General features: G+C 49.2%; 8 protein-coding genes across 20 annotated transcripts in view; 4 read left to right on the forward strand and 4 right to left on the reverse strand.

Annotated features, from left to right (window-relative positions):
- Positions 1-1,389: 1,389 nt before the first annotated feature.
- CTSW (cathepsin W) lies at positions 1,390-28,443 on the reverse strand. Of its 7 annotated transcripts, none has more exons than XM_083417107.1 (12): positions 28,192-28,443; positions 26,287-26,398; positions 13,136-13,202; positions 12,295-12,408; positions 10,910-11,061; positions 9,142-9,241; positions 8,705-8,782; positions 7,340-7,459; positions 5,970-6,034; positions 5,395-5,485; positions 4,005-4,081; positions 1,390-2,106 (listed from the first exon to the last, which is right to left on the reverse strand). In XM_083417107.1, exons 3-12 carry the CDS (start codon positions 13,185-13,187, stop codon positions 1,996-1,998), a joined length of 960 nt encoding a protein of 319 aa, XP_083273233.1. In that variant the 5' UTR covers positions 13,188-13,202; positions 26,287-26,398; positions 28,192-28,443; the 3' UTR covers positions 1,390-1,995. The 7 variants fall into 7 exon arrangements, with proteins under 7 accessions (XP_083273233.1, XP_083273232.1, XP_083273234.1 ...); XM_083417106.1 differs by having other exon boundaries at positions 28,012-28,443; XM_083417108.1 differs by lacking the exon at positions 28,192-28,443 and adding an exon at positions 27,208-27,230.
- Positions 19,264-31,468, forward strand: LOC310666391 (uncharacterized protein). Its single transcript, XM_083417125.1, has 6 exons — positions 19,264-20,653; positions 25,261-25,418; positions 27,223-27,297; positions 28,439-28,602; positions 29,514-30,847; positions 31,191-31,468. The coding sequence occupies exons 1-5, from the start codon at positions 20,523-20,525 to the stop codon at positions 29,625-29,627; spliced, it is 642 nt and encodes a 213-aa protein (XP_083273251.1). The 5' UTR covers positions 19,264-20,522; the 3' UTR covers positions 29,628-30,847; positions 31,191-31,468.
- Positions 31,469-33,446: 1,978 nt separating this feature from the next.
- On the reverse strand, positions 33,447-42,933 carry LOC310666392 (transmembrane emp24 domain-containing protein 10-like). The gene is made up of 5 exons (XM_083417126.1): positions 42,383-42,933; positions 41,778-41,898; positions 38,680-38,753; positions 37,663-37,789; positions 33,447-34,020 (listed from the first exon to the last, which is right to left on the reverse strand). The coding sequence occupies exons 1-5, from the start codon at positions 42,572-42,574 to the stop codon at positions 33,899-33,901; spliced, it is 636 nt and encodes a 211-aa protein (XP_083273252.1). The 5' UTR covers positions 42,575-42,933; the 3' UTR covers positions 33,447-33,898.
- Positions 42,934-53,149: 10,216 nt separating this feature from the next.
- Positions 53,150-72,522, forward strand: FOSL1 (FOS like 1, AP-1 transcription factor subunit). 4 transcript variants are annotated; one of them, XM_083417111.1, is made up of 4 exons: positions 53,150-53,423; positions 63,734-63,982; positions 68,325-68,432; positions 69,853-72,522. In XM_083417111.1, exons 1-4 carry the CDS (start codon positions 53,343-53,345, stop codon positions 70,339-70,341), a joined length of 927 nt encoding a protein of 308 aa, XP_083273237.1. In that variant the 5' UTR covers positions 53,150-53,342; the 3' UTR covers positions 70,342-72,522. The 4 variants fall into 4 exon arrangements, with proteins under 4 accessions (XP_083273237.1, XP_083273236.1, XP_083273239.1 ...); XM_083417110.1 differs by having other exon boundaries at positions 53,153-53,423; positions 63,731-63,982; XM_083417113.1 differs by lacking the exon at positions 53,150-53,423 and adding an exon at positions 54,344-54,537.
- Positions 72,523-76,972: 4,450 nt separating this feature from the next.
- On the reverse strand, positions 76,973-83,109 carry CCDC85B (coiled-coil domain containing 85B). Its single transcript, XM_083417124.1, has one exon. It carries the CDS (start codon positions 79,660-79,662, stop codon positions 78,982-78,984), a length of 681 nt encoding a protein of 226 aa, XP_083273250.1. The 5' UTR covers positions 79,663-83,109; the 3' UTR covers positions 76,973-78,981.
- A 2,287-nt stretch (positions 83,110-85,396) lies between these two features.
- Positions 85,397-93,877, forward strand: FIBP (FGF1 intracellular binding protein). The gene is made up of 11 exons (XM_083417102.1): positions 85,397-85,562; positions 86,796-86,963; positions 87,898-88,096; positions 89,383-89,509; positions 89,816-89,916; positions 90,298-90,431; positions 91,104-91,212; positions 91,555-91,618; positions 91,883-91,969; positions 92,370-92,467; positions 93,544-93,877. Exons 2-11 carry the CDS (start codon positions 86,879-86,881, stop codon positions 93,611-93,613), a joined length of 1,074 nt encoding a protein of 357 aa, XP_083273228.1. The 5' UTR covers positions 85,397-85,562; positions 86,796-86,878; the 3' UTR covers positions 93,614-93,877.
- A 2,095-nt stretch (positions 93,878-95,972) lies between these two features.
- On the forward strand, positions 95,973-121,389 carry EFEMP2 (EGF containing fibulin extracellular matrix protein 2). Of its 4 annotated transcripts, none has more exons than XM_083417085.1 (12): positions 95,973-95,997; positions 104,378-104,465; positions 106,918-106,966; positions 108,611-108,844; positions 111,226-111,348; positions 112,060-112,176; positions 114,027-114,146; positions 115,973-116,092; positions 116,387-116,513; positions 118,379-118,574; positions 119,954-120,158; positions 120,982-121,389. In XM_083417085.1, exons 2-11 carry the CDS (start codon positions 104,382-104,384, stop codon positions 120,113-120,115), a joined length of 1,332 nt encoding a protein of 443 aa, XP_083273211.1. In that variant the 5' UTR covers positions 95,973-95,997; positions 104,378-104,381; the 3' UTR covers positions 120,116-120,158; positions 120,982-121,389. The 4 variants fall into 4 exon arrangements, with proteins under 4 accessions (XP_083273211.1, XP_083273208.1, XP_083273209.1 ...); XM_083417082.1 differs by lacking the exon at positions 95,973-95,997 and adding an exon at positions 97,233-97,857 and having other exon boundaries at positions 104,374-104,465; XM_083417083.1 differs by lacking the exon at positions 95,973-95,997 and adding an exon at positions 97,697-97,857.
- Positions 121,390-125,230: 3,841 nt separating this feature from the next.
- Positions 125,231-127,745, reverse strand: part of MUS81 (MUS81 structure-specific endonuclease subunit) — a 16,236-nt gene continuing 13,721 nt past the window's right edge. Inside the window, exons 13-14 of the mRNA XM_083418863.1 lie at positions 126,219-126,427; positions 125,231-125,869 (exon numbers count right to left, since the gene is read on the reverse strand). Coding sequence (XP_083274989.1) covers positions 125,803-125,869; positions 126,219-126,427 — 276 coding nt within the window. The 3' untranslated portion in view covers positions 125,231-125,802. The remainder of the gene's footprint in view (positions 125,870-126,218; positions 126,428-127,745) is intronic.

Raw genomic sequence — 127,745 nt, forward strand, 5'->3', positions numbered from 1 at the left:
CTAGGAATGCAGGAGAAATTCAGCTCTGTTTGCATTTGAACAAGAAAACAACCTGATTTGCACCTTCAAAACATCATGCCAAAGGGAATCCTTCAGTCTAGAGTTTTCTGAAATGTCAACCAATGTCTACCAAATTGCTTATAACAAAGTAGGAATGCATCCGGTGGGGGGGCGGGAAACATAATGCCAGGCATCATAGAGGACAATTGCTTGCAAAGGGGGAAATATATTGGGACGAATTCTGACTAATTTAACAAGTTCTTTTTCATGTCAAATCATTGCAGAAATGTGGAGAGCTAAATTAAGTTTGAAAAAAATCAGAAACAGAGAAACCCAAAATATCCCTCCCCAGTCCCAACATTTCAGCCACCCTACTGGGTCTTGGCCCCCAATTCTTCAGTATATATTTGTCCTCTTAGGGCAAATTAACCTCATTTCAAATGCCATCTGCAAGCAATCTGTTCAGAGACATCTGTGAAGAGCAGCCTGTTCTCCCCCCACTAGAGGTCAGCAAGAGAGAGAAGCAGTTTGGTCCTATCCCATTTTGGCTCTCACCCGGGCCATGACTCACAAAGGCTATAAATTGAGGCAATAGATGTACCTTTCCCTGTTTATCTGTTTGCTTTGTAACACACACACAAAAAAACTTTAATAAACATGAATACTATGAAACTAATGAAGCGTAAGCTTTGGGGCCCCGAATCCCAGAGGGGCCCCAGAAGCGACTTTCGTTCACATTGCTTTAAACAATTGCTTTAAGAAGGGCATTCTGTATGCATATAACATTTTCCTAATTTCCCCTCATTTTCATCCCTGCAATAACTCACAAACAATAAGGCATAGCAATTTTTTTATTCACACCAGTGATTTTGATAGGTGAGATAATCCAGTACAAGAATTTTAATCAAAATCTGAGATGTAGTAGCAAATTTTGTTTATATTAAAATGTGCTGATCTGTCATGGAACAACCCCATTGAAGAAGATAACAGCAAGGATGCTTCTTGCCCAGAGATAGAAAGAAGAAGAAGTACCACCCAGAGAAGAGTGTCAGACCAAGCTGATGAAATATGCAGAAATGGCAAGAGTGATGGGAAAGGCCAGAAATCAGGAAGACCAAGTACAGTGGTACCTCGCAAGACGAATGCCTCGGAAGACGAGAAACTCGCAAGACGAAAGAGTTTTTCGTTTTCAGAGTTGCTTCGCAAGACGGATTTCCCTATGGGCTTGCTTCGCAAGATGAAAAGTCTTGCGCCTTTTTTTTAAAACCGCCAATGCATTCCTATGGGAAACAGTCAATACACAGTGGTGCTTCGCAAGACGAAAAAACTCGCATAACGAAAAAACTCGCAGAACAAATTAATTTCGTCTTGCGAGGCACCACTGTATTTTTAAAAGACTGGAATAACTTCCTCACCTATCTGAGAGATCACTGTAAACAGCTGAAATCATTGGCAGGAATACAATAACACTTGTAATGCAACATGGATTTTGGATACTATGATTATATAAAAGGTGGATTACAGTAGAAGATGCAGGAATAGAATTGGAACCCATGAAGGGAAGGATGGAGGTCTCAAGGTTTGAAAGAACCCCTTTTTTAATGTGTGAAAATGTTATGTTTTTGGTGTAAAACCTTTATGTAAAACTAATAAAAAGTTTGAAGAAGAAGAAAGCAGTGGTTACCTAGACCTCATTGCTGGTTGCGCAACAAGGGCCCCCAGAAATATAGGTCCCCCACTGCTGGCTTCAACCCTGCCCCATTGCTGGCATGCAGTCCACAACAAAAAAATTGGGGGTCTGCACTGTTCATTGACATAATGCTGTAGAAAAATATGGCTGGGGTATGACAGCTTGTGGCATTAGAAGCTGTGCAAGGGAGAAACAACAATGGCAGGCCTGATTCGAGCCAAAAAGAGGTGATGCGTTGTAGGAGTCAGCCCATGCGGTCGCTTCCAGATGAGGCTGGACTCCAGATCATGAACGCAGTTGGGCCATCAAGGACGGCAAACCACAGGCTTCTTTCCCCCGGAATCCCGGACAATCGCCGTTGCCGTGAACATGGCAATGCCGCAAGTATTGGTGCCACGGTGCAGCCGGAAGTAGCCCTAGGTGGGAAGAGAATGGGGTCAAAAGTGTCATGGCTCTGGCTGAGCTCCAGGCCAAAGCCCTGTGCTCGGCGCCTGGCAGGCGTGTCAGTCCAAGCACGCCAGCTGGGGGGCCGCAGGGTCCTTGATCTAGCCCAATATTGTCTCCTCCAGAGGTCAGCAAAGTGATGCTCAAGGGAGCTCTTCCTGCTCAGTTCCTCTTCTCAATGGCTCGGCCTCGCCTACCTTTAACACACACCCTTCAAACCAGCCCACATTTCATTTGATGCCAGAGCCAGACACCTTCCCTTCCGTTCTGAACAGAGGAAAGACACAAAGAGCTTCTCTCTGCAAGCAAATGTAGCCATGGCTGATGTAGGTGGTTTTTCTCCCCCCCTTGAAGCCCACACAATTTTGTGGTCCTGTCACTGTTCCTGCTCTTTCGGAAGCAGCAGCCATTTTCTATTATGACTCATGCGCCACAGTGGCCATTTGGTGTTATGCCAAACCCCCACCCTCCACGGCGGCCATTTTGTGTTATACTCCATACCCCACAGCAGCCATTTTGTAATCAACACCCAGAGCACTTACTCAAAATTCCCCATACACCCACCTAAAGTTTAGTGACCTCCGTCTACCCTGATAGAAATTGTCTTTCCAATGATCTGTTCTCTGACCTCCTTGTTTTTAACTAGAGATGCCAGGAACTGAAGCTGAGACCTTTTGCACACCATGTGTGTGCTCAACCTCTCCCCTGAAAAATAAGTTTGGAAGAGGCGCCAGCTCTGTGGTAGAACACCTGCTTCCAAGCAGAAGGTCCCAGTTTCTATCTCCACTTCAGAGGATCAGGAAGCAGGAGAGGAGGGGTCCTGTTGTCCATCAGATTAGATAATCATGAGCTAGACAGACAACTAGCCTGAGTTGCTATAAGGCAACTAACTACCTGTGTGCCTGGGAGAGACTGTGTGTCATGGACTGGTTGGATGCAGAGGAATGGTGGCAGGAATCAGGTGCGGAACCCCCAAGGGAAGAAGGCTCAGAGCCCGGGGAGTGGTGGTGGGATGGCGATGAGTGGTCAGAGGGAGAAGACGGGGAAGAGGATGGGTCGGAAGATGGAGGCAACAGGCGTTAGTGAGCAGGGAGAGTCTGTGGCAGAGAGAAGACTAGAATCAGAGGCAGAAGCTGAAGCAGGAGAGGAGGGAGGCCAAGAGGCAGAGATACGTCAGGAGGGTGTCTTCCCCTCCTGCTATGACAAGCTCCGCTACCCCCATCTCCCAGAACCAGAAGAGGCATGAAAAGGGGGGCGGGAGAGGTTGGTTGCATGCAGGCACAATCTCTGATTGCTGGGGGAAAGTCCTGGTGAGTAGGCTTTCAGTCTCAGCAACTGATTTTCATGGAGGAGATTCACCAGGTAGGAGCTGCTCTGCTCCTTAGACCTGACACTCAACCAAATATGTGGAGGTTGTGCTTTTGCTAATAAAGAGTTAACTCCACCTTTGAACTGTGTGATTACTGACCAGCACTCTCCTGTGACGAAGCACAGGGACGTCCCAAGTTCATTCCCCAGCACCTCCAGTTAAAAGCTGATATGAAAGACCCCACTCTGCCTGAGATCCTGAGAGAGGCACAATCAAATACTAGGCTAGGCAGCTTCCTAAAGCCCACTCTCATCCACTGCCCCCTGTCCCAGTCCCAAGCCTTAGAGCCAGTTCTGGTCCACTGGTAGTCAAAAGACAACCCTTGTAAGTCCTGAGATGGAAGCACTCCCTCCCCCCCAGCTTAACAAGGATGTTGATGGGTTTCACCCACCCCATCTGATTCTCTCACGCCAGGCACACAGCACCCCTGCCCAGTTCCTATGCTTCCTGCCCCACTCCACCCAAACTCCCCAATAGCCAAAGAAGTGGAGATCAGCCCACCTTTTCTCCCCAGCGCTCTCCCCACGAATTCTGGATGATCCAATATGGTCCAACCCAGGATCCACGTCGAGATTTGACTGCACAGAAGGGGAGAATGGAAGCTAAGTATTGCTTTATACTTCTGGGGGAGGAACATGGCGGACTGAGCGTCTTCTCTCGGCACCTTGCCAACAGAGATAATTAAGTGGTGACTGCTGATAGCCAATACATAAATCTTGGTTGCTGATTTCACTCTGGAGATAGCAGTGAGCAGGGGATCAACCGCTGATGCTTGGAAAAAAAGTTGTTTACTATGCCGTGAGACTGAGAAGCTGTCAGCTCCTGGGATGGCGAGTCCTCAACGTATCATAAGAGTCTGTTCCACTGTCGAACAGCTCTTACCATGAAAGTTCTTCCTGATGTTAAGTCATAGAATCATAGTAGGAATAGCCTTTCTTGTAACTTGAATCCTACCCTCCAGAGCAGGAGAAAACAAGCTTGCTGCTTGCTCCATTTCCCATGTGACAATCCTTCAGTTATTTGACGGTGGCTATCATATCTCCTCTCAAACTCTTCTTTTCCAGGCTAAATATACCCAACTCCCTCAACCTTTCCTCATGAGGCTTGGTTTCTAGTATGTTGCATTACAGTTCCTGTGACAGGCGGGGGGGGGGGAAATCACAAAATGGTCTACCACAAGCATCCCCAACCTTCGGCCCTCCAGATGTTTTGGACTACAATTCCCATCATCCCTGACCACTGGTCCTGTTAGCTAGGGATCATGGGAGTTGTAGGCCAGAACATCTGGAGTGCCGCAGGTAGGGGATGCCTGGTCTACCAAGACCACCAGCCATTTTTAAGCGGTCTGTGAGGGACAAAGTCTGGGAACAGCTGTCCTATTCAGTCCATCTGGCAGTAAAAACAGCAGCAGCTACCCAGCCAAAAGACTTCAAAAAACTGGAAATAATTGACACATTTCCTGAAGATTCTGACTAAACATTAGGAAGAACTGTTTGACAGTGGAACAGACTACCTTGGAAGGTGGTTGACTGTCCTTCCTTGGAGGTTTTTAAGCAGAGGCCGTTTGTCATGGATGATCTAGTTGCGATTCCTGCATTGCAGGGGGTTGGGCTAGATGACCCTCGGGGTCCCTTCCAATTCTAGGATCCTCCATGAAAAAAAAATCCCTGCACATAGAAAGCTAACATGTCAGGATATCTTCAGGGTCCGTCCCCCCTGGCCAAAATGGGAGTGGAGCATTCCATCATGGCAGCCATCACCTGCAATCTAAAATGGCACAGTCCGGAGACAATGAGTGCAAGAGGAGAGGAGGATTTTACAGAACAGCAGCTATAGACCTGGAGTCTAATAATTGCCCTGCACAGACAAGAGAGTGAAGCCCTTTGCTCACCTTCATCGTAGCCCACAATGAGCGCAGCATGATCTAGTCGTATCGGGCTGCAGGACTGGGAAGGGGATCGGATGATGCCCTTCTGGTAATTCTAGCAGAGAGGGAGAAAGGGGGAAAGAGCAGGTCTAAATCAGCAGAAAGCAAGGCGGCCATTCGTGTGAATGCGATGCCGTTCCATCAACCTCAGTTTGCCCGCAGCCTGCCTCCAACCCAGGTGTTTTTAGGGTAGTGCGACTGGTTCAGCCGCACAGGGCACCACCGACATTTGAGAGCCCAAAGCCCGCCACTGCCCCACCCTCCTGCTTTCTTACTTGGAACTAGCCTGCCTGTCCGCTTCCTCCTTAGTCACAGTGTTTCCCCTTGGAAAACAGCTGGGAGGAGGATGTAGCATAGACGAACCAGAATGAGTTGGCTCTGCCTGTCAGGGGCTCTGGCGCCACCTAGTGTTCGCCTCCCTGCCTCCTGTCCTACCAGCAGCAAGGGGCACCAGACGCCGCTGGAGAGGGCATGAGCAAACAAGTTGGGTAAGTTGGTGGGTGAGATGGGATTTCTCTTCCACTCTGTTGGGCACCTACCTGAAGGCGAGCCTGGTTAAGGAGGGCAGTTACAGGCCCCTGGAAAGCAACGATTCTAGCGATATCTGAGAAATGCAGCGGGGAGGGGAAGCCAAGAGTTAGCACTGGGGTGAGGAGAAGATAGGAGAACCCTAGCTTTTATAGCAAATTAGACTATTATTATTATTATTATTATTATTAAAATTAAAATTTGTATACCACCCTGTACCCACAGGTCTCGGGCCAGTTACAACATAAAATCACAATATAAATATAACTGTAATAAAAATAAAACCAAAAACAACCCAATAACCCCTTTCTCCAAATATACATTCTAGTGTCCAAGTTCAGTCTTAGAACATGAGGAATTATGAGGAAGGCCTCTGAGAATGTCCAGAGCAACTTTTTTAATGAGTAGCCCCTTCCACACACACACACACCCACCACACACAACTAGCCTCCGTTGGCTTAGGGCCTTGTCAGAGGTTAGGTGAATCGCTGCGGCCTGACCAGTGTTCAAACTGCTTTCGAGTGACACAACATTTTACAGGTCTACCCATTCTAGAGCAAAACCAGGGAATGAGAAAATCTATCACCTGCCCAGTTAGCACTGACCCAATAAAACTTTCCACTCTGTTGTTTTGAGAACCGACAGTTTTACTGGGTCAGTAAACCTGGAGCTATAACTTCATCCCTCGATCGATTGGATTGTGATTTTTTGGCCCGCCTGACAAAGTTTTCCGCGCTGCTCAGAAGCTTGCTCCTGGAACGCGGAATGCTATTTGGCTCCTCGGTGTGGCAACTAAAGACAAAGCCTCTGGCCAAAGAGCAGGCGATGGCCAGGCAAAGTGAGCCCAAATCTCTGAAAAGAGTTTCAACTTCTTCCATATAATCCTTTTGTTCTCTGGATCACCCTTCTGGAAATCACTTCCTCTAGTCTACTGCATCATGTGTGAGTGATATGCAATTTTGCCCATTTTTGCCCCTGGTACTGCCCACCACCAGCATGTGGCCCTCAACAGATTCCCCCTGAGGGAATGTGGCCCTCAGCAGAAAAAGGTTTGCCTTTGCTTTAACCTAAATGATGCTTCTTCCTTGTCCCAGAACACAACCCTTTCCACCTGCTACATGTTCATTCATTACACTGAGTCAAGAGCCCAGGCCCAGTTATGGATAATACCAGCAGAGGAGAGCAGCCTCTAAGCATGTGCAGAGTGCATTCTCCTTCCCTTACTGCGAATTTCCCACACCTCTGGAATCAGAAAGGTTCAGTTCTAACACCTCCATTAACAAATTATGCCTTCTTATCCTTTTCTTACTGTGCGAAGTTGCAATTCACACCCACATCCCCCACAGACCTCCTACTCTGCCATGGGCTAGTAAATCCTTACAATTCTCATCCCTGGGGAGTAATTCATAACCGTCGATTTGGGTAACTGTTCGTTTCTGGTGCTTCTGGCATGTCTGATTTCTGCCGGTGTAGGGGTACAGATGGCTGTTTGACAGTCCGCCTGGGAAGGAAGGAAGGCACAGCAGGTGAATAGCAGTGGGCTGGGGGAAGGCAGCGCATACCCCCCTTCTCCCCTTCCCCACTTAAGCAGGAAAACACACACACACACAGGTCCCAGCCAACCTCTCCAGTTTATACAATGCCAGGCCAATTAGCTTCCCGAATTTTAGTTTGCCTAGTCTCTTGGGGCAGGAGGGAGTAAAGACAAGATCCAAGGAGTGGGGTGAAATATGCAAAAGTGCCAGGAGTGCAGAGATAGGGAAGGGCCCTAGCTCAGTAGCAGAGCACCCACTCGCAGAAGGTCCCAAGTTCAGTTCCCATATTCCCCACGTAGTTGGGGCAGATCTGAAACCCTGGAGAGCTGCTCTGGCCAGCAGAGACAGCCCTGAGCTACATGGACCCCAGATGTGACTCAGTGAAAGGCAGATTCCTACATTCCCAGAATCAAAGAGTCACAGAGTGGGAAGGGACCCTGAGGGTCATCTAGGGTCACCCACTGCAATGCGGGAATCTCAACCAAAGCATCCATGACAGATGACCGTCCAACCATTGCTTGAAGACCTCCAAGGAAGGACAGTCCATCACCTTCTAAGGTACTCTGTTCCACTGCCAAACACTTCTTCCTAATGTTAAGTCAGAATCTCTTTTCTTGTGTTTTGAATCAGTCGGTTGGGATTCAACTCTCTGGAGAAGCAGACGATAAGCTCGCTCCATCTTCCATCTGACAGCCCTTTAGATACTTGATCCTATCTCCTCTCAGTCTCCTCTTTTCCAGGCTAAACATACCCAGCTCCTTCAACTGTTCCTCATAAGGCTTGCTTTCAAGACTCCTGATCTTCTTGGTTGCCTTCCTTTGCACACATTCCAGCTTGTCAACATCCTTCTTAAATTGTGGTGCCCAGAACTGGACACAGTATTCCAGGTGTGGTCTGACCAAGGCAGAATAGAGCGGGACTATGACTTCCCTGGATCGGGACCCTATACTTCTGTTGATGCAGCCTAGGGTAGCATTAGCTTTTTTTTACTGCTGCATCACACTGTTGACTCATGCTTAAAGGCCCTGTAATAATTCTGAATTAAACTGGAATTGTATCTACCTGGCTAACAGCATTGCAGGGTTTGTTGTGAGGGTAAAATATGTTGGCAGGGAACATAATAGCCCACATCCATGGGGGAAAGGCAGGCTATGAGGGTTGTTCCTACAGAAAATAAATAAGAAGAGTGGGAATTCAAAAGGTTTGCGTACTGCTGTTGAAGACAGTCCGGAGTCCATCCCACACAAAGCCTCCCAGGCAACCGATCTTGTATGTGCAATCTAGTACCTCTGAAATGGAAGAACAAAGAGTCAACCCACCCTAAGGAGAATCCCAAACTGGACTGGCGGTTTGGGTTCAACATACACACAAGCATCCCTTTGATGGTCCCTGCCAGTGCTTAGACCCAAAGCTTGCTTTGTAAAATTTCCGTAATGGCTGAACAGTAAATGGACCCTACATGGAAATGTTTCAGGGGAAGGACAAAAGGAGAACAAAAGGAGAGCCAGCCCACTGAGATGTTTGGGGTGTGTGGCTATGGGAAGGCGATTACCATGATGAGCTCCTGTGCCTAAAATATACTCCCATGCCTTGCCTGTCTCTGGCCACCCACCCACCCCTTGCCCTGCTCTCCCAATGCCCGACATACCCTGGACCGAAAGGTTCCTTGGCACATGTCTGTGGATGTTCCATAAGGCCTCAATGTTGGACACAGCAGCAAAAGCCCAGCAAGACCTGCACTTGTTGCCCTGGGAGGGGAAGGGAAGAGAGATTGTAGGGAGCAGGAATAGTTAACCTGGGACATATCCCATCCTCTTCTCCCCCACCCCTGTTCCGTCCCCAAAATTCTGTTCTCAAAAACCCTAACATAGACTTGGGAGATAAGCCATAAACTGACACTCTTCCCACCCCCCCACTCCCCCAGCCTTGTTCTGATGCCTTTAAACAGCCGGTTGCCCACACAGGAAATTTACTGGAAAACTAAAGCATTTCCTAGAATGAAAATAAAACAATGAGGGTGGTAGAATCAGCTAGATATCGGGCTGAATGCTGGGGGGCCCTCGAGACACCCTCTTTATGCAGCAGTCATTCTTCCTGATTTGCTTGCACAAAGCTGGTGTAAGAAGTTAGACTAGGTCCATTCTTTATGGAGCATTTGTTCCGCTTTGTTAGCAGTGAGCGTTCACCCAGACTTGCTTGCGCAATCATCACACGTCTTCCTGCCCATAACTCGTTCACCCCACACTTCTCAGTGCATTTCCCCATCAATCCCCTCCTGGACTGCTTTAGTGCACTGTAGCACCGGTGGTGTCAAGGATAGGGAGGAAATTCAGTTTGGATTCTAGTGCAAACGTCCCTGATTTGCACTTTCCAAAACAATATGCGAACCACAACGCAGACATCCTCTGAAATCGACACTTTTTTCCTCCCACTTTTCTACTGCAGCTCTCCAGACAAACCAAGTGTCTATTATCGTAGGAGAAGTGGGTGTTAGAATGCATATATTATTGAAAACATTTTTTAAAATGCATTGTATTAGGGGAAATTGCCGGGGGGGGGGGGGAATGTACCGGTATATACCAGGTGGCAAATGTGCACTAGGATGCTAATGAATTTTTACTTTGGGGATTGCAAACAGAGATGTACAGAGACCTGAACTGAGGAGTTGAAAAATGATAAACTGAAACAGAAATTGACAGCCCTGCACAACCCTCGCTTGCGTAATTCAAGGGAGAATTGGTTCTCTGTGCCCTCAGTGTGGATGACTCTAGAATGGCTTTCGATTCTGCCTTGAAGCTCCCATTGGCTGCATCGATTCCCTGTTATAAGCTTATTAAACAAATTGAGGCTTTCAGAAAGGGCTTTGAAGTCTCCTGTCCATTCTCTAAAGGGAACCCTACAACAGCCCCCCTTGAACTTCCCATTGCTCAGGCAAAGCAGGACAGAGAAGAGACTGGGGAATCACTTGTGTGGGGTAAAAGGTAAAGGGACCCCTGACCGTTACGTCCAGTCGCGGATGACTCTGGGGTTGCGGTGCCCATCTCACTTTACTGGCCAAGAGAGCCGGCATACAGCTTCCAGGTCATGTGGCTAGCATGACTAGCCGCTTCTGGCGAACCAGAGCAGCGCACGGAAACGCCATTTACCTTCCCGCCAGAGGGGTACCTATTTATCTACTTGCACTTTGATGTGCTTTCAAACTGCTAGGTTGGCAGGAGCAGGGACCCAGCAACGGGAGCTCACCCCGTTGCAGGGATTCGAACCACCGACCTGATCGGCAAGCCCTAGGCTCTGTGGTTTAGACCACAATGCCACCTGTGTGTGGGGTACACTGGCCTTAATACCTCCTCCACCCCATCTCTGTGGGGCAGGACGAGTATGCCGAAGCATTGCACAATCCCTTTCTGTCTACTTACTTGGTATTTTACGGCTGGGATGACGCCAGCTTTCCTCCAGTCGCAGGATTTGGTTAATTTCCCCAGGCGGGAGTTCTCCGAGTCCCTCAAGCTGGGGGGCAGGCCGAGCTGGGAGGGTTGAGGGATGCCAAACATCATCGCAAACTCACTTTCTGTGCGGTGGGAAAAGGAAAAGAAAGGGCGGCGTTGTGCTCCGTCAGTCACCTCCACATGCAGATATGTGCATGTCTTGTAATGTGTTTGACGCCAGGACAGGGAAGCTCAGCCCTCAGGCCCATATGTGGCCCTCCAGGCAGTGCTGGATTTACATATAAGCTAAACAAGCTATAGCTTAGGGCCTCACTCTCTTAGGGCCCCCAAAACACATTTAAAGGAAAAAAACCTGGATGTACATTTCCAAAATACAAGATAAAAAACAAATAAAATAAAACCTACATACAGCAAGTGTTTTGTGTTGTGTAGGCTCCTATGATGTAAGTAATGGGCCCCGCCTGCTACCATGCTCCCTAAAATAGCACCTGTTTGCTCATTTCTGTAGATAGGGTGCCTACATTCTGTATGGACTGGTTGCATGGTAATATGTGCAAATAGCTTTATAGATACCTATCAGGTCCATAAATTACGATATAGCATATATTCAACACAAAAACCAGTGATAATTTGTTGTTGACAAAGGACAGCTGGACCTATAAAGGACCCATTCCCTTCAGTAGCTTAGGGTCTCATCAAACCTAAATCCGGCCCTGCCTCCAGGCTTCTCTATTTGCCCCTTGGGCTGCTCCCCAAACAACACCCCTCACTGGCCCTGCTTCACACCCTCCTTGAGAGCTTTTGACCAGCTGGGATATGCCACTACGTCTTGTGGGAGTGAGCTCCAAAGTTTTAACTAGGTTCTGTGTGAGGTAGGACTTCCTTTTTTGTCTGCTCTGAATCTTCAGCTTCACTGGGTGGTCTGGAGTTCGAGCGTTCTGAATTATTTTGTACGATTTTTCCCTGGCCTGCTGCTGCTTCCTGAGCCCCAGTTGATACCTGAATCCTGCCCTGGAAGCCGTCAAGGTCTTGTTGAGTTTGAAACATTCAGAGGTAAAGCTACAGACCCTCCCCCCTCCCCAATGGTTTTGTTTCGTTTCGTCTGAAATTACCGGCATTATCTCCTCCACAAACTGAAATCCAACAGGTGCAACCTTTCTTGGCTACAATTTTCTCCAGTTGAATTCCTACCTGCCTGAGAATGTCACAAGGCCCTGGCAAGATTAAGAAAAACGCGGCCCACTGGGCAAGCCCAGCCTCGTCTCTGTGATGCCCTTTAATTTAATAACACCCAACATCCAGCCTCCTCTCTCTCTCTCTCTCTCTCTCACACACACACACACACACACTTTTACCTGTCAAGTCACTGAAGCGGGTGACCCCGTACTGCGCCGTCCCTAACTCCTCAGCCTGCAGCCGCCGGCTGACTTCTAAGTTCTGCACAAAGACCTTGAACCGATATTGCATCTCTGGGGTCAGAAATCAAGAGGAGACAGTGGAGGAAGGAGAATCAGTGGTGCCCCCAGAGAAGGAGAATAAGCAGCAAGAGGTCCCCAAACACAGCCCAAAGGTTGTGCATATTCCACATTTTGGAACAAGTCAAGAGATGCAAATTAGAGAGCAGGTGGGGGGAACCTGTCAGGCTCTTCAGAAGATGTAGCTGGACCCCAGCTCCCATCCTCGCTGGCCCATTAGCTATGCTGCCTGGAGGCTGATGGGAGTCAGAGTCCGGCAAGGTCAAGAGGGCCAGTTTCCCCATCCTCGATCTGAAGAGACATTCCCCATCATCATCATTCTTTTGTTCCTGTCTTGAACCTCAGCCCAAGAAGCCTAGCCTCAGAAAGCACTCTCCTCATGCTCAGAGGCTCCTGCTTGCTGCCAAAGAGCTGCAAGTAGTTTTCCAAGCTGGGTTGTCGCGGTGAGCCAATATTCAAAGTCTTGCAGAAAAGCCAGGATACAGAGAGGAACCCGGTTCTGCTCAGCCATGAAACTGGCTGTGAATTCTATTATCGCTCTCATAGAATCATAGAACTGTAGTGCTGGAAGGGGCCTCAAGGGTCATCTAGACCAACCCCCAGCAATGCAGGAATCTTGTGCTCAACGTGTGGGGCTTGTTCTCCCCAGAGAGGACCCCTCCCCGCCCACCATCTTCCCTTACCCACACCCTAACCCAATGGGAATCAATGCTGCTGTTACCTTCTTGGCTCAGGTAGGTTTTATTGAACTGCCTCATAAAATCCTGGAACATCTGAGTCAGTTGGGACTGAGACAAAAGCAAAAGGCACAGAGAGGGTTAATTGAATCTCTGCAGGGAGTATCACAAACGATCCCCCCCCCCCTCCATTTTTTTCTCTTTTACAATCTTAGTTCTATCCATTGCTGGCAACCCCATTTGGCCTAGACCAGGAGTCAGCAAACTTTTTCAGCAGGAGGCCGGTCCACTGTCCCTCAGACCTTGTGGGGGGCCAGACTATATTGGGGGGAAGTGAACAAATTCCTATGCCCCCAAATAACCCAGAGATGAATTTTAAATAAAAGGACACATTCTACTCATGTAAAAACACCAGGCAGGCCCCACAAATAACCCAGAGATGCATTTTAAGTAGAAGGACACATTCTACTCATGTAAAAACACGCTGATTCCCGGATTTAGAAGGCGATTGGGCCGAATCCAGCCCCTGGGCCTTAGTTTGCCTACCCATGGCCCAGACACTTCGTTTTTTATTCCCTTGGGCAGCCATCTTTTCTTCTGACGCCTGTGCTTTTGACTCCCAAAATGAACAAACCATGTCCCCAATCCGAAACCCCAGAGAGCTGCTGCCAGTCAGTGTAGTCGACACTGAGCTAGATGGACAAACAGCCTGTCTCAGTGTAAAGGGCAGCTTCCTGTGTTCCTAAGCTTCACCAGTTGAATGTCTGCCTGTAAGGCAGCTATTAAAAGCACAGGAGCCCCGTCAGGGAGAAGCAGGCAGGCATGGCATGCCAAGCAATAGTACTTGAATAAATCCCTTGTACACCACCCTCCTTGGCCACCTGGGTCCCCACCCTTCACCCTCACCTCTGCCCTCCCCTTCAGGCGCTCTCACCGTGCTCAGGTCTGGGGCCAGAAAGGTGCTAGCAAAGGGGGCAGCTATCCAGAGCCCCCACAGCATTAAGCGAGCGGCAGGGAAGGTTGTCGGCCACATCTCGGCTGCAATCTGCACAGCTGTGTGGTTAGGAGTGAAAGTAGCTTCTGGGGCTCAGAGCTCAGAAGAAGATGCTGAGGTGAGACAGAGTGGGGAGGAACCACAGAGGCAGGAAGACAAGAGGGGTGTTATTTTGGGAGGGCGGGTGGGTGTCGGAAAGACTTCAAGTGCACATCATGCTCTAGGGAGGGGTGGCAGGGCTTTCTGGCCCTCGGGGACCTGTGTGTGGCAAGGGCAGGGCAGCCTTCTGAGCATGTGCAGAGAGCCACTCTCACAAACCACTGCCACTCTGCGTTTGCCTTTCTTGAGGAAGGCTGCCTGCATCTGCATATTAAGGCTGCCTCAGACTGTTTCGCTAGAGTCGTGCATGCTCTGGTTATCTCCCGCTTGGACTACTGCAATGCGCTCTATGTGGGGCTACCTTTGAAGGTGATCCGGAAACCACAACTAATCCAGAATGCAGCAGCTAGACTGGTAACTGGGAGCGGCCACCGAGACCCTATAACACCGGTCTTGAAAGACCTACATTGGCTGCCAGTACGTTTCCAACCACAATTCAAAGTGTTGGTGCTGACCTTTACAGCCCTAAATGGCCTCAGCCCAGTATACCTGAAGGAGCGTCTCCACCCCCATCATTCAGCCCAGACACTGAGGTCCAGCGTGAGGGCCTTCTGGCGGTTCCCTTGCTGCGAGAAGCCAAGTTACAGGAAACCAGGCAGAGGGCCTTCTTGGTAGTGGCACCCGCCCGTGGAATGCCCTCCCACCAGATGTCAGAGAGACTACCAGACTTTTAGAAGACATCTGAAGGCAGCCCTGTTTAGGGAACCTTTTAATGTTTAATAGGTTATTGTATTTTAATATTCTGTTGGAAGCCGCCCAGAGTGGCTGGGGAAACCCAGCCAGAAGGGTGGGGTATAAATAATATATTATTATTATTATTAGAAAAAGAAACCGAAATGCCCTAGTTGGTCACACCTGCGGCTTTGAGCGATGGTCGTCCCTTTGCTTGCTGTGCCCCACCTGTGCTTGCAGCGCATTCTCAACCTTCTCCCCCCCTCCCCCCAGCATCTCTGTCTGGGCACCTGCCCCACACTTGGCAGGCCACTGGCAATGTTCCTTTGTTCCTCCGGGGTGGGTGAGTTTGAGGGGTGTTTGGCAGGCCAAGGATGTAGTTTGCTGGAACAGAGCAAGGAGACAATCCTGGCATTCTGGCCTCTTGCTCCCCTTCCTGCCCCCCTTTCTCCAAGAGGAACAAAACAGGCCGGGGGCTCAGCCAGGAGACTGCTTTCTTGAGCAGTCCAGCTCATTTGCTTACACAAAGCTTACGTGAAGTTTAGATGATACCTGGCCTTTGCTGAGCATTGGTTCGAATTTCCAGGGCACCTCCCTGCCACTTTGGGGGGCTCCAGGCTGTCATTTCATAGAATTGTAGAGTTGGAAGGGCCTCCAAGAGGAGTATTATGATTACAGTGGTACCTCAGGTTACAGACGCTTCAGGTTACAGACTCTGCTAACCCAGAAATAGTACCTCGGGTTAAGAACTTTGCTTCAGGATGAGAACGGAAATCACGCAGCAGAAGCGCTGCGCCAGCGGAAGGCCACATTAGCTAAAGTGGTGCTTCAGGTTAAGAACAGTTTCAGGTTAAGAACGGACCTCCAGAACAAATTAAGTTCTTAACCCGAGGTATCACTGTATTATTATTATTATTATTATTATTATTACCCTGCCCTCCAACAAATATACTGTACAAACATAATAAAACGTCAAACATTAAAAACTTCCTGATACAGGGCTGTCTTCAGATGTCTTCTAAAAGTTGTGTCGTTCTTTTGTCTCCTTGACATACGATGGGAAGGTGCCACTGCCAAGAAGGCCCCCTCTGCCTGATTCCCTGTACCTTCACTTCATGCAGTGAGAGCTCAGGAGCAAGCAGGGAAAGGGCAGTTTGACCCCTTACTCCCTTCGTGTGCTCCTGAGGAAGATCTGTAGTACCACTGCATTGCAGCGGGTTGGACTAGATGACCCTTGTGGTCCCTTCCAACTCTATAATGCTATGATTCTATAAATGGAGTGCAGGGTGGAAATTTCCCCAGTGCAAACACCCGATCCAGCTACTTTATCATCCCCAACCCCAGCTGATGCAACTTTCAGTTTGAAAAGACAAACCTACTGCACACTTAAGGTGTTAAAAACAAGACACTTTTAGAGTCAAAAGCTTGGCCCTGAGAGGATGTGGTTCACAAGATTGCCAGCTAATTGCAGGGGGGGGGGGGAGTAGTCTGGCTCTTCTGCCTCTGGCAGCTGTTCTGCAGAAATGAGAATGGCCCTTGCAACCTAGACAAAGGCATTTTCATCGATTAGGCATGTGAGTTTCAGTTCATGGATATATTCAGCCCCAGGACATCCCTTTTGCCTCCTCTGCACCCTGTGAAATTCACACTTCTCTGTATTTTGCAATGCAGTTCTTCGATCAAGTCATTTTTTTTTTTAAAAAAAAAGTACAGTATTAGTGAAAAGAACAAACACGCTCATATTAAGGGTAGCAGCTTTGCAAAAATGTGCATTAGGTAAAATTGACAGCATTAAGAGAAATCTGCTCTCATATGATAGATAATTTTAACAAGGACTCTTTAAATAATAGCAAACTGATGTTGAAATATAGAGAGTTGGGTTTAAGACCGTAAAAACAAGAAACAAAAACAAACAGGTCCACCCATTCTTAGCTGCAGGTTTCCCATCCCAAGTAGGAGAGCTTATTCTCTGCATCTGGATACAAACGGATTCTCGGTTAGGTGAATCACATGATGAGGACAAGAAGATGCAGAGGAACAGACTCTGGTTCTGGACTTTTCAGCAGAAAGGACAGCCCAAACTGACAAACTGCTCACTTACGGCTGGTGCCCTAGCTGTGGCTGCTCCTGGCCGCAGGTGCCCATCACCTCCCACCAGGACTGCTCAAGGTGCTGTACTTGGGGCTGCCCTTGAAGATGGTGCCAAATGTGCCACGTTGGCGAGTGGCACTGTGGGTCATCGCCAGCCCCACAGCCTTGTGCCGGCTCGCTGCCAGTGAGCTACCTGGCCCAGTTCAAGGTGTCCTACTTGAAAATGTGACTGTGACTCTGTTTGGAGGATAAGAGCTGTAGCTGAGGGACAGGACATCTGCTTTGAATGCAGAAGGTCCCAGCTGTAGAGTTGGGGCTGAGAACATCTTGTCTGAAACCCTGGAGAGGTGCTGCGGGTCAGTGGAGACCATACTAAGTTAGATGGACCAGGGGCCTAACAGTGTAAGGCAGTTTCCTACGTTTCTATTCTTGATATTTCAGTCGGCAGACTCTCGATCTCAGGGTTGTGGCTTTGAGGCCCGTGTTCGGGAAAAAGATTCCTGCGTTGGACTAGATGACCGCCAGGTTCCCTTCCAACTCTGCAATTCTAAACCCTGTACTGACAGCACCGCTGTTCCCTTCGCCCATCCTTATCGCAAAGGGCTAGATAATTCCTTTTATTATTATTACTTAAAGAAAAGGGAATATTCAGAGAAGGGCCTGGATTGACTTCAAAAGAGCCAGGCACCCGCAGACTAGTCCCCCATTTTGTCCGCCCCCCCCCCTCGCCCAGCCATGGCTGCAGCTAATTTAATGCTTCAGTCCAGTTAGCAACTCCCCCCCACTTCCCACCCTCAGCCCTTGATGTGAAGACCTTGGGAGCAGGTGCAGTGTGCTGTGTCTGCGGACGGCTAATCTCCTAGCAGATTCCACCGTTCGGTCATGTTGCTCCCCCCATCCTGCACACACTTTTTTTCATGAACACATACCGCCCCCCCCTCCCCAAGTCAACCTGGGACGCTATTTATAGGATAAGGAGACAAGAGTTCCCTGTTAACGCAGGAATGTCTCGCTTTTAGGAGGGGGAGAAAAGGGGAAAGAGAAAAGAGAAGTCGAGGTCTCCTCCTCACCCCGCAACCTGTCAGATGAAAGCGGGCACTGTTTCTTGGGTTTATTTTTAATAAGGAATGAAAGGGAAAACCCCACACACTTAAAAGCAACCTTGGCTAGGAGGACATTCACTACCTCTAGATTCAAAAAAATAAAAAAATGCTTCTGGGTCATTGGAAGATTCAAGTATTAGATGCAGATTCAAAAATAATAGCTAGCTAACTTATTAACAGCTGCAAAAAAAATATTCATTGCTAAAATCTGGAAAATAACATATTTTAGGAGGACTTGGCGATGATCAATGAATTTTGGAGTGAAGGACACGATTGATTGTGCTCTCAAATTATATGACAAGATGCAAACATGTCTTACAGTTGTTGTAAATATATTTTTCTTTGTCCTCTTTTATTATTATTTTTGCAAAGCTTGATCTCTGTATCTACTGAGTAAACATTTTAAGCAATTTAAACAAAAAAACCTTCCTTGGCTGGATCAGACCAAAGGCCCATCTAGCCCATCATCTTTTTACAGTGTGTCCTTCTCACAAGCAGCACCTGCGGTTTTGTTATTCGCATCCATCACGTACACAGGACACGCTGCCTCTGGACAAGGCGGGTTTGTTGTGGCTAATAGCAATTGATGGGGTTAGAGCAGCCAGGGCTGCCTCTAGGTCTGAAGGCATCTCATCAAGGTGGTCAGGATGTGCCGTGGCCTCACGGAAAGTTAAAAGTGGTGGCCTTTACAAAAGCAATGAAATAATCTTTTTATTGAAAACTGGAGTAACTTTCATCATGCACTGAAACTGCAAAACACTTTTTTTAAAGGTGCAACACACACACACACAAAATATGATAATACAATAAATTTTCCTTTTCTGGAAATAAAAAGAAAACGACGATGAGCCAGGTATGAATTATGTAATTCATTCAGTCAGAACTGAAGATAAATAGTGTTGGATTGTCTCCGTTTTAAAGTAATCTGCAAACACTAAACAACTTCTCCATAAATATTTACATCAGATTTAAGATTTGACTCTTATACGCAAATTGAAAAAGCTTCCCCCCCACCCCACTAATGAATAAATAAATAACAAAAATGATTGTAATAAACTTCTTTTTTCTAAGTGAGTCTTTCTTCGTTTTTCGTAATCTTACATTTACGACAACGTCCCAGAGTAATTCTATTTAGTGGTCTCTGGTGCATTGTGGGAAATTTAAAGTGATGGACAGAGTCAGAACATTCCCTTTTGCAGAGGACAGTCCTCTCTCTGAAGGCTCTGAACCCTCTTGTGAAGGGCTGTGCAGTCCAAGGGTTGTAGCCATTGTTAGTCCTGCTCAATAGACCCATCAAGCAGTAACAACTGGGGGAAGGAAAAGGCATTGGGTTTTTTGCCTGCCTGCCTGCCTGACAGCCAGCCCTCCTTACTCCCTTATTCTGCCTCTGTGTAGGAGCTACAGCTTTTTGAGGTGGGAGCAGAGGCATGTACCCCAGAAATAGGCCGTCTACGCAGAACCTCAGAGCTTGCTGGCCTTCGCACCGCCTTGCTTCCTGCCCACATCCTCAGTGACAGCAGCTGAAGCAAGGCTGGCGGAAGACATTTGGCCCCTGAGGTGAACCACAAAATGGCACCCCTTTTCTTTCAGGGAAAAAGGGGTGAACGAAGGTGTCAAATGAACCTTATCTGACAGCTGAACTGTCAATCAAAAGCCGTGGCAGGAGTGGAGAAGAGGCCTGCTCTGAATCACAATGGGTGGAAGCATAGCCCAGGAGACACCCCCAGCGGGCAGCCAGCCCCTAAGGGTAGCAGGAGGCCTATGTTCTTAGGTTCATTAATGCAGCGAGACACAATCTTGCCTCTGAAACACCCAGGCTGAGGTAAAATACTGTACAAGGTTTTAAAGCCGCCACCATGGAATCCAACAGGTCCAGTGCAGCAGAAATGTTCTCCCACACAGCCCCCATTGAAAGGAATGGGACCTGCACCAGGTGCAGATGTTTGGTTTTTTGTTATTTTTTTTAAAGCACTCTGCTTATGCCCAGAAGTTCCTTTGCCCACCCTTCCAGAACTGAGTTGGGCTATTTCAAGCATGTTCTTCTGACGCTGAATCTCAGCTCCTGGTTTTAATTCCCCCGCCCCACACAAGGTACGGTTTTTTTTTGTGGGAGGGCGAATGCTGGGACACGGCCCCCAGAAGCTGGCGCGTGATGCTGCCTCTCCAATTCCTCTGAGGGAAGGCACAAGCCTGCCTGTGAAAAATGCCAAGGTCACGGCAGTGTTGGGGGAGAGGCAGATAAAAGTGGGTTCTCACAGTCCCTCTGCTTCCATCCTTGCTCTGCCCAAGCCAGTTTCGCCCGCCTAGTCTAGCTGGCATTCTTGGCCAGGCTAGGCTACCCTGCACCCCCGCTGTTCTCTCCCCCCTGGCTTTGCCCGCCTGGCTTAGCGTGGCACCCTCCTGGCGTGCGCCATGTTCCACCTGGTGCTTGTGAGTGGGTTGCTGACAGGGGTGTCGTCGTGGGGGTCCTTCGCCCTCCACCGGGAGTCCAGCCTTGATGAAGAACAGCCGCTCGAGTCGTCTGTCGTTACCCTTAATGAGAGGTAAGCAGCTGGCCAGATCCGTTTGTGCTTGCAATTTGGGAATACTATCTGGTGCGGGGGCTGGACCTGAGGCTCTGATTCAATACCTGTCCTACACCTAAAGTCCGAGGCTCCCTGGGTGGCTTGGGGTCAGTCTTCCTCTCTAGCTAGGCTCCCCCCCCCCACCAGCCTAGCGTACCTAGCAAGTTTGTTGTGATGATTAAAATGGGTCTTGGGGGGGGGGAGTGTTGTGTGTTGTCTTGAAGGAAATGTGGGGTGTGGGGCTGGTCCGTTGGGATGTGATGACAGGTGGGAAGAGGGTTGTTATTTAGGGTAACGAAGAAGACTGTGTGATCAGGGGAGTAGGGAAAGTTTGCATGCAGATGGTCCCAGGGTTGAGATCCTGTTGAGCGTCTTAGCATCTGCCTTCATTGCAGAAGCTCCTAGGTTCAGTCATTTCCCCCCTTCAGTCTTGCACCTCTCCCGGTATGGCTGGGGGGAGGTCCCTTGCTGCCAGCCTGCCAATGGCCTGACTCAGTACTGAGCAGCTTTGTACGTTCCCCTATGCGGAAAAGTTACAGGGGACACGGCAGAGATTTTTGAAATGATGCATGCTGCAGAGAATGTGGAAACAGAGATACTTTGCTGGCAGTTGTTACTCTTCCCACAACCAGCTTGGCAGAGGTTTCAGAACAGACAGAACCCATGCTTCCATTGCACCTGGTTAACTTACAGACCTCTCTGCCACAATTCATGTCACCGGTGGCTGCCTTTTAATAATAAGAATGAAAATTAATTAGACAACTTCTTGAGGACCATAAATGAGTCTTAGACATCCTGGCTAAATTCTTGCTGCTGTTGTACAACAGCAGCAAGAATACTCATCGCAAAGTATTGGAAGACACAAGAACTACCCACTCTGGAAGAATGGCAGATGAAGGTGATGGACTATATGGAATTGGCAAAAATGACTGGCAGAATCAGAGACCAGGGGGATGAGACGGTGGAGGAAGATTGGAAGAAATTTAAAGATTATTTACAGAAATATCATAAAATTAATGAATGTTAGAATGATGTTGGATGGAGGTTAAAGGGTTTTTACCAATAATGTGGTGAAGGAGTATGGAAAATTTGAAGGTTAAAAAGATGAAGAATTTAAGGTATAATACACTAAGATAAAGACAAGACAGAGGGAAGGGATTTGCTGATTAAATATTCGAATTGGAATACAGAGAGGGGAGGTGTGGGGGAGTCTGGGAAACAAGCGAATGTAAGTAATATTATGAAAATGAAATTGTTTTTACTTGTTTTCTTTTTATTTTTGTATTTTTCTTTTTCTTTTTTTTTTCTATGTGAAAATCTTAATAAAATATTATATATATAAAAAAATAGACATCCTGGCTAAATTGATCTCCCATGGTCAGGGGCAAGCTATCCTAGGACATTGCCAGCTGCTGCGGATGAACATCAGGGAATGCCATTGCCTTCGTAACATGCTTGTTAGGATCCCAAAGGCTGGCCAGTGGTGGGAGCAGGATCCTGGACTAGACAGCCCTTTTGACTGATCCAGCACAAGCTTGTGCAGCATTTTCCCACAGGTGTTTACTTGGAAGCAAACTCTGCTGCATTGGAAAGGGGCTTACAAAGTTTGCAAAGGATTTGCAGCTGCAGTCTTTTAAAGTGCAGTCCTAACTGTGCCTACTCAGAAGTAAGCCCTACCAAATGCAATGGGAACACAGCAAGCTCCAGGCCACTGGTCCAACACACGAATTGGCAGCTCTCCAGGGTTTCAAGGCAGGGGACATTGCAAGCCGTACAGGGAGATGTCCAGCACAACTGATTCTGGGCTTTTCTGCATGCAAAGCAGATGCTCTACTAATGAGCCACAGCCCTTCCCCTGTGGGGCTGGCATCTATAGGAAAGGGAGGTGAGGATTAATATTAATAATAATTTTATTATTTTTACCCCGCCCATTAGGCTGGGCTTCCCCAGCCACTTTGGGCGGCTTCCAGCACATCTAAAAGCATAATAAAAGAGTTCTGGGTCTTTCCCCTTGCTGTTGCTACAGCCAACAAAAACAGTCCAATCCCACATGTATTCCTCAGTAGTAAGCCCCAATGAGTTCAATGGGACTTCCTCCCAGGTGAGTAGGCATATAGGACTGTGTCCGAAAAGGGCTCTCGTTGGGAGGAATCAATTCAAACTTATCCCTGCCGCTTTCTGCTAGCTCAGCTTGCTTCAATGCAGACCAACTAGTCCAGTCCTTGTGGGACAGCCAGCAGTGGCGTAGCGTGGGTTGTCAGCACCCGGGGCAAGGCAAGTAATTTGCGCCCCCTAACCCGTGGATTTTAGTAGGGGCAGAGAGCTGCGAGTGCGAGTGCCCCCCCCCAGATGTTGCGCCCGGTGCGGCCGGCCCCCCCCTGCACCCCCCACGCTACGCCACTGACAGCCAGCATGGTTGCCTTGCTATAAACCACCTTGTGGCTTGTGCAAAAGGTAGAATACCTATCACGTCCTAGACAGAGGATCATTGTTAGGGAAGAAATCTCAGCCAGTCAGTGTAGGCAGTATTGAGTTAGATGGACCAAGGACCTGCTTCTTGCTTTTCTCCTGTGAGCACAGTAACAATTTTAAGGGACGTTAAAGCAACCATGGCCATGCTGGTCAGCAGCATCAGCTTGGTGGGAAAGATAATTGCCTGTACTGTTTGCAAAGAGGATTATTTCGGCTAAATGTTAGGGGGAAACGTCTTAACCAGTGGAACAGGCGTCCTCCTTGGGAGGTGGTATGCTGTTCTTTGCTGGAGAGGCTGGGCACAGGCTGTCAGGGATGCTGTCATAGAATTGTAGAGTTGAAAGGGACCCCTGGGGGCCATCTAGTCCAACCCCCCGCAATGCAGGGATCTCAACCATGACAGATGGCCACTCAACCTCTGCTTTAAAACCTTCAAGGAAGGAGTAGCTAGTTAACTAGTCAGCCCCCCTGAACTCCAGATGTTTGCTTGGGTGGCTTTGCCCCTGAATCACTCCCCAATATTAATTCGGGGAAGGCTCCAGGTACTCCTGCCTGAAACCTTGGAGAGCTGCTGCCAGCCAGTGTTGACAATATTGAGCTGGATGGACCAGTCGCCTGACTCAGTAGAGGGCAGCTCCCTCTATACCTGTGTCACTTTTGGCTGTTTCAATGTCACTCAGGCTGTTAGAAATCCAGGAGTCCCTTCCAGATCCGAAATGGCCTCCTTAGCCTGTTCTGCTTCATTAAAATTAAAATTATTAAAATAAATGATAAAAATTAAATTAATTTGGCTGAGGAGGATTGTGTAGCTAAATTCGAAGGTGGAGAACTGCGTTGCAGAGAGAGGACAGAAAAGGCCACCTGAAATTTGTTGTTGTCATACCTCTGTGTGGTGCCGGGAGGTGAGCTAAAACAGAGAGAGGAGGCTCATTCTGGAGGACAGAGTTGTGGTGGAAGGGAAAGCACAATCCTTTTAGAAAGGGATGTATTCAGCAGGTTATCTGAGTAACAATAGGCATTGGAAACAATGGATGTTTCTCTCGGTTTGTTTAGGCTCCTGCTTGTTCAGTGAACTGGATGCCAGTTTCCCAGCCAGCTTTTGCTCCTCCGTTTTGTTATGGCAGCTTTATTGGCAGATATTAAAGGGGGAATGCATCCCCTGCTAATCCCTTGCCCTGTTAAAAGCAGAAGAGCAGGGAGGGCTATATTGTTTTGTTGTTGTTGGCAACCTCAGAAGAGATTGCTCCTGTGCCTATGGGACGGACGAGTCTGCCCCATTTTGTCTCAGCTTCTCATTTTTCTAATCTTCAGTTTGCAACATTTCTCCAGCAGTTTGCAATTTATTGAAAAATTCCTCATAAAAACAGCCAGCTTTTACTGCACATTTCTCCTAATACACAAATCTCTGCAAGCAATTTGTCCTAAAATCAGTGAGGCTTTGTATACAATTTTCACCAAGATGTGTGCATTTTGCTGCACACTTTCCCCTAATACAGTTTTGTGCAATTTTGTTGTTGTTGGAGAACTGTTGGACTAGGGCCTGGGAGACCAGAGTTCGAATCCCAGCCCAGCTATGAAGCTCACTGGGTGACTGTGAGCCAATCACTGCCTCTCACCCTAACCTACCTCACAACGATGTTGTGAAGATAAAAGGAACTTTTCGGAGGAAAGAAGGTGTCGTAAGATTTGTTTCACATATTGTTTCAGGAAATCCAAATTAGATAGGCTCCTGCGATAATGCAAACTGAACCTTATTTCTCCCAGATTCATACCTGTGCCTTTTTGCACAAGCTACCTCTCCTGCAAGGGTGAGAGACGTTTCCCCCGCTAATGAAACCCATGCTGTGCTTGTGTGGTTTTGAAAGCTCAAACAGAAGTGGCATTGCAACAGCAGAGGGACATACGAAGCTGCCTCCTATCAACTCAGACCATTGGGCCATCTAGCTCAGTAATGTCCACACTGACTGGCAGCATCTCTCCCTAGCTGGAGATGCCATCGGGGGTTGAACCCGGCGCCTTCTGCATGCAAAGCATGTGATCTGCCCTTCCCCAAGCGACATTGGCAAGCTGTAGAACCTGTAGCTGATCTCTGCCTGTTCTGTCTCCTCTGGCAGCTGCAGGGAGCGGGCCCTCCAGGAAGTGGGCTCTGCCACGCTCCGGTTGCTCCGGTTGGACAGCCCCCCCAGGATCGCAGCTGGCACAAGGAGGCAGGCGCATGAAGCTTGGGAAATGATGGAACTGCCGGATCTGTCCAGTGGGGGGCAGCATTTCAGTGAGTCTTCATTCCCACCCCACTTCTGCATCCCTCACCTTGACCTGCCCACTTATCCCAACCCCAAGGCAGGGGTTTGATCGGCACTGGGCCTTGGCTCCAGGATCTGCTTTCAACACCAAGGCTGCCCTGGAATATCAGTTCCCTAAAGCATGTACAAGGGACGCGGGTGGTGCAGTGGGTTAAACCACAGAGCCTAGGACTTGCTGATCAGAAGGTTGGCAGTTCGAATCCCTGCAATGGGGTGAGCTCCCGTTGCTCGGTCCCTGCTACCGCCAACCCAGCAGTTCGAAGGCACGTCAAAGTGCAAGTAGATAAATAGGTACCGCTCCGGTGGGAAGGTAAACAGCGTTTCCATGTGCTGCTCTGGTTCGCTAGAAGTGGCTTAGTCATGCTGGCCACATGACCCGGAAGCTGTACACCGGCTCCCTCGGCCTGTAAAGCGAGATGAGCGCCGCAACCCCAGAGTCGGTCACAACTGGACCTAATGGTCAGGGGTCCCTTTACCCTTTACCTTTAAAGCATGTACAGAGTGTCTTTTCCTTCACCACTTACCACTAATAGTGAGGGGCTTATGGGTCAGAAAGCACAGCTTCTGAAATTACTTAAGCCTCTGCATAAACTCACCTAACCATAATCTTCCTTTTCCTTTTGCCTCACCAAGTACCGCTAATTAAACTGAGATAAAAGTTGCTGCTACTTCTTCTTTTTTTTAAGCCCTGTTTTTATGGCTGTCTGAGCCAGACAGAAATGCAGCATGTGAAGTTTTTTCTAGCATGCGGGGGGAAAGGTCCATCTTTTCAATTTGGCAGACATTTTTACTGAGATCGACAGGAGCAAACAGCTCAGTCTGAAAAGCTCAACATACCTAGTGTTGATGCGTCGGAAGCTTGGAGATGTGGGTTCAAATTCCTCCCTCTGCCAAGGAATTGCTGTGAGATGTTGGGCAAAATGCTCACTTTCAGCCTTGGTAGTCCCATCTGTGGAATGGGGAGAGTGACCAAAACTGGGGGACATTTATTGAGACCAGCAACTGTTACACACCTGCTGGTTATCCCAAATTAATATCACTTCCACACTGCTCCTCACATTATTTTGATCTAGATTAGTAGGAATACCTCCCATCAAGGGGGAAATCACAACTTTGTTAGGCTTCCTTACACTCCACTACAAACTTTCCCCCAATTTTTCTATTTTCTTTTTATTACTTATCTCCAGGGGGTATTCCTACTAATCTAGATCAAAATAATGTGAAGAGTTCAGATCCCGTCATGTGCTGCAATAAATCTATGCTTTCTTTTTTTCCCTTTTTTATTATAAAGTATAATATTGCTTTTTATTTGGAATCAATATGGTGTGGGCCAGCATAATCTTTTAAGTGCTTTAGGTCTCTAAAAGGTCTTAATTTGGCCCTGGGAGGGACATATACAGCCTGCAACCTCAACCTTGGAACTGAAGTGACTTTATGTCTGCAGAATCAAGCCTAATGTTTGTATCCGTTTTAGGTTCCTTATCTCCCCAAAGCCCACTTCACCCCCCAATCCTTTCTGTAACATCTTTGGCTGGGGAAGAGTTCCAAGAAACTCACAAACCTTAATAATAATAATAATGATAATAATTTTTATTTATAACCTGCCCTCCCCAGCCAAGGCCGGGCTCAGGGCGGCTAACAAGCAATAATAAAAACAAGTTGAATGAATACAACTTAAAAACCTTGCCACTATTTTGTGGCCTTTCCCTTAGTCCTAATAATAAAGGAAGTGCCTTTCGAATTTCATTCTTCTCCCACCTGTTCCCCAAACAGATCTTTCGTCCAATGAGACACTGCTGGTCCGAAGAGAAAGCTGCACCCAAATTTCCCACCACGTCACGTTGGAAGGTAATGCTAAGCCAGGGGTGGGGAGCCTTTTCTTAAGGGCTGCATTCCCTTCTAGACAACCTTCCAGGAGCCACTGGCCAGTGGTTGGCAGTGCCAGAGGGGAAAGTGGCAAGGGGGGGGGGCATCAAAGCTTCATTTGCACACCCACCTTTCTCTATCCTCCCACCAGGCAAGCAAAGGGGCATTATTGGGGCTGAAGATAATCAGGGATGATTTCCCTCCGTCGGAAGGGAAGGGAAGATCCCAGGTCTCCCAGGGTTTCAGAGGCAAAAGGGGAAGGTGCACACCCTCCAACATTTCTCCAGTGAAAGTAGGGACGTCCTAAGTAAAAGTGGGACATTCTAGGATCAAATCAGAAACCTGGATGGCTTCTGCAAACCTGGGACTGTCCCTGGAAAATAGGGACATTTGCCGAGAGCAATATAGCATCAACTTTGGGGGGCCCAGCCCCCTCAAATATTTTATGGGGGGAGACAAAGGGACTTTGGTCCGTAAGGGTTGGCTCCTATGCCTGAAAGCTACCTTCAGACCTGAGATTACCCATCCTGGCTGGATAGTGGAGCCGTTTAATTAAAAGCCAAGGAAACGAGGCACTTTTAAGAACCGACCTGAAAGAACAAAAATATCGACAGTCTCCTCAGGTTCCGGTTTACTAATGCTAATAAATGTTAATGCACTCTACTCTGAAGCATTCCAGCAATTTTCGACTCTTACCTCCATTTTCTCAAGAGTATTACCCACAATGCACTTGTGGCAGCCATGTTTTCCACTTAAACTGTGGTGCCCCCTTGAGGGATAAACTGCATGATACACTCAGATACCCAAACACAAAACAAATACAGATTTGGAGAGGGGTCTAGAATGTAGAAATGGCAAGAGGGAGGGTTCTCTCACCTAACCCTTTTGTTTCAGCCTCAGGTGTAGGGGATCTGTCAGGCCCCTACAACACTACAACTCCCATCACCCCATGACCATTAGCCATGCTGGGCTGATGGGAGTTGGAATCCTGCAAAATTTCCCCTCCCCTAATCCAGGGGTTTCATGGAGGAGAATGAGCCCCTGTCTGCACTGCAGCTTCCTGCCCCACCACCTTTCCTGTATCTTCACCCACCTTTTCCTTCTGGACTTCCTCCTCCCCCAGATCTTGGCTGGCAAAGCTGGGTGCTGCACCCGGTGTCCTTCGTCTTCACCCAGTGCCTCGGGTGCCGCTGCCGACGAAAGGACAAGGCCCCTCCGCTGGCCCTTTGGATTCAAGACTGCGGACTTGAGCAGCCGAGCCGCCGGCCAGATGGGCAAGCCAAGCAGGTACAGAGCGCCTCTCAGAGAGCCGTATGAAATTAGGTCGAGGAACCACAGGTGGCGCATCTCCTGAGCTAACCCTGTGCAGTCTGCTCTGACCGGCAGTGCCTGTCCAGAGTCTAGGGCAAAGAAGGGCCCATCTTTCCACACCTGCTCTCAGAGATGCAGGGATCGAAGGTGTGACCTTCTGGGCTGCCAAACAAGGGAATCTGCTCCTGACTAAGTATGGGCCCCTCCTCTGGGACATAGGAAGCTGTGGGGGTATCGCTGGTGACCTAAACATTTCAGGGCACAATTCTGCAACATGCCAATTTATATCTAATGATGCAGATTTAGGTCAGATTTCAGAGCAAGGGCGGGGAGCGATCTCTGGCTCTTGCTGTCAAGATGCCAAGTGATGGATCTGGCCTTGATCACGGGCAGAGAAGCCTTTTCTGAGATGGATGAGATCCTTTTAATCAGCAATTATAGGGATGACCCTGGGGAGCTTCTGCTTGCAAAGCAGGGGTTAATTCCCACTGCACTATAGTCCCTCCCCCAGGGAACCTAAGAAGGTGCCTTATTCCCGTTCAGGCTATTTGTCTACATAACTCAGTATTGCCCACTCGGACTGGCAGCAGCTCCTTAGGGTCCTTGCTGTTCTCTTCCTGGCTGGGCCTTTTTAAGGGCTCCCTCTTGTGTTCTTGGAGAGCGAAACAAGGCTAGGGTTGGCCCCTCTGTTATCCTTGGATGGTAAGTGAATAAATTGTACCCAGGAAGCTGCTTTCTACTAAGCCAGATCCCTCTAGCACAGTTTTGCCTACACTGACTGGCAGCAGCTCTTCAGGGTTTCAGACCAGGGTCTCTCCCAGCCCTGCCTGGAGATGCCATCAAGGACTGAACCTGAGCCCTTCCTCCTCCTGCTTCTCTCTCAACAGAGACACTGCTGCCAGACCCGCCGGGCACCGATGCCCTTCGTGTTCCTCAAAGAGGACGGCTCGTTGGTCATTCGAGCAATCCGCCTGGAACGAGACTGCCACTGCCGCCCCTGAGGCTTTGCCCCCATCCTGGCAGGCGTAGAAGGTGCCCCACGCTGAGGGTGACGGGAATTTGTAACGGAGGACTGCTGGAGCATCAACAGAGGACGCCCCCAATTGGCAGTTGTCAATGTTGGGGCAGAGCAGTGGAAGAACCTTTCTCCCACAAGGGACACTAATGGGCTGAGAAGGGAGTCCGTTTCTCTTCATGCTTGGTTGCTGCAGAGGAATCCTCTGATCCAAATATAATCGGAGAATACCATCCCCTTCACAAGTTGCTGGGACTTCAACTTTCCATTATCCCTCACTGCTGGCCATGCTGTCCAGAGATGATGGGATTTGGAGTCCCAACAATTTCTGGAGGGCCACGAGTTCCTCATCCTGGAAACAAAAGATACCCTTCAACTGATTTTGCTGTTGAAGGTCACCAAAGAATTGTGATATAGATATATATACCATTACAAAACTACAACCCAAAGGCAGCGTCTCTGGGGGATAAGTTACTTCATCACTGAGTGAAGTTTGTACCTCCGTAGCTCATGAAAGGACCTCCATAGTGGTGGCTCCCTGGCATTGGAATGACTTCCTTCTTGAGAGCCAGCTGGTGTTTGGGCACCAGCTGAAAACTTACCTCTTTGGCCAGGCTTTTTATGACATGGGTTCTTGATGTATTAAGCCACTGACTTTTGTAGTAAGGAGGGTAAGTTGTCATACTGCTTGATTTCATATTAATATTTGTTTGTTTACTGGAATTGTTGTACTGTTAAGTTTCATTTTATATTTTATATACCCTGATTCAGGATCATTTGCGTGTTGAAGGAGAGGGTGAAAATGAATCTCTTTTGAGTTGTACCTTACAATGAGCTTGCCCGTCTCTTCCAGTTATTTGGCCCTTGCAGGTCCTATGGCTTCCCTAGTCTGGTGCCCTTTCAGATGTTTTGGACTACAATTCCCATCAGCTCAAACCAACACAGCCAGTGCAGGGAGTTGTAGTCCCACAGCATCTGATAGGAAAGGGCTGCCCTTAACACTACAACTGCCCTTAACACTACAACTAGATCTGCATACAAGTACCATCTCCATGCCATGGGAAACATCTTCTGTTGGTTTTTGCAGATCAAGCTGCTGATAAATGCACAGGAGCAGGTCAGGCTGTTTTTCTTTTTGATAAGTTGGCAACCCTGTCATATAAGCATGCTTGACACCCATAGAATAGAATGTTAACGTTGGAAGCAGTGGCGTAGCGTGGGGGGTGCAGGGGGGGCCGGCCGCAACATCGGGGGGGGGGGCGCTCACACTCACAGCTCTCTGCCCCTACCTGGCTCACTCACTCTCTCTCTCTCACTGCAGTGCTGGCTGTGCGAATCCGATCCGAGCCGCCGGGTCACCGCCCACTGTGGAGGGGAGGGTGCCAGGCGTGCGGTGCGGTGCGGAGAGAGAGAGAGGGACTATCTGGGGGAGGGACAGTGCAGCGGGGGGGGGGGGGCGCAAATTACTTGCCTTGCCCCGGGTTAGGGGGCGCAAATTACTTGCCTTGCCCCGGGTGCTGACAACCCACGCTACGCCACTGGTTGGAAGGGGCCTCAAAAAAGTCATTTAGTTCAATAAGAAGAATGAAATTAGCAGTTAGAAAAACTCAACCCTGGTATGTAAGTGAAGGAAACTCCTCTGACTGAGTTGTGACAGTTAAACAGGCAAGGAATTAAGTTTAATTTTTCGTTATGGACATGGCCACAAAGTCAATGGCTGCAGTTCTGGCAAGGGCACAGGGTGAAGGGGGCAAATTTTGTATCTTATCCGTATAAAGAAATGCATGCAGATTTAACAATAAAAATGTATTGACTATTTTAATACAACCTTGCTGCGAATTTGTCGTCTTTTTATGTTACAGAAGAGAGGGCGAGTTAGGCTGACAAGGCAGTAATATGTGCATAAAGTTGCAACAGGAAGTGGGAGACACAAGCAAATTTTGCTCTAACCCATTTGAGGGACAGGACCTGGTGCGTCGGAACCTGTTTTTAAGGCAAACACTTTTAACCCCTGTAATTAAGAAGCAGCGAGGGCTTCTGAACATGTGCAGAGAGCCCTTCCCAGCCTCCTGAGTTATAGCAGACTTCAGCCAACATGCTTCTTAGAAACTGCAGCCCAACACTTGCTTAGCTGGTGGGAAGCTGTGCTGAGCAGAGAAGGACTATGTGCACAAATTCCATGGCTCCTGATGGGATTGTTAAAAACACATGCTTCGAAATTCTCTCCTCGAAGTGAGGGAGATCTGAGGTGCTTGCTTTGGTGTGGCCTAATCTGAAAACTCAAAAACTGGAGATGTTCCCAAACTCCCTTTAAATATGGAGGTTCCATTTTTATAACACCAGGTAGTCACTGATAGTACTATCAGCCACCACAGATTTCTCAAATCATCCTCAGGGATGGGGCCAAATTCAGTCTTCCTGGCCTCCCTGTCTCACAGGACATACCCTACCATACCGCTCACCGTCCCTCCTCTGTACCCTCAAGTGCTTGACTGAAAGAGATCCTCAATTTGCAATAATGCCCCTAGATTCCCTGGAAGGAGAGAGATCAGTGTGTGTGCAAGTCCCCTCTGCCGTTCCTGCAGCTGAAAGGTAACCTATAAAGAGTTGCCTCTACTGCTTTTCCCTCTGGCCACACAAGCCACAGAAAGGTGTCCACAATAACACACTCCCCACCCAAAGTCTAATCCATGGGTAGGCAAACCAAGGCCCGGGGGCCGAATCTGGCCCAATCACCTTCTAAATCCAGCTCGCAGACAGTCCGGGAATCAGCGTATTTTTAAATGAGTAGAATGTGTCCTTTTATTTAAAATGCACCTCTGGGTTATTTGTGGGGCCTGCCTGGTGTTTTTACATGAGTAGAATATGTCCTTTTATTTAAAATGCATCTCTGGGTTATTTGTGGGGCATAGGAATTCGTTCATCCCCCCCAAAAAAAATAGTCTGGCCCCCCACAAGGTCTGAGGGACAGTGGACCGGCCCCCTGCTGAAAAAGTTTGCTGACCCCTCATCCTTTACACTGTGCATCTTATCACTGCGCATCTTCCTCCAGCGATGTGGAAGACTGAGAGCCACCATTCATGCCAGCCTGGTGAGTGCTGCTGCTTTTTCAAAGGTTTCCAGAGTATTTACAAGCTTTATAGATGCTTTTCCCCACTACAGTGGTGCCTCGCAAGACGAAATTAATCCGTTCCGCGAGTCTCTTCGTCTAGCGGTTTTTTCGTCTTGCGAAGCAACCCTATTAGCGGATTAGCGCTATTAGCGCTATTGCGGCTATTAAAGGCTTAAGGGATTAGCGGATTAGCTGCTAAAAGGCTATTAGCAGCTTAGCGCCTTAGAAAAAGGGGGTGGGGAGCGAAAAAACCCCTCAAGAATCGCAATACATTTTCGTCTTGCGAAGCAAGCCCAGAGAAATTCGTCCTGCGAAGCACCTCTGAAAACGGAAAACCCTTTCGTCTTGTGGGTTTTCCGTCTTGCGAGGCAATTTTACATACACACATGCTACCTGGGAAACTTAAGCCCTACGTAACCGGGGTGATACCTGTAAATTGTCTGTGGCCTGTGCTATTTTTCTAGAAAAAGAGGTGCTGGAACCCACCTGAGAGGTGCCAGAACTGAGTTCCTGTGAGTTCCATATGAAAAAAGCCGTGTTTATGGCCTTTATCCAGTCTACCAAAATCCACACATCATAGACCCTGTAGAATACCTTTTTCCTGACTCCAGATGAGGCAAGGAGAGGCAAGACCCTCCTGCATTGTTTGCCATAACTCTCCCCTCACCCACCCACCAAAACAGTAGCAATATCTAGGAACCAAAATTTATTACTTCCAAAGTATTACACTCAGCAGTTGGGACTTAAATTACCTAGTCTAATTAAAACACCCGCCCCACCACATCCCCAGCACCCCACCACCATGCAGAGCAGACGAGCACCATGGTCGGTTTGGGAGGAACAGCAAGTGGTTTTCTAATCTGCTCCCCAGAATCCATGCCTCGTCTGATGAGCGGCTCCATTCCTGGCTAGCAAAGCGATCCAGTCCAGTTGTCAGGTTCCACTGAGAGTCCTGGCCACATGGAAATCCCGGAAAAAAATAATGCAGTCACCTTCAGAGTGGAATAATTCAGCGGAGAGAGATTGAGCATGGTTCACACCTAACAGGTTGTAGGCTAGATCCATGGCAAAACTAGGCAGGGGAGTCCAGTAAAGGGGGGCCGCCCACTTCTTGCCTCTCCCCCTGTGCCCAAACCGGAGCTCAATCACTCGATGAGTTTCTTGGCTTTGAAGAAGCGTCTGAGGTAGAAGACCTGCCAAGTGGCCAAGCCCACAAGGCAGAGCATGGAGAAAATGCTGAAGTAGAAGACCCGAGCGCTGGTGGATTCTGCAAAGAGAGAAAGACAAGGCCAAGTGGCAGATCCAGCTCCGAGCTCCTAGGGTGGAGCGGTGGTTAAGATCTGGGAGACCAGAGTTCAAATCCCCACTCAGCCACAACGCTGATTTCAGGCCAGTCACAGTCTCTCAGCCTAACCCGCCTCACAGGGTTGTTGCTGGAATAAACAGGGGAGGGGAAAAGAACTACCGTATTTTTCGCTCCATAAGACGCACCTAGTTTTTAGAGGGGGAAAGCAAGAAAAAAATACCGGTATTCTGCACAGAGCATGTAAGTGGCTCTCGCTTTTCTTGCTTTAAACCCTTCCGTCCCTCCTCCTGCTTCGCTGAGAAACCAGCAGAGCAAGCTGCACAGCTCTCACTGAAGTCAGCAGAGCAAGAGCGATAGCTGTGCAGCACCTCTTCTGCTAGCTTCCCAGCAAAGCGGGATGAGGGACGAAAGAGAGCCCTTACAAGGGACCGCTGAGCAGAGCCTCGCAGTGGCTCTTGCTGGCTTTCTGGGAGGTGTGGGAAGGGGCAGAGGGCAGCCCGTCAGTCCCTTCTCCCACCTCGTGGAAAAGCCCCCAAGAGCCACACACATGCTCTGCATGGCTCTTTAAAAGGAGCGCTGAGCAGAGCCTGTATGCATCCCAGGTGCGAATGAAGGCAGGAGGCTCTGCTCAGCGCTCCCGTTAAAGAGCCGCGCAGAGCGTGTGTGCAGCTCTTGCTGGCTTTTCCCCAAGGAGGGAGAAGGGCAGCCTGTCAGTCCCTTCCCCCACCTCCCGGAAAAGCCCCCAAGAGCTGTGCTCCTTTTAAAGAGTCGTGCAGAGCGTGTGCGCGGCTTTGGGGGCTTTTCCCCGAGGAGGGAGAAGGGTCTGATGGGCTGCCCTTCTCCCTCCTCGGGGAAAAGCCCCCAGGAGCCGCAAACACGCTCCGCGCGGCTCTTTAAAGGGAGTGCTGAGCAGAGCCTCTTGCCTGCATTAGCTCCATAAGACGCACACACATTCCCCCTTACTTTTTAGGAGGGGGAAAAGTGTGTCTTATGGAGCGAAAAATGCGGTATGTTTGTACGCCACTCATTACCTCCTCGGAGGAAAGGCAGGATAATAAATACAACAAATAATAATAATAATAATAATAATAATAATAATTTTTATTTATACCCCGCCCTCCCCAGCCAAGGCCGGGCTCAGAGCGGCTTACAAGCAAAATAAAAACAAGATGAATGATTACAATTTAAAAACAAAAGTAAAATACATTAAAATAATGGAACATTAAAATATTAAAATGTAGCCTCATCGTAGGAGGAGAAGGAAAAGAAAAAAGAAAGAGTGGGAGGGAGGGAGTCAAATTGGCTCCAAGCCAAAGGCCAGGCGGAACAACTCTGTCTTACAGGCCCTGCGGAAAGAAATCAGATCCTGAGGCAGAGCGTTCCACCAGGCCGGAGCCAGAGCTGAAAAGGCCCTGGCTCTGGTTGAAGCCAATCTAACTTCCTTAGGGCCTGGGACCACTAGGGTGTTGTTATTTATGGACCTTGAGGCTCTCCGTGGGGCATACCAGGAGAGGCGGTCCCGTAGGTACGAGGGTCCTAGGCCGTGAAGGGCTTTAAAGGTCAAAAGCAGCACCTTAAATCTGACCCTGTACTCCACCGGGAGCCAGTGCAGCTTGAAAAGCACTGGGTGAATATGCTCCCATGGCAGAGACCCCGTGAGGAGCCTCGCTGCAGCATTCTGTACCCGCTGGAGTTTCTGGGACAGCTTCAAGGGCAGCCCTGCGTAGAGCGAATTACAGTAGTCAAGCCTGGAGATGACCGTCGCATGGATCACTGTGGCCAGGTCGGGGCGGGAAAGGTAAGGGACCAACTGCTTGATGCGGCGAAGGTGGAAAAATGTCACCTTGGCTGTTGCTGTAACTTGCGCCTCCATGGAAAGGAGGTGTCAAGGATTACACCCAAACTCTTAACGGAAGGCAATGGCACTAACTGGGCCCCCGCAAGAGAAGGGAGTTGGTCCCTCATCCCCATGCCATCCCGACCTAGCCATAGGACCTCTGTCTTTGAAGGATTTAGTTTCAATCGGCTCCCACGAAACCATCCAGCCACAGCTTCCAAACATCTGGTCAGTGTGTTCGGGGCCGAGTCAGTGTAGCCATCCATCAACAGATAGAGCTGAGTGTCATCAGCATATTGGTGACAGCCCAGCCCAAAGCTCCGGATAATCTGGGCAAGGGGGCGCATAAAGATGTTAAAAAGCATCGGGGAGAGAATTGCGCCCTGCGGCACTCTACACACCAAGGAGTGGCACGACGACATTTCCCTCCCTAGTGCCACCCTCTGTCCCCGACCAGAGATAAAAGAGCACAACCAGTTACGGGCTATGCCCTGTATCCCCACGTCTGCGAGGCGGTGGTCCAGAAGATCATGATCGACCATGTCAAAGGCTGCTGACAAATCTAAAAGGATCAGCAGTCCTGACCCGCCTCGATCTCGTTGTCTACGGAGATCATCTGTTAGGGCAACCAGAGCCGTCTCCGTCCCAAAACCAGGACGAAAACCGGACTGAAATGGATCTAATGCCGATGTTTCCTCCAGAAACCTACCAAGCTGTTCAGCAACCGCTCTCTCAATTACCTTACCCAGGTATGGAAGATTTGAAACTGGGCGGTAATTGGATAGGTCTAAGGGATCTAATGAAGTTTTCTTTAAGAGAGGACACACCACTGCTTCCTTCAGTTCCCCTGGGAATGTCCCCGTGTCAAGGGACAAATTGATAATTTCAGCCAGGGGGGTCCGCACAACTTCTGGACATTCCCTAATCAGCCAAGACGGGCATGGATCAAGGAGGCAGGTGGTGGGCCTACTAACTTGGAGGAATCTATCCACATCAGTAGGGAGTATCCGATCGAAATGGTCCAACACTGGACCTGAAGTCAGTCGAGGGGCCTCCAGTTCAGTCACTGTATCTAAATTGGCAGGGAGGTCACGGGACATTAGTACCTTCTAATATTTTATTGTTCGGCTTCGTTTTAGGGAGGGGCCTTGCTCTACATGCAGAAGGTCCCCACCACTGCCAAAATATATATTTTTAATGACTTTGTGGCAGGTAATGAGGGAAAGCTTCTCTTTATAAGACTGTCACACCAGTGTAGACAGGGCAGGGAGTAGCTCTTGATACTCAAGGAGGCCTGAGTTCAAATCCCTGCAAAAGCTTAATGGCTGACCTTGGGCCAGTCACCAGTCATAGCCCAACCCTGCCTTGGAGGGTTGTTGTGAGGCAGCCTCCACCAAGATTCTTTGGACTGCAACTCCCAGCAGCTCCCACCATCCCCAACCATTGGCCAGGTGGCTGGGAACATAGGATGTTGGATGCCTCAAGGCTGATGGACACCATTAACAGCCAAACGAAGGCCAGAGGAAGAGAGAACAAACAACAGAGCAGGCACAGCCAACATGGTGCCCTCCAGACGTCAGTGGACTACAACTCCCAGCATCCTTAGTATGGCCAGTGGTAAGGAATGATGGGAGTTGTAGTCCAGCAACGTTCTGGAGGCCACCAGATGGTGAGAGCCAGAGACGAGGCCCACACTGCAGCCTTTCTTGGCTCCAGCGAATGACAGGGGGCAAGATCTCCAGCCGCCATGCTTTCGCGCCACTCACCATTGGTATCGCGCATCTCTTCCTCACGTTGTTTCATGAAGGCAAAGTCTTTGACAATGGATTCGGAAAGGTCCTCAAGCCGCCGAAGGTCCACCTCCAAGGGCTTGAGTTTCTCAGCCTTCGCAATCTGTGGGGAAAGGGGAGGACAGGCTGAGCCAAAGGCCAGCACAATGCCACAAGAAGAGCTGGGGCCAAAGAGGGAGTGGAGACGGCCACCAACTCTGGAAACCCTTGGAAAACCCTTAAAAAAACCAGCAGCACTCATCAGACTGGCATGAACGGCCGCAAATCTGCCAAACTCTACCGCAACTGCTTTCTCCGAAGCTCCTTGCTCAAACTCCCTACTCTCCACAGGTCTCAACGGTTGGTGCAAAGGCTTCTGGGATTGCTAGGTGCTGTTTTCGCACCTTTCTGGGCTCATTTTTAAAGTCATTCCGGGTTCAACATGCCGTGTGTGTGGTCGCGCATCAACTGGACACGTGTAAATGAGGTGTGGCCCGTATATAAACAGTTCAAATAAAAGAAACTGAAGAAGACCTTTGCTGGATCAGGTCCTTCTAGCCCAGCATCCTGTTCTCACAGAGGCCAAACAGAGGCCCTGAAGGACCTGACCCCTATAACATCCTCCCCGCCTGTGATTTCCAACAACTGGCATGCAGAGCCCCACTGCCTCCCACAGTGGGGCAAGGTGTTTGGTTGGCCGCTGTGAGAACAAGATGCTCAACCACTTGGGTCTTTGGTCTGATCCAGCTGCAGGGATCTTCTGGCGATCTCAGGGAGGTTCTGCAGGCTCACCCCCACAGCTCAAAGCACTTCTGGGGTGGGATGAATCTTGAGCTTTTCACAGGCTCCCCGCCCTGAGACAATCAAGCCACTTTTATGGGGAATGCAGGAAACGTTTGCACATAGATTTACCTGCTGCATCTAATCCACACTATGGGGGAACTGGCACAAACTCCCCCCCCCCCCCCGGAGGACTCCCTGCCATATTTATGGCAGACTAAGTGCTGCACTTACGTCCTCGTAATTCCGTGCCTCCACACCGTGCTTGATATTGAGGGTGATCAGTTGGTCAGGGACCCGGAAATTCCCTGGAAAAAGAGAGACCCTGGGATTAGGGGTGAGAGGAATGAAGAGAAGGTAGGCACAGATTGAGAGGACAAGGTTAGGATTAAGGCAATAATGATGTCCAGGAGACGCCCCACAACCAGGCACTCGCCATTTGTTCCAAACTTACGGTTTGGTTTAGGCAAATTATAGTCCATCACACCCGGCTGTAAAAGGCTGCACTACAGAAGGATTTTTAAAAACCACAACACAGGCCTATTTGGACATATGGACTGTTTTTATAGATATGTTTAAATGAAGATCAATATATTTTTCCCGTTAATGTCATCTGGCAATGTTGAGGTTTTATTTTTTTATTTTTCCCTTTCCTTTTGTTGTATTTGCAAAATAAAATAAAAATGAATTTTAAAAAAAAAAAAAGGGTTTTTTAAGTTTGCAGCGTAGCAGCTTTCTATGTATATTTAAAACAGCTTGCTTTACTGGACTAAATAGAAGCATTTCTGGTTTGAAAAACATGGCGGCCAGTGCCTTTCAAACTCCCTTAGCTCAGGATGGATTCCTTCTCGCCCAAGATCACTATGATCCTTATAATGATTTAAAAAAGGTAAAGGTACCCCTGCCCGTACGGGCCAGTCTTAACAGACTCTAGGGTTGTGTGCCCATCTCACTCAAGAGGCCAGGGGCCAGCGCTGTCCGGAGACACTTCCGGGTCAGGTGGCCAGCGTGACATCGCTGCTCTGGCGAGCCAGAGCCGCACACGGAAACGCAGTTTACCTTCCCGCCAGTAAGCGGTCCCTATTTATCTACTTGCTCCTGGGGGTGCTTTCGAACTGCTAGGTTGGCAGGCGCTGGGACCGAGCAACGGGAGCACACCCCGCCGTGGGGATTCAAACCGCCGACCTTTCAATTGGCAAGCCCAAGGCGCTGAGGCTTTTACCCACAGCGCCACCCGCGTCCCTTTATAATGATTAAGTCATCCTAAAATCAATGACATGGGCAACAGGACCACCTTTCTAAGCACCATCAACTGATCTGCTGCAAACCCCACATTCAACAGATAGCTCCATCTTTTACCTGCCCACCACTTGACACCATACATCCAGGTCTGGGGAACCTTTTTGGTGCCAAGGGCCAGATCCTTATCAGAGCCAAATCTGACAGGTGGGAGAGGTCATCCATCCTACGACTGACTAGTAGGTGGGATCGTCCACAAGTCAACACCTTTTCCGCTCTGATTTTAAAGTGGCGAGAGGTTCATAAAGGCTTTTAGAAGATTCTTCCTCCACCCTTCTGAGACTGAAATTATATTGTGCTTCTCCTGCAAGTGATGCCCCACCACTCACGGGAGAAGTGTGTGAAGTGCTTCAAGCAGCACTTGGGAGAAGGCAGTTCCCAAAACAGGACCGAAGGTTGCCTTGAAGCTCTTCTCAGAAGCCCTGCTTCTCCCTCACCCAACTGCTGCCGCTTGTCTGTTCACAGGAGCTGAGCTTTGGAGAAGGCCTTAATCTCCACCGATCATCCGATGAACAGAGATTAAATCCTGCGGTGCAATCCTGTTCCCTCCTTAGTGCAGGCCACACAGCCAGTGCAGGATTAAACCTTGTCCTCCTGCTCATCAGCTGATGGGAGGATGGGCATAGCTTGGGGGGAAAGGCCTGGTTGGTTAAACTGGATCCACTGGTGGGCCAAGCCTGGCCAGAGGGCCCGACATTCCCCAGGGGTCATATCTGATGTCAGGTGTCAAGCAAGTGGGCATGGCTTCAACCAAACTGCCTCATAGGCTATAGGCCACAGGTTCACTGCTGCTGTTCTGGAAAATTCTGCTGGTTAGGAAGCAATCTCTGGTTTTTTCATTCATTCAAGGCCCACCCAGAAAAGGTGTTTGCAATGTTGTGATTAGATGTCATGCAGACTGGCCTCAAGGGGCCCTGCTTCTGGGTCAGCTCTGCATCCAGTAACCATCTCTTTTTAGACTTTGTTTTTTTCCAGTTGTGAAGCCCTAGAAATCTAGGCCAGGCCCTACAATCAATGAATGGATTGTGTGGGTTTGGTAATTAGTCAAGTGTGAGAGGTTAACGCACTGCAACCAGCGGTACAGAGAGGTTGCCAAAAATCATGATTTTTATAGAGACATCATTTCCATTCTTTGAATTATTATTATTATTATTACCCACCTTTCACCATCAGGTCCCAGGGCGGGTTACAACAATTAAAATATACAGTTAAAACTTGAATAAATGAGTTCCCAAGTTCTGACCTCTCAGCAAAAAGAAATCAGTTTTTAAAAAGATCTTGTAAGATAATGTTTCTTGCAAATTTATGGTGCTGCAGTTCTGGTTGTTTTGTTTTATTCAAGTAATGTTATTTGAATAAGGATTATGGTTTTGTTTTTTTTAAAAATGGAACGGTTCTGTGGAAATCTGTACCCGGTTTCAGTCAATATGGGACAAAAGGCAAGCCCGTGTTAGAATTAATTAATGCCTCTCAGCAAAGAATGTAAACATGCTTTATTTTGCAGTGGTAAATAATCTTGTAAATAAGTCTTTAACAAAAAGCCGCTAGCTTGCTGGGGGCTGGCAGAAGATGGTCACAGCGCTCTGGCCCACCTCGCTCACCTACTCACTGCATGGAATTATTTCTTACCTAGGGCTGCAGCTCAGTGGTGGAGCATCTGCCTTATGAGCAGAAAGTCCCAGGTTCAAATCCTGTCAGGTAGGGCTGGGAAAGGCTCCCTGCCTGAAAAGCCACTGACAATCAGTGGTCTGACTCTGTTCGGGATAGTGCTTAAAGGCAAATCTGAGACAAAGGGATGGAAAAAGGGGCGTGAGTTTGGGAGAAAGTCTAATTGTGAGCCACTCACTTTTCCAGTCTGGGATCAGCTGTGAAACATGAAAATTATTCTAGAATGCTTCAAGAAGACGTGCCTCTGAGCATGTAGAGTGCTTCCCTTCCTCACTGTGCAGGCACATCAAAAACAAACCCAAATTTGGGATTAGAGGCTACTTTTTGAAGCTTAAACCCGCCTGCAGAATCCATCGCCCCCATACCTGGCTGGCCATGACTCTCAAAGCAAATCTCATAGATCTCATAGTCGTCTGTGGTGAAGGCAAATTTTCCTTTCTTGGCATCATCTCTGGAGTACAAGAGGTGGCCAGAGGAGTCCGTAACCTGCAAGGAGAAAGGGCCAACTGCCAGCGTCAACTCTAGCAGAGACAATGGGTATCTGGGCATGAGCAAAATGCAAAACAAAAGCTTGACAACAAAGAGTCTCACAGCACTTGCAAAGCCTTAACATCCACACCACACATTTAAACACCACTTTTAACAGTGGTGGTTTCCTCCTGGGAATGGTAGTTTGTTAAAAGGGGGCTCAGAGTTGTCAGGAGACCCCCCCCAGCACATTTTACAAACAACAGTTTCCAGAATTCTTTGGAGGACGCCATGATTACTAAAGTGATGCAACAGTGGTTTAAAAATGTACAGTGTGCATTCATTGCTGCATGAAGAAGCTTTCGTGGTCTAGAATGAACTTTGTGGTTGCAGCTGCAACAGACTCCTGTACCATTTAGGTAGTTTTGTGAGCCGGGGTGGGGGGAGTGTTTGTCAGCAGAAGAAACGAGGTGGGGAGATCAAAGCACAACATGCTCCTCACCCGCAAGTCTGTCCTGATCCCCGGTGCGGTGGCTTCCGAGACCACGAATTCCCCGGTAACCATCACATCTCGGTGAAGCTCCTCTTTCAGACACTTGCGCGTCTGCGGCGGAAGCTGGAAGGACAGTCCCTGGCAGCCGCCTGCAGAAAAGGCCAGCAGGGCCAAGGGACCCAGGAGTCCGGGCACCCACATCGCGGTTAAGAACCAGACAAGAGTGCACAAAAAATAAAAAGGTGGAGGGGCGGGGAGAGACTGATTCCCTGAATCCTGATTGGCTGTATGCCTTCAACCGAGCTGGATCCTTGGAGGTTCAAATCCCTTCCCCCTTGCCTGGACCCGGGTTGGTCCTTTCACACTGTACCGCCTTCCCCCGGCCCCCCCAACCCCAGTATTGCCTCTCTGGTGTCGAACCCCAGTTGGCTACCCCCTGCCCGCTTGCCCCGTAGGCTCGATCTCGGATCCCCCAGCCTTCGGGGCTGCCTCCGATTCTGCCCTCCCCCTCTGGCCGCGGCCGCTTCCGACGTGGCGCTCTCCTACGAGTCCGCTCCGCTTGGGGGCGGGGCTTGGGGCGGAAGAGGCCACGCCCCGCTCCAAGCAGGCGGCGTGAAAATGGTCCCGGGGGCGCGCGACATTTGTCCCGCCGTGAGCAAAGCGCAGGCTGCATTTGTTTTGCAGAGTTTGGCATGAGCCATTACGCTGGATCAGGCCAGAGGGGGCGCCACCTTGTGCAGCATCCTGTTCTTAACAGGGGTCCAAAAACAGATGGTAAGCGCTTACCAGGGAGTAAGCCTCCTTGAACGCAGGGGGACTTACTTCCGAGTGAACCTGCCTAGAATTGCATCGTTTGAACTTCATAACTTTAGATTGCAATCCCTTAGACTCGGCTACTAGGGAGTTAAATCCCATGGGATCTTATTTATGGGATTTGCCTCTGAGCAAACACGTTGTTACTGTCCTGTGCCTGCAACAGCGCTGCAAATTTCACCGCCCTGCAAAGGATTAATTTACAGATGCACAGCCCCGCGTGCTTGGTTGCTTGCTTAGGCGGCCCCCTTGTGTTCAGTGATGTCTTGCTCCCAGGAAAGTGTGTGTAGGGCCGATCGTAGAATTGCAGAGTTGGAAAGGGCCAAGAGGGTCATCTAGTCCAACCCTCTGCAATGCAACCCCCTTACTTGCAGAAGCAAGCCCCACTGAATTCAATTTTTGCGTGTTGGGTTGTAGCCATAGTCGGCCAACTTCACAACAACCCTGAAAAGCAGTTCACTTAAAATGTACGCCCCGATCCTACGCCTGTTTACTTGGCAGCAAATCCCGTATTTAACTCCTAGTAATCGCGCACAGGACTGCAGCCTTAATTGATGCGCATTAGAGGTACCCGAAAGTACCCGAAGTTCATCATCCGCATCACTAGTGAACGTGCGGATAACCAGGCGAGTGTGCTCCTTTGCTCAGCATTTATTCCAGTACAGAAAAGATGCGCCTGTTTAAACACACCCAACGTGTGTCGGCCACGTTAGCGCGCAAGTGAGAAATTGGGAGTCAGTGACGGGAAAGTGTGACTGGACGGGTCTGAGAGTGTTCCTCGTTTCAACAGCGGGAGGGAAACCGTGTCAACATCCGTTTCTTAAGAACACTACAATTCCCAGGGTTCTTTGAGAGAAGCCATGCTTCTTTTGAGGTCAGCGCCGCTTCCTGTGTCCAATAACTCTGCACATCAAGGTAGTATTTTGACTTTGCTCAGCAGTGGTTAGGAAACAGGACTGGTAGGTTTTGTGGATCATGAACATGCTCTCTGTGAGGAAGGGCGTTGGTGAGGACAAAAGGAACTCTGCAGAAACCCAGAGGCACTCTCACCATTTTAATTATTGTTGCTAAAAGTCAGAAGATGCTTTTAACTGAAACGGAACCCCTGCTGTATAACCTGGTGACCCGTGTCCTAGGTTCAGACAAAACAAATTCACACTGAAAATTATAACACACTTATCTTCAAAGATCTGTTACAGATCTCTTAGAAAGATATTTAGCTGAAAATTAAATAGCACCAGCTGTCCCAGACATAGAATTTGTCTTTTTCCATATGTTTTCTAAAAGGGCAATTAAGCCCATGGATGTCCAGAAATGGGTTTTTGTATGAACTTGTGTGCCCCTAAACAGCTGAGGTCTCTGTCTTCTTCATAGGTGCTCTTTGTGCTGATCTGTCAATGAGTGTTTCCCCCTTTTGCTGACACCCCTGAGTTGTAATCATCAGGAAGTATCCTGTCGTTTATTTTGGATGACAATGAAAACTTCATTAAAAATAAGTAAATAAAGGGGCATTTGGAGGAGAGGGTGGTGGGCTTAATAGAGACCAGGGAGTGACTTTGGGATAATGGGGCACTATGACTCGCTTCTCTTCGCCCCATTTTCCTCAGTGCCAGTGGGTGGGCTTGGCTTGGGGAGAGGAAGGAGAGAAGGAATTGGCGGGTGCCGGTCCTGGCACCAAAACTTGGGTGACTCAGGGTGTGAGGAATGATGGATTTCAGGTGCCAAGTAGATGAGAAACCACAACTGGGGCAGTGACTCATTAACAGCCGCCTGATGGCCAAGGAGGTAGGAAGGGGGGGAATTGACATTATGGGTTTGGTCCTGGCACTCCTGCTCCCTTAGTGGCAGCCTGTCTGGGAGAAATCCAACAGGTGCTGCTTTCTCAATAGCTCTGATACTGGGCTGAAGAAACCTGCATCTGTTGCCCCCCCCTTCTGACGGCATTTTGCCAGAAAACAAGAGGGTCAGAGAGATATAGAAGTGCCCCAGATCACCCACTGAACTTTGCTGCTGCAACAGGATTTTAATCCGTTTGTTATCCAGACCAGCATGTATTCATCCCTAGCTTGGTTGTACATTTGCGAGCGTTAATTTCAAAGGAAGCAAGACGAATGTATCAATAAATAACAATATTTTATATAGGGGGGGCGGGCGGGGATTGTCGCAAACTTAAAATGCCATGATCTCTCAGATCTGAATTTCTCATTAAACGGACCCTTTTGCCAAGTCTACATCCTTGGTCTGTGGGGAGCAGGGATACAATACCAAGGCCCTGAGTTGCTCTTGAGTGTGATTCTTTTCTTAATTTGAGGAGAAAGGTGGACATAGATTAGCACCCAAACATTTTATGCAGCACAATGGCTTGGGTGTGGTATGTTAAAGATAATGTTGCATTGCCTCTGAGCACGTGCAGAGTTGACTTTCTCATCCATGGCAGCACAATTGTTGTTTTTTTAAAAGAAGCCAATACTTCCAAATACAATTCTGCAACCCAGGGTCTCACGGAAGGGCATACCATGCCTACTTAACTTGTGGGACTCTCTGCCAGAAGACATACAGACAACTTTGTCGGCTTAAAAGAAAACCATCAGACGGACTTCACAGAGTAGTAGGAGAAGCAGGTATTGTGTCAGGCCATGACAGCAGATCCGAACTTCCATCTTCAGAATAGTTTACCTCTGAATACCAATTGTTGGGGACAACCAACCAACAGTGGGGGGCTGATGCTATTACACACCACTTCTGAGCTTTCCAGGACCATCCGTCTGTTATCAGACACAAAATTGCTGGGCCAGATAGGCTTTTGGTCTGACCCAGGAAGACATTGCTGCCAGGTAGGTGGCTCTTTGCAGGATGGAAGGAAAACCAAGACTCACAGAATAACCGTCACAACCTTGCAATTCTATGATTCTATGACTGGCATTGCAGGGGGTCAACACTACAATTCTATGCTTCTCTCGTGCCTAAAGTCATATCTCAGTTTGCATGGGAAAACTTTATGTTATTCATAGGATAAGGTGAAATAGTGAAATCAGTAGAATGGAAATAAACCTCATAATGGGAAATTAAACTTTATTGGATGTTAATGACAATATGAATTAAAATGTAAAGAACAATCAAGGTAACTAATTGTATCTGTAAATGAATAAAGACAAACAACAAGACGTCTATATACAGAAAGATTTATTTGTATATAGACACTGTACGGATAAAGTTGAATGAAGAAGAACAATATACAAAATTGATAAAGACAATGCGAAAAACTTAGACATAAAAAAGCCAGAAGAAGGAAGGAGGGAAGTCAACTCTTAGGAGTAAATGTAAATGTAAAGTAATGTGTATATGTATAGTATGTTATCATAAAATCAAAGATTATGTTTTTTAAAAAAGTCATATCTCAGCTGAAGGCCGCTGCTCCAAGCCTTTCTATCTGTCCCTCTGAACTCTCCCCAGGCCTCAGCGATACCCCTCACTCTCTACCCCTGCTTCTCACGCTCTTTGAGTCCTTTGACCTAGCTGGAAAGTGTCCCTTGAACTTTGAAAACACCTATTTGTTTCCCTGGATAGGAGACAGACAGGGGTTGTGTCAGCTTAAGTGTGGGCAGAAACTAGCCTTCTGTACAAAGGTCAATTTTACATTTGTTGCTCTGCCCACTTTTCCATCTGCCCCCGCCCAGCACTGGATGGCCATCCAGAAAGAATACGGCCCCCACCAGATCGTTGGCTCCACTGTGGAAGAACTGCTGTTCATGCTGATGCGTTTGTCCTCACCGTAATCTACCCTCTTGCTCCCCTGCCCTCTGGGGCAAGAAAAACCATTACATAGAATCATAGAATAATTGGAGGGACCCCGAGGGTCATCTAGTCCAAACCCCTGCAATGCAGGCATCTCAGCATGAAGTCTCCCATCCAGTTTGAAACCATACCTGACCCTGCTTAGCTTTGCAACCGTGCTAGCAGTTTTTTAAAACACACACACACACTGCACAGCTAGGAGGATCTTTGCCTCTGAAGCCGCCTCTGTCTCTCTCTCTCTCTTGTCCGCACCCTGACCTCCTCTCCTCCTCCTCCTGAAAGTCTTGCTTCTTGGTGGTAATGTGAAAAGGAGGCCCGTCTTTGAGGGAGCAGGCTGGGAGCCAAGCGACATCCTTGAAACGTGAGTGAGAGGAAGAGGAAATGTGTGACTAACCTGAAAAGTATAGCAAAGCCTCACACAGCATGCCAGCGCTTCCCAGACTTGGCTCCGTCCCCTCATCGCAGGCAGAAGAGGCTTTGCTGCTGTTCCACGTGCGAGTCCCACTGCCTGGCTCTCCCTGGGAACAAGGCCCAGAACCACTAGCAGCCCAGAAGGAAGGGACACATTTTTCTGTTCGTTTCAGTTCTCTCCATCTGCTTTTTGATGCAGGCTTATTTTGTTTACTTATTTATATTGCGCTTTTCCTCCAGGGAGCTCAAGCTGGCCTGCGTGGTTCTACCTCCCCCCGCCCATTTAATCCTCACAACAACCCTGTGAGGTAGGTTAGGCCCCCACAGTGAGCTTCATGGCTGAGCACTGTGTATGGGTGTGAGAGTTGTGCCATACTTGGCCTGAATGTGTACTATGCGTGATTATTTTCTTCCAGCCCTCCTCTTCTCGATGTTTCAAGGCAGGTACAAAACAGAAAGGAAACCCAGCATCGTAGGAAAGAAGCAAATCACATGGGTGACGGAACAAAAACTTCAAGTTTGGAGGGCTGCTGTTCAGTGCTCCAGCAGCGCCACATTTAGGGTGGGGCGGGCAGTTCCCCTGCACAGTGTGCCAGGCCAATAGGGCGCAAAATAATAATAATAATAATAATAATAATAGTAATAATAATAATAATAATAGAACTGACATTGCTATTTTTCTATTAAAAGAGGTGCCAAAACTCACTATGAACGCTCCCCTCATTCTCTTAGAATGGCAATAGCGCCTACCTGAGAGGTGCCAGAACTGAGTTCCTGTGAGTTGCCGCTGAAAAAAGAGCCCTGGGAATTGTGAAAATAAGAAGGGTGTGTGATTAGGGCAGGGGTCAGCAGACTTTTTCAGCAGGGAGCTGGTCCACTGTCCCTCTGACCTTGTGGTGGGCTGGACTTTATTTTTTTGGGGGGGGGGAATGAACGAATTCCTATGCCCCACAAATAACCCAGAGATGCATTTTAAATAAAAGGACATATTCTACTCATGTAAAAACATGCTGATTCCCGGACCGTCTGTGGGCCGGATTCAGAAGGCAGTTGGGCCGGATCCGGCCCCCAGGCCTTAGTTTGCCTACCCACGGTTTAGGGTGCCATATTACCAAAGTCTACCCCTGGTTCTAGACAGCCAAACGAGTCCTCTTTCAGGATACTCTGTTTGTCCCAGTCTGGGCTGGGAGTCCCATGCAAGCTATGATTGCAGAGGGACATAAGAAACGGCCTTAGGTGCCACCTGCACTACACAGTCCAAGGAGGATCGTGCCGGGTTAAACAGTTACTCCTTCCCCCAAAGGATTCTAGGAGTGGCAGTTTGCTAAGAGTTGTGAGGATACTTCCCTATTTCCTTCCCAGAGCTACAATTCCCAGAGTGGTTGAACAACCAACCCCTCTTCCTGGGAAGCCACAGCTGCTTAGAGTAGCAGGATACTGCTTTGAATGTATTGTGCCAATGGGGCCTCGTATTGCGCCAGACTCACCGGGTCATTGCCTGCACTAACCGGCAGCAGCTCACCAAACTTGCAGGCCTGATATTCCCAGCCTTCCGTGGAGATGCTGGGGATTGAACCTGCAACCTTCTGAATCATAGAATTGTAGAGCTGGAAGGAACCATGAGAGTCATTGAGTCCAACCCACTGCAATGCAGGAATGTTTTGGCCCGGCACGGGGCTCGAACTCACAACCCTGAGATTCAAAGGCTCATGCTCTACCAGCAGGGATGTGTGCAAAGCAGGTGCTCTGTTCATTCTGTCCCAGCAGCTGGGTAGCCCAACTGTTCTTATATGCCCACCCACTTCCTTCCATCCATGCCTGTTCTCTTTTCCACCTCATCCCCTGTTATGATACGATACGATACAATACAATACAATACAATACAATACAATACAATACAATACAATACAATACAATACAATACAATACAATATGATAATCTTTATTGTCATTGTCCCATACAGAACAACGAAATTGGGGGGGGGGGGGGAATCTACATAAGACATTCAAAACCAACAAGCCTGCTATCCCAGCTATCCCAACCTGGTTAGCCCCCTAAAAACTCTGATACCCCATTTTAAAAATACAATATACTCCCATAGAGACTCCGTACACTGCGTTTAAAACCAAAAGCGCATTTGGATAGAAACTGTTTCTCAGGCGGCTAGTCCTAGTCTTTATAACCCTGTACCTTCTTCCAGAAGGCAGAAGCTGAAAGAGATCATTTCCGGGGTCCACACTATCCTGCACTATCTTCTGCAGCTTCCTTATGACACCTGGAAGCATAGATTTGATCCAAGGTGGGAAGAGTGCACCCAATTATTCTCTCTGCAGTCTTTACAACCCTGGACAGTATTGTTTATTCCCTGACCGTGCAGCTCCCACACCACACACACAGACCATAAGTTAATGCACTCTCAGCAGTGCAATGGTAAAATGCTTTGCCAAGGCCCGGCCAAGGCTGATTCATGGTCTCCCTCAGGAGGTGGTAGACTCTCCTTCCCTGGGGGTTTCTAAGCAGAGGTTGGATGGCCATCTGTCTCCAGTGCTTTAGCTAAGATTCCTGCATTGCAACGGTAGATTCTATGATTCTATGATTAATGCAAATGGGGCATTGCCAGCCGGCCTTCTTACTTGCACGCAGCCCAGGGGGTGGCCATTGCTGCCAGCTTCTTCCTCCTCCTTAGTCTCCTTATCAGAACTGAGCAGGCTGCTAAGGAGGATGGGGAGAGGGGGAATCAGAATCCATTGGTGGCTCCATCCTTGGTCATTGCCTCCGGCTCCTCTGTCTTGCCTTCCACTCCATCAGTCTTAGGGGGCAGCAGCTACCACTGCCCAGGCCCCCTCAGTGTAATCTCTGAACCTCTCTGGATTTGCTTGCTCCACGGGGCTGAGAAGTGTCTGTTTTTAAGGACAAGCCACAGATCTGCCGGCTGACTCCGCTCCTCTTCCTCCAAGGTGAGTCACCAAAGTCCTATTGCAGTGTCTCACATCCTGCCAGATCTCGAAGGAAGAGATTCATGTCATCCCTTGAAGGGTTTTTTTATTTGTAAAAAATTAGGGAGTTCCCTCTGCCCTGGGAGTTTTCAGAGACTTTGGACCCTGAGCCTGGACAGTGGAAGACAATGTTTTATTCCTGGAGTAGCGAGACAAACACTTCCATCTCTGTTCCGGATAAGGCTGCATCTCATATGGTTAGACTTAGCAGGTGTGTGTGCTCTCCCAAGGTTGCTCTCCCTGTCTGTTTTCCTCTCTTTGCTCAAGCCTCAGTTTCCTCATTCTGTACAATGGGAACAGAGCTGTGCAAAGGGGATCGCTGTGCAATGAGAACTGGGGAAACATCTGCCTTGCATGCGGAAGGCCCCCAATTCAATCCCCATCATCTCCAGGCAGGGCAGGGAGAAAACTCTGTCTAAAAACCCTGGAGAGCCCCTGCCAGTCAGTGTGGACAATACTGGGCTAGATGGAACAGTGGTCTGACCCAGCTTCCTATGGCGTTCATAAAAGTGGCCTCCTTTACAAGCACATTCAAAGTGTTGCTTAGGTGGGGACCAATGATAATAGATGTACATGCACTCTGTTTGCATTTCTCAATAAAGTTTCCCCAGAAGACCCTCTAACCCAGAAACTGCCCCTCTCCCCCACTTCTATCAGCCTTTAATGGTTTGTTGTACTTGATTACACATGCCTAGGGGAATTCTTCACTTTCGGGCCCCAGGGTAAAATCTGAAATATCAACAGCATCCCCCCCCCCCCATTGTGCAGTCAGCCTTGCTTCAAAGGATCACCTACTTTGAGTGTGTGTGTGTGTGTGTGTGTGTGTGTGTACAGGATGCTGAGGGGGAGTCCTGCTTTCACTACCTTCACTTTCTCTATTCAGAAGTTGCCTTTTTAATCACTTTCTATTCCTGCCTCTTGAGGCCAAAAGCCAGGAACAGAAAAATGGAAAAATCCTGCTGCCTGGTTCTTCTGCTCATTACTCATAAACTCTCCCCCATTCACATGCTGGGAAGGTTTGAAGCTCAGCTAGAAGTGTTGCGTTAGTGTGGGGCGGCTAAGGGACCAGTAGCCACATCACGCCACCTCTGCTCCAATCTTTCCTCTGGCGCGACCTCAACAGGGGACCTTCATTCATCGCCTCCCATTTTTTAAATTTTTAATTTTTGCACAGGGTGGGAAGACAACAAACGTGGTCTCCCTAGCAGGACTGTTGTACGCTGCCTTGATCTCCGGACAAGAAAGGTAGGATACAAAAATGTGTAATGAATGAATGGATAATCATTATTGTTACTGATAGTGACATTGATGGTGGTGATGACAGTTGTATTTTGCTTCTCTCACGTTTGTCATTGTGTAAAGTGCTTTACACACAGTCTTTGTACACTTTCCTGGGAGGAGTAAGTGCCTTTGAAATACAAGGGGCTTATGCCTTAGTAGAGATAAGCATGGCTTTAGACAGAACAATACCAAAGCATTCCTTCAGAAGAGGCTGCTTGAAGCTCTGGTTTTCTGCCAGTTCCCACTCTGTCAAGAAAAGAACCCAGGCATCCTAGTGCACCTCCCCTTCCGCTTTCAGTGATGGAGACACCAGCTGTCCCAGGTCTAAACAATCCAACACGCTGACCACTAGGCCACATTGCATCTGCATCATAAAACTTCTCCCACCCTCATGAACAAGTCAGGGACTCCAGCTTCTGTCCCACCAATGGACTCCACAGCTCTTTGTGAGATGGGGAAAGGACCTGGGAGTCCACATATCCCTGTACTACTGTTTAACGTAGGAACAGGGAATTTATGACAGAGATTATTGGATTTCAACTTCCATCACCGCAGCCAGCACGGCTAGTGATCTGGGATGATGGGATTTGTAGTTCAGCAACCTTCGGAGGGCCACAGGTTCCCCCAACCTAGATTTGAAAGATCCCACTTTTTGAACCCTGATGGGGTGTGTGTGTGTGTGTGTGTGTCTTCTTCCACTAGCTGAATGGAACAAGATACTTTCTCTATCTAGGTTTACGGCCTGGTTCTATTCCCAGTGGGGAAATGATGGGGATTTCCCTGCTAATTGCCCACGGGGGTATGAGTCACCCCCGTGAAGAACATGAAACGCCATCTGGATTTGACCGGTACGGTGAGCACGTGCCTGATGGAAAAAAAGATGGGGGGGTGGCGAATAGGGAGCAAATAAATTTTATTTTCACCCACTCCTGAAGTCTATCGCCCCCCACTTCTCTCCCCACCCCTCTCCGCGCTGTGAGCAAGGTGTCCAGCTCCGAAACCCTCTTTTCCCAAGAACAAAATTCAGCCCTATTTTTCTTTTTATTAAGAAAAATAACAATCCTAAAAGTGCTTCCGAGCATGTGCAGAGTGCCCCATTCTCCATTGTAAGTGAACTATTCAGATTAAGAAGAGCTGGACTATGAGGCCGAAAGGAGGGATTTTCCAGCGAGGTTTGAATCTCTGAACCTCTCATCTCAGTCTCCCAAATTGTGTCCTTCCAAATCCAAAAGCGCTCTCGGTCGAAACAGGGTTTCTACCACACACGTGAAAGCTTGGGCAAAGGGAATCCTTTTCGAGGAACGCCAAACAGGAAGAAATCAGGCCATTTAAGGGCATCTACGTCACCGCTCTCTGACTCACTCCTTGGAATGAACCAAGTGCGGCTTTAGCTAGGGGAGGCTGCAGTCCACTGAACCTTTAGATTGTATTTTAAGAGGTCTTTCTTGCCCGCAGGGGGTGTCATCTCTACAGTTCATCGGGTTCCCTGTCGAAATGAGGTCTCAGGGGAGGGGTTTCCTACCCGAATACGCCGAGTGGCAGCTTAGCGATGTCTCATCCCCCCTTCTTAGAGAATAGCGTGGGCTGGGAGCTCCCATTCATAAAAATCAGGCAAATGGAAAGCGCTCTTTTCAGCGTGTGAGACAGTTCGCTGGGCTGAGGCTGGGTAGAGATGTACAAAGGTTACGGAGCGGGAAGGGCACCTGCTCCCGGGAGTCATCGGCCCTCCACTCTGCGCCCAGGGACGCAGCAGGTAAGGCTTTTCTCCCTACTCTCTCCTAACTCTGGACATTCTTTAGTGTGCCATTGCCGGACAAATGATCCCTCCCCACGCGTCTTCCAGGGCAGAGGCTTGAAACTGATGATTGCCCCAAAGACAGAAGCCTCAGGAGCCAGGGGTGCCAACTTGAATAAAATATTGGGGGGGGGGGGCAGGTATAATCGATCACAAGACGTGGGTCACGCACACTATTTGAATGGCAATGCCAATCAGCGGGGGGGGGGGGCGCTGACCCCCTCCAATATTTTATTAGGGGACGAAGGGACCGCGGCTCCTATGTCAGGAGTCCCATGGGGAGGAGAGGGGTTTATAGTTCCAGGGTATGATATAGTTCCCGCGCCCCCGGTTTGAAATTTCTGAATAAGTGCTCGGGTTTCCCTGTTCCTGGGGAGCCCCAGTCTGCCTCTGATCTCAAGCGCCTTTCCCCCTAAATCGGGGGTGGAGAGGGGTTGCTTCTGTCAAATGGGTGGTGTAAGAGAGAGAAGTATTTGTTGTGTTGTATTGCCTGTCCAAACGCTTAAAATGAAGCGGTGGCGTTGTGAGAATTTTGTGGCCCTTTTTTTATAGGTGCCTCTATGCCGGGTTTATTTCCATTCGATAATTTATTGTGTGTGTGTTTTCTAGGTTATTTAATATAGTTATCTACTAAAATTATAAACACGTTTTATTAGATTGCAATATGATTTCCAGCTATAGAAAAAAGAATACTCTCAATGTGCTCAGAGGCACGGGCAAGGGAGGTCAAACTAAACAAGGAGCGGGAGCAAATCCGGGTTTAAGAAGCCGCTTTGCTCGCTTTGGCTATTGCAGCAGTGCCGGTTTTGGCCGCTAGGGGGTAGCTCACGCCCGGCTTCCATACTGGGTAAAAGCGCCTTGCATCTGATTTTTCTCTCAAATTAAGGTTTGGCTATTCAGTGTCAGCTCTGAAAAGAGATTAGAGAGAGGTGGGTTCTTCGAATGGCTTTGACAACTGGTGGTTTTGCAAGAGGGAAGCTGCAGGGAAAGAGATAGCAGGAGTTTAGTTTTGAACCCCATCCACAGCGAGTGTATGTGTACAGCGCCTGGCACACAGCAGAGGTTTAAAAATGTAAGTTTCGGGTGCGTTTTCATCATTCCTTATGATTAAGCAGCATAGAAATCCTATTAGATAAAAATAAATACTTTATTTTTGGGAGGGGGGTGGCGAGGGGAACCAGAATAACAACATCTGTTTTTATCCATAATTTTAGAGTTTCTTTAAGATTAAGTGATATATAAATCTTGTTTGATACAAAAAATAAAATAGAACCCAAGATTCCTGCATACAGTGGAATGGGGAGATAACTCTACAGGGGACACAAAGGAGGATCTGGGATTCATTATGGGATGTCCGCATGTTGCAGCCAACAAGCGTACAATCTGTGTGCACAAATAGCTGTAGTGTACACTCATTTGGTTACTCACATTGAGAGTACGGTCTGTGTACCTTGTGCACAGAGTAGGTGAGCTGTTACCAATCAACAAAGTGTACCCTTTCTCACGCAAAACACTATATAGAGATTGCTTGAGCCTAGGTCAGTGTAATGTGTGAACAAGCCTAATGTCTCATCTGTCCTTTATTCTGGTTGCAAATGGGGATTTGGGGTTAAGGGAAAGAGCTGAGCCTATAAGAAGAGACAGACGGGGTGGATTTTAGTGGATTGCTGTATGTGTGTGGTGTTTGGTGACTAAATCCACAGAGATGTGGCTAGATTGAATAAAACAGAGTCATCATTATGTGCTGGCATTGATAATTCTGGGGGCCTTTCACCCAGAAAACAAGATAAATTGATGACTCAGACTAGCTACTGTTGGCGAGAAAGTAAATATGCCAGCATCTAAACCCCACGGGGCTCTTCAGCAGGCAGAGGAAGGTCTGGTGGAAGGCAAAGTGTGAGGGACTGGTGGAAGAGAGCCTTGGATCTCAAGGATGGGCAACCTGCAGCCCTCGAGAAGTTGTTCAGTTGCTATCTTCCCTGACCATTGGGCATGCTGGCTGGGGCTGATGGGACCCAGCAACACCTTGAGGGTCACAGATTCCCTCCATCCCTTACATAGACTTTTCCTCAATGAATTTGCATTAACCCCCCCCCCCAATCTGTTGGTGGCTTCCATCCTGCCTTGTGGCAAGGAGTTCCTTAAGCCGATCGTGCTTTCAGAAATTGCCCAGGAATAACCTGAGTTCCTGCAACTCATCATGACTAAGCAGGAAGGGAGATCATGGCTTCAACCAGGAACATGAAACTGCCACCTTGGGGATTGGGAGAGAATTTTCTGCCTTGTACAGGGATCCTAGGACAAAGAATGTTGGTATATTATCATTTTTAAAATACAGTTTGGATCAGAAACGCTCTACTGGATAAAAAAAATATAGAGATTTTAGTATTGAGAAATAAGTGGGTCCTTAGCTTGGGGGTCCCCGGTTCAATCCCTGGCGGGACCTCCAGGAAAGGCTGGGAACGAAACCTCCCACCTAATACAGTCAAAGTCACTGTTCCCCTTTCATAGGACTGTAGAGCGGGAAGGGACCCCAAGGGTCATCTAGTCCAACCCCTGGCCATGCAGGAATCTTTTGCCCGAAGTGGGACTCGAAACCACGACCCTGAGTCTCATGCTCCACCGACTGAGTCATCCCTTCACAACCAGAATCTTATTTGGGGAAGGCCCACAGCTCAGTGGGAGAGCTTCTGCTTTGCAAGCAGAAGATTCCCACGTTCAATCTCTGGCATCTCCAGGTGGGGCTGAGAATGCCCTTCCCCGGAAACCCCTGAAGAGCTGCTGCCAGTCCGTGCAGACAATACTGAGCTAGATGGACCATTGGATCTGACCGGCTATAAGGCAGCTTCCTCTGTTCCTACATCCATATTCTAGCAGAGAGGGGGGAAATTCAGGTTCGTGTATTTAAATGGGGGGGCAGACGGTCCTTGCTCGGTGGCGACTTCTCTCTGCCGCCCCCCCCCCGCAAAAAAATCCACACCTGGGTCGTTTCCCTGGGACAGGACGGGAGGGGCCGCGCTCTCCTTTTTTTCTGCTGTGTCATCTTGTGCTGTGTCATAACAAGGTGAGTCATCAGAACAGTCGTCAGTGCGAGTCACCCGCTCGACAGACAGCGCGGGTGGGGCGCCCTTCCCCTCTCCCGTTCCTTCCTCGGATCCCGTTTCAAAGGCAGCTGGGAGTTTTGTTCTTCCCCAATCCGCCTTCCTCTCCTCTTGCGAAATGCCCCTGGGAACCGGCTCAACGGAATAAAAAATAAATTTAAAAAAATCTGCCAGCTCTCTCGTCCTACCTTGCAAGGCTGGCGGATGATGCGCATGGAAGAACTGTTGCACTCCATCTCTTAGCATCCCTAGCCAGTCTGGACAATGGTCAGGGAGGATGGGACTTGGGGGGTTGAGGGCACCCAATTCCCCACCCCCGACCCCCTATGCGATGTGCTCTCTAAACCCAGCAGGGAGAGTTAAATTAGGAAGTCCTGGTAGCATTTGTTACAGCACCCAGTGGCGTAGCGTGGGTTGTCAGCACCCGGGGCAAGGCAAGTAATTTGCGCCCCCTAACCCGTGGATTTGCGCCCCCTAACCCTAATCCCCAGATGTTGCGCCCGGGCCCCCCTGCACCCCCCACGCTACGCCACTGACAGCACCTCCTTGCGGGGGTCTTCTGTCTCCGTCTTCTGTCTTTCCATGACGCTGTCTGCCTTTAAAATCTGCCAGGGCAATGTTCTCTTAAAAACACCAACAAAAGGGGGTGTCCGAGAGGGGAATGTAAACTCTTTCCCCTTTGTGTCAGATGTGTGTTGTGGGGATGGTGCTTTCCAGAGGAGAGTCACTGCTGTTTCATCTGTCTGGCAGCTGAACCCTTCTGAAAAATGGGTCTATCCAGTTCAATATGATGCCAGCTGGAAGCCCTCTAGCCAAGGCATGACTTGCCCTCCACATCTGGCACCCAGGCTGAGGTAGACTTCTTGTGGACATGGAGGTTTGCCTCAGAGATGGTGATAGACCAGGAGTCAGCAAACTTTTTCAGCAGGGGGCCGGTCCACTGTCACTCAGACCTTCTGGGGGGCCAGACTATATTTTTTTGGGGGGAAATGAACAAATTCCTATGCCCCACAAATAACCCAGAGATGCATTTTAAATAAAAGCACACATTTTACTCATGTAAAAGCACGCTGATTCCCAGACAGTCCGTGGGCCGGATTTAGAAGGCAATTGGGTGGATTTGGCCCCCGGGCCTTAGTTTGCCTACCCATGTGATAGACCCTACCTTCTGTGAATCAGCAGAACAGCATCAGCATGTCTGATGGCAGTGGGTTAGAATCATAGAATCATAGAATCATAGAGTTGGAAGAGACCACAAGGGTCATCGAGTCCAACCCCCTGCCAAGCAGGAAACACCATCAGAGCACTCCTGACATATGGTTGTCAAGCCTCTGCTTAAAGACCTCCAAAGAAGGAGACTCCACCACACTCCTTGGCAGCAAATTCCACTGTCGAACAGCTCTTACTGTCAGGAAGTTCTTCCTAATGTTTAGGTGGAATCTTCTTTCTTGTAGTTTGTATCCATTGCTCCGTGTCCGCTTCTCTGGAGCAGCAGAAAACAACCTTTCTCCCTCCTCTATGTGACATCCTTTTATATATTTGAACATGGCTATCATATCACCCCTTAACCTCCTCTTCTCCAGGCTAAACATGCCCAGCTCCCTTAGCCGATCCTCATAAGGCATTGTTTCCAGGCCTTTGACCATTTTGGTTGCCCTCCTCTTTGGTTGCCCTTTGGTTGTATCCAAAGCGAATCTGACACAGAGCTGGAATTTATAAACATGAAAAACTTGGGTGCATTAATGTCAAGGGGGCCTACTCTGAGTAGAACTCATTTGGATGCAGCCCACTGCACGTTCAGTATGATGAGAGAGGGAGCGGTGTCTCTCTGCAGCAGTGACTGGGGAACCTCTGGGTGTTGCAGGACTCCAACTCCCATCATGCCTCACTGCTGGCCATGCTGGCTGAGGCTGATGGAAGTTGGAGTCCCACAGCATCCAGAGGCTGATAGCCACTCCCCTCACCCATTCCTGGCTCTGCAGCATCCAGGCTTTTCCGCCTGGGCCTCTACCAGTGTAATGTGCCATGGTCAGAGTGTTGGGCTAGGACCTGGGAGACCAGGGTTCGAATCCCGACACGGCCACAGGGTTGCTTTTAAGGATAAGGTGGAGAGGAGGAGAATAATGTGCTCCACCTTGAACTCCTTACAAGAAAGGTGGGCTATAAATGTGTTTTTTATATGTTGAACTCATGCCCTGTGTTGTTCTAACCACTGTGCATCACTCCCCTTGAGGAGCAGGGTGTATTACCCAAGAGACCCAACTTATCCTGCAAGGGAGAGTGGCAGCCTTGCAGTGAAATTGCAGACAGTGTAGTTAGTGGTTAGCGTGTTAGACTAGGACATGGAAGATGCAGATGGCAGCAGTACCCACTCAGTCTTGAAGCTCACTGGTTGACTAAACAGAAAATGGAAAGAATAAGATCTGCTGTTCTCATCCTCTTACAATTAGAACTCTAGAGTTGGAAGGGACCCTGAGGATCATCTAGTCCAACCCCTGCAATGCAACTGTCCCATATGGGGATTGAACCTGCAACCTTGGCATCACACTCTAGTCAACTGAGCTGTTGGTATACCAAGGATCTTGGTATAATTGGTTCTTGGTGGAAGGGTGCAATTTTGCCAGTAATGTCCCCCCCGTCCCCATTAAGTGGTATACAAATTTTACGAAATAAATAAAGCAAATTAAAAGTGTAATAAAACGAAGTTTTCCGATCGTGACTCTCCCCTCCAAAAAATTGGGAAGTAGGCTCTTTCAGGTTGCTCTAACCCTTCCCCCACCCCCGATTCTGGCCAAGAACCCAGGAGTCCTGCTTCCTAGCAGGCTACCTGGGCCTGTGCAACAGCCTTGTCTCGAGACAGGTGGCTCTGGGTTTCCCCCACCCTCACCTGGGCTGGAGGTAGGATGTGTCAGAGAAACAGCAGGCAATGAGTCTGTGTAGGTTTTGAGGCCGCTCCCAGCGAGTCGGCTGAGATGACGCCAGCTGCCCCACGTAGAAGGCCAGGGCGGGCCTCCCCGGAGGTGTACCAACATGCCTCAGGGAAAGGCAGAGGCTACTGAGGAAGTAGGTCAAGGGGTGTGTGAAAAGGGCACTGGGTGCGTAATTCCGGGGGGTAGAGAGGCAGCTGTCTCCTCTCTGCCCTGGGGCTTAATGGCTCCACTGTGCGGTGGGGGAATAGACTGGCAACTGAGCTCTGCTGCAGTCCTTCCCTTGACTATGTGAGGTGACAAGTGTTCCTGAGCATGTGCAGAGGGCCAGCATGCAGCCTCACACAGCTGGGATATGAGGGCAAAGGCAGATTGTTATCCCAAGGCAGTTCGGCTCCAGAGGTGGAAAATAAAAAAAAAAGCAGCTTGTTCCTGCAAGATTGAGAGATGGGCACCGGCTTGGATGACTTGTCAAAGAAAGCTAGACAAATATCATGGGGAATAAAGGTTAATAATGGCGGCTAGCTGCTATGGCTGTGCTCTCTCTGCCTCTGAGTAACCTTTGTTGGGCACTGCAAGCCGGGAAAGTTGCACTGCGCTCTGGTTCCTGTTTGGTGACCTCTCCCAGGCATCTAGATGGGACGCGGGTGGCGCTGTGGGTTAAACCACAGAGCCTAGGGCTTGCCAATCAGAAGGTCAGTGGTTTGAATCCCCATGACGGGGTAAGCTCCCTTTGCTTGGTCCCTGCTCCTGCCAACCTAGCAGTTTGAAAGCACGTCAAAGTGCAAGTAGATAAATAGGTACCACTCCAGCGGGAGGGTAAATGGCGTTTCCGTGTGCTGCTCTGGTTCGCCAGAAGCGGCTCAGTCATGCTGGCCACATGACCCGGAAGCTGTACGCCGGCTCCCTTGGCCAATAAAGAGAGATGAGCGGCCGCAACCCCAGAGTCTGTCACAACTGGACCTAATGGTCAGGGGTCCCTTTACCTTTTACCCAGGCATCTATTTGACCACTGAGAGGACAGGATGCTGAACTTGCTGGGCAGTTGGCCGGATCCAGCAGATCTCTTTTCATATTCTCTCTTCCTTAAGTATCTTGGGCAGGCAAGGGCTCTGCCTTCCAGGAAATTATCTTGCACGAGGTTCATGGAAACGAATCTCCCATTATAGTGCAACTCTTCCTGGTCCTAGAATCATAGAATCGTCTATGGAAGGGAACCACGAGGGTCCAGTAGTCCAACCCCATGCCATGCAGGAATCTTCTGCCCATGACTCTGAGGTTAAGAGTCTGGTGCTCTACCCATCGAGCTATCCTATGCACATGGTTTGTGCAGGAGAAGGTTACCAGTGGATTGGGCCCTGCGGGTCAAATCTGCCGCTCTCAATGCTGTCCCGAAATCTACAGCCTGTGTTTAAAAAAGTTCCATATGCTCAGAGACTTTGCTTCTGTTCATTGGGGGATATAGGAAGCTCAGAGCACTTTAGATGTCCCCAGTGGCGTAGCGTGGGGGGTGTAGGGGGGGCCGGCCGCACCGGGCGCAACATCTGGGGGTTAGGGTTAGGGGGCGCAAATCCACGGGTTAGAGGGCGCAAATTACTTGCCTTGCCCCGGGTGCTGACAACCCACGCTACGCCACTGGATGTCCCTTTTATGAAGAGGCACGTAGTGAGACCATTGATTCCCTGCTGGTGAGGCTCACTGACCTCCCAAAAAAGCAAAAATTTGACCTTTTCCTGTTAGGCAAAGATCATAAGATGACCCAGATGGTCGCCAGATTCTGTGTACAGATCTGTAGGCGCAGACCATCCCCCAATCCAAACCAGTTCATTAAGAAAATTCCCAAACTCAGTTCCATGGGTGACTCTGGGCTATCTCTCTGCGGTAGCTTATCTTAAAGTTTTAAGTGTCTATATGCTTATTGCATTTATAACTTTTAAATTTATTGTTGTACATTGTTTTAAATGTTTGTTTTCCTTCTGGGATTGTACCCCCAAGTGTGTTTTATAATCTGGTCCCCGACCGTAATAAATTATCTGTCTGTCTGTCTATCTACAGCCTGTGTGAGATGGGAGAAGGGCTTCCAGATTTAAGAGGCCATTTGATGCCTGGGAGGTTCTGGCAACCTTGAATTTATTTTCTATGAGCGTATCTGTATAGGGCTATTGGTGGCTCCCAGTGGCTCTGCTGTTGGAAGGTAGCAAGCAAATTGCTTGGAATTATAACAGGGGCTGATCTAGTTGCCAGGTTTATCTTATGTTCTTATGCTATTTGATTTTTTATTTAATGTTTTAAAATTGATTGTACTGTTTTCATTGTTGTTTGCACCACTGGGCACCTTTGGTGGGGTGGAAATTGAAGGAAGGAAGACATTCACATTTTCATTGCTATGATGAAGAGAGGCTTGTTCTCTTTTCAGAAGAAGCCCTTGTTATCGAAGAATAGAATTCTATAGTTGGATCTATGTCCATCAGTGGCGTGTGGGTCAGCGGACTAGGTGGACAAGGCTAGTTCCCTTGGTGCTTCCTTCCCAAAGCCCAGGAAGCTTTCTGTCTGGTTTAGGGAAGTGCAATACACAAACATGGGACGTTGTTGTGATGTTGTGACATTGTGAGGTCACCAGGGCCGGATTTAGGTTTGATGAGGCCCTAAGCTACTGAAGGTAGTGGGGCCCTTTATGGGTCCAACAAATTGCCGCTGTTTTTTGTGTTGAATATATGCTATATGGTAATTTATAGGACCTAATTGGTATCTAAAGCCATTTGCACATATTGCCATGCAACCAGTCCATGCAGAATGTAGGCACCCTATTTTAGGGAGCAAGCTAGCAGGCGGGGCTCCTTACTTACATCACAGGAGCCTACACAACACAAAACACTGTTGCTGTATGTAGTTTTAATTTTATTTGTTTTTTATCTTATATTTTGGAAATGTACATCCAGGGTTTTTTTCATTATTTTTTTTTGGGGGGGGGGCCAAGAGAGTGGGGCCCTGAGCTATAGCTTGTTTAGCTTATACGTAAATCCGGCACTGGATGTCACTGTTGTGACGTCACCCCTCCGATTGCCCTCAGAAGCTGGTTCCCTCTGGCGCTAACTGTTCCCCTACGAAAAATTTCACCACCCGCCACTGTTTATCCATTCTACCCTGAACATGCCCAATCTCGTCTGATCTCCGAAGCTAATCAGGGGCAGGTCTGGTTAGTACTTGGATGGGAGGATTGTAGAGGATCATCCATGCAGAAATCTTTTGCCCAATGTGGGACTCGAACCCATGACCCATAGATTAAGAGTCTTGTGTTCTACTGACTGAGCTATGGGCCCAGTTGCACCTGCATGCCTCTGTGCTTGGTTTTGAAACTCAGCCAGTTCCAAAAGCTGTGGAGGTGAAGTCAATGCAAAAGGGGGCAAGAGCAGCCTGCCTTTTAAAAAAGGGAGAAATAGGTGTTTTTTAATTATATGGTGTAGTAAAATGGGGAAGAGGTGGCAAAATACTTCTCTCCTCTACCAGCAGCTTCACTGTCATTGGTCAGAACACCGGAAGGGAGGAGTAAATTAGTAATCTGGATGAGAATTTGAGTAGAGCAACCTTCACCAATGTAGTGTTTTGGACTACAACTCCCATCAGGCATGCAACATAACTGCCAGCCGCGGCTGATGGGAGATGTAGTCCAAAACATCTGGAGGGAACCTTATTGGTGAAGTCTAGGGTAACATGTCCAGCAAACTTCCCCTGACCTGGTGCCATTTTAATTTTGCTAAGCTCGTGATTTGCTGCGCCCCCCTGCTCCAGCAGGGTTAAAAGGGGGGCAAGGGGGGGACTTCCTTTTGAGGCAGGCATGCAAAACCTCAGAACATACAAAGCGCTTGAAAGAGTGCCTTTAGGCATGCCCAGAGTGCCGTCTCTAAAATGGCCAATCTGTTGCAGTCTAACTCATCTGGAAGGCACCAAGGACTCAGCTGTACAGCTGCAAATATAATGTTTTAAGTGCATTATACAAATGTGACACTAGATGGCGATGGTGAGCTAATGGCAAATTCAATGTTTCTTAAAAAGCATTTTCACAGTGGTTTTTTATACATGTCTAGATTCCACCCAGGCTGCGAAAGGAGGCTGTACGGAGTGCCTTTTCCTCCTAGGAAAGTTTGTGCGCTCGTTGGTGGCTTCTGAGCTCCGGCAGATCTCTCCGCAGAGACGCCCAAGCTCTGCTTGTGACCTTCTTTGTCTTCTTCCCCTCCAGCAGAAGTACCCGTCTGATCCCGGGGCCGGCAGCAGCAGCAGCGCCGCCGGCGGCTTTGTCCCCAACCTCAACACCATCACCACCAGCCACGACCTACAGTGGATGGTTCAGCCCACCATCATGGGCGCCTCTCCAGGAATCCCCCCTTACCCGCGACCCTACCGTTGCCCGCACTATCCTCCAGGCATTCGGCCGGGTGTGATCCGCACTGCTGGGCCAATCCTGACACCGCGGAGGCGTCATTCGGAGCATGTGAGTATGGGGGGGGTGGGCAGGGAGGGAATGTGGAAGGCCCAGTGGGTAGATGACAGCAGAAGGTTCCTGAAAAATATGTGAAGCTTAGTGCAGTTGTGCAGCGACATTTCAGTGTGGCAAAGATCTGCTGTTGCCTCCTAGATAGAGGAGGTTAAAAAGGAGGGAAGAGACTCTGAGGGCAGGCTTGGAACATGCAAAGAACGCACAAGAGGCAGGATTAAGAGGCCGGAAGCACTTAAAAGATTTTGGTGCCCCCATATATGTCAAAATACAGTGGTACCTCAGGTTACAGACGCTTCATATTACAGACTCCGCTAACCCAGAAATATTACCTCAGGTTAAGAACTTTGCTTCAGGAGGAGAACAGAAATCGCGCAGCGGCGACAGCGGGAGGTCCCATTAGTTGAAGTGGTGCTTCAGGTTAAGAACAGTTTCAGGTTAAGAACGGACCTCCGGAACGAATTAAGTTCTTAACCCGAGGTACCACTGTATAAGCAAATAATAAACCGTAAAATGAAATTCTATTAAAAAAAAACAACCCTACAATAATATGGATAAGAATCTTTGGTTTTGTATACAGTGGTACTTTGAGTTACAAACGCCTCAGGTTACAAATGCTTCAGGTTACAAACTGTGCTAACCTGGAAGAGTTACCATGAGTTGAGAACTTTGCCCCAGGATGAGAACGGAAATCGTGTGCCGGCAGCAAGAAGCCCCATTAGCGAAAGCACGCCTCTAGTTAAGAACAGTACCACTGTACTTCTACTTTATATTTGAAAAAATGTTCTCCTGCTTTTTCTTATGGCATTGACTTTGATCAGGTCCTCAGCAGGGCTGTCTTTACCTGGGGGTGCAAGTGGTGCGGGGCACCCGGGTGCCGAATTCTGGGGGGGCACCAGGTGCCTGCCGCTGAAGCCGCCTAAGCTCTTAACTATCTACCTGTTATTAAATAATAAATAATTTTGATCAAGCTAGAAAAAACAAAATACACATATACCTAGGTATTACCGAAATGTATACCTACTGTTTCACTAAAGGACTTTTGACTTTGTGCGCTCATCTACCAAAGGCGCACCAGCAGCGGCGCTTGTCATTCACAACGATGCCGTGCATGCAAAATTAACTCTTACATCAAAATATTATGTTACGTATTGTATTGAGCTGCTATGCGGCAGCGGGGTCAGTGGCACCTTTGACACGATTTGATGTTTCTCCTAAGTCGGTGCCTAAACAATACTTATAAGTTTGTGTGTGGTGGTGCTAATTTGGGGGCTAAACTAAATTTGGGGGTGCTGGGTGGATCTTTGCAGCCCAGTGGCACATAGGCTAAAGACAGCTCTGGTCCTCAGAATTAATATTATGTAGTACATTTGCTCCTATGCTTGGTAGAGAGATAAGGCATCCAGCCTGCCTTGTTGCATAGTTCTTCCGCTGGGATTTTTTAATAAACTTCAACTGAGAAAAGAAGCACTCAGCTGAGTAATTTATTACCATTAATGTTAAAAATCCGGCAATGAAAATTTCCCTGCTTCCCTTGATGCCCTAAGCCAGCCTTTCTCAACCTGTGGGTCCCCAGATGTTGTTGAACTACAAATCCCATCACCCCTAGCTAGCAAGGCCAGAGCTCAGGGATGATGGGAGTTGTAGTCCAACAACATCTGGGGACCCACAGGTTGAGAACCACATGGGTGGGCAAACTAAGGCCCGGGGGCCAGATCCGGCCCAGTCGCCTTCTAAATCCAGCCCGCGAACGGTCCGGGAATCAGTGTGTTTTTACATTAGTAGAATGTGTCCTTTCATTTAAAATGCATCTCTGGGTTATTTGTGGGGCATAGGAATTCGTCCATTACCCCCCCCCCCAAAAAATTATAGTCTGGCCCCCTGATGAAAAAGTTTGCTGACCCCTGATCTAAAGCATGCTCTTTGGGAACCATTTTACTCCATTTTGGAACAAGAATGTGCTTCTCAAGCACTTGTTGCCCCTTCATGGCCACAGAAACCATTTTCTTAGGTCTACTCTTATTAGGTTGGGCCCAGGGATGCTGCAGGGCTGTGTCACCCACACGAGGGTTGCCATATGTTCGGAATTTCCCGGACATAGCCGGGATCCGGCCATCGGAAAGTGTCCTGGCGGAAATCGCTGAAATGTCTAGGAAAATTCAGACGTATGACAACTAATGCCGGAAGTCTAGATTTTCCCTGATTTCCTTAAAAATAGCTCCAAAACTTCATTTTATTTTTTTAGATTTTGCAAAAAAAAATAAAAAATAAAAAAGGTCAGCTTTGGGCAAAGCTAAAACTTTGGTTAGAGTGTGTTGCTGATAATATGGGTGCATTATTCCATTGCAGGGGGGTGGACTAGATGATCCGTGGGATCCCTTCCAACTCTAGGATTCGCCTTTATACATATATAAAGGTGAGGTTGGAACAGCCTGGTTGCAAGGTGTGGCGTCCTATGGGTGGACTAACTAAGGGGAGGGGAGCACAGAACATGATACAAGCCGACATCCTTTGAAACACCCAACTGCATGGGCAGACAGCTGGGATAGAAATTCCCATGTTAAGCAATATGATAACACAAAGGGATATACTGTTGCAAAGCACGATGCCCAAAGCACTCTGGGAAGAAAACCAGCCCTGCACATTTCAAAGTCTTCATGTGTACATAGCTTTGTATATCGTCAGCATGTTGATAAACTCAGCAGGCCTGCACTCTGGACATGGCCAAAGGCTCTCTTGTCAGGGTTGGATTAACCATTATGCAAAATAAGCATGGGCTTAGGCCAGGGGTCAGCAAACATTTTCAACAGGTGTTGGGTTGAAATAAACGACAGACGAGTGACAAGTGTCGTACGGGAGGCATCTCTCGAGCATGTCTCAGAGAGTCCCTTTTATTGAATATTACAGTATTGCCACGTATGTGCTTGTTGCTGATTGGTTAACACAAAGACAATGCAAGGGTTGCATATAGGCATTATCATCAATACATTAAAGGTTGGGAAGGAACACAGAGTTGGACAGGTATGAAAACCTCCTTATTAAACTAGTGATTGATATAGCAAAACTTAAAAGGGCATAACCATCGCATTCATAGATGTGGTCAACCATGCATTAAGAACAGGTCAGGGTATGATGTTTCATGATCTCAATGTTCTAGGTAGAAGCAAAACTTCCCATCAAACAGGGGACCGGTCCACTGTCCCTCGGACCTTGTGGGGGGGGCTGGACTATATTTTTTGGGGGGGAATGATCAGCCCATAGTGTGGGGTGGGGATTATGTCATGTGCACAGTACCCTTGAAATGCACCTGCGTGCAGCACTGAATGAACATTATCTCGCAGTCTGTAGATGCCTCAAGAGGGCCTCTGGGCGTGCACAGAGTGCAGGCCTGCTAAACCTTGGCACATGCAAGGAAAGTGCAAGAGGGCGCTTCCAGCAGAGTCCAGTCTCCAAAAACGGCTGAGCCACTAGTGTAAATTAAACATGGCCTGCTTTTTGATCTGCCTGGTGGGATCTTTCATAGCCGTGCAACAGGCATAGGTTTGACAGCTATCTCTTTTTGATGGCCTGGAGAGGCGGCAGCAGGAGGGGGGCCTGTTTAGCTTTTCTGCCCATCACGTAGCTGCGGAAGGGCACAGAAGCAGCACTGGAAGAAAAGGACACATATTTTCACTAGAGATTCGCTAGAGATTAAGGCCAAGATGCTGTTGGTGGACCATCTCAGCTGCGTTTCCGTAGGCACTTGCGCCCTCTGCTGTCCATGAAGCGCATAGACGGTACTCCAGTTTGGAGAGAGAGTTGCCTCCAGTCATAGACTCGTGGAATTATAGAGTTGGAAGGGATCCTGAGGATCATCTACTCCAGGGTCTCTCAAACTTGGGTCTCCAAGTCTGTTTTTGAACTACAATTCCCATCATCTCTGACCACTGATTCCACTAGCTAGGGATGATGGGAGTTGTAGTCCCAAAACAGCTGGAGACCCAAGTTTGAGAGACCCTGATCTAGCCCAACCCAATATGCAGCTGTCCCATCAGGGGATCAACCTTGCAACCTTGGGATTATCAGCACCAACTGAGCTATGATGAGTCAACTTCCTGTTTAAATCAACTCAGTTCAGGACCATGTGGACTAGCAACTTTATTTCAGGGGGGAAAGGCCATAGCTCAGCGGTAGAGCACCTGCTTTCCATGGGAAAGGATCTGGGTTCAATCCCTACCATTTCCCAGGTAGGGCTTGGACAGACTCCTGTCTGAAACTCTGGAGACAAAACTGAGCTAGGTGGATGAATGGGGTTTGTGATTTGGTGTGAAGCAGCCTCTGACGCGCCCGTCTTCTGCAGCTGACACCCGAGGAGGAGGAGCGGCGGCGGCTGCGGAGGGAGAGGAACAAGCTGGCAGCAGCCAAATGCCGGAATCGCCGGAAGGAATTAACTGACACCTTGCAAGCCGTAAGTGACTCTCCCATGCTGTCCCTGGTGCTTCTGGAATGTGGACTCTTTTATTTAGTTACCGTATTTTTCGCTCTATAAGACGCACCAGACCACAAGACGCACCTAGTTTTTGGAGGAGGAAAACAAGAAAAAATTATTCTGAATCTCAGAAGCCAGAACAGCAAGAGGGATCGCTGCGCAGTGAAAGTAGCAATCCCTCTTGCTGTTCTGGCTTCTGGGATAGCTGCGCAGCCTGCATTCGCTCCATAAGATGCACACACATTTCCCCTTACTTTTTAGGAGGGGAAAAGTGAGTCTTATAGAGCAAAAAATATGGTATTTAGAGTGTTTGCACCCCAATCTTCAGCAAAAAAAAAAAGGCTCCCAGAGCAGATTGCACAGAATCAGAACCAAGACAATCACTACCAACAGGCATACAATCTTCTTTTCTTTTACATAATCCTATTTACTGATTTTTCACAAAGAAAACAAGAATCTTTACAAATTTTAACATAAGCCGTAAGTTACTTTATCCATTGACTTCCCATCCTCCACTTCCATGGTTTCCATAAGGTAAAGGGACTCCTGACCATTAGGTCCAGTCGTAACCAACTTTGGGGTTGTGGCGCTCATCTTGCTTTACTGGCCGAGGGAGCCGGCGTACAGCTTCCGGGTCATGTGGCCAGCATGACGAAGCCGCTTCTGGTGAACCAGAGCAGCGCAAGGAAACACCGTTTACCTTGCACTTATCTACTTGCACTTTGACGTGCTTTCGAACTGCTAGGTTGGCAGGAGCAGGAACCGAGCAATGGGAGCTCACCCTGTCATGGGGATTCGAACCACTGACCATCAGCAAGTCCTAGGCTCTGTGGTTTAACCCACAGCGCCACATATTTACCCTTAAATGCTGCTTATTTCGCCTATACCATTCAATGCATTCCACTGGACCTATTTGTCTTAATAATAAGATTGCTCCTATTTCCAGTCCTGCTCGCGTTTTCAGCTACCTATAGTAGTTCTTTAAATACTCAGTGGGAAGTTTCCAGTCCCCGAGAAATACAATCTACAAAAACAGACAGAGAGCCCTCTTAGTGAAGTGGTAGAAGCAATATGTGGCCCCCTGGGCCTTCATACCTGGCCCTTGATCCTCTCCACAGGCCCCAACCCTCCCCGGTCTTGCTTGGCACTCTCCTTGCCTGAAGTATCATCCTTGAACTCTGACCACGCCTCTTGGTTCACCAGCTGTGGCGGCTGTTTTGCTTCTGGCCCCACCCACCACTGGCTTGTGGCCCCTGGAGATTGCCTAGAAAGGAACGTGAAGAGGGTCTTCTACACTCTGCCCTAGGGCGTGTTATTGTACTCAACAGTTCCCTTTTGCCTGTTTCTCTCCTGCCCTCTTTGAAAAAGTTAAGAAATCTGCATTTTTCGCCCTCCCCAGGAGACGGACCAGCTGGAGGCTGAGCAATCTGGGCTGAAGAAGGAGATTGCGGAACTGCAGAAGCAGAAGGAGCGGCTGGAGTTGGTCCTGGAGGCTCATCGACCGGCCTGCAAAATCCCTGAGGAGTCCTCTGGAGAAGAGGAAGAGGGCCAAAGCCGACCGGAGACCCTCGCCCAGCTTCCGGTCAAGCGGGAGTCCCCGCCGGGCCCCAGCGCCCCTCGCAGAGCGGCTCCAGTGCCTCCCAGCATCACTCTGCCCCCCAGCGGCCTGCTGGAGCCAGAGGCTCTGCACACCCCAACCCTGATGCCCACGCCGTCCCTCACCCCCTTCACCCCAAGCCTGGTCTTCACCTACCCCACACCGGGGGACCCCGATGGCCCCTCGGGCTCGGGCTTCCCACACGAGGCCTGCTCCTCTGCCCACCGGCGCAGCAGCAGCGGCGACCACTCCTCCGATTCGCTCAACTCCCCCACCTTGTTGGCGCTCTGAGGACCAGGAGGGACACCCTGGCTCCGTGGCGGGACAGTCCGGAGAGCGGCGCCTCCAGACCGTTGCGGTTTCTAGGCCGCTTCTGCCCAGGGTTGGGGTTTTTTTTGGCTGCCAACGGTTCTCCTGGTCATCTGTATACATACCTCATTCGGGGTCCTTGCCTCCTCTGCTGGCCGGAGACCTCACAGGCCTCTCGTTCTGCCATCTGCGCCCAAGTGCTTGGAGTCAAGTTGCCAGTCCTCAAGAAGGACCAGACCATCTTCCCTCCCACCCTACCAGAACTCAAGTCATTCCTTGTTTCTCCTTGCTGGTGGCCGATGCAGGACAGCCATCTCTTTGTGGGGTGGGCTCTAGTTTGGGATTTCCTGCTTCAGCCAAGGGGGTGGAACTCAACGGCCTCAAATGTCCCCCTCCAATTGTTTTATGACTTTTCACAACACTTAAAAAAACACACAACCCTTACCCTTGATATCCTAGTGGTTTTAGAATAAACAAGCCTTTTACTCTGCACCTTTCCACTTCCTTTTCTCAAACTATTGTAGAATCTGCTTTCTTCAAAGCCAGGCATAGAAACACTGATGTTAATCTTCCGTGAACCACCAAAGACTGATCTTTGTGCCCAAAATTATTTCCCATCTCCTGGATGAGGTGGGATACCCTTATGTCGCCCAGGGGTGGAGCCGGTTGAAGACAGATATTTTTTATTATAAACTCACATGTCCCACTGCTTTGCCTTGTCTTAATGTCTCATTTAGTTAATTTGGGTGTTGTTTTGCTCTTCTAAGATGGTGCATCCTTTGTCAACAAAGCCTGTGGCAAAATGAAGGCGGCAACTTCATTGGTTCGGAATAATTATCCTGCTAAAGATGAACAGGAGGAGTGTTTGTTGTGCTGTTGGGAGGGCAGGAGGAGAGGAATCCCCTGCAAATTGATCAGGCAGCTGATCAAAGTCTCCTTTAGCACAAACCACAAGTCTGGGTTTGTGGAAGGGATTTTTCTGAGGGAAAATACGGGGAGCCTTATGGGCTCTGTGGATGTCAGGGAATCTGGATCTGTCTATCCTGGGTACAGGAAAGTTTGCTTTGCAGAATTGAAAAGCTTGGGCTTTCTAGAAGACAAACACCCAAGTTCCTAGTCCTCATGAGCCGCTGGTTAAAAATAGAGAGAGGAGTCGAAATTCCTCAGATGTTTTAAAAATAACGCTTGGGGGTTTCTTTTTCTTGCCTCCCTGGAAAAGGTCACTTTGAAGATTTCTCCCAAAATATTGTCTGCCATCCCCCCACCCCCAGTTTTTCTCCCACAATACCCTGGGGCAATGCTAGTTCTGGGGCATTATGGGGGATGTAAAATGGTAACCTGGGTACCCACAGTTGGCAGACAAGATAGAAGTTCTGGTACTGTCGTGTGACAGGTGAACCCCAGATACCGAGAAACAGGATCTCCCCTCTACCTGGAGAAATTCATGGAAATTTGTGCCCACAATTTATTTGCCCACACGGGATGGGGAAACACGGCAGGACCAATGTTTTGGCAAAGGCTAAAAAGTAGCATCAGCAGAGGAGTGTCTTCCCTCAGCTTCTGTTGCCTATGCTCTGATAACCTCCTGTGTTAGATTACTGCAATGCGGTATACATGGAGGTGCCCTTGAAGGTTGTTCGGGAACTGCAGCTAGTGCAGAATTTAGCAGCTGGATTGCTGACGCCGGAGGCAAGATGGTCTGAGCATGTATCACAAATCCTCAAGGACCACTACCCACATGAACCAACTTGCACACTCCACATCGTGGAGGATGGCAACATGTGAACGGGCCTTTTCGGTGGTGGCTCTCTGCATCTGGAATGCTCTCTCTCGGAGGAAGCATCCCTGGCGCCCTGGTTGCCTGTCCTCAGGAGCCCAGTAAAACTATTTGTTTACTCAGGCAGGTGTTTGGTTCTTAACCAGAAGAGTAACTAGTTATGTCTGCGGCCTCTTTTTGTGCTCATTGTTTTCAATGTGGTGGGATTTGTTCATATATATATATGTGTGTGATTGTCTTGGATGAGCACTTTAGGCTTATTGCTATTTTTTATATTTGGTTTTCATGGCTTCTTCCTGTTTTTTTATTATGCAAGTCGCTTTGAGATGCTTCGGCGTAAAAAGTGACCAATAAAAATTAACACAAATATATATATATATAAAACACACGGCATGTGCTTTATTTGCAAGTGAGGAGTGGGGTGAGGATCTCCTTTCTTTGGGGGCTGAAGAGTGAACATCAGGATGAGACCAAAAGCCCATCCAGTCCAGCATCCTCTTTGCCACAACTAGATGCCTCTAGGAAGCCACCAGAGGAAACTGAAAGCAAGAGCCCCAGTAGCTGATATTCAGATACACTGCCTCTGCAGCTGAAGGTTTCATACAGCCCTCAATAAACTGTTTTTCCTGCCACATTTGCCTTGAAAGTTGCTTCTTTCAGCCTCTATACCCCACCTAGAAAAGGGGATTTTCCTTGCTTTTCAGAAGCTGATTTCTGCCAAGTCAGTTTTGGGACCTTTTTCTGAGCAAACCACCACCACTGAAGAACGGGCCTGGCCCTAAATCAGAGGTGATCAACTTCAGGTCTAGGGGCCAACTGTGACCCACCAGGACTCAGTCCCTCTCTCTCTCTGGCCATGGGAACTCTATGGCCCTACCACAAACCCCACTACTCTGAAAACCTCCTCTGCAAGAGACTTTTGTGCTTTGGCAAATCATCTCTTTGCCCGGCCAGCCAAGAAAGGTTCCTTTGGGCAGCTCCCACCTGCAGTTGCACAGAGAGTGCTTCATACCATGGTGGATTTCCTCCACATCAGCTTGTGGAAACAACTCGGGGCTTTTTTGGTGGGAAGCAATATAGGGAAAGGTAAAGGGATCCCTGACCATTAGGTCCAGTCGTGACCGACTCTGGGATTGCGGCGCTCATCTCGCTTTATTGGCCGAGGGAGCCGGCGTACAGCTTCCGGGTCATGTGGCCAGCATGACTAAGCCGCTTCTGGCGAACCAGAGCAGCGCATGGAAACGCAGTTTACCTTCCCGCTGGAGCGGTACCTATTTATCTACTTGCACTTTGACGTGCTTTCAAACTGCTAGGTTGGCAGGAGCAGGGACTGAGCTCATGCCGTTGCGGGGATTTGAACCACCGACCTTCTGATCAGCAAGTCCTGGGCTCTGTGGTTTAACCCACAGCACCACCCATGTCCCTTGGGAAGCGATATACACCTTTTCAATTAAAACAGAAACCTTCTGCGCGTTCCACGGCGTGGGGCCACAGCAGATTCCTTCTCTCCAGCAGGGCGGGAACATCTGAGGTTAGAACTCACACACTCACAAGCCAGCCCTTTTTGAGCCTGGGGAGATCCAGCTGCAGAGCAACAAGCATGTCCGGTGATTGTTGAGGTTGACTTCTCGTTATCGGAGAGCCAGGATCCGGCCATCTGCTTCCTGGCTGGAGACCCTTTGTCTCCACTTTGGCTGGGCAGGAAGCAGAGGGGGGGTGGACAGGGGCTCTTCCTTGCTTGCCCTCTCTTGTCAGCCTTGCGGGTTGGTTATTGACAACGGCAAAATGAAATTGGGGGGGGGGGGACATGCTGACCAGCGCTTGTGCCACGTCCGCAGGGTGCCTTGTTCCCACAATGGCAAAAGTAGGAAACCCAGAAGCAGTGGTACCATCAGAGTAGGGATCTGGGGGCAGATTTGGGGGGGCCCTTTCAGCGGAATGGGCACAGGGGTCCCCGAACACAACAGTGCAAGGGCGCTCGTCAACAACACAGGACGGTTTTACAGTGCTACCTTGGGTTACAAACACTTCAGGTTACAGACTCCGCTAACCCAGAAGTACAGTGGTACCTCGGGTTAAGAACTTAATTCATTCTGGAGGTCTGTTCTTAACCTGAAACTGTTCTTAACCTGAGGTACCACTTTAGCTAATGGGGCCTCCCGCCGACGCAGCTGTGTGATTTCTGTTCTCATCCTGAAGCAAAGATCTTAACCCGAGGTACTATTTCTGGGTTAGCGGAGTCTGTAACCTGAAGCGCCTGTAACCCGAGGTACCACTGTAATACCTTGGGTTAAGAACTTTACCTCAGGATGAGAACAGTAATTGGCGGCAGCATATGTTGTAAAGACATATGTGGAACACAAAAAAGCTTCTATTTGGGCATTACGTATATAGGAACTGATCTACAGTACAGTGGTACCTCAGGTTAAGTACTTAATTCGTTCCAGAGGTCCATACTTAACCTGAAACTGTTCTTAACCTGAAGCACCACTTTAGCTAATGGGGCCTCCCACTGCTGCTGCGCCACCGGAGCACGATTTCTGTTCTCATCCTGAAGCAAAGTTCTTAACCTGAAGCACTATTTCTGGGTTAGCTGAGTCTGTAACCGGAAGTGTATGCAACCTGAAGCATATGTAACCTGAGGTACCACTGTATTTGTATTTCCTGTTCAAAATGTTGGTCTTTAATTGCTTCTACTTAATTTGATAATGCGATAATGCGAGAAGAGGTACGTTTATATGATGTATAAAGAATTTATATAGTTAAACACAGCCAGTTATATTGTGGGTGCTATTGTTCAGGGAGGGGAGCAGCAAGACCACCAACCCCAAAGATACTAAGTGTGTCACAAGTCGCAGACGTCAGTTTAACACACCCTCTTCGCCAATGGTCTCTGGGTTTAAAGAGCTCAAGTTGGCCTGCACGGTTCTTTGCCTCCTCATTTTGACAAAAGCTGTTGATGTTCTTTTTGCAAAATCTAAAAAAACCCCACCATTTTATTTTTTTAAAAAAAGGAAATTCACCAAAATCTACACTTCTGACATGGGTTTCCATCCAGGGGCACTGTTTCCAGTGACTGAATCCCGGCTATGTTTCGGAAATTCCAGACATATGGCAACCCTACCTCATTAAATCCCCCATAACAACCCTGCGAGTTAGGTTGAGAAAAGACAGGGACGGGCCCAAGATGAGTTTTGCAACCAAGTGGGGACTTGAACCCTGGTCTCCCCGGTTATCTAACCACTACACTGCTGTAGGGAACCTACTGCATACTGTAGCTGAATGGACGCTGTAAATCCAGTCCTTCTAAGCTCTAGCCACTATACCACACTGCCATGGGGGAAGGGATATTTTTAAGCCTTTGGGAGCTGCCTCAAAACTCCCCAGCCAGCAACCTGCCAGGAATGCATTCCACCCCGTCTCCACCGGCCTCTGAGGAACATTTCTCTCTTATCCGGTTTTCCATCCAACCCGCCCCCCCCCCCAATGGCTGGCCTTCTCTTGACCCCGGTGCACTAGGATTAAGTTTAGTACTGGAGGAAGGAAGAAGCACAGCACCCATTTCTCTCTTCCACACCCCCCCCTCCCGCCGCCCTCCCTGAACAAGCAGCTGAAACGCGGGAGGACGGACTCTGCCACTAACTTCACGCACAAAATATGGGAGCTTCCAGGTGGTTGCCATTTCCGTGTGAGATGCAGTCATGATCTGGCAAATTCAGGTTGCAGAATGAAAGCCAGTACAGAATGAAAGCCAAAAATCCCCCCCCCCGGGTGTTTTCGTAAGAAGGGAAGTACAGTAGTACCTCGGGTTACATACGCTTCAGGTTACAGACATAGTAACCCAGAAATAGTACCTTGGGTTAAGAACTTTGCTTCAGGATGAGAACAGAAATCGTGCTCCAGTGGCGCAGCGGGAGGCCCCATTAGCTAAAGTGGCGCTTCAGGTTAAGAACAGTTTCAGGTTAAGAACGGACCTCCGGAATGAATTAAGTACTTAACCCGAGGTACTACTGTAACAGGGAAATGTGGCAATGAGGGATAACTCTTGAGTTGATGAAGTGCTGTCTTACCTCTCCACAAAAATCAGGATGAATGTTCAATAAACTGGCTGACTAGAATTGGCTTTTACGGGGTGGGGTGTGTGGCATTTTGGTAACAAGGCATTCCTTGGGCTTCAAATCCATACAAAATACAAGGTATTATTCTCCCCACACCACCCCAGCTGCAAAGCTGATAGATGGGAGTTGTAGTTCAAAACATCTGCAGTGCACCAGGTCAAGGAAGGCTAGGCAAAATAGGAATAAATTGACCCTACACATGTGCAAAGTACTCTTAATAGTTTAGGGATAGTTTTCACACAAGCTTCCAACACAAAGCCATCCACGCCTACTCAGAAGTCACACAGAGTTCAATGCGGCTAGAATTCCTACAAAAATGTGCGCAGGAGCGCAACCTAAATATGCTCTGTTTAGTTGTTAATTATGTTTTACAGAATGTGGAAAACCCCTGGAATTATACATATATATGTCTTTTATATATATATATATATGCACTTGCTGTTTATTTAAGATGTTGTAAACTGCTTAAGAGTTTTGTTTAAATATAAGCAGTACTGTATATAAATTAATTAATTAAGTTTCCCTCTATGGAACTACTAAGCACTCGAGGGGTTTAGACCTCCAGACAGCAACACACACTTGCACAAATTAACTCTCTCTCTCTCTCTCTCTCTCACCCACACACACCCAATTTGCTCCACACTGAGTAGCTGGCTGATAAAAGAGCTTAAAAAGAGTACCAGAAATCAGGACATACACGAAGCAGAATGAGGCCCTCTCCAAAAGTGACAATTTAATACATTTATTAACACCCTGAAAGAAAGAGGAGATTGCTCAAGTCCTGGGTTTCTTTTCAGGGCGGGAGGGTGTGTGTGTGTGTATCCTTTCCATTCTGAGGGTTACAAACATAAGCATCATAAAATGGATATCCTCCGTGCCATTTGCTACACCCTGGAAAAGGAGATGGAGCAAGGAGACCTGGCTGGGGCATGGATGCCTTTTCCCAAGCCTCTGTGTCCTGTAGTCCCAGGATGTTGACAAAAAGAAACACTATTAACAGAGGCAGACGTTTCTTCCAGGTCTCTCGCGTTACACAGAGTTCTGTGCATGGTGGAAGCTTGCTGCTTTCACCACCATTTCTCCAACAAAGAGCAGCATCCCAACCATTTCTCATCCTCTCTCCACGGGGGACCATCGCAGCAGCCCCTCACGGAAAGGTTAAAATATCCTCCACCGTTCCAGCATATATCCTGCCACAAAGGGCCTAGTGTTTCAAGTGGAGGAGAGTTCCAAGGACCACCACGTTCTCAGTCAAAACTGAATCATGGAAGCTATTGCTATTCAGAAGTTCACTTTCAAGTTGCGGGGAGTCGTTGGCTCGGGGACCCAGCAGCCAACTCCCCCCTCCCCCCACGACCCCTGTTTATTCCCTAAGGAGCAGGAGAAGGACGCATGTTCAAAAACAGGATAATGGTTCCTTTTGAGGTCCTACCCTCCAAGGAGAGAGAATTGCAGCCTCTTGGATCCTGCTCCAATACGAGGTTCCCAAATAGTTTTTGAGGGGCCGTTGTTTTCAAGGGATGGTGGAGTTTCCTCCAGGGAGTTCCGGTCAACTGAGCCTCTGGGTTCCTTTCCAATTTCAATAAATGAGAGGAGCGGGGACAGAAGCATGCAAAGTGGGCGGGGGGGGGGGGTTTCCTGAAAAATCCTGCAGTGTGGCCTGACTCTCTCATCCCCTCTTGCACAAGAAATCTGCCTTCTTAGGCACTCCAGCCAAATTCAGACGCCACAAAAGCACCACCTCCAAACACCCCCCCTCCCTTCGAAGCAGCCAGGATCAAATTATCATCACTGCTGCTTTCCCCTATCCCCCTCCAACCCTGTGTACACACAGAATCGTGAGAGTTGCAAGGGACCCCCCCCCCAGGGTCATCTAGTCCAACCCCCTGCAATGCAGGAAATCCAATTTGAAACCTGCTTAGCTTTGCAAAGGTCCTAGCAGTTTTATTGCTGCACAAGGAGGACACACACACAATGGAGGATTTTTCCAGGGCAGGGAGAAAGAGGCTCATCACCCACACCTCTCCTCTCAAGAGGGGAAGCCCACTGCCAGAATCAGCGCACCATTTCTAAATACTGCCAGGTGCAGCCATGGAATTGCAGACGCCCCTCCAAAAGCGTACTACCTCTCCCCCCCCCCTACCAAAATGGTTCATGACATATAAAGGTCTCACTCCGGTAAAGCTGGAATGGGGCAGCAGAGAGACCCTTGCTGTACCCGACCTTGCTAGATTGGAACAATGGCCCCATTTCCATTGGGACGATTTATAAGTCCCTGTTTCTCCAGGGGAGTGTTAGGATGTCAGCCACCGGGGTGGCAAGGTGGGGGTGGGAGGGGCCCTCCAACGATATTTTATGGCTTTATTTTAAAAAAACGAAACACCTCCTTGTAATCAATCCAAAAGCTCTGTACACTTGCCAGAGTTATGGCTTTATATATTTTTTGAAAAAACAAGAGCTCTGTGTGATGTCGAAGCTTGCTGCGTTCACGATGCAGCATGGACCACACAGGAACCACTTTTTAAGAAAACGGAAAAAAACCGGTGGCAATAAATTAAATGCATCCACCGTTGCCCCGCTTTGGGATGTGGGGGGACGGGCGGGTTCTCGTCTCCCCGAGGCGTGAAATCTTCAGCGACAGGGGCTGGGGATGGGAAGAGAAGGCGAGGAAGGCCGGGCGCCCTGTCCTGGCTGACCCGAGTCGACGGGCCGGGCGGCGCGAGGGGTTCAGTCGTCGGGGGTGCAGGCGGGGTGCAGCTGGTCGGGGCTGCCGACGCTGCCGGTGCTGGAGCTGCCGTCGCCCAAGTCGCGGGGCCCGCAGGGCAGGTTGAGCTCGGAGGAGCCTCCGCCGGGGCTGGGGCTGGCGTCGGGCCGGGCGGAGGCGCACTCCTCCTCCAGGGCCAGGCAGAGCTCCTTGAGCTCCAGGTTGTCCTTGGCCAGGCGCTCCTGGAGGCCCTCGAGGCCGGCCAGCTTGCGCAGGCAGGCGGCCACCTCGTCGCGCAGCACCTGCGCCGCGTGGTGCCCGAAGAGCTGCCAGTGGCGCGCCAGGCGCTTGGCCTTCAGGCGGTCCTCGTCGAGGAAGCAGCACAGGTCGCGCAGCTCGCGGTTCTCGGTCTGCAGGCGCCCGTTGACGGCCTTCAGCTCGCGGATCTCGCGGAGGTGCTCCTGCAGCTGCCGGTTGACGCCCTGGATGAGCCGGCCGCGCTGCACCAGCGCCGCCAGCTTCTCGGCCTCCTCGTGGCGCAAGCGGCGCACCAGCTCCTCCTTGCTGCACACGCCCAGCTCGGCGTCGCTCAGCTCGGCCAAGGCAGGGCAGCAGACCCCCGGCGTCGTCGGAGGCGTCGGCGGCGTCTCCGGGCTCTGGGGGGGTCCGGCCGGCGGCGCGGCCTCGCGGGCGGCGGGGAACATCGCCGGGGCGCACAGAGGACTCGCTCCTCCGCGGCGCGCTCACCTCCAGCCAAGGCGCAGCAGCAGCGACATCTTGCACGATTCCCCTCCTCGCCCTGCTCAGCAGCAGCAGCAGCAGGACATCCTGCCCGGCGGCGGAGATTCCCCTCTCTCCTTCCTCCTCCTCCTGCTGCTTCCCCGGGATAACGGGACGCACGGACGGGAGGCCCGCCAAATGAGCGACGCCAAAAGCCGACGCGCTGCCTCGGCGTTGCAAATGCACGGGTTAAACGGTAGGGGAGCAGGTGCATGGTTGCGAGAGGGGCGCCTGCGCCGAATGGGGGCGGAGTGGGGTGGGGGTAGAGGAGAGAGAAAAGAAAGGGGGGCGGGCGGACATAGGGGAGCGTTAGCGGGTGTGTGAATGCGCGGACTCCCCTTCTGGAAGGGGCGAGAGGGGCGCTGGCGGGATGCAAAGGCTGGCAGAGAGAAGGAAGCAGCAGCAGCAGGAATGCATTTGCAGCAGCTTCGGAATCCCGTCCAAGCGCCCGGCAGGGCGCCTCCCTCCCGCCGGCAGAAGGATTAAGAGGCCGCGCAAATGGCTTTAATCCGGATTAATGAAGACCGCCGCCGCCATCACTCAGAGGCCCTGGCTTCTCTTGTACAAAATCATGAAGCCAGTGATCATAAGGCCGCGAGGCTCGGCAAAGCGCAGCACAAGCAAAAACCTTTCCAAAATGCAAAGGAGACGGGGGGGGGGGGGGAGAGAGAAAAAACTGCACCCGCTTTAATTATGGTGGATTAACTGGCAGGACTCCAGCAGCATCGCATTCTCCCCTGTTCGTGTCTACTGGGGTGTAAGCCCCGTTGACTTCAACTGCATTTGCGCCTAGGCAGGTCCCGCTGAATTGACCCTATGCAGCTAGCTAGGATTTACTTCTGAGTGGACAGTATTAGGGTTACAGGGGCTCTGATTGAAATAATTGGTCTAAGATATTCATTATCTTCGTTGACTGTCCATGAGTTCCAAAGAGGAAGAAAAAAAGGTTCTCTGTCCACTTTCTCCATGCCATTTTGCATAATTTAATAAGCTACCTCTTGCTCGTCTTTTCTCTAAACGAAAAAGTTCCAAACGCTGCAACCTTTCTTCATTACGTAGTCGCTATACCCCCCATTGATAATTTTGGTTGCCCTTTTCCAAAACTTCCCTGTTATCCTTTTTCAGGTGAGGCGAACAGACCTGGGCACTACAATATTCCGAATGCAGTTGCACCATTATGATGCCTGCAGTTTCATTTGTAATTCCTTTCCCAGCGATCCCTAGAGTGGTGTTTGCTTTTCTCACAGCTGCTGCCCAGTGGGTCAACATCCTCATCAAGCTATCCATTAGGACCCCCAAGGTCTCCTTCCTGGTCAGTCACTGCCAATTCAGACCCCAGGTTTCTGTGTGTGTGCCAACATGCACCAGTTTGCACTTGTATACATTGAACTGCATTTGCCATTTTGCCACCCCTTCACTCAGCTAGGAGAGAGGTCTTTCTGGAGGCCTTCACAGTCTCTTTGTTTCAATAACCCTGTACGTTTTAGTATCACTAGCAAAGTTGGCCACCTCATGGCTCACCCATCTTGATCGTTTGTGCACAAGTTCCCAAAGCCAAATCTTTGGGGGGAATTCCACTTTCTAGTCCTCTCCATTTAGAAAACTGTCCGCCTATTCCTGCTTGCTGCTTCCTCCAATTAACAGGTTCCTGATCCACAAGGGGCTTCCTGGAGAAGCTTCACCTGTTGAACTGTTACACTGACACACTGCTACGAATGGGACAGGAGTCCTGCCAGAAATTGTAGGCGGGAGGGAACAGATCCAAGATTCTGGAATGCCTGTGTGACGTGGGGGTGGGCAAAGCCTTTGTCTTCAGCTGGGTTTTTTGGCACTGGGACTGGTGCCATCAGATGTGGGGCGCGTCTGCAATGGGTCACATGCTGCACACCGCCCCCCTTTTGGAAGAGGAAGTAGAAACCCACAAGCTCCATGGAGAGCAAAGTCAGGCACTGCTTCTAGGGTGCTGCCAGGGGCAGTCAGTGCAGGATATATTGTTTGTGGCACTTGCTGGCTTCATTGAAAAGCTCTCCAAGGAACTTGCAGAATTCTAGAATAACTGGGGAGATGGGGCAAAGCTCAGCGGTGGTCGTAGCAGCACCTTTGCATGCAGAAGGTACCAGGAATCTCCAGGTAGGGTCGGACAGTGGCGTAGCGTGGGGCAGGTGCACAGGGGCAGTTGCCCTGGGCACAAATTTGTCCAGGGAGCACAATTTCAACACCCAGTTCTGCCTCAATACAGCTGCACGCTTCCATCGCTGGGCTCCGTTGAAAACAGCTTCTTCAAGTGAACCAGAAAGTGACCTCTCCAAACAATGGAACGATTCTCCTTTTTTTACTTCTGTGGCTGCGACCTCCTGAGTGATGCGGGCACCATTAGGCAGTTGAATGTGCATGCGTTTGTTTCCCTCCCTCCTACCCAGCCTTCCACATGGCCACAGGCACTGGCAACCATGCTATGTCACTGCCTCTTTAGGAGAAGGAGGCACCATCCCAGCCCCTGCATGGCTTGCCTCTGCAGGACATCTGTCATGGAGGCGCCTCGTTGCACCCTCTTGCACCCTCTCAGAATCCAGTGGCATCGAAGGGCTCTGTTCACCCTCAGCACCCCACCCCTGGCATCAGCCTATTGATGCCCAAATGATTAAGGTTTTAAATGACAATTTTAGGTTATATTTTAATGATCAAAATTTAATATATATATTTAACTGCCGCTATATCTGAATTGATTCTGTTATACCCAATTGCAATCCAATGTATTCCTGTTGTGTTTTATGATTTTTCTGAGCTTTGTAAGTGAGCTGGGAACTGGTCTGTGACCGTAATAATAAAATTCAACAGATGGCAAAGCAGCTCTAAACTCTGCCATTTCACAACACCCAAAAGCAACTTCCTGAAGCAGCCTCCTCACTCTACCGAATGACAGGATCAGGTTCCTGTGCATTTCTAGGGATTGGCCTGTTGGTCTATGCAGAATTCAGATGAGCTTTGCTGACTGATGGTGGCATGTAGACTAGATCACATCGAAAGAGAAGCATGTGAATGAACTCCAATATGAACCCCCAACGGTCATCTGGTCCATCAATGGAGGAATCTCAACTAGATCATATATGACAGATGGATGTCCAACCTCTGCTTAAAAACCTCCAAGGAAGGCGAGTCCAGCACCAGAGTGAAGTATTTAATTAGCCATTTCTGGCAGTCCTGCTCTCAGAGTGCACCTTTCATATTTCTGTATCTCGACTTATTATTCAATATTGAAGCTTACAGAAGATTCAGAAGTTTTCAAAGCCTAACGGCATGCTTAGCAGCAGGTATTACACAGTGTCAGAAGACATTAGAGAGAATCTGACATCTCAAGCTTAATGGTTCATGGCACCTAATTATTTTAGGTGCTTGGGGGGCAGGAACAGGAGGAGGGCGTTGGCTGCATTTGGGTTTCTCTCTCCAGTCCTAATGCTAACTGATTTGTTGCATCATTTGCATAGGCCCCAGCAGAGGCATACCTGGGCTCCCTTGTGGCCTTGCCAAGGAGCTGCATTGGTGGCCCCTATGCCTTGCATCCTCCATAAGGAGATATATCTGCGCCACTGAAGCTGGGAGAGACCATGGGCCAGAAACTCCAAAAGTGTGCTTTTCAGCATCTTTCGCACTGCGCCAGTGACTTCCTTTGCAGCCACTGGGGTCTGCTGTGCTCTGCCTCTCCTCCTCCTCCTCCTCCTCGATGGTCCATCTGCCTGCTTGCCCTCTGCTCACTGCTTTGTCTTCTGCCTCCATCCTCCATTGCTTTCTTTTTCTTCCTGCCACTCACGACCACTCTCTCCATCTTTCTTCCCTCTGAGCTCCGCTGGGTGCTCTGTTCACACTTCTAATAGTGCCATATACCAGCCACCGGATTCCTTTGCTGAGGCACCCAGAGGAGTCCGTGTGCCTTGCCCGGCCCACCCAGAGCAGCGGCCTGGGGACTGCACAGATGGCCAGGTGGGTTCCTAGCCCAGACCCTCCTATTTTCCAGGAACAGTCTCAGATTTACAGAAGCCGACCCAGTTTCTCATTTGATCCTGGAATGTCCCGCTTTTCCTTAGGACGTCCCTATTTTCTTTGGAGAAATGTTGGAGGGTATGGAGTTATGCAACCCCGAAGCCCAGGAGATAAGTAACTATACAAGAACACATCTGAAGGCAGCCCTGTGTAGGAAAGTTTTTAAATGTGCAATGTTTTATTTTGTTTTCATATATGTTGGAAGCCACCCAGAATGGCTGGGGCAGCTCAGTCAGATGGGTGGGATATAATAATAATAATAATAATAATAATAATAATAATAATAATAATTAATAATAATAATTCATCAGGGAAATGTTGGAGGTTATACTAACCAGGGGTCAGCAACCCTTTTCAGCCATGGGCCAATTCACCCTCCCTCAGACCATGTGGTGGGCCGGATTATATTTTGAAAAAAAATATGAACGAATTCCTATGCCCCACAAATAACCCAGAGATGCATTTTAAATAAAAGGACACATTCTACTCATGTAAAAACACGCTGATTCCCGGACCGTACGCAGGCCGGATTGAGAAAACGAATGGGCTGCATACGGCCCCCGGGCCTTAGGTTGCCTACCCCTGTACAGTGGTATCTCGGGTTAAGTACTTAATTCGTTCCGGAGGTCAGTTCTTAACCTGAAACTATTCTTAACCTGAAGCACCACTTTAGCTGATGGGGCTTCCCGCTGCCGCCGCGCCGCCGGAGCACGATTTCTATTCTCATCCTGAAGCAAAGTTCTTAACCCAAGGTACTATTTCTGGGTTAGCGGAGTCTGTTACCTGAAGCGTATGTAACCCGAGGTACCACTGTACTAACCACTCCAAGCCAGATTGGAGAGGCATGGTTTTTGCGTGCCCCTCCCCCCGGGCCTGCACCCTTGGTGGAGGGCAACTTAGACAGCCCCTAGGTATGCCGCTGGGTGCCAGAGAATTAGAGACATTTGTAGAGGATAAGGCTATCAACGGTTACAGAGCATGATGGCCATGATCTCCTTCCAGTGTTGGAGGCAGTGAAGTGCCTCTGAATCCAGTCGCAGGGAATCGCAAGTAGGGAGCGTTGCTGTAGCACTCAGGTCCCGCTTGTGGGCATCCTAAAAGAGGCATCTGTGAGAAAGCGATGCTGGACTAGACAGGCCCCAGCAGCCAGGGTCTTAGAATCATGGAATTGGAGAGTTGGAATAAAGCAGTGGCATAGCGTGTGTTGTCAGCACCCTAACCCCCACATGTTGCGCCCGGTGCGGCCGGCCCCCCCTGCACCCCCCACGCTACGCCACTGGAATAAAGGGACCCCAAGGGTCATCCAGTCTAACCCCACCTCCGCAATGCTTGCGTTTTCCCCTCCGCATTCGCAAATAAAACACGCAAATAAGACACAGTGCTGCGCACTGAAAAAAAATGTGTTACAAGCGAATAAATGATGCTTCCAGCCCCGGAGAAGGTATAAAAGCAAAGCACCAATGCAGGCGCAACGAGGCTCCTGGTCCTCAGCCCATCGCTGCATCCCTGCGCGCTTTAACGCTTTGATGCCAGTTCCCAATACCGCGCCAGGCACAAAGATGGAGTGCCCGTCCCGTTTGGCAGCGAGGGCGCGTGCGCAGAGAGAGACTCCGGCATATACGTGACCCGGAAGAGGATCGCTCCGGCGGGGTCATGTGCAAAGGCTCTATCCAACTCAGGGGCAGCTGAAAGGGGGCCGGTACCAGTTGCTGGAAGGGGGCGAATGGCCGGCGCGAGGAGAGGGGCTCGGCGCCCGGGTTCTCTTGGAGGGCGAGAGCCGACCCAGGTTTGCCGAGTGGCCGGAGGAGTCGGAGCTGCTGGGTTTACTATGCAAAAGGGAGGGGAAATGGGGTGGGTGGGGGCTATGGGGTTTGCTCTCTCCGCCACCCCATAGGATTTAGTGCTGCAGGTTGGGTGACTCTGAACACGGGCAGAGTGCCAAGAGAAGCGGGAAATGTGAAGGTTCTGAGTGTTTTCTCGTTTCCCCCACATAAATTCTGGTGCCACATGCTGGGTGCCTCTGAGCACGGGCAGAGTGCCAGGGGAAGAGGGGAATGCGAAGGTGCTGGACTTTGCCATTCCTCCCCCAAAATGTCTGGTGCTCCTGACTGGGTGCCTGCGAGCATGTGCAGAGTGCCACCTTTCTTGGGCAAAGCCATTTGGACCTTTCCCAAGGGCAGTGTGCTTCTGGGGACGGGCAGGTTGTCTTTCTTTTCAGACGGGGTGGGCGGGCATGAAGGCTGAGTCCGTGTTCCTCACTCTACCCCTGCTGCAAAGTGCTGTCCTTTCTTCCTTTTTTATTATTAATTTTTTTTATCCTACAGAATATAAAGTACAATAAACATTGAATACTCTTTCTCTCTCTCTCTGAGTGTATTTACATCTCTTCCTGTTGTGTGTTGTTTCCACTCTTTCTGTACCACTCTTTGATTTAAAATGCACAGGGCAAATTACAATTCATTAAATTGTCAGGGTGGGGGGAAACAATAAACCAGCAGTAACCAAGGAAGTGATGGCCATGACGGTAGGATTCTGGGTCTGGGAGGCACCCTTGGGTGAAGATGGAGTGCTGTCAAATATGTTGGGTGTAAGCCATGACCCTTAGATGAGTATTACTCATGAACTGGGAGCACTGCTGCCAGAGGCAGTATGGTCGCATCCATTCTTTAACAGTCATGGCTTCCCCCAAAAGAATCCTGGGAACTGTAGTTTATTAGAGGTGCTGGGAACTGCAGCTCTCCGAGGGGGTCTCCTTGCAACTCTCAGCATCCTTAACAAACCACAGTTCCCAGGATTCTTTGGGGGAAGCCATGACTCTAAGATGTGGACGTGATCTATGCCCCTGAGCATGAGCACCAGTTGTGGGGATTGTGGAAAAGGCTATTTATTGGTGTTCTTGTGTCCTGGGCTTCCCAGAGGCATCTGTTTGGCCACTATGAGAACAGGGGGTTGGGACTATGTGGCCCTTTGGCCTGATCCAGTAGCCAAGCTTTCCTGATGTTCATTATTGTCCCGACAGCTGCCTGTCTGATCTCCTGAGACCCGGTTTGGGAACTAGTGCCAGATCCCAAAGTTCTCCAAGAGAACTGGATTACCTGGGCCATGACGAGCAACCTGGACATCTTTGTGGGCAACACCACCCTGATTGATGAGGAGGTCTACCAACTCTGGCTGGATGGCTACACAGGTAAGGCTGGATCCCTGTTTTTTGTTCTCTCATTCATTCACAGGTAAGGTGTTATGGTTTAAGTCACAGAGGTGGATAACCTTTTCCAGTCTGAGGGCCACATTCCCTTCTAGGCAGACTTCTGGGAGCCGCACGCCAGTGGTAGTCACAATACCTCCAGGGCCGCCTCTCTCCATATGAACTTACCTGGACCCTGAGATCATCTTCTGAGGCCTTTCTTCATGTGCCTTCTCCATGAGAGGTCTGGAGGGCGGCAACACGAGAACGGGCCTTTTCTGTGACGGCTCCTCGCTTGTGAAATGCTCTCCCCCCAGGGAGGTTCTCCTGGTGCCTTCATTATGCGCCTTTAGGTACCAGGCAAAAAACGATCCTCTTTACCCAGGCCTTTGGCTGATTAACACCCAGTGCCTTTTAAAAATGTGTTGGGAGGGGGGTTATTGGGTTCGGCTGGCTGACATTTTTTACCTGGCGCCTAACGATGTCTTCTTTGGCGATCACTCGTAGCCGAGTAAAATTGTCTTCCGTAATATAATGAAGGCAGCAGTTGAACCTCTCTGGGGAGAGCATTCCACAAACGGGGAGCCACTGCAGAAAAGGCCCCGTTCAACGGAACAAAACAAAACATAAACCCTGGAGAGCCAGTGCAGACAATGTGGAGCTAGATAGACTCATTGCTGTGCCCTGACATAAGGCAGCTTCCTATTGTCCTGAAGGAAAGTGGGAGCAGAGAGTCATGAATGGGGTTATAAGCTGTCTTTCGGGAATGGCGGCTCTCCAAGTGATTTGGGGCTACAGCTCCCTGACCCCTGGTCCTGCTGCTGTAAGTTGCAACCCCACTGCACCCAGAGGGGCCTGAGAGGCTTCCCCGCCCCCTTCTGTGGATTTCACCCATCCCATGTTTCCGGATACGGACACTTGCCTCCTGCCCCCGCAGTGAACGACGCGGTGACGCGCCGCATCCGCAGCGGGATCCTGGAGCAGACGGGGGCCACGGTTGACGTGCTCCAGAGCGACACCATGGACCACTACCGCACTTTCTACATGCTGGAGCGCCTCCTGCACTCGCCTCCCAAGCTGCTGAACCAGCTGCTCTTCCAGATCCCCCCTTGTCGCCAGACCATGCTGATCGAGAGGTGGGGCAGGGCAGCTGGCGAAGAAGCCAAGGGTGGCATGGGCGAGGGGGCAGGGATGTTAAGGGGCAGCCAGAGGGGGGGTTGGGGCAGGATTCTTGGTGGAGGATCCCTTGGGGGAAAGGCCAAGGTTGGAGGGTGAGGCAGGCGTATTCATACATCAGCAGGGGTTGATTGATCGATTGAATTTCTATGCCACTTTTTTCTTCTTTTCTATTTTTCAATAAAGAATACAGTCAAACCTCGGTTGCTGAACGTAATCCGTGCTGGAAGCCCGTCTGGCTTCCAAAATGTTTGACAACCAAGGCTCAGCTTCTGATGGGTTGCAGGAGCTTCCTGCACTCAAGCAGAAGCCGTGTCAGATGTTTGGCTTTCAAAATACAGTGGTGCCCCGCAAGACGAATGCCTCGCAAGACGGAAAACCTGCTAGACAAAAGGGTTTTCCATTTTGGAGGTGCTTCGCAAAACGAATTTGCTATGGGCTTGCTTCGCAAGACGAAAATGTCTTGCGAGTTCCTGCGGGTCCCCCCCCCCTTTTTCCCAAGCCGCTAAGCCGCTTAACAGCTGATCCACTAAGCCGCTTATCAGCTGATCCGCTAAGCCCGCTAAGCCGCTAATAGCGCTAATCTGCTAAGCCGCTAATGGGCTTGCTTCGCAAGACGGAAAAAACCGCAAGACGAAGAGACTCGCGGAACGGATTCTTTTAATCTTGCGAGGCACCACTGTACATTCAAAAACCAGAACACTTACTTCCGGGTTTGTGGCATTCAGGAGCCGAAACGTTCCAAAACGGAGGCATTTGGGAGCCGAGGTTTGACTGTGTGTGTGGGTGTTTATAAATTTCTGTGCCACTTCAAATGAATCCCGCAGTGGCTTACAAACAATAAATAACAATAACATGATACAACATCACCTGTGCAGCACAAACCATATAAAATAATTAACAAACCACCAATAAAACAATTACAATCTATGAAACGCTATTGAGACAGCAGTTACTAATAATAAGCTGAGTCACAAGTACAGCAAAAGTCATAGGATTAACAGATCAATATGGTGTTTATCTATAAAGCAATATCAACGCTATTGACAAAACAGTAACTAAAAATGAGCTAAGCATCTCAGTTGCAGCAGAAGGTGTATTAACAGATCCATACGGCATCTATAAAACAATATAGGGCAGCAGGGAATGATGGGAGTTGTAGTCTGGCTGTATCGGGAGGGCCACAGGTACTAAGCTTACCTTCTGTTGTCTTGTCCTGTTTCTTGCCTGCCCCTTCTGGCGGCAGGTATTACGCCTTCGACGAGGCCTTTGTACGGGAGGTGCTGGGCAAAAAGCTCTCCAAAGGCACCAAGAAAGACCTGGACGACATCAGCGTCAAAACCGGGGTGACCCTCAAGAGTTGTCGGCGGCAGGTAATCTCTCGTTCCTTTGTGGGTGGCAGGGGAACCCCATAGAACACCTCTGACTCTTTTCCCAGGATGCCTGGGCAGGGTGGAAATAAAAGGGCACTGCCTGGGTGTCAGAAGTGTAGGAATGTCGCACAGGGCACCTTTCCCCCAACCTCGCACCCTCCGGTTGTTCTGGACTACAACTCCAACCACCCGCTTTCTCAAAAGATTTATCAGAGGTTGCTTGTCCTGCGTTTCCCTTGGTGAGGCTGTTGAACCTATTTAAGCCTGTGGTGTCGATGAGGCCTGTCTGTTTCTGCTCTGTTTCAGTTTGACAATTTCAAGCGGGTCTTTAAGGCCGTGGAAGAGCTCCGTGGGTCTCTGGTGGAAAACATTCAGCAGCATTTCCTGCTCTCGGACCGGTTAGCCGGGTAAGGGGCAGCGGGAGGGCACTGTGCCCTGGGATTTTTGTTTGTTCGTTTCAGTATATTTAAATATATTATCTTCCGATCTCAGGGCAGGTAGCAAATCAGTTTATGTTCAGGCAACCTAAGAAATGTGTCTAAAATCAGCTGTACAAAACATCAGACATAACAACCTTCTATGGGGCCAGCCCAGCTCCTTACAGCAGCAGAGGCTAATGCTAGCCACTCAAAGGAGCCCCACAACATGGTTGTGTGAGGCCCTTGACTTGTCTAGGATGTTCCACAAAAAAGGTTTATGGGGTGACAGGGAGGCAATGGCTGAGATTTAGTGGAGTGGCTTTCTTAGTAGCATTAAACCTCCCCTCCATCTGTCCGTCCGCCCCACAGGGACTATGCAGCCATCGTTTTCTTCGCCAACAGCCGATTTGAGACAGGCAAAAAGAAGCTGCAGTACCTGACGTTTGAAGACTTTGCGTACTGTGCTGAGCAGATGATTCAGAACTGGACTTTGGGGGCGGTGGGTGAGTTTTGGACCCACGTAGCAAGATTCTCCTTGTGTTTGTGAAGCGGAAACTGGGAAGTTACGCCACCTTTCGTTATATCTGTCTTGGAAAAGATTTGTGGTTTGTCTGGAGGGAGCTAAATTGGGGGTCCAGGCATGCCAAGTAGGATGGGGAATCCTTTTTGATCTTCATCTCCCTGCTCCCAGCCCCACCACACACACATGCTCGGCAGGTCTACTTTGCAAGTTGACTTGCGGGGGTCAGGAGGGAGATTGCTGCTAACTCCTCCTTTGTCATCTGACATGCAGGCAGCTCAATCCTGCTTCATCCAGCTGCACCGCTGTCTGGGGTCGTGGGTCTGAGTCCCACATTGGGCAAAAAGATTCCAGCATTTTAGGGGGTTGGACGAGATGATCCTTGGGGTCACTTCCAATGCTACAATTCTGTGACATCGCCTATGACATCAGGCTGCTGGGCATGGCTAGAGGGAAACAGTCTAGAGAGGCCCAGCAGACTAAGTTTGGCCTTTGGGTCATCGATTCTCCACCGCCACGCTAAGCCAAACCGTGACTTAGCTCAGCAGCAGAAGGGCTGTAGAAAGAGCAAAATGTCTCCTCCCTGGGAGACCTGGGCATTTGTCCATTTGGGTCCAGCCTCTCTCTCCAAATGCCCTCTGTCTTGCCTTGGCAGATACAAACGTGGATGATATGGATGTCGACCTGGACAAGGAATTCTTGCAGGGCCTGAAGGAGCTAAAGATTCTGATTGCTGACAAAGACTTGTTAGATCTTCACAAGAGGTACCTCGGATGCAGCCTTAGCCGAGTGGGGTGGGGGCTGTTTGCAAAACAACCAGGACGTGGTTGGAGCAAAGGGGAATTTGGCACTTTGCCATTTGCCCTTTGAGGTTTCAGGGCTAGAGCCCGGGTTGTAGGGAGCCTACGTCTCCTCCTAGATGTTAGACTACAACTCCCATCAGCCACAACCAGCATGGCCAATGGCCAGGGACAATGGGAGTGCAGTAGATTCTGGAGGGCCCCAGGAACCCCCACCCTGCTTCTAGAGCCCTAACCATAAGCCACCGTAAAATAAGACACTTAAGGCCTTCTCTGACCTCTCCTCCTTATTCCCTCCCCATCCAGTTTGGTGTGCACAGCCTTGCGGGGAAAGATTTCTGTGTACAACGAGGTGGAAGCTAATTTCAAGGTATGGCATGGAGGGACCCTCACTGGGATACATTCTTTAGTTTCGGGACCCTCTTTCCAGCAGCTCCTCCCTCCCTCCAAGTGGCTGATACGAACTTTGCGCTTGATATTTGTTGGTGCACTTGGCCTGCTACTTCACTCCTGGCCATCAGAGGGGGCTGTTGTCCTTTGGAAAATCTCAATCCCCGCAGACACAAACTGGGGTGGGGTGGGTTGGCAGCAGCATAAGATGGCTCTCTTGTGACCCTTCCGTTAACCCTTGCAGAACCTCTCCCGTGCCCTGATCAACATTGCCTCAAAGCTCACCCACAGCAAAGATGTCCGTGACTTTTTTGTGGATCTGGTGGAGAAGGTAAGCAGTATCCCCACCCCTCCCCATCTGAGCACCTCCTCCCACCAGCGGATCGTGCCTGAATCACTGGGGATGGAGGCTGGGATGTCAAAATAAAAAATCACCAATGAATTAAATGATGATTAAATGTGTTTAGAGCCTAAGCATGCCTGCCACTTTTCAGAGTATAAGAAGGCAGGTCCCTGTCCCAAGGAGCTAACAATTAGGAAAAAATCATATAGGGTTAAAAAAACAGAGGTGTGTGGACCAGGGACAGGGGGCATGGCTGGGGTGGGGATGCGGGGAGGGTCCTGAGGGTCATGCAGAGAGACTTGGAGGCTCTCATTTGTTCCTCAGGCCTGAGGTCCTGTGAGATGTGCTGCCGCACTCTTGCCTTGACGCTTGTCATCTCCCATTGCAGTTTGTTGAGCCTTTTCGGTCGGACAAATGGAGCCCAAACGACGTGCGTCTCTTTCTGACACAGTACACGGCTTGTGCTCACACGCTGGATGCCTTCAGGTTTGTAGGAACGCCAGCGCCCAGCCAGCTCCCAACACCTGGATTCTCCTCTGTTCCCTCCCTCCCCACCTTTGCCAATGAATTGTTTACTTGCACTAGTAAAGCCTTATATAATTGTCCTTTTCGTTGCCTTTATACTTGCCCTTCTTCCTGCAAAATAGCCCCCCTCCGTATTATTTTTTTTTTAAGGGGGAAAGATCCTACTCTCAGTCTTCCAGCAAAAACATTTTCTCCCTTTCTCACACAGGATCGCTTCCAAATAAGTTGTATTTAAAGCAGGTCTACTGACACGAATTAAGCTAGCCATGTCCATTAATTTCAACCGGTCTACTCTATAAGTAGGGCTAACTTTTGCAAAAGACCCACACCTTTTGAGTAAAACTGTGGGATCTGCTAACACAAGATAACCACCAGCTTGGACAGCTTTAAAAAGCTGTTCAGAAAGATGCTTAGGAGGTTGAGGTAATTTTAATCCATATTAGTATTTTAACTATTGTATGTTTTAAAAGTAATGTTGTGATTTCCCCCCCTTGCATTTTACTGCTTCAACTTTTGTAAACCGCTTAGAGGGTGTTTAATTTTTTGTAGTATTTTTTTTTTTACAGTGTATAAATTTTATGAAATAAATAAACAATAAAAGCTCAGACAAGTTGCTGGAGGGCAAGGTGATGCCCTAACTGCAGAATCACTGTGCCAGTATCACTGAATACCAGTTATTGGGAGGCAAGAGTGGGAGAGGGCTGTTGTCCTCCTCTCATAAGACACGCCCTGGTGGATCAGGCCCATTGCCCATCTAATCCAGCATCCTTGTTCTCATTCTGGACATTAGATGCCAATGGGACGCTTGAAAGCAGGACCTGTGTGCCACGGCGACTCTCCCCAGCAACCGGTAGAAACTTAACAGCCTCCAACAGTGGAGGGGAGAACATAGCCATTGTGGCTGGTAGCCACAGATTAGCAGCCTTCCGTTCCATGAATTTGCCAAATCCCCTCTTAAAGCCATCCAAGATGGCGGCCGTCAGGTCATGTTGTCCTGCCATCTGGTTAACCTCTTTCCCCCTCCCCTTCTCCTGCAGGCATCAAGCTCTCTGGGAAAGATACATGGGGACGCTGAAAGCTTGCCTTCTGAAGATGTACCACGACTGAGCTCTGCACTTAGTTCTTTATTTTTTTTTTTGGGGGGGGGGGGAGGAAATCACCTTTAGGTGCAACAAGTTCCAGGCAAAAGAGCTCTTCAGGGGAGACGTTTGCTGTTCGCTTGCTGGCTGCGGCTGTCCTGCACAGACACACACACAGTTGTGTGTCCACACACGGCGCGACCACCAAGTGTCACTCTTTTCTCTCTACATCTTCAGCAATTAAGGGTTAAAACTGTTGTTGGCGTTGAGAAATAAAGGAGGAGTCCTCACAGATGTTGCTTGATTTGTCTGATTCTGGATGGCCTGACTGTGAATAGGCCCCACGGCAAATCTATCTATTTTTCCTTCTCTTGTTTTCTTGCTTTCCCCATGTTGAGTTACGTTCTCCATGTTTCCACAACCATTTGCAGTATTTTGTTGCAAACTGTTCGCTAGCATTATGATGTAACTTGCTCCTCATCTCCAATGTTTGTATGCAATTCTGCCAAACGCCCACATTTTTGCAAAGCGGTTTTTTTGCTGATATAATACAGTTGCGGGGTTTTGGTTTTTATTTTCATGAACCCATGCACGCTTTCCCTCAGTCTGTGCATTTTTTATACACATAACTTGCCTGGACATTGCAAAATTTGGAGAGGTGCAGATTTCAAAGGCTGCCTGTGTTTCACTTCTCATATACAGTGGTGCCTCGCAAGACGAAAAGAATCCGTTCCGCGGGTCTTTTCGTCTTGCGGTTTTTTTGTCTTGCAAAGCAAGCCCATTGATGGAGTAGCGCTATTAGCGCTATTGGCTAAAAAAGGGCTAAAAACGGCTTTTTAAGGGGGGGGATTAGCGGTTTTGCTGCTAAAATGCTTTTAGCAGCTTAGCGATTCAAAATAAGGGGTTTTGGAGCAAAAAAAAACCCCCGAAAATTTTCGTCATTTTTCGTCTTGCGAAGCAAGCCCATAGGGAAATTCGTCTTGCGAAGCGCCTCTGCAGACGGAAAACCCTTTCGTCTTGCGGGTTTTCCGTCTTGCGAGGCATTCGTCTTGCGGGGCACCACTGTAGTTTTGGAAAGTGGAGGATTGGATAGGTTCACCTTTTAAATGTAAACTGAATCATAGTCCCTCTCCCCGACTCCCACATTTCCTACTTAAGAGCATTTGATCTGAGGTAGCTTGAATTTTCTCTTCAGCACATCAAACCGGTGTGCATCTTTAGTACATAGGAAGAGCCAGACGCTTGGTGCATGTAGCTCAGTGCTGTGAACCCATGGGGTAGGGGGCAGATGCATCCTTCTAGACCTTTCCTCCTGGCCTTTGGGACTCTCCCCAAGCCACCTTGTGTCCAGTGTGGCATAATGGTTATAGAGTGTTGGGCTAGGACCTGGGAGAGCCGAGTTCAAATCCTTTCTCAGCCATGACGCTTGCTGGGTGACCTTGGGCCAGTCACTGCCTCTCAGACTAATCTACCTCACAAGGTGGTTGTGAAGGTGAAATGGGGAGGAGGAGAACGATATGCACCACCTTGAGGTCCTTGGGCGATAAAGGTGATATATAAACAGTGGCGTAGCGTGGGGGGTGCAGGGGGGGCCGGCGGCACCGGGCACAACATCTGGGGGTTAGGATTAGGGGGCACAAATCCACGGGTTAGGGGGCGCAAATTACTTGCCTTGCCCCGGGTGCTGACAACCCACGCTACGCCACTGTATATAAATGCAATAAATAAAATATTAATGACTTGTGCATGCCTGCATGGGGGAATAGAGTGCTATGTGTGAAACTGACCTACTGTAAATAGGTAAATTTGCCTGTTTTCCCCCCTTTGTCCCTGGTGGGTTCTGACTACTCTTCCCCCCCCCCCCCAATTTTTCAAATTAATTTTCCAAATTTATAACAAACCTATCAACAAATAAGAAAACATCAAAAAACAAGCAAACATAAATCCTAACTGTAATAATTCCACTTTTGTTAACATTGTTGGGTGACTTCCTCGAATCCCCCTGGCTGAATTTCCATATATATCATTGTAGCAGTTTTCCAAAACTAATTTCCCTTAAAATTTACTTAATCAATTAACCTCTTTTCTTTCTTATCATTTTAACTTTAAACATACTATTCTATAACATCACATATTTAAATCCTAAGCCAATCCAATATTTGCAAGTAATTCCATTTAAGTTGTCTTAACATATTTAGCTAAATAGTCTTTAAATTTCTTCCATTCCTCCTGGTACTCCTCCTCCTTCTGGTCACAGACTCTTCCGGTCAGATCGGCTAGCTCCCAAAAATCCATCATCTTCATCTGCCACTGACTACTTTCCCTTTTACATCCTGTACAACCCTGTACATCTCACCCCCTCCTGCGCACCTGCCCTGCTGGAGGAGACAGAAACCGGGATGTTACAGGCAGGTTAATCGTGCCCCCCAGCCAGCTGCCTCCCTCCCTCATTCCTTTCTAGCAACCCTGCGGGCGGGAACAGTTTTCTCTCCATCATTGCACCTGGCATGGGCCTGCAAGGAGTTCTCTGTAGCAGAGGAGAAGCAGGAAGCCCAGATTCTAGGCCTAGTGATCAGATGGGAGCAGGGCCTAGCAGTGAGGCAGAGCTGGTGGTGCAGAGTGGAGGGGTGGGGTGCCCTGCCTTTTACCCACCAACCCCAATTCCACTTTGTGGGTATGGAGAAGTGCGGTTACTCAGGAGTAAAAGGGATTCTAGTTTCACAGGCCCAAGTTGGGGAGGCAGTAGGGACAGACTAAAGGCCGTGGTTCGGTGCTAGAGCATCTGCTTTTCAGCGATAAGGCCCTGAGTTCAGTCCTCTGCATCTCCAGGTGAGGCTTGCAAGAGATTCCCGGCCTGACACCCTGACAGTCGATGTTGACATTCACTGAGCTAGATCAGCCAATGGTCTGAACTGATAATGAGGCCTGTTCCCATATTCCTATTTAAGTCAGCATCGCCACCCATAAAAAACAGGTTTGTTTCATGTGTATGTCCTGAAATTCTACTCAATATTGATCCAGAGCAGAACTCCAGTGTATAGTTAGCAGGGTAAAACTTAAACATGTTGCAGGATTCCCCAAAAATAGACCAGCGGCAATTATATTTCATCCAGCAGAGCTTGACTGCTACTGAAAGCAAATGAGCATAATGGTCACAAATCCAATACATTCAGGATTGGCCCTGTCCCTAAGAAATCCAGTTACAGCAGACTTAACTTAAACTTACAATAACTTATAAGACTAAACCTTAATCCTAAATACAGAACACCACACCAGAAAGAAGAGAGATGGAAAGAGAAAGTCTGGGGTCTGGGATTGCCACCATGGAAGGGCAAGGGAGAAACGGCGGTGGGGGTAGATATTATTGGCGAAGGGTTTTGCGATGCGGTGATGCTTGAACCCCTTCCAATCTACGCCCATCCCAAGGGACGTGGGTAGGGTGAGCAGGGATTACCCACCTCCGTCATTGGTGCTGTGACCAATAAAATGTGATAAAATCAATGACAATAAAAGCAATTTCCAATCCAATATAAATTTATTTATATTGGGATTTAAAAACAAAAAAACACCACTTAATATTTATTTCATTTCATTTGTGGAAAATTTTCCCCAAAGCAGGTTTTTAAAAATCAAGTACAATGGCATCTAACATTTCCCTTCGTGCAGTTCCCTTGAAATGCAGTGGGAGCCATTCCTAGAGCGAAGATGTCCTCTTTCTGTCGTTGCTCACAGATTTCGTTACAGTTCTTCCGCTCCACCCATCGAAGCCCGCTCTTGCGCCTTGAGGACTAGAAAGATGCTTTTGCGAAGACGGCGCTCAGGCTTCCAACGCTGCCCTGGGCCGATTCCTGCGCCCGTGGGGCAACTGGCAAGAGGAAGGCGAGATACCCTGGCCCAAGCCAGATGGTCCCATAGCACCGGGGCGCCGACCTTAACGCGCGCTTTCTGCCCGGGCGTGCGCGGCGCCTTTGGGATTCAACCCTGCTGCCCTTTGCAGGGGAGGCTGGGCGATGAGGGCTGCGAACAGCTGGCCAGGAAAGGGTGTTCGCTGGGAGCTAAGTGGAACCAGATGTTGGGTGGAATCCTTTTGGCAACTCCGGCTGCCTGGCGGGGGGCCAGGAATTCAGCGTGGGGGGCTGGAGAGGGGAGCCAGCGCACAGTCTCCCAGGGAGCCCGCGCCTAACACTTCGCGCTCTGCACGCAGCCGGGATCGGGGCGCGTTTGGAGAAGGCAAGAGAGGGTGCCGGGGGGTGCCAGGCGGCTGCCAGCGTGGTGAGTGACGGGATGTGGGGTTTGGGGGTGGGGAGGGAGAAGGGGCTGGAGGAAGAAGGAGAAGGCCCGGGCCTGAAAGAGAGAGAGAGAGCGTGCGCCAGAGGAAAACATCCCTGCGCACTCTCCCAAAGTTGGTGACCCCATCCTGGGGAGAGCCCAGATTCATTGCCGTGGGAGGTGCCAGGCAGGCCCCCTCTCACTGTGCCAAGCCAAAGATGTTTGAGGAGGGGGAGAGAGACCTGATGCTTCCTTTGAACTAAGTGAAAAGTTTCAAGGTGCCTTCTTACATCGGAGACAATGTAGGATCTCGGCTTCTCCAGATCTCCAGGGATCACTTTGCTTGCCCCCACCCCCGGCTCCCTGTGCCCCTCTCTCGCTGGGTGAAGGTGGCGGCTCCGTCCAGGCTTGTTTTGCCCTCCTGAATTGCTTCTGAAGTTTTCCTCCGCCCAGGGCCAGCCAGCCTTCCAGGGCTGTCCAGCCCAGCTTCGGAAACCACAGAGTTTCTTGGGGGGTACGGAGAGAAAAGCTGAAGGGCTCTGTGGCAGTTGCACATGTGAAAAAGTCCAAAATGTCTCTGGCGTGCTCTCTGCTCAGCTGGTGGGGAAGGTTGGCCTCTGATCTATAGCCTGTACTAACCAATGTCTTACCCATACTATATATATATATATATATATATATATATATATGCAGGTTTTGGTGTCCTCGGGTGTCTTCCCGTGTAAAAGTTGGGGTGTCTAGGCGACGTTTCGACGAGGTCTCACTCGTCATCTCGTCGAAACGTCGCCTAGACACCCCAACTTTTACACGGGAAGACACCCGAGGACACCAAAACCTGCATTCCTGTACCCGTGAAAATCTACGAAAGCAAATATATATATATATATATATATATATTTAAAGCGATGCCTTCTTAACAGCCAGGGCTTTCCTCAAATAAACCTGGGAACTGTAGTTTTCTAAGAGAGTTGTTAAGAGGCTCCTGTGCCCGTCACGGAGCTTCAATTCCCAGCTGTGGTGTACCTCACCGTAACTATGCCGGTGCAAAGCAGTGTTAGGTCCAGATTAGGTCGTCATATTTAGAATTAGAATTAAATAAGAAAGTTTGCTGTCAGTGGTGCTTGGTAACATTCGACTTGGTAGGGCTGCAATTTTTAACCCTGCTGTTTTCATCACAATAGGAGGACTTCGTATAGAAATGTGTTCCACATGTATATTAAGATCAGCTTCTTCAAAAATAGATAACACTGCAAGTGGGGCAGAAGAGATAATATAGCAAATCAAAATTGTATTGATTGCTTTTAAAACTGCATTTCTTTTCAAACTGATTTCTTTTATTCCTCCCCCCCACCCCCACCCCAAAAAGAATATATGATCCAGTAACTGGGCCAGCATCTTGGGAAAAGAGAAAGGTTAATGTACAATAGACATTGGGGAGTTATATACCATTTATGAATTGCATGCAGGAACAATTCCTTATATTTTGCTGAAACGGAGTGGAGAGGGGGCTTAGCCCACATTCTCTGCCAGGTGTTGTCCTCTGTGTCCCAACCTATGTCTTGGCTCCATGCTAATCTTAAACCAAGCTGCTTATTCGGTTCCTGTTTCAGTGAAAGTTTACATAACCCAGAAACCAAACCCTTCGAGTCATTAGAAGTGGATATAATTTAAGCTCTCAAAATTGATCGACTTATGGGTCGCAGTGCATTTTCATTGAGCTGTTGTTTAAAAATGCAAACATTCGATGCCATGACAACCGTGGGATAGAGGTAGGCCCCGGTTTCTTCTCCATTTCCATCTTCCTTGTGGGTTTGCTATTTTTTTTTATAAAAATCACAGAGACAGTAAAGTCTCCTAACCCTCCAGTCACCCAGATCAAATGTGTGGTTCTGGAAGTCAAAGGAGTTAGAGGAAGATTCTAGACAAGGATTCCAAACCCCCAGAACCAACACTGATGTGTCACTTGTAGGAGCCTATTATGAAAGTGAGTTTTATTCTTAAGATTGGATGATAAAAACAAGAATGCACTAAAGGGAATGCCATTTAGCTGCTCAGATTTTTGGGTTGTCCACGACTTAGTGCCACCCTCATTAGTCAAAGAGAGGATATGTCTCAGCTGGCTAGCCAAATAATATAGCTGTAAATTAGGCAAATCCCATCCACCCTCTAACCAAACAATAAACCATCCCCACCCCCACCCCGATTCTCAGAGATTTTTCATCAAAGGGAAATGGATTCATGCTTCTCTGCCAAATCCTAAACTGAGTAGAGGGAATTGATATATTGAATTACTCCTACACATCCATTGCCAGAACACTAAACACACGAAAGCTTTTGAAATGTGAGGAACACTTGTTTCTAGTTGCGTGCGGTTTTCCTCACTGCAAAAATCAGTTTTTATTTTTTCATTATCCAAAAGATTTCCTTTTCTAAATTAAAAGAACAAAGTATTCCAACCAACGAAAATGATTGTTTCATTTGATCCAGCATGGATCCGTCCTGAAAATGTGAAGTAATAATCTGTTTTTGTGCACCAGAGCAATTACAATGTCTTTTTGCTTGTGCACAATGTCCACCTTTTTCTCTCGCTCCTGACTTCTAGGGCACCCTTGCTGTCTTCTCCCTGCCCGCAATGTCCCATATGACTCTCTTTGCTCTTTGTCTCCCACCTGCTGACCTGAGCTTTGCAAAAACGCAAAGCTCTTCGGACTTCAGCTCTTATGTACATTTTGAGGGGTGAGTGAGTCACCGTTCTCACCAGGGTGGAGTTGGCACTGGGTGAGGAAGAGGCTTCCTGGGCACCATGGGTGCCATCTCGGTGACCCCAGCTAGGCGCATTTGTCCCAGACAAATGTGCAGCCTTCGACTTGACGGTGGTGGGAACTCGCTCGCCCTCTGTCCTCATTTGCCCCCAAGGAGACTGCTTCTGGTGACCTGGAACTCCCAGGGCCTCGTCTCTTTCTTGGCACCCATGGAGGTGCCCTATTCAACCATCCCCACCCCTGCTTTCCTCCGAGAAGCTGGCTGTCGCCTCATCCTGCGAGACCCAGAGGATGCTTGATGATGGGGTTTAGCCGTGCCCGAGGCAAAACTCAGCGAGTTGGCTGTATTTTAGGTATATATACATTAGCCCAAACAAGGGTTATATTTAGCACTGCCTAGAGACCATTTCTGCCTTGAAGCAACATTCAACACACGGGGCCCTTTCATCACCTGAAAGAGGTGCATTCCTGCAATAACAAGCCAAGACCCAGACCTGCATTTATTCCTAACTACTCCTTTGATACTGACTCAATTCTAGTGCTCAGGGGACGGTGCAATTGCAAGTGGGGAGGAGAGCTGTTCTTGCCCTCGGATCCTGTTTGCAGGGGGTGGGCATGTGATTGGCCCCTGTGCTGGGCGAGAGACTGGCGTCTTAGTGATATGTTTTTAGGTGCCAGGCAAAAAATGTTCCTCCTAATCGACCAGGCCTTTGGCTGATTAATATTTGACAGCCTTTTAAATGTATTTGTGGGAGGGGGGTTTTGCTATGTTGTTTTAACTGTTTATTTGTTGCTTTTTCCTTGTATTTTTATTTTTGAGATCTTTTGATGAAGGGTGGTATATCAGTCAATCAGTCAATGATGGGCCTCATCCAGCACGCCTCCTCTTCTTTACGCTAGGTTCCCCATCACCTCTCTGATGGAATGTTATCTCTGCCTTGCCAGGTTTTGTTCTGTTTTTAATGAAAGGCTGGAGGAGGAGGAGGAGGAGGAGGAGGAGGAGGAGGAGGCAGAGCTGGATTGGAGTCAGGGCCCGGCAGGGAGTCAGGGGCCTGATCCGAGTCAGGGAGGTGACATGCCCGATATCTGCAACATGAAAAGGGACAAACCTGTTGGTCTACGGTTTTTAAAGCAATCAATACAATTTTGAACTGCTATGTTATTCCTCCTGCCCACCTTGCAGTGCTATCTATTTTTGAGGAAGCTGGTCTTAGAGTATATAATAAAAAGCTAGCTGTTCTGTTTGGGATGGCACAATGGCTCATTTCTGGAGAGATCCAAACGGAGCCAATACTTCTTTTTGGTATTCTGAAGTTTGGGAACTTCATTTGGAAAAGTTGACCAACAAACTATGCATTTCCAGAGGGAAAATGCGAAAAGGATAGATTTTCAGGGGTTTGGTTTGATTTTATTAAATATATCATGGTCTGTTACCTCCCTCTGCTTATTATCAATGGATTGGGTTGAGTAAAAAAAATATTTTTCCTCTTTTAAGATTAATCCCACCCATGACAGCAGTGGGTTTTATTTTATTTTACCTTTAAAAGTATACCCAGCCTTTTATTCTCTGGTACCAGCCTGATGTGTCTTTTTCTTGCTGTCGTTGTGGTTAGCTCAATAAAGAAACAAAACACAATAGAGGAGTTGTCTGCTCCAATTCCAGTGCAATAATAAAGAAGGGTGAGCATGAGAGGGCCTTGCCATTGTCCTTCTACTGTTAGGAGCACCTGAACTGCAAATTTGGGAGCCCATATTTCATCCTAGGGTGCTCCTAGGCAGGGGATTAATATTTCAAATGGGTCTGTCGGTTATCGCAAACAGACCGTTGGCAACAGGTGTTTTTTTTTATAAAAAAAGGTTCTAGATTTTCCACAAAAATAGTAAATTTGAATTAAATGGGGGAGGGAATTAGAGTGGCCCTTGTGGGTTAAACCACAGAGCCTAGGGCTTGCCGATCAGAAGGTCAGCAGTTCGAATCCCCGTTGCTCGGTCCCTTCTCCAGCCAACCTAGCAGTTCGAAAGCACATCAAAGTGCAAGTAGATAAATAGGTACCGCTCTGACAGGAAGGTAAACGGCATTTCCGTGCGCTGCTCTGGTTTGCCAGAAGCGGCTTAGTCATGCTGGCCACATGACCCAGAAGCTGTATGCCGGCTCCCTCGGCCAAGAAAGCGAGATGAGCGCCGCAACCCCAGAGTCGGCCACAACTGGACCTAATGGTCAGGGGTCCCTTTACCTTTTATGTTGATGCCAACGCAGTCATGTGGGCACTGCGAACAGCTTGCATGAATGAGGAGAGCACCACTCCTGCAATAAACACCCCTCTGGAAGCAACCCTAGTCGCAGCCATCCTTGCTTCTACAGTAAGATATATTGGATTTCTGTTTTAAATCGCAGTGATCATTTCTAAATTGTTGCCCACGTATATAAAATGTTGATCTGCAGATTCTGAAGCTAAGTCTGGATCAGGAAGCTTGTTCTTCTAATCCCTGGGAGCTGGGAGCTCCCTGTACTTACTTTTCTGGGGTACTTCACTGGAAGCTGCGGGGGGGATTACAGTGGACTTTGCATCATACACTGGCTGATGCGGTATAGTGGCTAAGAGACTAGCTCATGGCTTGTCTGGAGAGAGGACATTCTCCCTAGCCACACCCCCTCTCTGCAGACCACACCCCTCACTGCCACTGCTTTGCACCCTCCTTTAGTTCCGACCCCCCCCCCTTTCCCCTAGCTGGAATATACCGTAATTTTCTGTGTATAACACGCCTCCATGTATAAGACACCCCCTACTTTGGGGGACTCCAAATTATGAAAATATTACTATCCGTGTATAAGAAGACCCCCATTTTTAACATTCTTTTAAAGTAAAAAAAAACTAGTCTTATACACGGAAAAGTACGGTAAATTCTGCCCCTGCCTTTTGCTTGCATTGAAGGAAGAGGGGAGAGAGAGGTCTGTGTGCAGAAACTGGTCTTTTGCAGCCCTCTCTGGCACTTCATGGGATGCAGGTGGCGCTGTGGGTAAAAGCCTCAATGCCTAGGACTTGCCGATCGAAAGGTCGGCGGTTCGAATCCCCGCGGCGGGGTGCGCTCCCGTTGCTCGGTCCCAGCGCCTGCCAACCTAGCAGTTCGAAAGCACCTCCCGGTGCAAGTAGATAAATAGGGACCGCTTACCAGCAGGAAGGTAAACGGCCAGATGCAGCTTGTCACGCTGGCCACGTGACCCGGAAGTGTCTCTGGACAGCGCTGGCCCCCGGCCTCTTGAGTGAGATGGGCACACAACCCTAGAGTTGGACACGACTGGCCCGTACGGGCAGGGGTACCTTTACCCTTTACCTGGCACTGCATGCAAAGCAGGTGCTTGGCCACTGAACTCTGCGGATCGTTTCCTTTAAAATCTCGTATTTCAATTTCCCCCCTTTTCTACTCTACCTTATGAACAGCTCCTGAGAACTCAGAAGCCTGCCTATCCCCAACTTGGGTACAAGCACCTTGAGTTGTAACCTGGGCATAATATCCACCCACTTTTCATCCCGCTCAGCCCTGTTAATGTTTTCTCTTGGGGAGAGATGCACTCTGCACATGCACAGAGGCTCTTAGTGTCTCAGTACTATGGAGAGCAGCCAAAAAGCAGCCTCCCTTTTGGGACATAGAAGGGTGGTCACTTGGCACCCCACTTTGCGTCTTGCCTACCATTTGGGCAAATAACTGCTGCGTGCTGTCACTGCCCTTAACCTCTAACCGGCCTCCTTTCCCCCAGGCAGAACAATGAGGTCTGTTTCATGTCTCCTCTTGGCAACGCTTCTGAGAGCTGCAGTTTCGCAGGAACTGGAGGAACCCGACACTTACACGGTAATGGCCTGGGCCTCCCACCATGCCGGAGTGGATGCTGTAGGGCAGGAGGGGTTCCAGCTGCAAAACAGGCATGCAGACACACACAGAGAGGTGTGCCCAGGAGGTGGTTGTTAATGCTGCTCAGCTTCGATGCAAGAGATGCATCCTCATCTGGGGTGGAGCATGACAGGGGCTAGAGAGCCAGCGTGGCAGTGAAAGAGGTGGACTAGGAGAACAGGGGGAACCTGAGTTCAAATCCCCACTTGGCCGTGGAGCTCACAGCATCTTCTGCCACAGACTCTCACACATCTCTTACCATGGCATAACTCATAGGGCTGTTATTTGGGTAATGTGGAGGGAGGATGCTACATCATCATCATCATCATCATCATTTATTTATACCCTGCCCATCTGGCTGGGTTTCCCCAGCCACTCTGGGCAGCTTCCAACAGAATATTAAAATACAATTCAGTGGTGCCTCGCAAGACGAAATTAATTCGTTCTGCGAATTTTTTCGTCTTGTGAGTTTTTTCGTCTTGCGAAGCACCGCTGTGTATTGACGGTTTCCCATAGGAATGCATTGGCGGTTTTTTAAAAAAGGCGCAAGACATTTCGTATTGCGAAGCAAGCCCATAGGGAAATCCGTCTTGCGAAGCAACTCAGAAAACGAAAAACTCTTTCGTCTTGCGAGTTTTTCGTCTTCCGAGGCATTCATCTTGCGAGGTACCACTGTAACCTATTAAAAATTAAAAGCTTCCCTAAACAGGGTTGCCTTCAGATGTCTTCTAAAAGTCTGGTACAGTGGTACCTCGGGTTACATACACTCCAGGTTACATATGCTTCAGGTTACAGACTCTGCTAACCCAGAAATATTACCTCGGGTTAAGAACTTTGCTTCAGGATGAGAACAGAAATTGCGCGGTGGTGGCATGGCAGCAGCGGGAGGCCCCATTAGCTAAAGTGGTTCTTCAGGTTAAGAACAGTTTCAGGTTAAGAACGGACCTCCGGAACGAATTAAGTACGTAACCAGAGGTACCACTGTAGTTGTTTTTCTCTTTGACATCTGGTGGCAGGGCCTTCCACAGGGCGGGCGCCACTACCGAGAAGGCCCTCTGCCTGGTTCCCTGTAACTTGGCTTCTCGCAGCGAGGGAACCGCCAGAAGGCCCTCAGCGCTGGACCTCAGTGTCCGGGCAGAACGATGGGGGTGGAGACGCTCCTTCCCTTGAGCATCTTGGAGGAAAGGTGGGCTACAAACGTCACATGTCACAGTGTGGAGTGCTTCTGTTTATAGGGTGCCACCACCAAGCTGGCCATGCCTCCTTGCAGGATACTCCATTCCATCTCCCTCCCACGCCCAACAGAGTAAACCCTCAATAGTCAGTCAGCATTCTGTGCTATCTGGGTATCTGGACTGCATTGGAGGCTCCTCGTTCCAACCCTTTCTGGTTTTTGTTTTCTAAATATGCTTTTGTAGTTCTGCAAACCTTGGAGTCTGCCCCCCCCCCCGCCCCAGCCTGCTGGTCCCTCCCTCTTGGGTGTGGGTGGGGCTGATTTTGCTGCATAAGGACTACACAATAGGAGCCCTTATTAGTGTATAGGATGATATAATAATTTGGTGCAAACGAAGATGGCCCAGCAGTCTCATAGAAGGGGGGGCCCTGTACCCCCCTCCACCAAACTTTTTTTGGGGCACAGGACTGGGGTGCACAAAACTCTAGATATACAGTAATGCCTCTGAGCAAGCGTAGGACAGAAAATAGAAAGGGGCTCCTGCCCCTTTTAAGAGTGCACTCCTTGAAATGCCCTGTTCTACACTACTATTAAAGGGGCAGGAGCTCCACCCTATTTTGCCTTAGCAGTGGTGATGGTGGTTTCTAGGTCAGTGTTTCTGGGTTAGAGTCAGTGGCGTAGCATGGGGGGTGCAGGGGGGGCCGGCCGCACCAGGCGCAACATCGGGGGGGGGGTGCGCTCGCACTCGCAGCTCTCTGCCCCTACCTGGCTCACTCACTCTCTCTCACTGCAGTGCTGGCTGTGCGAATCCGAGCCGAGCCGCCGGGTCGCCGCCCACTGTGGAGGGGAGGGTGCCAGGCGTGCGGTGCGGTGCGGAGAGAGAGCGAGGGACTATCTGGGGGAGGGACAGTGCAGCGGGGGGGGGGCGCAAATTACTTGCCTTGCCCCGGGTGCTGACAACCCACGCTACGCCACTGGTTAGAGTTGCACACATGCCAGGCCTTAGCCCCAGAATACATTTTCTATATGTTCTGTAATACGTTGGCTCTTAATGGCCATTAAATATTCATGGGTAGACCAAAAAGGAAGAAGACTTGCAAGATAGAAGATGGTGTTTTAAGCAGGACTGAGCATCCTTCACCGGTTGTCTTGCGGTGTGGCAAAGGGGATGGTAGTCCCCAAGTCGGGGGCCTGATTGAGATCTTTAACTCATTCCTATATGTCCTCCCTCTGCCCTAGGAATGCACTGACGGCTACCAGTGGGATGCGGAGAGTCAACATTGCAAAGGTACAGCCTGGCATTCCAGACAGCCATCTTGTTGAGGACGGGAACGGGGAAATTGGACAGTTTGGGTTTCTTTTGGTTCCTTATTCTTTCCATTTTAAGGTTTTGTGTTTTTTTTAAAAAGAAAAGTCCTCTTGAAAATTTGTGCGTGAGGTCAAACTGTGGACCGAAATGCGTGTATTAGTATAAACGCACATGAAAATTTTAATAGTTTGCCTTCATACATGTTGTTTTCCCAGTTATCGTGATTTTTTTGCATTCTTTTCTCACAATTTCCCCACCAAACATTTCCCCATGTTTTTGTGTGCGTTCCTTGGTTGGAGAACCACATTTTTAAACAAGGGGGGGTTGGGACTGCGAATTTTGAGGGACAGTTTGGTTTCGGTTTGCATATTGGCTTAGGAAGTGCAAGTACAGTGGTGTCCACATTAACATGTGAGCAGAGCAAATCTCTTCCTCGTACCTGGTTGGGGGAATAATACGCATTGTGGGAGGAAGGCTGTAGGTCAACCTGGGGTGAGCCTCCCATCCTCTTGGGTGTCTTTGTTGGCATCCTAGTGCCTAGAGACCAAGGATGGGGAACCTTGGGCCCAGGGACCAAATGTGGCCCTGCAGCACTCTCTTGGCTGGCCCTTGCGTCTCTCCCCAGCCACACCCCCTAACTGCCCAGGCTCCCCACCTTTCTTGAGTGTTTTCCTCTGGCCATAATGTGTCCTTGCATGCTGACAGAGCCTCTTTCTGGCCTGGGTGGAAGCTAAGAGAGAGTCTGTAGAAACCAGCCTAGAGGCAAAATTTACATCTGTAGCCCTGCCCACTTTTACCTCTGTCCAACCACTGCTGTCCTGCGGCCCTCAGGAGATTGCCCAGAAGGGAATGTGGCTCTCAGGCTGTGGCACAGGCTGGGTAAGCAGCAGTGTTAAAAGCTCAGATACATCAGCCAGGCACCAAATGGCTCCTTAAACCAAGATTTCAATCACCAAAACAGAATGTCTAAAGTCTTATAAAGTCTTATTTGTCAAAAGATGGATTGACTGTGATTGATTAACATCTGGCTGGTTCAGATGACAGCCTTAAGCCTCGGTTAAGAACTTTGAGAACTTAAAGAAGAAAAGTCCCTTGATCCAAAGACAGTCAGCATATATATTGGCCTCTTCCGACTTCTTTTTATTAACAGCGACTGCACAGTCGCTGCTCTGGCTGCACAGAAAAAGCATTTGGGTTCCTGAAATTCATTCCAGGCAGATAAAATATAAGTGTTAGAATTCGACAGCATGCGGGATTAGTGTGTGAAAACAGTCCAGAACCAAGATCTTAGACGATGGAGATGTCATGCGCCATCCTGGCACCCAGGCATCCTCACTTGGTCGCAAGTGGTTGGAAGTTAGGTGCAAAAGGCGCCTGGCTAATTTCAAACACTGATTCCTAAGTGGTGACAGTGGCAAGGAGTTCAGGCATCGCTGGGGTTGTCTTGGCCTAAGGCCTCCACTGAACGTGGAAACAGCGTTGGCTAGGATGTCTCCTACAGCGAGCTGGAACTGACAAGAAGAAGGAGGGAGCCTGGGTGCCCACCTCCCCCCGTCTCCCCCTTATCCTGCCCCCACCTGATTCTGCTTCCTTCCTCTTCCTCCCACGCCCCCCGCCTGCCAGATGTGAACGAGTGCGAGACCATCCCCCATGCCTGCAAAGGGGAGATGAAGTGCATCAACCATTATGGGGGGTACCTGTGCCTCCCGCGCTCGGCCTCTGTGATCAACGACGTGAACTCCGAAAGGGCCCCTCCCCCCAGTCCCCCCAGGCCCAGGCCCCCCCAGCAGGCCCAGTACTTCGTACAGAACAACTGCCCCCAGGGCTACGAGCCGGACAGACAAGGATCCTGCATGGGTGAGTAGGGCGGCAGCAGCAACCTGGAGGGCGAGGGAGGAGGGAGATCTAAGGGCACTGGGGATGTTTAGCCTGGAGGGGAGGAGACTTGAGAGGGGGGGGACATGATAGCCATTAGATAGATGATAGATAGATAGATAGATAGATAGATAGATAGATAGATAGATATCTGAAGGGCTGTTGTCCCATGGAAGATGGAGCAAGCTTGTTTTGCGCTCCTCCAGTGAGTAAGACCCAAACTAACGGATTCAAAATAAAAGAACGGTGATTCCGACTAAACATTAGGAGGGACTTTCCAGCAGTAAATGCTGTTTGACAGTGGAACGGACACTCTCAGAAGGTGGTGGAGGTTTTTAATCAGTGGTTGGATTCTTCTTAAGGGACGCGGGTGGCGCTGTGGGTTAAACCACAGAGCCTAGGACTTGCCGATCAGAAGATCGGCGGTTTAATCCCCGCGACGGGGTGAGCTCCCGTTGCTCGGTCCCTGCTCCTGCCAGCCTAACAGTTTGAAAGCACGTCAAAGTGCAAGTAGATAAATAGGTACCACTCCGGCGGGAAGGTAAACGGCGTTTCCGTGCTCTGCTCTGGTTCACCAGAAGCGGCTTAGTCATGCTGGCCACATGACCCGGAAGCTCTACGCCGGCTCCCTCGGCCAAGAAAGCAAGATGAGCGCTGCAACCACAGAGTCGGCCATGACTGGACCTAATGGTCAGGGGTCCCTTTACCCTTTACCTATACCTGGATTCTTCTTTCTTTGGCGATCACTCATAGCCGACTAAGATTGTCTTCCATAAACATGGTTTTAACAGTGAGTCCGTAAGTGACTGTGGAGGCCAATTCTGGATCCACACATCCTTCCACAGTGGGGACATTGGTTTCTGGGCGGGAGTTGATCACGGTGTGGATTTGCCAAGCGTGCCTTCCTCTTGGAACATTTCTCCCTTGCGTCCCGAGTTCGAGTGTCTTCAAAGCCCATGACACCTTTGGTAAAGGCTGTTCTCCAACTGGAGCGCTCACAGGCCAGAGCTTCCCAATTGTTGGTGTGTGTACTACATTTTTAAAGATTTGCCTTGAGACAGTCTTTAAACGTCTTTCGTTGACCACCAGCATTACGCTTTCCATTTTTAAGTGGTGGGCTCTCCTTCCTTGGAGGTTTTTAATCAGAGGTTGGATAGGGCCACCTGTCAAGGGTGCTTTAGTTGCGATTCCTTCATTGCACGGGGTTGGGCTAGATAACCTGTCAGGGAACTGCCATCAGTGTCCGAGGGAGAGAGCAAACTCCAAAGGGTTCCCAGAGAGCGTCCCGGGAGTGGGAGAGGCAGCCCGTCTTCTGGGGAAGAGAATCAACGTAGCTCCAGTGGAGAAGGGGGGCAGATGGGGGAAGCGGCGAGGCGGTCCCATGACTCCTTGCCGGGGACCAGCGGGGAGAGTAGAGGTCCTCCGCTGCCTACGCCCTCCTTGTGCAGAAGGCTTCTGCGCAGGGAGAGTAGGCGAAGACTAGGCGTCAAAGAGCTTCTTTGCTGGAAGAAGTTTAAGAAACGCCCACTGACGGATTCTGCCAGCGATTGAGACAGCCATGGGCGAGTGGCTGCCCGGACTGGAAAGGTTCACTCAGGTAACTCAGCCAGAGGTTGGGACAAGCTTACGCACAAGCAACCCCTAGAACCATTACATAACCCTTGAGATAATTCCTTCTGACTTTACAATCTATGCAGACTGGGGCTCTTTGGGCAGGAAAAAGATGATGTGCAACTTAATTTGAAGTTATTGCAGTGATTCGGCCTATATCTGACATGCATTTTTAAAAAATGAGCCAGGAGGGGCTGGGTGTTTCTTGGGTGCTGTAGCGTCTTTGGTGAATGGAATAATAATAATAATAATAATAATAATAATAATAATAATTTATTATTTATACCCCGCCCATGTGGCTGGGTTTCCCCAGTCACTCTGGGCGGCTTCCAGCCGAATATTAAAAACAATACAGCATCAGACATTAAAAACTTCCCTAAACAGGGCCGCCTTCAGTTGTCTTTTAAAAGTAAAATAGTTGCTTATTGCCTTGACATCTGCTGGCAGGGTGTTCCACGGGGCAGGTGCCACGACCAAGAAGGCCCTCGGCCTAGTTCCCTGTAACCTTACTTCTCACAGCGAGGGAACAGCCAGAAGGCCCTCGGCGCTGGACCTCAGTGTCCGGGCTGGATGATGGGGGTGCACTTTGATTCTGGGAAGTGTAAGCAGAGTGGCTGGGCACCCCCTGCCTCTCAACCTCCTTCCTCTGTGTTTGTCTGTCTCTTATTGGGAGCCTGCCCCTTCTCTCCCTCTCCCCCCCCCTTGCTGCCATACTGGAGCCCCAGCTGTGTTTTTCTTTTTGTCCCATTCAGACGTGGACGAATGTGAATATGATTCGCACGACTGCCAGCCGAGCCAGCAATGCATCAACACGCCTGGGGGCTTCCATTGCCAGTGTCCGGACGGCTATCGGAAGATCGGCACAGAGTGTGTGGGTCAGTGTGCCTGAGGACTGCGCCCATGGGGTGGTCCTCGGTTTCTGCCAGGGAGTGTGCCTTCATCTTGGGCTCCATGCAATGCAATGGGGCTCTGAAAGGAATGGAACATGTGGGTTCGCAACAAAATATTGCAGCGCAGAGGGCCGGCCAGCCTCTTCCCGTATATTCCGTTTCATTCCCTCTGTCCCTGTCTTGTTTTTCATTCCCCTTTGGCACCAGCACTCATGGGGCATTCCAAAGCCATTCAGCCTGTGAAATATACTCGGAGTCGAGAGTGGATTTCATGCTCTTTATTCAGCTCATAGTGGTGAGGAGGAATGGAAGTTCCCCCAGAATGTCTGCTTTATATACATTATTTACACAATGAGCCCCATGTGATTGGCTAATTCTGGGATTCTCCTGTAGGCCAATCAGGTTGCAGATTCACTTCCACCTGGAGCTGGATTGGGTGGCTCCTGTGGACCAGTCAGGCTGCTGCATTCTGGATCCTATTGTTCTAGGACCAATCAGACTGCTGCATTTTGGATCCTATTCAACTCAGTACATAACAGCCTGCTCACTCCTCATCCCTTGAGTTTCTCCCGGCCGAACATGATTTCTTGCAGTTCTTCTGGGTAGGGACTCTGTTCATGCTCAGAGGCACAGCAGGGAGGTGGCGGGAGGGGGCCAGAGCCGCTGAGGATTCCCTCTCTTTTCTCCCACTTGCAGACATTGACGAATGCCGCTATCGCTATTGCCAGCACCGCTGCGTCAACTCCCCAGGCTCCTTCTCCTGCCAGTGCGAACCTGGGTTCCAGCTGGCCAGCAACAACCGCTCGTGTGTTGGTAAGCAGGGAATGTCCTTGTCCTGGTCCCTCGCAGGTCTTTGATGCCCTGGTAGAGATGGCCACTTACCCTATTGGAGAGCTGCCGTTCCTTGCAAATCCTGCCAAATGTTGTGGAGGGAAAGAACACAAGCTTCATGTTCAGAAGGTCCCCTGTTCAAAGGACCAGGAAGCACATGATGGGCAAGACCCTTCCTTGCTTAAGACCCCGGGGAGCCGCTGCCAGTCAGAGCAGGTGGTATGGGGCTAGGTGGACTGTTAGCTTGATCTGAGCTGTGGTTCGGCAGTCAAAGATCTGCTTTTCATTCAGAAGGTTCAATACCTGGGGCATCTTCAGGTAGGACTGGGAGACACTCTTGCTTGAAACTCTGGCGTGCTGCTGCCAGTCGATGTAGAAAACACTGATCTAGATGGACAAAGAGCCTGATTCTGTGTAAGGCAGCTCTCTATGTTCCAAGGATCAAGGCCTTTGCTCACTGGCAGAAGGATGAGTTCAATCTCCAGTTTCTTCAGTTAGAAAGGATCAGGTCCCAGCTGATGGGAATGACCTCTCTCTCCCTGGGACCTTGAGAGCTGCTGCCAGTCAGAGTAGACAGTATAAGGGTTGGATGGACACATTGCCTGTCCTGGTAGAAGGCATCTTCCCTGTGTTCCTAAGAGGAAACGGCAGAGGCAAAGGAGGGAATGAATGTGAATGAATGTGGTTATAGGTAAAGGTAAAGGGACCCCTGACCATTAGGTCCAGTCGTGGCCGACTCTGGGGTTGCGGTGCTCATCTCGCTTTAGTGGCCGAGGGAGCCCGCGTACAGCTTCCGGGTCATGTGGCCAGCATGACTAAGCCGCTTCTGGCGAACCGCCAAACTTCTGATCGGCAAGTCCTAGGCTCTGTGGTTTAACCCACAGCGCCACCCGCGTCCCAACTACTTAATTTTAGTTACAGTCAAGCTAAGGAGTTAAGCAAGGCTGGAGGATCGTATTAGGCCCACTAGAACTCCCCATTTCACCTGCCGGATCGTTTTGACCAAGCTCTGCTTACCTGAGCAGGTAAAGATGAAGCAGGGCTGGAAGAAAACAAATTGCTTTACATGGAATCCAGCTTTCCATTTAGCTTAGTATTGTCTGCACTGACTGGCAGCAGCTCTCCAGAATTTCAAGCAAGGCTTTCTTGCTCCCCCATCCCGCTCTACTTGGAGATGCTGCAGGGGATTGAAACACAGAACCATAGAATCACAGAATTGTAGAGTTGGAAGGGACTTCCAAGGGTCATCTAGTCTGACCCCTTGCCATGCAGAAATTGTAGCTCAAGAAGCCCTGGCAGGTGGCCACCCAACCTCTGCTTAAAAGGAAGGAGATCCCACCACCTTCTGAGATCACAGAACAATAGATACACAAAGTTGGAAGGGGCCCCCAAATGTCATCTAGTCCCCCCCCAAAAATACTGGACCTTCTGCATGCAAAGCAGTTGTTCTACCCCCTAGCTACCCCTCTTCCCCATGAAGGGTCTTTGCAGGCAATCGCCATGGATTGCATCACTTTGCAAGCACCTGCAGTCAGCCAAAGGCTTCTCAGAAAAGCTGGATGTTTAGGAAGGATTTGAAGGAGGCAGTGTGCTGGGAGCAAGTTGCAGGACTGAGGGATAAAAAGGGGAGTGAAGGAGACAGCCTGGAAACCCTTGAAGGGAACAGGATAGCTTGGGGCTTGCTTGTCGACAAGCCGTAAGAGGAAAACGCTTATCCCAGGGGTAAAGTGTGTGTTCCCTGTATGCCCCATAAATGCATAAACTGCCGCCAGCCGTTTCCACCTGGCAATGGCATCTCAACCCCGCTGAAGCTTTTGCAACCTCTCCTCCAGATGTAAACGAGTGCGAGATGGGGGCCCCCTGCAAGCAGCGTTGCTTCAACACGTACGGTACGTTCATCTGCCGCTGCAACCAGGGCTATGAGCTGGACCAGGACGGCTTCACCTGCAACGGTAGGTGGCTCTGTCTCCGCCCCATTTCTCCGCCCCCTTCTTCCTAGCTCCGCCTCTGCCCCTCCTGCTCTGGACTTCTTCAACCTTGGGTTCCGTGGATGTTTTTTTTTTAAAAAAAATATTTATTACTTTTCCAACAATTACAAAAAAGATTAAAAAAAAGAAAAAAGAACAATACAATACACCACTAACACATTAAACTAACAAAACGAAAACAATTTAAAATACATCAAACACATCCAACAGTTTCAATATCTTATCTTTCATTCATTATTTCAACGACCTCCTCACACCTCCCTTTTCGTATTCCACTTCTGTTAATTGTTTCAGCAATTCCTTTCCATCTTCTTCTGTTTTCTATCCTATAATCATCTTAATACATTCTAGCCTTATTTTTCCCTTTTATACTCTATTAATCCATTTACACTTAATTCCTTATAACATTTCTACTAAAGCCATATAACTTCATTCCAACATTTTTCTAACATTCATAATTTTACAATATTTCTATAAATAGTCTTTAAACTTTTTCCAATCTTCTTCCACCGTGGTTCCGTGGATGTTGTTGGACTACAACTCCCATCATCCACAGCCGTCTTAGATCTTAGGCTTCTAATGGCATGAAACCCAAAGTTGGCACAGGGAGGATTCCCAAATCCTGAGACTTGGCACACTGACCGGTTATGGAAGAGCAGATAAGGAAGAGGGCAACAAGGAAGCAGCAGAAATCCTTTCTTTTGGGGATAATTCAGACTGAAACTCCCAGGTGTCAGAAAATGTTATTTATGTACGCCACGACTGCGGCCTGTGTTTTGTTAGCCCCAAAATGGAAAACGAGCGAGGTCCCAACTGAAGAAGAATGGCAACTTAAGTTGACAGATTATACGCAGCTTGCAGACTTCACATATAGAATAAGAGAACAAGAAGAACATATGTTTAGAGAAGATTGGGAAATGTTTATTGAATATATGGGAAGTAACTGTGTAGAGCTGAAAACGCTGGCAGAAGAATTAAGATAAATTCAACAGTGTAAAGAAGTTTTGACGGAGGCAATAATGGAATACTGATTGGTATAGTTTTTGTAAAATATGCAGGGATTTATGATATGTAAAATGAACCATTGAAAGAGAAGAAGGGAAGTCATTGAGATCTTAAAGATGTAAAAACGAACACTTTAAATTGTAAAACAGAAAATTTAATAAAAATTGTGTGTGTGTATACATATACAGTGAATGCTTGGATTGTGAATGTGATCCATGCGGGATGCACGTTCGCAACCCGCAGCGGCACGTCCGTGCACATGCGGGTTGTGATTCGGCGCTTCTGTGCATGCACGACTGCTGAAACCTGGAAGTAACCTGTTCCAGTACTTCCGGGTTTCGGCGGTCCATAACCCAAAAAAACACAACCTGAAGTGTCTGTAACCCAAGGTATGACTGTATACAGTGGTACCTCGGGTTACATACGCTTCAGGTTACAGACTCCGCTAACCCAGAGATAGTACATCGGGTTAAGAACTTTGCTTCAGGATGAGAACAGAAATCGTGCTCCGGCGGCGCAGCGGCAGCTGGAGGCCCCATTAGCTAACGTGGTGCTTCAGGTTAAGAACAGTTTCAGGTTAAGAACGGACCTCTGGAACGAATTAAGTTCTTAACCCGAGGTACCACTGTATATGTATTTATGTATATGTACACACACACATATATATAATTTTTATTAAATTTTCTGTATGTGTGTGTGTGTGTGTGTGTGTGTATTAGCAGCAGAAATCCTGAAAGCAAAAACAAGCTCCAGAACCTGTCCTAAATCTTCTCCCTCCTTCCCAGACATTGACGAGTGTAGCTATTCCACCTACCTGTGCCAATTCCAGTGTGTCAACGAGCCGGGACATTTCTCTTGTGCCTGCCCCCAGGGCTACCAGCAGCTGAGCACACGCCTTTGCCAAGGTAAGTGTGGGGCAGGCATAGCTGCCTCAGGGTGGGGGTGGGGACACTCTCTGGCGCCTGAGCAGTTGTATATAGAATCCTAAGTTGTTTGTGCGAGGATGTTAGACACAGGTCAGGCCCCTTGTGTGCCTTTAAGCTAGGGGTGCCACTCGATTGAAAACATGTTAACTGATAAACAGGTCGTGTTTTCCACGGTGGCTCCCCACTAGTGGAATGATTTCCCTAGAGAAACATGCCTGGCGCCATCTTATTTATTTATTTACTCCCTCTCCTCCTTCCCCTCTACAACCCTAGACATTAACGAGTGCGAGACGGGAGCCTTCGAATGCACCGAGTCCCAGAATTGCATCAACTTTCACGGTGGGTACCGCTGCGTGGAGAAGAACAGCTGCCAGGAGCCATATGTGCAAGTCTCTGAAAAGTGAGTCTGGGCAGGTCAGGATGGGGGGCTGGGGAGGGGGGTGAGAGAGAAAGACCACCTTGGACCTGAACGATAGCAAAATCAACGTGTATTTCTGTAGCAAGTCCTGGGAAACGGCCCTTGCTTGTATACAGTGGTGCCTCGCAAGACGAAATTAATCCGTTCCGCGAGTCTCTTCGTCTAGCGGTTTTTTCGTCTTGCGAAGCAACCCTATTAGCGGATTAGCGCTATTAGTGGTTTAGCGGCTATTAAAGGCTTAAGGGATTAGCGGATTAGCTGCTAAAAGGCTATTAGCAGCTTAGCGCCTTAGAAAAAGGGGGTGGGGAGCGAAAAAACCCCTCAAGAATCGCAATACATTTTCGTCTTGCGAAGCAAGCCCATAGAGAAATACGTCCTGCGAAGCGCATTGAAAAACAGAAAACCCTTTCGTTTAGCGGGTTTTCCGTCTTGCGAGGCATTCGTCTTGCGGGGCACCACTGTACTTCAAAGGGAAGAAGTATTATGTATGATACTTTTTTTAAAAAAAACACTATTGGTTTTGAAAGCGAAATGAAGCCTCCACGTCTGCCAGATGTATGGGTGAAATTACAAGGCTAGGCTATTGGCCTCATACCATAAATAGGAGATCAGGGTTAGCGTCACCACCTGGACGCAACTGAGGGGATTCTTCTGTACTCTGCTTTCTTAGGAACAAAGCAGGATTCCTTATTTGCACAAATGGAGCCTGCGACAAAAAGTTGCAGCGGCATGGAGTGCCCCCCCCCGTGTGGCATAGCCTCCATCACAGCCAATAGCCATTGAAACCCTCTGTGAATTGGGCTGATGCTCTTTTAAAGCCTTCCTAGTTGGTGGCCATCGCTGCCCGTGGAGCAAGTTCCACAGTTTGGCGATGTGCTGTGTGAAGGACTTCCTTTGGTCTCTCCTGAATCTTTCGACATTCAGCTCTCCTGCAGGTCCACAAGTGTTCTGAGAGGAGGAAAATGTTTCTCTATCTGCTTTCTCCATGCCATGCATAAAACTTCCACCGTGTCAACTCTTACTCGCCGTTTCTCTAAAGTCAGAAATGCTGCAACCTTTTGCTCTTGGCAGAGTCGCTCTTTCCCCTTCACCATTCTGTTTTCACTTTTCTGAACCATTCCCAACAGTAGCTCAGTCAGGAAGAGCACGAGACTCTTAATCTCAGGGCTGTGGGTTCAAGTCCCAATGTTGGGCAAAAGAGTCCTGCGTGCAGGGAGTTGGACTGGATGTCTACAATTCTGTGGCACTGCCAGTTCAAACCCCATGAAGGTATATGTGAAATTAATATTTTTTGCCCTGCCGCGTGTCACCTTACACTTGGCTTACGCTGAATTGTGCTTGTCGTTTCACCAGTGGCGTAGCGTGGGTTGTCAGCACCCGGGGCAAGGCAAGTAATTTGCACCCCCTAACCTGGGGCAAGGCAAGTAATTTGCGCCCCCCCCCCTGCACTGTCATTCCCCCAGATAGTCCCTCGCTCTCTCTCCGCACCGCACCGCACGCCTGGCACCCTCCCCTCCACAGTGGGCGGCGACGCGGCGGCTCGGATCGGATTCGCACAGCCAGCACTGCAGTGAGAGAGAGTGAGTGAGCCAGGTAGGGGCAGAGAGCTGCGAGTGCAAGCGCCCCCCCCCCAGATGTTGCGCCCGGTGCGGCCGGCCCCCCCTGCACCCCCCACGCTACGCCACTGCGTTTCACCGCCCATTTGCTTAGTTTGGAGAGGTGCTTTTGGAGCTCTTCACAATCTCTCTCTGTTTTGACAACCCTGAACAATTCAGTTCCTTTGGCAAGCTTGGCCACCTCACTGTCTTCCACCCACCCTCCCATAACCCAATTTGTTTCCGCTGTAGCCGCTGCCTCTGCCCAGCCACGAACCCGCTCTGCCGCGATAATCCATCCTCCATCGTCCACCGATACATGAGTATCACGGCTGACCGAACTGTGCCCTCTGACATATTCCAGATCCAGGCCACAAGCGTCTACCCTGGCGCCTATAACACGTTCCAGATCCGCTCGGGCAACGAACAAGGAGAGTTCTATATCCGGGTGAGTCCCGCTTCCCAGCAGCAGCCAATCGGAGCGGCCCCTGCCCACAGCTGCCATCTTAACCGTTGATCTGTTATTACATATATATTCCAACATATACCTGATCCAAAACACCCACCCACCTCACTCACACACGAAAACAAAGATCACCACAGCCAATCACAAGCAAACAATCACACACTAGGCCAACCCCAACCTCTCTCACCACCAAAGGAACACAAGTGAACAACACAAGCAACGCTGACACCAAACTCTACATACATTAAACATAATAGAAACACCACCACCCGACCCCACCCCCATCCATCTTCCCTCTCTCCACCCCCCTTTCTTTTTTCTTTTTTTTCTTCTCCCCCTAATGCCTCAACAAATGAAACGGATTTGTAAAAATGTTACATGGGTGGGGGGAATACGAGGCATTACACTTCTGTAAAACAAGAAAATCCTTAATAAAATATTTTTTAAAAAATTATATATATATATATATATATATATATATATATATATATATATTCCAACATATCCCTTGTGCACTAAGCCAGCACCTCCACACACCTCTCTCTGTCCAGGGAAACAAGAGGGAAGATCAGAATTCATGGGCATATTCCACCCAAGGAGGGTTTGGATCACAGTTTGTAAGGGATGTGGTCAACGAAAGAGTCCGAAGGGACAGATAGAAGAGCCACTGAAATTCCACTCAATATTGATCCAGAGTAGATTCCAATGTATAGTTAGCAGAGTAAAAACTTAAGCTTGTTGCAGGATTCCCCCAAAATAGACCAGCAGCAATTGTATTTCATTCAGCAGAGCTTTACTGCTACTGAAGGCAAATGAACATAATGGTCACAAATCCAATACATTCAGGATTGGCACTGTTCATAAGAAATCCAGTTGCAGCAGACTTAGCTTAAACTTACAATAAGTCTAAAACCTTAACACTAAGCATACCATGCACAGAACACAACACCAGAAGGACACCTATTTTTATAGTCAGCATGACCTTGACAGAAGAGATAAGAGAACCAGTTTAAGCCAGCTGTACTCAGCTTCTCTGAAGGAATAACCCAAACATCAAGCTTATTTCTTTCACACAGAAAAGCTTCCAGAACCCTTTTGAATTAAGTCCAATAGGAAAGATCTCTGCACATCAGATCAATGCTTTCTGTACCTAGAAATGCAAACTGACGACAAGTGCCATTTTGCCCCTGGGCCTGAGGTCCTCCACCTCTTCCCTGGACCCTATATGTGGGAAGGCAATGTCCGTTTCAAAAAACTCCCAGCTTGAACAGCTACCAGGCCCATCTCGAACAGACTCGGCCCTGGCCTGGCATTCTCCCTCCCTCTCCCCCCAAGGCTCAACCTCCTTTTCTCCCCCACAGCAAATCAACAACATAAGCGCCATGCTGGTCTTGGCCCGGCCAGTGACAGGGCCCCATGAGTTTGTCCTGGATTTGGAGATGGTCACCATGAACACCCTGATGAGCTACCGTTCCAGCTCGGTGTTGCGGCTCACCGTCTTTGTGGGAGCCTATTCGTTCTAGACAAGCATCAGCACTTCCCCTTGCCTGGCTGAGGAGGGGAGGGGTAAGTCTGGCTTTTGGATGGGCAAATGAACCTTCATCCTAGGAATGGGGAGGGGGGGAGAAAGAGAGCTGACCCATGGGTGGGTAAGTAATGAAATAATTGGCTGGACCCCTAGATTAAAAAATGCAGGGCTTTACACACACCCTAGCAGGAGAGAGCCACCAGCAGAGTTTAGAAGAGTCTCAAAATTAAGCGGGAGTATAGCATGGGAATAATGGGCTGTTAGACCCTTTCATATATCCTGTTCAGTTTGCCAACAACCCTTCTCTTTACCCCTCTGGCAATGAACAGACTGAACACTGCTAAGTAAGTTTAAAATGCTTTCCTTACAAAATCCAAAGGTCTGATTCATGTGTTGTTCCATGCAATAGCAAGGAACGCACATGTAGAATACTGTTGGGTACAAAATGCAGAAGATAGTTTCAAGCATGCGGTCTGAGCTTGGAGTACATCTTTCCTGGTCGGTTACATGGCACGAAGAGAGTGAGGAAAGGAAGAGAAGCTTCACTTCTTCCCTCATTGGAGGTGAGGGTGTGTGGCTTAAGTGAGTCTAGGAACCCAGCTCTCTGGTTTTAACCCTTTCCCGCACTAACACCCTGCCTGAAACCCTGTAGAGCTACTGCTTCAAAGCACTCTTCATAATATTTCAGAGATTCCAGATGTGAGGCAGTAATAACAAGGAAATTCTGTGCTTTCAAGTTCAGCAGCTACCAGTTCTTATGGGGGCGGGGCATCCTAGGTTGGTGCAAACCGCTCCGCCACCCCTGAGATCTTCTATATTGCAGTGCATGGTTACACTCTCTTCTTCCTCTCTCCATTGCAGAAACATCTGCTGGGTTGGGCTGTGTAAGAGAGGAACCGAGAGGCAAGAAGCCACGACCCCAGCGGCCAGGGAAGGGATCTGTCATGGCCTTTTGCATCTTCCCCGACCCCCAAGAAGCACCCATCATCACAACTGGATGAAGAGGGACCAGAGCTGCGACTGGGGGCCCAGAGCTGTGGCTTCAAAGACGAGCGCCACCCCCCCTCCAGAACCGCCCTTTGAGCCACCCCCCTGCCCGGCAGTGGAACTCGTGCCCCCTTCTCCCACTGCCCCCTGCATCTCAGAGCACAGAGGGGCCTCCAGAACCTCGCAGCAAGGCTCCGTGTTTGTTTTCTGCTTAACAGAGTGAGGGAGAGAAAGACAAAACAAAAATTAGTAAAATGATTTTTTATGTGTGTGGAAAGGAAATGATTCAAATGTGTGTCTGGATGCTTCCCAAATGGACCAAGCGCTCCAGAATCTTTGGGGAATAAGGCTTGTCCTTTTCAGTCTCTTCAAGGCTCCCCAGCAGGTAGGAAGGCTTTCCCAGCCAGACACCCATCTTAGATGCTAAAGGTAAAGGTAAAGGTACCCCTGCCCGTACGGGCCAGTCTTGACAGACTCTAGGGTTGTGCGCCCATCTCACTCAAAGAGGCCAAGGGCCAGCGCTGTCCGAAGACACTTCCGGGTCACATGGCCAGCGTGACAAGCTGCATCTGGCGAGCCAGAGCCGCACACGGAAACGCCGTTTACCTTCCCGCTAGTAAGCGGTCCCTATTTATCTACTTGCACCCAGGGGTGCTTTCGAACTGCTAGGTTGGCAGGCGCTGGGACCGAGCAACGGGAGCGCACCCCGCCGCGGGGATTCGAACCACCGACCTTTCGATCAGCAAGCCCTAGGCACTGAGGCTTTAACCCACAGCGCCACCCCCGTCCCTTAGATGCTAGAGCCAGTCTAACCCCACCTCCAAAAGGATATTGTACTGCTAGGAAAAGTTGGAGCAGCTCCCATACGAGGAAAGGCTAGAACATTCTGGGCTTCTTAGCTTAGAAGAAAGGTGAGTAATTGGAGACACGATACTTAACGCCTGGTGTTCGGCAAGTGAATAGGGAGATGTTTTTTCTCCTTCTCTCTGATACTAGAACCCAATGGGGCGGGGGGGTCATCCAGGGAAGCTGAATGTTGCAAGAATTAGGACAGACAAAAGGCCGCCCTTCGCAATGGCCATACAGTGGTATCTCAGGTTAAGAACTTAATTCGTTCTGGAGGGCCGTTCTTAACCTGAAACTGTTCTTAACCTGAGGTACCACTTTAGCTAATGGGGCCTCCCGCTGCTGCCACGCGAATTCTGTTCTCATCCTTAGGTAAAGTTCTTAACCCGAGGTACTATTTCTGGGTTAGCGGAGTCTGTAACCTGAAGCGTCTGTAACCCGAGGTACCACTGTAGTTAAACGATGGAATTTGCCTACACAAGTAGTAGTGATGGCCACTGACTTTTTAAAAAAAGGGGGGGGGTCAGAGAAATTCACGGAGGACAAGACTGTATTGTCCCTCCCAGATCAGAAGGCAGCATTTCTCACAAGCAGCAGAGAGCGCTACTGAACAAGTCCTTGCAGCTGAAGAGCTATAACTGGAACCTCAATCGTACCAACTTAGCTGCGATTCCTGCATTGCAGGGGGTTGAACTATAGATCACCCTTGGAGAACCTCTCAGCCTTAACGTTCCGTGACTCTCAAGGCGCCGTGAATTTTCAGCAGGGACCACACATTCCATAAAGTGCCGAGAAACCAGGCGAAATGTGAATGTGTGCACCTGTTGTGCTCAGGTCCCAATTGTGGGCTTTTCCCAGAGACATTTAGTTGGCCATTGTGAGAACAGGATGCTGGACTATTGCTTTGTCCCGCAGTCAGGCTCTTATGTAGCCGCATTCCCACCAAAAAGAGCAGGGGTGGATTTGAACCAGGAGCAGGGGACCTGTAGCCCTCCTGATGCTGTTGGACTTCCAGCTTCTACCCTGCTGGACCACTGGCTATGCTGGCAACCCAAGAACATCTGGATGGGCCACAGCTGTTGGGAAGGACCGCAGCTGAAGGATGGGGCATCTGTTTTGTAGGCCCTCTGGTTCCATCACCAGCATCTCCAGGCAGGGCAGGGAGCGCCCCCAGTCTGAGACCCTGGAGAATCGCCACCACTAAGAAAGTTGGGGTTCCCCTCTCCTGATCTGAAGCAAGGGCCCATCAGCACAGCTTTGCACCTCTGAAGGGGGCAGGCCAGTGACCCAGGCTGAGAAGCCCCAAAAGTAAGGCAGCACAAAGGTGAAATAGCCAAGAGCTTGACCTGGCATGTATTTGGCTCAAATCTCCCTTTGGCCACAGACTCACCAGGTGGGAGCCTTGCATGAGGCGTTTGGTGAAGAGGCCAACAACGAAGCAGCTTTTACAGAAACATGCCTTGCTTGTGCTTTATGGGCCCTGAGGCTCGGGCGAAGTGACGCTCCTGTTATTTTTGCATTTTATAGTTGAAATTTGTACTTGTAAACTGTCCCAAGGAATTCTGTGAGTGGACAGTATTCTGTCAACACTGGAAATGAAGGAATAGCTGCCGGGAGTGTAATTGGAAGGGGAAGATTACAGTGGGATAAGGACTTTCCCAAGGCTTTTGCACCCTGCTGAACCTGCCCCCAACCTCCAAAACACACATTTTATTTTCCTTAGGGAAGTACGCAAGTCTTGTTAATATTTTCCTTGTAAGAGAAGACAAGAACACTGGTGAATCAGGCCAAAGCCCCGTCTAGCGCAGCATCCTGCCCTGACATTGGCCAACCAGATGCCCCGATGGGAAGTGCGACAGCAGTTTTCCCACCTGCAATGGCTTGTAGCCATTGCTAGGCTTACCAATGAGTTTCTCTAATCCTCTTTTAAAGCTACCCGATACCGTGGGAGCAAATTCCATGGTCGAAACTATGCCCTGCAGAAAGAAGGGCTTTCGGTTGTCTTTCCTGAATCCTCCAGCATATTCAGCTTCATCGGAGGCTCCCTGCTCTTCCCAGCAGGCACAGGGGGGCACAAAGAAGCTGGAAGGTGGGGCAGTTTTCAGTGGGGAAATGGCACAAGGAGAAAAGACAAAGCACCTCCCCCCGCCCCATGCTGGTCTTCTGCTTCAAACTGCAGCCTCAGAGGCTGAATTTCTTAAAACCAAATGGCTGTCTCCCCCCCAAAAAGAAGCACAGGACACGTTGCTCCTCCTATCAGGCAGGCAAAACCAGCCACTGGGCACAACTTGGTAATTCACCCAAAGACTGCAAAAAACACGCATATATTTCCTCTCCCCTGTGTTTAATTAGAACAGGCAGTCTAAAAATGGACTGTTTCTGACTCTGAACTTTGGAAGGGGGGGAAATCATAATATTTGTATTTAAATATTACAAATTCTTCCAATGATTGTGCTGAGGGGAAATTCTGGAGACTGCTTCTTTCCCCGTTTTCTCCCATTAATTTCCACACAGAACACTTTCACAGCATTTTGGGGGAGGGGGGTGGATGAGCATTTTAAATATTTGCCCAGCATATCTTTTAAAACCTTTTCAGTTGCTTCCAATTTACTCGCCTACGGCAAAAAACAAGAGCCCGCCCATGTCTTGAAACAAATTAAGAAGAGTCCTTAAGACCAAATCCCACTTCCAACGACAAACGGTTTAATGCTTCTAGCATCTGAGGTTCCGTTTAGCCTGCATACACACCATATATTTAAAGCACACGGCCTTCCCCAAAGGATCCTGCGGGTTTACAAAGCTGAAATTCCCAGCACCTTTAGACAACAGTTCCCATGATTCTTTGGGGGGAAGCCATCTTGGTGCATACGCAGCCTTAGGTATGATAGGTCATCATGGGATTTTGGAGTTGGAAGGCACCGCAGAGACCATACAGCCCCAACCTAGTGCTCAGCACATGACCCGCAATACAGGGTGCAACTCAATCCTGCCAGGCTCTGCTTACATACCTCCAGCCGGAGAGAGCCCAGCACTGCGCACAGCAGTCTGGTTCCACTCTCCAAAGAGTTCCTGCCATTACGAAACTTCTCCTAATGTTCCTAAGCAGTTCTCTGCTTCTCGGCAATTACTAACTGGTTGCAGCCCTGCCCTCCGTCGCTGTGGATTTGTCTATAATTTCCTTTAAAAGCTGTCCCTCTCTAATTCCGTAAGAAGGTGTGCGGTGTGAAAAAGTACTTTTCTGGGCACCTCAGGGGTTGAAGACATAAGAAGAAGAGCCTTTGCAAAACAAAATGTTACAATTTTATTAGAATATCGACAGATTTTTTTAAAATAAAAAAGGAAGAAAAAACCAAGAGGGATGAGACTTGGCAGGCCCTAATTTAGCAGCCAAAAGGGGCCCAAAATACCCAGTCGGGGTGCTCTTCCTCAGACAGTCTTGTGGGTGGTGTAACCGACAGAGTCAACCTGGACCCCTCATAAGTTTGTGGCAAGGAAGGGCATTTTGGGCTAGTAAACATCTGGCACATAATGCTAGAGCAGGGGTGGTGAACCTGTAGCTCACCAGATGTTGCTGAATGAAAAAGCTCGCTGGCCCGGAAAGCCTCGGGTCCCCTGCCCCTGTGATGAGGCAATAGGACAAACCCATCCTTTCCTTGGCACCTGTGTTTTACAAGGAGCAACAGTGCTGGGTGTCTCTGGGGCCAGCTTCCCACAGCTGCTGGCTGCTGAAATACGGTAACTGTGATCACACAACAGGCCTTCCTCTAACTCTGGTGGCAGTAGGGAGGCGTATTCCACGTTGGCTGGTGAGTCGTTGGCACGCAGGCGCACCCACAGCCTCCCACTGGTTCAAGGCAGAGGTCCTGATGTGCAGTACAACTGAGCCAAAGTCTTGCTCAAGGCAGGGCCCAAGTTCCTGAAGCAAAAGAGGAAGGAAGAGAGCAAAAGGACAGAGCTTAGGAGAGCCAACAACAGGACAATTGTCAAGGCAACGGGGCTCTCTGAGGTTCAGGATACAGGGTTGGACCCTCAGGGTGTGGTTAAGACCGACCGGCCCCTCCCTCGGTACTTTTTCTGGCCTCGTTTCCCAAAACCCCACAGTGAAAAACCCGTTCTAGGCTGCTGACTCTCTTCTCTGCTAGATCTCTGTCCGTTGCCTGAGCTCCCAAACCCACATCCTGTGTGGTTCTTGCACAAGATCCCTTTTGCACGCCAAAGCTCCAGGCCTGGGGAGGGGAGGGGAAACATGCAGCTCTGTTGCTCACCTCTGCAGTTTGCCGCATTTGACATCGCTCAGCAGCTGCTCTTGGCACTGTGGGGTTGGGCAAGAGGCGTAAGCAGCCAGGAGGCTGAAGGGAAGGAGAGAAAGCGGGAGAAGGGGGTCATGGACGGCAAACCGAAACCCATTCAGATGGCTTACAGCAGGGACGGGGAACTTGAGGGCCTCTGGACGGTGCTGGACTACAACTCCCACCACCCCTCACGACTGGTCATGTTGGCTGGGGCTGATGGGAGGTGGAGTCTAACAGCCTTTGTATGCCCTGGCTCAGAGCGAGGAAACCTGCCTTGTGCTAGGCCAGGCTTATTTTGTCCTACTCTGATTGGCAGAAGCTTTCCAGGGTCTCAGGAGGCAAGAGGTACTTCCCCAACCCCTGCCACCTGAATCTGGGGGAGGGGGGACACGAAAGAGGTACACAGAAGTATGCATGGATAGGGGGAATGCCTCTCTTGTAATACAGTGGTACCTCTGGTTAAGAACTTAATTCGTTCTGGAGGTCTGTTCTTAACCGGAAGCACCACTTTAGCTAATGGGGCCTCCTGCTGCCGCCGCGCCGCTGGAGCACGATTTCTGCTCTCATCCTGAAGCAAAGTTCTTAACCCGAGGTAGTATTTCTGGGTTAGCAGAGTCTGTCACCTGAAGCGTATGTAACCTGAAGTGTCTGTAACCCAAAGTACCACTGTACTAGGGATCAACCCCGCTGCATTGTGGGAGATTCAGGAATGGCAAAAGAAAGGCTTTCTTTACGCAGTGCATAGTTCAACTGTGGAACCGGCTCCCACAAGAAGTAGTGATGGCCATCCCCTTGGATGGCATTAGGTGGTAGGCTGCTTCAAGGAGGAGAAGGCTATCAATAGTTATGAGTTGTAGCGGCTATATTGTACCCTCCAGGATCTGAGGCAGCCTGGGAAACACATAGAATAGAATCATAGAGTTGGAAGAGACCACAAGGGCCATCGAGTCCAACCCCCTGCCAAGCAGGAAACACCATCAGAGCACTCCTGACATATGGTTGTCAAGCCTCCGCTTAAAGACCTCCAAAGAAGGAGACTCCACCACTCTCCTTGGCAGCAAATTCCACTGTCGAACAGCTCTTACTGTCAGGAAGTTCTTCCTAATGTTTAGGTGGAATCTTCTTTCTTGTAGTTTGGATCCATTGCTCCGTGTCCGCTTCTCTGGAGCAGCAGAAAACAACCTTTCTCCCTCCTCTATGTGACATCCTTTAGTGAGAAGAGTGCTGTTGAGCTCAGCTCCTTCTTTAGGGCTCCCAATTGGGGCATCTGGTGAGAATAGGATGCTTGATGGACCTTTGGGCTGACCCAGATGGGCTCCTAGGTTTCTATATTAAGCTAGGCCAGGGTTTCCCAAACTTGGGTCTCTGGCTGCTTTTAGACTACAATTCCCACCATCCCCGACCACTGGTCCTGCTAGCTGAGGATGATGGGAGTTGTAGTCCAGCTGGGGACCCAAGTCTGGGAAATGCTGAGCTAGGCAATGCAGTAGAGGACAGCCT

The sequence above is a fragment of the Podarcis tiliguerta genome (assembly GCF_965153285.1).
Source record: "Podarcis tiliguerta genome assembly, chromosome: 16".
Classification (NCBI taxonomy): domain Eukaryota; kingdom Metazoa; phylum Chordata; class Lepidosauria; order Squamata; family Lacertidae; genus Podarcis; species Podarcis tiliguerta.

Coding starts and splice junctions, on each gene's coding strand:
- CTSW (XM_083417103.1), bottom strand. CDS start 14,124: ATGTGGCCGACAACCTTCCCTGCCGCTCGCTTAATGCTGTGGGGGCTC. Junction 7,460..8,704: donor CCGGACTGTCTTCAACAGCA/GTACGCAAACCT, acceptor CTTCCTTCCCAG/GCGGACTGTCAAACAGCCAT. Junction 2,107..4,004: donor GAGAGCGCTGGGGAGAAAAG/GTGGGCTGATCT, acceptor CTTCCCACCTAG/GGCTACTTCCGGCTGCACCG.
- LOC310666391 (XM_083417125.1), top strand. CDS start 20,523: ATGTTCCACCTGGTGCTTGTGAGTGGGTTGCTGACAGGGGTGTCGTCG. Junction 25,419..27,222: donor CAGTGGGGGGCAGCATTTCA/GTGAGTCTTCAT, acceptor TTCCCCAAACAG/ATCTTTCGTCCAATGAGACA. Junction 27,298..28,438: donor CCACCACGTCACGTTGGAAG/GTAATGCTAAGC, acceptor CTCCTCCCCCAG/ATCTTGGCTGGCAAAGCTGG.
- LOC310666392 (XM_083417126.1), bottom strand. CDS start 42,574: ATGTGGGTGCCCGGACTCCTGGGTCCCTTGGCCCTGCTGGCCTTTTCT. Junction 38,754..41,777: donor TGAGAGTCATGGCCAGCCAG/GTATGGGGGCGA, acceptor CTCTTTTTCCAG/GGAATTTCCGGGTCCCTGAC. Junction 34,021..37,662: donor AGAGATGCGCGATACCAATG/GTGAGTGGCGCG, acceptor CTCTCTTTGCAG/AATCCACCAGCGCTCGGGTC.
- FOSL1 (XM_083417110.1), top strand. CDS start 53,343: ATGTACAAAGGTTACGGAGCGGGAAGGGCACCTGCTCCCGGGAGTCAT. Junction 53,424..63,730: donor TGCGCCCAGGGACGCAGCAG/GTAAGGCTTTTC, acceptor CTTCCCCTCCAG/CAGAAGTACCCGTCTGATCC. Junction 63,983..68,324: donor GGAGGCGTCATTCGGAGCAT/GTGAGTATGGGG, acceptor CGTCTTCTGCAG/CTGACACCCGAGGAGGAGGA.
- CCDC85B (XM_083417124.1), bottom strand. CDS start 79,662: ATGTTCCCCGCCGCCCGCGAGGCCGCGCCGCCGGCCGGACCCCCCCAG.
- FIBP (XM_083417102.1), top strand. CDS start 86,879: ATGACGAGCAACCTGGACATCTTTGTGGGCAACACCACCCTGATTGAT. Junction 89,917..90,297: donor CTCTCGGACCGGTTAGCCGG/GTAAGGGGCAGC, acceptor TCCGCCCCACAG/GGACTATGCAGCCATCGTTT. Junction 91,213..91,554: donor TTGTTAGATCTTCACAAGAG/GTACCTCGGATG, acceptor CTCCCCATCCAG/TTTGGTGTGCACAGCCTTGC.
- EFEMP2 (XM_083417082.1), top strand. CDS start 97,596: ATGAGGGCTGCGAACAGCTGGCCAGGAAAGGGTGTTCGCTGGGAGCTA. Junction 97,858..104,373: donor GCCAGGCGGCTGCCAGCGTG/GTGAGTGACGGG, acceptor CCTTTCCCCCAG/GCAGAACAATGAGGTCTGTT. Junction 112,177..114,026: donor CAACAACCGCTCGTGTGTTG/GTAAGCAGGGAA, acceptor CCTCTCCTCCAG/ATGTAAACGAGTGCGAGATG.